We start from the raw sequence: 128,344 nt of genomic DNA on the forward strand, positions 1-128,344 counted from the left end.
GGGGGTTTGGGATTAGGTTGGAGGATGGATGACCACTATGCAGAAAGCAGGAAGCGTAAGCCGATACACATCGGGCCCTCATTTAGATCTGAGGCAACAACTTCTCATGCATGACTGCAATAAGACCTCCTCACTTCATATACACTTGGTTAAGCCACAGTGCGAAGATCATTTAAGCAGGAATAATCTTTCAGTCTGAGTTTTGATCCTAAAAAACCCTTGTAAAAATCCTTAGGTGGAGTACAGCTGTTCAGCGGAACACTCCCTGAAATCTCGCACAAATCCAGCAATGCTTGCAGGTGTGTGAATGCATTTAAGTGTCTGGGAATGTCAAAGACTCCTAACTCTGATGTGTTAAGAGGAGAGTGTGGAGTTTTCGGGGGGTGTTTTTTATTCGGGAAATCCCAGTTGTCCAGTTGGTATTTTTGTTACCATGAGAGCTCAAATCAGTGAAATCTAATAGTCTTTCTCTCCCAGTGGAATATTGAGCGGGACTCAACAGATTAAGACCTGTTGACTGATGGCAGCTTAAACTATAGTGACATTACACAACCAGCTTCACTGGATAAGTGTTTTGCAACAACACCACACAATAGACAACAGAAAAAAGATGGCAGATGGAGTTGTAGTATGGACTTGCCCACTTGTCTCTTTGACTGGTTTCATATTTTCCAGCTCTGTCACACTTCACGTCACGTCAGTCAGCCCAAAATGTAGCTAGACTTATTTAGGATCATACATAAAGGGGAAATCTTTTGGGATAATTGGCTGTGGCTGGCAAAGCCATTAAAATCTTCCATCTTGGTAATTTGCCTTCGATGTGGATTATTTAAAAACAAAGGTTGGGGGTTAGGGGTTAACCCCCTAACAAAAAAGCAGCAGCAGATTCCTGTCTCACCTCCTACTGGGGGCTAACATCTACTCAGAGTTTGTGTCCTTGCATACACTTTCTTACTTAAACATTGTTCATCAATTCAAACAATGTATAAGCACTCAAATATTGACCGTCTGAAATGTAGAAACACTTCATCCTGCCAGCAGAGTGACAGAGAAAAGATGAAGTGGTGTGTGTGCACATATGTGTGTGTGTGTGTGTGTGTGTGTGTGTGTGTGTGTGTGTGTGTGTGTGTGTGTGTGTGTGTGTGTGTGTGTGTGTGTGTGTGTGTGTTCATGAGATTTTCCCCAGCCTGCAGTCATTTATCCTAAAACAGTGCGAACTGTATTTTTTATCAGGCTGAGCATGCTGCATTTTTCATACAGGCATGTTACAGGAAACCACGAGTCAATGATCATGCCATACATGGGAAGCAATTGACCTTCTTTGACTCTACATCAAAGACTACATTGACTTGTGTAAATTATTCCACATCTGGTCGAGTTCTCATTTAACAGCCAACTGTAAAGTCATTGATTTTCAACTGTCAGCAGAGAATAATTGTGTAAGTGTAAGAAAGAGACAATCGTCTCTTTAAAAAGATTGCAAGGTCTCAGCTGCAAAAGTCCAAGGATACAGTTTTTCTCTGTTTTTGTAAAGGAAACCTCGAAAAAACAAACACAACAACAAAAAAATACTCTCCTTAAATGGATTGGAGCAGAAACGTGAAGCCAGCCTTTGTGTTTTGGCTTCATCAAACAGCAGCAAATGCCAAGATGTATAGATGAGAGGCCTTGTACAGGTGCCATGCCAGCGCCCTAAATGGTTAAGTGTCCCAAGTGTCTTTCTGCCTGGCACTAGGACAGCTGGCACAGCAAAGTGGTCCCCTTGCATTGTATTACTGCCAGGGAGAGAAAGAACCTTCCATTCAAATGAATGCTTTCATTATAACAGTACAGACAAGAAAGTTTTTGTTAAATGATCCAAAAAATGAATGATCTGGTCCCATTTAGCCAAAGTTGAAGTTGTCAAAACATAAATGTAACAAAAAAATATGAAAGTCTGTTTAGAATAAACATTTGAAGAAATACAGCTCTAACAACCATTTATGATATAACATTGTTTTGATCATACAGTAAAATACCAATTTGTTGCACATAAGTAGGTGAAGAGCTGTAGTCTAATCAGATGATCCAACTTTTATTGCTGTGCTGTAAACTTTGATGTTATACTATTACTGAAAACAGTAAACAATTAAATATGACACAAGATCTGATAAAGAAAAAAGGAAAACCCATTTAATAAAGATCTTTCAAATTCCCTATAAGTTTATGAATTGTAATTGTTTTTTGGAGTTTGTGCCACTACACTTTGTGTGACACAAAACTAATAATGACAGTTTATTGGGTTTGAGTTATAAGTAAATTCAATTCATCCACCTAGTTCTTATACATGAGGTTTCAGTTCAGGGTGAAAAAATACATTTAGTGAGTAAATATTCCTTCAAAATGCTATAAAGAAACTTCTCAGCCAGTCGAGCCCAACAGGCCCTACCTACAGAGTTGTCTAGGCACCTGCAAAAAGGAGACTGACATCCACCGCATGTGAAGCTTTCAGAAAGTGACATCCAGCTCCATATAGTGGAGACAGGTGTTAATTTCCATTCTCTAAATGCAAACAACAGGAGTTAACACAACCAAAAAGTTACTTACACAGTAATAATATAGTAATAAGACTTTTGAACTTATGTATATGAAAAATAAAATGCCAATAAGAAAGGCATCACTGAATTACTTGAACTAATCAAACCAAAGGGAAATGGATATTATTTATTTCGAACACAGCACTTGCACCTGTAACAGTTACATGTCACAAATGCCAGTGTTTAAATTGTATCTTCTTGTTAGAACGAAGCTGCATTTATTAAAAGTGTCAGTTTTTTTGCTGTTCTTATTAGCAGCACTAGTTGAAAAATAGTGGAAGCAAAGCTGATCTCCTCTATGTCAGAGAGGGTTCACAGATGGCCAGTCATGCATCATTAGGCCCATGAAGCCAAGGGGTCCTAGCTTAGCTAAACCATGCAGTTCTTTCCAGCTCACAGCTGGACCTGGGAGTGTGTGCATGACTGTGTGAGTGTTTGTGTGTGTGTATAATCCACAGGTGCACAGGCTTGCTCCTGACGGAAAAGAGAGCATTAGCCCGGGGCCACGGAGGCAGGGAGAGAGGCAGAAAAAGGGGCAGGACAAGGCTGTTTCAAATGCAAATGGCCTGCCCTGTTCCTCACAAAAAACTTTCTCCAGTGGCACAGCTTGTAAAATATAGCACCCTACGGCTTCATTCATAAGATACACCCACTCACCAGGGGCTGCAGAAGCACATGGGCCCCTCAAACCACTGAACCATATCATAAAGAAAAATGAGCTGTTTTTCAGCTAAGCTATCAGCAGCCGTACCAAGACTTATTAACAGAGCAATTTATTTAATGTTTTATGATATGGGCTGAATATTACAGCATTTTATTATATGATATAATAACTTAACCTGAGATGGATGGATGGATGGATGGATGGATGGATGGATGGATGGATGGATGGATGGATGGATGGATGGATACTATGCCTGTGGCTGACTGAAGCAAAACAAAGCAAAAAGCTTTATTACATAATGTCCTTGCTGTGCCAAGGAGTACACTAACAGTATGATTGTTTCACTTCATTCAACTTGTCATTACCAAAAGAAGTCGTCTGTTTCTAACAATGTTCTCCCACATAATTTTAATTCAAAACAAACCCTGTTTAATACAGTATGTAAGCATTTAAATAACATCACGACCATAAGATATTGCAATATCATTTCTTATTCAGGAAGATATATAAAGTTGCATCAACTTCTTTTGTTGTTGTTGCTGACATGTTATTTTTTAGAGTATAGCCTAGAACTTTCTATTTCAAGTTGTTAGTCTTGCTTGCATTCTGGTCAGGGTCATGTTTTAATTACCCTAAAAAGAAAAATCACAGCTTTCTTAATGATTCTCTGATCTAATCATTAATTCCTAGATGTGCAAAGAAAACTTTGCCTGCAATGTTTATGTGTTCAAATTTTGTAACATTACTCACACGGCAGTGTGACTTCCCACAACTGAGGAGTGTTTACACATCTGTTATGGCTATCACAGCAGCCTATCTATCTATCTATCTATCTATCTATCTATCTATCTATCTATCTATCTATCTATCTATCTATCTATCTATCTATCTATCTATCTATCTATCTATCTATCTATCTATCCATCCATCCATCCATCCATCCATCCATCCATCCATCCATCCATCTAGTTATCTATCTGTCTGTCTAGGTCATTGAAAATAATATTGTATATGTCGCATTGGAAAAACACATTAAGCAAAAATCCTCCAGACTGTTTTCTCCTCAGCCACCTCCTCCAGCTTCTCTTGGAGCATACCAAGATGTTCCCATGCCAGCCAAAAGATAAAATCTCTTTATAAAGTTCAGAGTTTGCCTTGAGGCCACCTCCAGGACGTGTCCAAAACTCTTCCCCTTGGAGGTATCCAGAGGGCACCCCTAACCAGATGCCTGAACCACCTCAACTGGCTCCTTTAGATGTGAAGAAGCAGTAACTCTAAGCCCCCTCGAGATGACTGAGCTCCTCACTCTATCCCTAAAAGCAAGCCTTTGGGGGAAGCTTATTTTCACTGCTTTTATTCACAATCTTATTCTTTGGGTCGTTATCCAAAGTGTATAACCATAGATGATTGTTGGAACAGACTAAATTGTAAATTAGTAGATTCACCTTCCAGAAAGTTCTGCCAAACCAGTATAGCATCCAGACCATTGCAGATACTGCACCAGTCTGTCTGCATGTCAGTCTTCAGCTTCCTTCTACCCACACTCAAGAAAAAGACCCAGAGATACTCTACAGAAGGCACTAACTCAGTTTCAACCTGGAGTGGGCGATCCAACTTTTTCCAAATGAGGCCCATGGCCTCAGACTTGGAGATGCTAATTTTTATCACAGCTGCTCTACAATCGCCTGCAAACCACCTTAGTGCCTGTTGGAGGTCTCTAATCGATTAAATCAACTGGACTACATCATTTGAAAAAAGAAAAGGTGCAGTTCTAAGCCAACTGAACTTGAAACCCTTTGGCCCTCAGCTGCACCCAGAAATTCTGTCCGTAAAAGTCGTGAACAGAATTGGTGACACAGGACAGCCAGAGCGCCAATTTATCTCTGTTTTATCTTCATTAATCATACACTGGTGCGTGATAAAATAGCAAAGTCTGTACAAAAGGGTTGAAGATGAGTCTTATAAGCATTCTGATAAGCAAAGACGGTATGCTCCCTCACTGGTTTGAGTTTAAAAAAAGAAGTACAAGGTGTGATTTTACAATATGAGTGGGAAAACTTAAAAGCACAGTGAATTGTTTGTAGGAGGAGGAGGAGTGCTGGAGGTCAGTGTGAGACTTACACACTGAGGAGATGGCATTTGATTCTGTGACAAATGAAGAGGAGCGAGTTTGCAGTCTCACTGCAGAGCAAAGGGCCTCATTATGTGAAGAGTGGTTTTAATATAGCTTGCAGATAGGTCAGCAAGACGTAATCTCTGCACTTTTCAGGTTTGTTCTTGAAAAGCCTACGTGTTTGCATCATATTCATTTTCTGCAGTTTATTTTCTCCAGACATTTGTTCATGCTGTATACTGGGCAAGCAATGCATTTTCTTTTTTTTACTTTAACTACGTTAGAAAGGTGAGGGACAGATAAGTGCATTACGATGCACTTTTTTCTTTTCAATCAAATTACCTGAATTTAATCAGATAGATGAGGTCTTGATCACACCAATTAGACACCTGCAGCTTCACACAACATACTGGATGTTTGTCTGATGTCAACTGTTTTTGACCTTTACAGTGCACCTTTCTTTAATGAGGCACTAATTAAAACTGCCTTTAGCGTCAGAGAAAGCTTGCAATTAATAGCTCCTTAAATATAGATACAAAAACAGACTGGTCTCTGATAGAGCACTCTCGGTAGTCAACTTGGGAAGCAAAATGTCATCTCATAATTATGAATAAAAGGCTTGTTTGAGCAATTTGGGAATCAATAGGTGCCATATTAAAAGATTTAGTTGGAGATATGCTGCGTTTAAAATTCAGAGTATCTGGGTTGACCATGTCCCCCATACAGACTTGGGTGATTTACATAGAAAATGAAAAAGTAAGTAAAGTTTATTTAAAAAGCACTTTTCGCAAATAAAATCGCAAAGTGTTGTACATAAAATGGGTGCAATAAAAACAAAGGGGGAGGAGTGTGTGACAGAATGGATGTGTATACTTTAATAGCCTTTGTGTATATACTGTGTTTGTGCATAGTTGTGTCTACCCTAGCCTGTTTTTTTTAAGTCTGGATGTCTGCATACATGTGTGTATCTGATATTGACTTTTTCTGGAGCTCACTGACCTCTGCTTGGATAAGCCAGGGTATCCTTCCATCCAAACATTGGGTCAGACATTGACATTTTCCTCTTATGCGTGACTAGAAAAATCTGCACAGAAGAGTCCTCCTTCCAGCCACACCAATCGAAAACAGAATAAGTTTTGTTCTCCCCCCAATCATTAGCAGATAAAGCCCTTCTTTCTTGCCCTTTAATCAAACAGGCAATGGCTTGACATGGCTGGTTAGCCCCTCGATAGAGTGTTCATTGTGCCTGTGTTGAAAAGAGCTATAGAGGACTTGTCTGCAAGCAAATCATGGGATCACTGGATGTGCATTCCTCCTTTCCTCCCCCCATCCCTGCCTCCCTTTTTCTACATCTCATTCACTTAAAAAATCCTATCATGTTGACCATTTTTAGCACTAATTTGCATTCAGATATAAACTCTAGACATAGGTTACCATAACAAGGATGACAATATCTTTCCTAAAATATCTCTTGCTGACTGAGATCCACACAGTTTGTCCACCCTGACACACATCAAACAAAACTGATTTGCTTGTTTTTAAAGTATTAGTATTTCATGCTGCTTTTGTTTGTTTTTTTCATGGGAAGTCTGGCATGCTCTCCCATCACACTTTTCCCCACAGAGAGGGTTGAAGACAATAGGCTGCAAGGTGAGGGAAGGCCGCTCATGCCTGCTGTCTAGTTTCCAATGAGCCCTTGGGGGCAACATCTCCTGAGTATTGTACTTTCTCTGTTTTTGTTTTTCCCTTCTCCCTTTTTAAAGGTTTCTCTGGAGGCAGATGTGCTCAGCTCAATTCAGATCTAGCTGTAGATGAAGAGGAACAATATTCAGGAGCAAAGCCCAGTTAGATGGAGGTAGAGGCAGGACCTCAGGGGAGGCAGAAGAAAGTTCGAAAAGGAAATAAGAAAAAACAGACACAGCAAAAAAAAAAAATAAATATAGCTAGCAAGAGATAAAAATAACAAAGATGTTTTTGAACCAAAAGAGCCAGGTGAGAACATTTAAAGGTGAGAGAACAAAAGAGGTGGAATATGTAAAAAGGAAAAAGACAGAAGGAAAAGGACTGAGGCAACAGCACTTCTTTCCATGTTGCATGTGAGGGAAGAAGAGACGGTTGAGAAACAAGACATTGTGGTTTCCCTGATCTAAATATAAGCATGTGGTCGAACCCACTAACTGCTGTGTGTCGCTATCAAGTGTGTGTATTTTTTTTTCTGTGCCTTCTGACACTCAGAAGTATCTCAAATGCCAAATGTTAAATTACTGATTTTCTTCATTTAATGGCTTTCAGTGAATCAACAGTATTAGCTACAAATACATAATTAATTATGCACAATAAATGCAAAGAGGAGAGACTTTTAAAAAAATATATATTGTAAGTGGGAAGTGCATTTTGAGTCATTATATTGGGGGAAAAAAACACCAAAAGACTCCTAGTGAGGGCACATTTACATATGTTCGCCTCTGGGACATCTTCCTCTGTTTCCTTATCAGTTATCACTTGTCTATTTTGTTGATTAAATGATCTCCACAAATTCTTCATTGTCCCTTATAAACAAACAAAAGTAATACACCTAATGATATTTTATTTTATTTTGCCTGATGCTACTGAGAGTGTCAAATGTCACTGTCACATGCAATTCTTCATTTTAATGAGAAATCATGTAATCCGAAGATAACTCCATAGTGTTTTAAACAAGTTCAAGCACATCTTCATTTTCATTATCCAAAAAAATGAAGCAAGGAAAAAACAACTTGCTTTCTGGCGCTTTACCAATTTGTTAAAAGACCCAATCAGCCTCAGTCTGCAACAGGGAAGATTTTCACTACCTAAAATAGACGACGGTGATGGGTCATGTGTTGATTTCCACCATGCTAAAGGAAAAGCCTGACTGAATGTTTCTGAGGATAAATATCATCAATCTCACATGAACTCTGCTACTTCAAAGTTGCAAGATCGCTATCTTCGCTCTTCAGGCAGTAAAGTAAGTGAATATCCGGTAGTAGCTCCAGCTCACATGCCACACAAACAAAAATCCTTTGATATATGTGCAGGTTTTATATAATTGTTTATCATTTTTCATAATCTTACTGTTTATTTTGTCTCGTACAACATGTCTGTTTCTGAGTTACATGGGGGAAATCTTCAAAAGCTTACCGTGCATGCAATGATGGATAAGAAGTTTTTTTTTTCTTTCTTTCTTTTTTTGTGCAGTTTCAGATCAACTGTTAATGGCTTGTCTTTGGATGTACATGAAGAAGAAGAGGGGACAAAAATATACTGGCCAGCATTCCTCTGAGATAAAAAGTCACACGTGCATAATTCCATTCACTTAGAAAGCCACAAGACTTGGTAAGGAAGCTATTAGCCAACATTCCTAACATATTTTTTGATAAAATGTGTAGTTTGGGAAGTGAAAGTGTTAAAGTGGCAATCCAGGCTTATTTAAGGGCAACCCCCTCATAACAGAAAACATCTGGCAATGTTTCTGCAAGTCATCTGTGCAGCTTCTGCCCATGACATTCAAGGGGAAGTAAACTTTTAGAAAATAGCATAGAGGGGAAGCAAATGTTTTCTTTTTTGAACAACTTGAAACATTTGAAGAAATGGTACAAATACATTAGCAGCCAACAGATAATTATACTTGGTGGAGTCTAGATTGACAGTTTATACAGTTCAAAGAGCAGTTTATGGGCTTTCTGCAAATTAAGGGAAGAAAAACATACTAAGTGCATCGTGTAAGATGAGGGAATACACGCTTTGTATATGTAACAGCTGTTACTGTCAAGCTGTGCAGATTATTTAATTGTTATGTACACTGCAGCAGAGATAACGCACAGACACGGTAATTGAAATGTTATCCCAATCTTATCTGAGATGATTACTTAAACACTACATTTCTAATGCATGTTGAATTAGGCAATTACATGCATTTAACAAGAGCTGGTGAGTATGAGAGAAAGCGTGAGGGGGGAGAAGAATTACCAGACAATGGAACAGGAATATTAAGCATTTCAGCCAGTGAGTGTAGGGTCAGAGATCACACAGTGCTTATAGGCATATTAGCCACTTGGTTATGATAAATTATGACTGTGTTGCTATGGTGACCAGTATACTCAGCCTGGATCATGCAGAAGAAAAAATTCCAAACAAAACAGTGCTTTAATAAAACAGGGCAGTGAAACTGAGGCAGTGATCTGATGTCAGTTTTGGTTATGAATCAGGTCAAGCTGAAAAGTGAAGTTTTGTTTGTTTACTTCTGTTATGTCATTTTCCAAACATACTGCAAGATGCACCCTTGATCTTTGTATTGTTAAGTGACATCCTCCTAGTATTTACATGATGTGAAAATATGTATATAAAAATTTTTAAATAAATAAATAAAAGACTTACTCCAGTAGAAAACAAGCAAGGCAGCATGGGCTGTATTTCTTATGTAGTGCTTATTTCATGTGTTTCTTTGTGTGTGTGCCTGCTTGTAAAATTCTGGATTCCCCTCTGTCTGCAAATCACAATGATTTGCCACTTTCTTGACAATTAGATGCTAGCAGCTGGAAGCTGATTTTTTGGGAAGTAGTGGGCGCTTGTCGCACCAGTCATGTCATGTCCCCCGTGAGCTCATTAAGCATTTGTGGAGGGCCTGGCTGATTGGCTTAAATACGGGAGATGGACAGGCACAGGTCTTTGTGGGGTGGGGGTTGGAGGCAGACGTGACATAGGGGACTGTAAAAAAAAAAAAAAAAAAAAAAAAAAAAAAAGGGGGAGGGGGTTAATAAAACATCTAAACCATCACTGAAGGTATCCATAAGCCACTGCCATCATGCATCAAGTTACTCATGTGTACGTGCATCTGCAAACATGTAAGCCAACGGTCTTCATTTTTCAAATGAATGTACGATCAAAATCTGTGTGCTCGACCATTTCCACACAAAGCTCAGCATTTATTAATTTGGTCGTGTGCGTGGGATACGATCAAATCTCACAACAGGTCTGAGATCGTGTACGCAAGTTTGAGTCAGTGTGGATTTGTGGTGCTGCACAGCAGACCCTGAAAATAATTATTAAGCAAACCTCAAACCATCATCTAAGCAAAAGTAGCCACATATTCAGTACTCAGAATTAACCTATTTGCAAAAAAGCATATTAAAATGGATTCCCAACATGAATAAAATAAACTAGCTTACTGATACCGCTTGGAGTGCACACTGACACACTCAAAAAATGATTTGGAAAAATAAATATGATAAACAGCTTAAGCCCATGACAGTTATAATAGTTCAAATTGAATAGGCCCATAAACTACCAATTTTCTCTTTTGGGGGCTATAAAAAGTGGTTTCATACAACAGCACCTTAAACACAGTAATACTTAGCTAATGCAAGTAAACACAGACATTTAACAGTTTGAAAAAGTTTTATTTACTATTTTGAATGTATTAATTGATCTCTTAGTGTGTCGTTTACATGCCAAGTATATTTCAAGTGTGCAAAGTAAAGAACTGTGACTTTCAATTACCAGGCATGGGCTATTAACCAAATAAAAAATGGATAAAACAAATAGAACATAAATCCTAGGCAGTCGGTTCAAGAAGAGGCTATGAACTGCCTTAAAGATTCTTTTCCATGTAGCGTTTTTGCACATGCCTTTGGCTCCGGTTTTCAGGTTGCCAAACAGCACCTCTTTATTCTTTTCCACCTCACAAGTGACATTTGTGATCTCGACCTCCAAAAAGTTTCTTTTTTTGGCAGAACGTCTCCTCTCAGTGGTTTAACCTCACTGGGCGAGGCCTCTGGACCACAAATAATTAAGGGCCTAACATTTAAATTACAATGGATTTCAGCTGCCGCATTTATCAAGGTCCGATCATTCCTATGCTGGGATCGGTCAGATACAGCTCTCATTTCTACATTCATTTGATAAAGGAGGGCCAGCATGTCTGGGCATAGTGTTTGTAAGTAACCATCCATACATGTGCATCTGTGTAAACATATACACACGATACACACACATGTCACATGATTAGCTGATTGTAACTTAATTTCCATGGGCAAATCTTATGCACACTAATCAATTTCCACCATCCAGTAATGGCTTAGCGGGCCATACTGGCTGTCAGTGGCAGAACAAGCTACGGTCCTGTGGGGACGAAACACGTGGCTGGGCTGCTGTGGGAGGGGAGGGAATGAAAACTCTGATTAAAACAGGCGATTTGTTGGCCCATTTGCATGCAGTCTGCGTATTCTGTGTGTTAGTACCACTGCACGTGTGCTGTTTAGCATGTGTCTACCTGGCTGCTCTCCTTTAATAGCAGATCAAGCTGCTGCCTGTTAAGACTGGCATTTTTACAGTCTCGTTTGGCTCAAACACTATCCAGCACAAGCAGGCCAGCAAACATCCAGCCATTTCCTCTGTCTGCACCCCCTGGTGTAAACTGTTAAGTATTAAGTAAACTGGATTACTTTCCAAACTAAAATACGATTATAGCTATTTTGATGCACAAGCTTAAGATTTTGGCAATGATGTACTTCTGCAACAGACTTGTGTCTTCATGTTGCTGCCACTTTAAGGCAGTCTCAAAAACACAACAGTCTAAGGGTGTAAGCCATTTCTGCTTGTGCTGTTGTTGGTTCTCTAGTTTTGCTCGGCTCTGAATTACTGTGGTAGAGTGAAACTAAGTGCTGAAAATAATCCATGTTACTCAGAGCAGCTGTTACCCGTGCTTGTCATCTGTGCTTCTTTATTTAACATTTTTCACCCTGTGCCTTTTAAAGATGAAATCTGTTGTGTCTTCTGCCTTCAGGCTTAAGATCAATTTTAAACAGTTTAGTGTTAAGTGCCTTCAGAAACACATTCTTCTAAAAATGGTCAGGTAAAAGGACTGGACTGACTTTTGCACAGTAATGTACATGCTGCATGATATGCACAAGAGAAAGGCTCTAGTCCCGTGACCCAATGACACATACAAAAAATAAATAAATAAAAAAAACATTAAATGTAAGTGGGAAATATATAAAAACAATATTATGGGTTAAAGAAAATCTAATGTCTAAACATAGGCTGTTCCACAGTTATACAGTTGTAAAAAATTTATTGTATGTTAAATCTTTATGGATTTTTTTTTTATCTATATAACAAATGAAAAGGTCAATAAAAATACAGACTAACAATAAAGACAAAGGTGTAGGCCCACAGTCCATTAACGGTGCATTAATCTGGCCTTGGATCTAAGTTTTGTGTGAGTCCTCTCAACTTGATGGAAGCTCAGTACTAAATTGCTTTCCATCTTTTCCTCCTTTACTCTTCTAGTTACTGTGGAGACCTAAAAAAAAAACAAAACAAGAAATGACAGAATGGTGGAAATCCTTCAAAAGCTGTTAGAGCAAATATCATGCCTGATAAAGTCCCTGTTTCAATTTTATCTGGATTCAGTAGGTTTAACCTTCAGAAGGTGGATGAACAGCTAAATAGCCCTCAGGCTCTAATGTCAAACACATGTGCATACACTCCAGATCCTCAGTTGGGAATAAAGATGTGGAATGGGACAGACTCAGTAACTATTTGTAACAGGGTTTCTGCTTTAAATAAGATAGATTTTTATGTGGATACTCTGTACATAAACAAGACAAAGATAGACGTTTAAAGCTGCAGAGTTTTGAGGAAAAAGCCATATGACTTCACTGACAGATGTTATAACTTGCTCTTTACATGAAAGCTACATGTTGTTCAAATGTTGGCTGCACATCTGAAGGAGATGAGGGCAGCAGGGAACCTTTTCAGGGAGCCCCCTTGTATAGTCCAGCCACTGGGTCACAATAACACTGCCTCCATGCCTTCACTCCCAGCTCCCCCTTCAGTGATGAGCACTTCTGCCACTGGACAAAAAGCTGCTGCAAGTCAAGCATGAAAGGAGGGGAGGGGGAGTTAAAAAGAAATTAGGGGTGTGTTGGAGAAAAAATGGCAGGGGGGGAATGAACTGCCAGCTGTTGTGTTCAGTGATGCACTTATGGAGCCTCCTGGAGTAAGATGGAAAATTTGCTTTATGTGATGTCAGTGTTGATGCATTATCTGACCATTAGCTATGTTTTTATATCTGCATATCAGAGCATTAATAAAATATTAGCAACATAGTTTCATCAAGGTTTCTATGACATTTGAATCATTGATACTTGACTGATGCCCTGAAGAAAAGTGTTGAGAGACCAGAGAAGTAACCCTGGAGCTTTCTGGGAGTTATTTATCAAGGACTGGAGGCAGTTTCTAATGCTGTCGATTGAAGGTTAGCCTTGAGAGCAGATATACTGTTCCTTGAAAGCAGCCCAGAATAATAAGCTGAAAGTCAGTTGCATTAGGCTGGCAAGTATTCTGTTTTCTTGACAGGAAGCTTTAGTAAGTCAACAACAAAGTGCTTGGCATCATAAAAATGTTATTTACCATGCTGCTCTGAAAAGGGGCAGGTTACTTAAAACTCTTTGTACTATGTCGTTTAGCCCTGCCCTCTGTCTCACACGCAACACTTTTTGATTTATGCTGTTTTCTTTCCCTGCATTAAAATTACTGCTGTTGTGTGGAGCCATCTGTCAACTTCGGCTCTCCAGAAAGCCCTTTAAAAAGCAGTTTCAACAAGTTTTGGTGGCTCATGCCAAAATCCATCCAACCTTTTCAATCAAAAGTTGTGATAATACTGTAATTAAATATTCTTGATTTCTTTTTGCTTCATAATGAGAGCATTTCTGATTACATCATGAGAGGGAGTGAAAACGGGACAAGCCAAATCAGCCCCCTGAGGTGATTTGTGTTGGCTGGGGAGAGGTGTTCTCTTGTGCTGTAATCTAAAGGAGTAGCACGACTGTGACTTCCATCACCAGAGGCTAATGGCTAATCAAACAGGAGGGCTGCCAAGCCTCAGATGCCTTCTCTAGTTATCCCTCACTCTCTTATATCCTCCATGCACTGAAACGATTGAACTGATATAATTAACACACATTCTTCTTAATATTTTTTTTTGTTTGTTTTGTGTCACGTCAGCCAACAATATAATCTTATTGCTGAGCTCTTGATTTTCCAGCATTGCATCCATTAACCCTTTTTTTTACTTACTAAATATCCAGCACATTATATTTCAAGATAGCTCACTGTTCAGCTTAGGAGGTGCAACTTTTGCTCAATCTCTTTTGTCTCCTGGCTTTGTGAGGTGCCACAGTTCAAGGGTCAAAGTTCAAAGGCTCTCTGACCCCTAGACCTTTTGAAACGTCACATCCTATCAGTTCTGTGGAGCATTCAGAGGAATGTAAAGGTTTAAAGTTAAAGGGTTGCAGCACATTGCCTAAATGCCTCCATCTGCAATACAGCAGACATAAAAAAAAATTACCTTATCACAATTATTATTATACTGCTACTTTTAGGACATGTGGACAAACATGTTTTATGTTGAGGTTGAATCTTTGTAAATGTGTATTTTCTTAGGTGCAATGAAAATCAGTGTTGCAAAGCAAGTGCGGGATTATCTGTTGCTTTCCAAACAACAGCTCACACCTAGACAATAATGTGTGAAGGAAACCAATTCTCAGACAAATTCTATTATCAGAAAGTATGTTAAAGATTTGAGAAAATTCCTAATAGTGGTGCCACATGTCCTATTTGCTGCTTGTTTGCCATTCATCAAAATCTAACCCAAATGTTCACAGCCTGGCTAATCTCAAAATAACTTGTGAGAATTATGGGTTAACAATTAGAGAGTATTCTGCTGCTGCAAACAGCCTGGATTCTGAGTAAATTGGCTCTTTTACTGTCAAATTGTTTGTGTTTAATGCCTTCCACCCAACAGATTCTTCTGCGGCAATATATTTTAATGATCTAGCCTTGCTTCAGGCCATGGAGGTTGGGTGAAACAGGAGATTTTGTAGAGGAATAGAGAAACATTTAGTGACAGGAAACAGCCATTAGTTTGATTTTAGGAACGAGTGAGTGTGACGCTGCCATTTTTTTTAAGCAGATAAAGAACATGAAAGCATATGAAGTAGGAATTCTTTTTCATTTTCTTTGATTGTTTGGTAAAGGAGAAGTGTCTTTATTTTTCTTTTCCTGTTGCAAATATGCAGCACACTCCCTGACACAGTCAGTGGCCGCAGGCATGGCATGTGGGGCACAATAATGTAGTGAACAAGTTTCAGGACACTCCCCGCTGGTCATAGTCTGCAGTGCCGACCGCCTGTCGGCCAACCTCTGGCCGCCATCTGCATCCCATTAGAACCATAAGAGAGGGCTTCGTAACAATTCACATGAAGAAAAAAAAGTCCACTGTGCTCCCCTCAAAGTCATCTTGCATTATTTAATCACAGAGCACACTCCATAAAATTCCTGTTATTAACACAGTAGGAGCACATTAAAATCTATTGGATAAAGGGACACAGTCTTGTTAGCTGGTGCAAACAAAGGGTCAGACCAATGATAACAGGTTACTTTCTGTAAATCTTGTAAAGGTGGTGATTTCCACCCTCGATAATATGCATTTATCATGCCATGAGTTGAAGTTTATTATAGAAACAAGTTGAGTTTTTTCATCCCATTCTTTTTGAGATTTCTACTTGCATAATATGGGACAAAGGAGATACCACAGGACATCTTTATCCAAAAAGCAAAAACATTATATTAATAGACAATTCCATTGTGAGTATTTTGATTGTTTGCATTGTCGAAAGCCTTTTTGTCTTAGCATGGAAACTCTATGCCAACAGCCAGATGACTGCAGTGGGGATTAGGGGTCACAGGTTTTGAGGCCACACTGTGTGACCTCAATCAGTGGTGAAGGGGACGTTCCCAAATAGCTAAAACTATCCAGATGATGACCTCTGACCCCAGCTCTGAACTCAACAACCTCTAACTTAAGTGGACGCTGCCTCTGGCTTTGGGACACCAACCCCCCTCCCTCATGTGGCTTGAGATTGCAGCGAGAATTAGACTTGAGGATGAACAACACACTCATACAAATGCTGTGCTTTTTAATCCCTCACTTTCTTTCATGTTTTCTTTCTCTACCTCCCTTCTTCCCTACTTTCAGGGAGTGCCATTGCTGCTCTTCACTGATTGAAGCAGGCCTCTTAGTTGGGGTAAAGTGTCTCCACACTTCGTGTTGTTTATTTGCAGAAATTGAAAACATAACCTGTCATGTGCATACTTACACCTTCGGAAGCTGGACAAACATGCTAATTAGCACGGAGCTGCTTTACAATTACATTGCGACGTGTTTATGTTACAGGAAACCCAATGTGCTTGAGATGGATAAGCATATTTCAGCTGGAAATGAATTCATAGCATGCAAGAAAACACAACTGCGTGACCAGCATAAATATTGGCATGCAATGTATGTCTCCGCCCAAAAATGAATGAGCTGATTGATTTCAGGATAGCAGCGCATATATTTTCTGAAATGGCTTTTATCACTGCCAGTGGAAGTCAAATAAGGAAATCTAATGTCTCTGTAATGTAAATACAATGCCACTAATATGAAGGAGCGAGGCAGTTTGAAATCTCCTCAAGCAGGCATGCAGCAGCTCCTTAATATGTAATAGTGTTAAATCAAATTAGAACAGCACTGTCTGACCAGAACAGAAAACCAGCGTGCACCTCACACTGGAAGACAATTCAACAAGCACAGTGAGAGGGAAAGCACATTAATTTGCACTAAAATTATCCAGTAAATTATTTCAGCAAGCATTTCCACTTCCTAAGTAAATTATTGCCTTGCTGTTGGTTTGGCAGGAGAGCAGCAACAACTATATCCCTCCACTTTTGTCAAACTAAACCAATTTTTGCTATTTGGTTTGGCAGAAGAGACCTTAAATGTGACAATTTAACCTCAATCCAACCACTGCAACAGACAATACAGTGCCTTTTCAGCTGCAGGGGTGGTGTGGGAGAGAGGGGGGTTTGTTAGGGTTTTGTTGCACAGACTTAGAAAAAAGGTAAATTTACACACAGAAGTCACAAGAGCCACATGACGTCAGTGCTGAAGGCATCGCTCGGGTCTTCTCTAGATTGATTATCATCTCTTCAGCAGATATTAAAGATGTGAGTATCTGTAGCACACAAGCCATTTAGAAAATCCTCATGGAAAAAAAAAGCCATCTTTTGCCACATTTTTAGCCTGAAATATGTCAACTGCAATAAACTGCTCATGTAAAATGAGACAAACTCTCTTTAGTGAACACTGTTAGAGTGTACAAACACACTTATTAATTCATGCTAAAGAATTACTTAAAGGCTGCAAACCAGCTTAGCTGGATACATGCCTGGCGGGTCGTGCAGTTGCCATTCTTGGCCCGTCAAGGCCCGGGGGGGGCTCTGGCTGGGGCTCTTCTATGCCACCCTTCTGGGTGGTTCGGGGGTCATCTTCATGATGAGATTAGAATTGTTTGCCAGTCCACTTTAGTTTAGTTAAATAAATAAAAACATTCAAGCAAACAGAACTTTATCCACATAATTACAATAAGCGAAACACTGAGCATTAGGTGTGATCACCCATGTAAAGTTACAATATGAGCTTAATTCTAACATGCAAAAAACAGCTTAAACATGTACATTAACTAAAATGAAAAAAAACTTGTGAACAAATTAATTACAAAGTAGGAGCTAATTAATTAAAGTATATGCAGACTAACTGAGACGAAAGCACAAATAAGACACAAAAATTTGAAATAATGTATGAATAAATTAATTAAATCTCAACTAAAATATGTGAATAAATAGAGATGTATATAAATTAATTGTTACCAGTAAACAGCAGACACACATTTGAATGAACTAATAAAGATATTCTTGATTTTAGCAATTAATGAAATGTCTTTAATTCTTTCTAAATCTGTTGTTGGAACGGTTCAAAATTGTTTTCTGCAACAAAAGTTTGAAACCAGCTCTAAGGCAGGCATATCACACATTTTCTAATGCATCTGTTTTGTGGTGAGCTGAGTCATTTCGCTGTCAGTGCCCATGTAACTCTTCACAAAGTGCACAAAGCTGCACACCTCTACAGCTGCATGCACAGACAATGTGTGCACATTGACACATTGTCTTTCACAGCTGCTTAAGCCTCACATGTTCTCTATGCGTATTTTTGTGCAACAGATGGGCATTAATAGTGCAGCTGAGTTGAAAAAGTTGTCAGATTAAAATGTAACTTCAAAGCGGCCTTAAACTGCCAATGTGCAGATGTAACAAGTGCATCCTTACTTTCAGCAGATGTGTCATGGGGAACATTAATATGGGTTCAAACCATAAACTTCATCTGTTAAACAATAGCTGTGTCCCATTTCAGGGTCTGCACATAGGCTACGGAGTGTCCTCCATAGTCTGCAAACTTCGAAGTTCGCTTAACGTTCATGAAGTGACAGCCTACCTAGCCATTGAGAATTTCCTATAGCAGTGACGTAGAATGTTGAATCACTTCAACCTCTGAAATTACTGTTTGTATATCACTGGACACTTTAGTCAAAGTTAACACCAACCAGGTAATAATGTAAATAAAAAAAAAACTGTCTGAGACTCTGTTGTTTTCCAGCCAGTAGACACTTCATTAACCCCTTAAAAATCCATGAATATCAAATATTGCAGAATTTTAATGCCACCAACTAAAAGTTTCAACTAAAATGTAATTAAAAAAAAAAAACAAAAAAAAACATACTCTTCTGAGCTCGGCTCCTCAGTCTTGTGCGCAATGAATTCTGGGAGAAAAGAGGCTGCGAAGGAGGCATCACCAGCAGAAGTGTGGATTTGTAGGGTGGATTCGGAGGCTTCTTCGCCACAATGACGTATGTAGCAGACGAATCTACACTTCGAAATGTGCAGATCCTAAATTAGGAGACAGCAAATGACTGAACGGTGTCAGTGATGGTGTTTCTAATCATTCTCTAAAATTAAAGAAAGATCCTGTAATCTTTTCAGTGTGACGTGATTTTTAATTGATATTCAACTGAATCTTTCAAATCAGTTCAAGGTCTCACAAGGCTTGATATTTAAAATATTAAACTTAATAACAAAATGCATGCTCCTCCCTCTCCCTCTCTGCTGTGCATAGGCTCTGTTTACAAAGCTCATAGCTTTAGCAAATGCAACAAATAATAAAGTCTAAAAGTAAACAAGTTTTCCTTTAATATAGTGCCAAAGTAATTTTAGCTATGTGAAGACATATTGGAATAACTACATCCTTAAATCACACTTAAGGCCTACTGTATTAATTCTCGATGCAGAAGATGCAGATGGACGGACAATTTTGTCTGCCTTCTGCATCGGTTATGTGCGTAATTTGGTCCATTTTCAGAGAGCTTAGCTATCTGTCGCTTGACCTAGAAGATGGAGCAATACCACCAGAAATCACAGGGGCAATGCTGAGCAGAATAGCTGATATGCGACCAGTGAAAGAAACAAACCAAAGAAAAAAAAGAGGCTCAGGAAGGGAACAAAAAAAGCAGAAGAATGAAGACAAGGACAACAACTGTAGAAATTGTGCAAGCTTTTCCATAAAGATTGTGTTTATGTTATTGTGTATGTTATTAGGATTTAGCAGGTGTGGTTGAAAACGACTTTAAAGAGACACATTGGCACGGCTAACCAGTGTCTGAAACTGACGGTTAGCAGGAGTGAACTCTGAAGTCAGCATTGCCCACTAGTGGAGGAATTGATTCAACAACCATACCAACGCAAAAGACGCATGGAAGTAGGAGGACGATGATGTATGACAGCATTTGAAATGGATGTCGCTATTTACACATGTAAGGGAGCTTAAATGGGCCTTTACGCTGTCTGTGTTGTAATCAGAAGCTATCCAGTCATGCATGTTCACCTGGAAGCAACCATCGAGATTTTCTTGAGCTACACGTCCTACCCCAAAGAATGACACATGACCAGAGTCAACATTTGTCTGGTAATGAAGAGCCTTACAACTTGCTAAAAGTGCTCCAAGTTTCTTTTGGCCTGAGATGCCACTTTTGTAACTCAACATCCAGTGTCATATGTCATATCTGTAAGAGTGTTAACTTATTCGCTTATTTACATGATTCTGTTTCATGTATTTGATACAGCAAACCTATAAAATGATTTATTAAGTACGTCAGGTCATTGGCTAGCTCATTATTGGCTCTTTTTAAAAGAAAATCTGCACGATATATAGATAATGATATATGAAACACTGTCTCAGAGAAGTGCAAGTCGTGAACATGTGTTGCATCATGCAGTAGTGTGTTCACACATAAAACTCTGGGGCAAAGTCATTCCCCAGGTTGTCAACAGGGAAGATTTTGCTGATGTTTTCATTACATGCAGAGGTTAAGTGTGGATGGTGGAAGTTTCCAAGGACGTGGTCAGCCCTCGTTTCAAAGCACAGTGTTAAACCGCAGGAATGTTTGGGCTGATTCTTCGCTGCACTTGACAGCTGCCGTCAGTAACTCAGCTCTCTGAAGGAGGTTCTGGTCTAAATGCTTCGGCAACTCTGCATCCTCAGTCAACAATTTGTATGTATTGAAGTAATAAGATTTTTTCCATGAAGTCTAAAAGGAAGTAATTTTTTTTTATTCAAGTCTTTCAAGGCTTGACTCTTGTTTTGCTTAAATGTAGGCCTACTCTCCTAAAATGTATTCTCTGATTTGCTCTATTTTAGCTTGTTTTTTTTGTTTTTTTTTAAGGTTTTCTTTTACAGTTGTTTTACAAAAGTCTTTTTGTAAAGTGTTATGTTCCTTTTTTTATTTGTGTAATTTTTTTAATCTTTCTATTTAGCTCTTTGAGGTGCTTTAAGTTGAAGATTAATCTCACCTAGTTTTTAAATAGCTTGTTTTGCAATAAATACATCAATAAAATAAAATATTTATAAGTATAAAGTAAAGATAGCTAGTCTAGACTTTTTTTTACTTTTCTTTTTGGACTAACTTATGAATTGAACAATATTTAAATTTTTTATATTTTTACGTCAAACTTGCTAGCTTTTTCTTCTTTTGTTTTTATCATCTAATAACTGAAGCTGCACGTAGTTCAGTTCTAGCCAGAAAATGCAAGTTCAATGAAAGTTGCCCTGTCAACAAATTCTCCTCGCTTCATCTGTTTAACATAAGTTATTTTCAATAAATTCATAAAACTAGCACATATTGTAAGTTAATTTAATGTGCAACAAAAGCGACCACTCAATAAAATAGTTCATGGTGCTTCCAAGCACACATCTGCAGCACAGGAAATCTGATTCACCCCTGAATTCTATGTTAGTGCATCATTAATACCAACATAAATGCCCATAATTATATGCAAACATGGTTTTATGGGCTCCCACCTTTGTCAACAGACTCCCAGTTTATTTAGTTTTAGCTGTGGGCTAAAGGGTTAACTGTTTCCTTGTCTGCAGCTGAGCTGTGTGCCTCGAGGGGTGCAAGTTGAATAAAGATTACATGTGTCATTATATTAAGTAGCAGCTGCTTATGTTCTTGCACAGTAATATAGGCTGACATACATTTTACATGAATTCCACTGACCGGCTACAGCTCCAAGGTGGTTCACTTCATTTAAGACACAGACAGAATTAATTAGATGAATGTCTCAGAGGTTAATCCTTTTTCCACTTTTCTTGTTTTTTCTTTCTATGAAGACTGTGATTTATTTTTACCATCTCTGCTACACTTATAGGCTTTGTTTGAACACACTTTTGTATGTGCCGACTCCCATTAAGTTTTTTTTTATCCTATTATTTAATCCATTCACGCTTGTTCTCTTTTAAGTTACATCTGCTCACATATTAAAGTAAACCCAGGTGAATCTGCTTGATTTTGTATGCCACTGCACAAGTTCACAATTAAGCACATCCCCTCACACACATATACACATACATTTCTTAGAGGGTGGTCCATAAAGCTTAAGGTCAAGTTGATTAATTAACACTAATATAGATTAATTAGCTGTAGCGACACTTTGCTCTGGGAAATCACTTCCATATGCCCAGCCAGCTCCCAGTATGTGTCAGCAGAATACATACTGGGAGCTGAAGGATGGATTTTGGAGACTGGTTTCTGGTTCTATGTGGTTTATAATGAAGCTCCCATGTCCTTTTGACCCAGCAGTTAAGAAAACACAACAAAAAAACAGAACAAGATAATAGTGACAAACATCTGAGGGTATTTTTTACATATTGACTCAGTTTAATTGCATGATTCATATAATTTAGCAGACGCTTTTATCCAAAGCGGCTTACATTTGAGAGTAAGAACAACACAAGCATGAATTCAAACAAGATGGGACGTCTTAATTAAGTGATAGTCAGACTGCTTTGAGTCCAGTTGGACCCAGGTGCTGTCATGTAGTGCTAGAGACAGTGCTAAAGTTTTTTGTAGTTTTTGTATTTTGTATTTTGTACTTGTATTTTGTTTAAATACAAACATCACGATTTCATCAAACAATAAAAATAAGTATATAATAATGTAAGTGGCAGTAATGCATGAAACCAGACTCTTGTAAATATATAGTTTTGTAAATATTAAGATGGCACACATAAAATAAATTAATTTATTTTTCCCCCAGCAATTTAGCAGCAGTAAAGAAGCTGATTTCTTAAAGGCATCAAAATGGTTAAAGCAGCTAATGGACTCTTCACAATCATAGAATCTAAGTATGTGGACACATCATCCAAAGTATCAACTAGCCAAATGCCTGGCACCTTAATCTCCATTTTCAAGTTTTAAGGGAAAAATTACACTTGTAGATATACGTTTAAAATTTTTTAACATACCCTGTTTTGTCTATTATGAGCAGAAACTTGGCAGAAAAGAACATGCAATAAATCTTATATCATTTGAACGCCTGTTTATTTTCCTTTTAAATTATTCCACATTTGTAAGAAAAAATGCATTCGTGGGATGAGCAACAGAGATTATATGTGGTCTGCACCCATGAAAAACTTGGCATATAACCTCTTCCCATTCTGCTATTGACTGCTATGACTGGCCTTCACTGTCAGACCTGTTTACAATAGTGTCAGCAACATGTGCACTAGAACCTGGACACATGGAGCAATGACTTCAGATTCTGTCTACGGCATTTGGCTCATATGGTCAAAGTGTGGAGAAAATTTAAATCTTTACCTCCTGACATCAGAAATATCAGCTCCCTTCCTTTTGTCAAATCCAGAATCAAAATTTATCTGTTCAAAATTGCCTATCCTACGTATCTCTATTTACTCTTCATCACTCCTTAGTTTAATTTAGTTTTTGTTCACATTTATCTTGTATTTTTATCCTTGAATTTTATGCCTATTGCTCTTGCTTTTTATTGCAGTGTCTTTATTTATTTATTTATATATATATATATATATATATATATATATATATATGTATATATTTTTATTTATTTATTTTTTGAAAGGCACTTTTCAAATAAAATTTATTAATATTATTAAAACATAGAGAACAACATACTGATTGCTGAACTGATTAAGTAACAGCTTAGGCAGTGTGATGGTGTGGGCCAGCATCTAACTAGAAAAACAAGGAGATAATCCTAATACAGAGAGACACTGAGATGAAAATCTGCAACCAGTGACAATTCCATATCCCTACAGTCTGGGAATGAACTTTATCCTCCAAGATGAAAGTGCTCACCCCAACGAATAAGTTTTTCTAAGAGACTTCCTCCAGAACTTGGGAGTGGAGAGATCAGAATGGCGTTTCTGCAGTCCTCACTTCAATCCCATTTAATATTTGTGGCATGACTGACCAACACAACCAGTGGCTGACTTGTGAAGAATGGGATGCCATTCCACAGCAGTGTGTGATCAAGCTGGCGACCAACATGAGGAGGATGTCCCAAGCTGTTGTGGCTGTCTATGGTTCTTCCACATGCTACTAAGTCCCATGTTTAAGTGAATTAATTTTGAAATTGCCATTTTGTCTCGTCTCTTCAAACTTCAATTATGCAATCCATTAAACAACACTAGACAAGAGTCAGTAGCAGAATAAGCTGTTTTGCCATAACTCATATATACTGTGTGTGTGTGTGTGTGTATATATATATATATATATATATATATATACATATTTATATACACACACGTATATGCACATATAAAATGATCTTACTCATCTATTTCTCTCTCTCAAATTTTCTTCCATCGCTACAGCAGAGAGGATTCTCCTCTAGCTGACATCATTAAAAATCAATATGGCTGCTTATTTAGAGTTTGCGTGAATTGGAGAGGGGGAACCCTGACAATTCCCCAGTGTTAAGCCCTCCGAGTCACATGCGGTTTGTCAAGCTTTGTCAGAGAACAAAAAGCAAGAGAGAGGCAGTGAGGAAGGAAGAGAGTAAAGGTGTGTGTTCCCCCCTCCTTATCGTGTGTGTGTGTGTGTGTGTACTTGTGTGTGTGTCAGCAACATTAGGGTGAGGGTACTGAGGATGAGTGGGGAGGCATAGCTGCTAGGGTCTCCATGGCAATGATGCTAGTTAGCTAGCTAGCACTCAGGGGCCCTGGAGAAAAGTGACAATACAAGGGACTTAGCAGCAGCCATGGATCAGCAGCCGCACTGCATTAATGAGATTTTTCACACTTATTATACACACACACTCCCAGATAGTGCCACAGCAGCAGCAGTCAAGTGATGTCTGCTCATTGTGTGCTCAGGCAGGCTTCTCCTCCATAAGTCTGCATGTTTGACATCATCAGAAGCAACTTGCAATTGTTTATGAGTAGATGCAAAAATAAAAACAAACACATAAACAATATTTGGTTCATTTTATTCATTTTAAAGTGTGGTTGTCGTACACAAGCACACACACAGAAATTACAGTACAATATAAAAGTTATCAAGAACTGAAGATTCAAGGCAGTTATTACAAACTTTTTGTTCCTTTATTATAAAGTTTTGTTTTATTTCTACTTTTCCACTTCCATTGAATGTACTTCCGTCTTTCTCTACATTTCTGAATTTCCAAATACAATTCCAAGAAATGTGTAGTTACAATGCTTCAGCAGCTTTCTTTGTTGAGTCTGTTTGATGTACATTTAGATTGTCTCTTATTTCTTGTGTTTGCTTTTTGTATGACCTATGTTACGTAGTTTTTTTATCATTAGAAGTATTATAAACTTTGAAATAATAATGAAATCAAGCTTTAAAAATATGCTTGAAATTTACTCATTTCACTCAAGTTGTATGTAAGAAGTAATTGACATCTAAAGGGAGAAATTAGGAATAAATAATTTGGTACACCAAGTAGTTATTATTATTTGAGAACTACATACTAAAATGTCATACAAGGGTTAGATAAGGTTATCCTTGGCTGCTACATCAAGATATGGAGAGGGAGGGATGGTCCCTTGTAAAAAAGCATTAATCTGTAGTTATTATTAAGCCAAAGATTTAATGAAAAATAAACTAGCACTCAGAAAGTTGAAAGAAATTAGTAAATAAGGTGCAAAACTCCTACTTCTCATTTGACAATGAATTACTCGATAAAAATCTAAATATATTATACCTAATAATATAAATTTTAAAGGGAATTGCAATATTTCAGAGTAATTCATTATTTAAGTATAGGCCTACTCAACAATCTGATAGTTTGTTTTTCTCTCTTAAATGGCTTGAGTTATCATTTTATGATTAAAGAGTCCACATCATGCTCCTTTCAAGGTTTATAAATAAATTTTTTTAGGGTATGATAGCAGGAATGCGTTAAAAGCTTTAAAGTTTTTTATTTATTTTATTTTGAGATAATTTTATCTACCAGTCTTACCCTGTAAGTGTAATAAATCATTCTGTTTAAGAAAAATATTGATTACTCACTGTGATTTATGCTTAAATGACTATGTGCTATAATAAAGGACTAACTTTATGACACTCAGCCTTGCTTGATAGAATAACAAGACACCGGCTATAATGGAAAACAAAGACTTGCAAAGGAAATCAGGATGTGATTGTTTACGAGGACTCTGCTGCCTGGCTGTCAGCTCACAGATTGAAGAATCTGTCAATCAATCAAATATTTGCATTTTCCTTTTTTACTGTAAGCATTTACAATTATGTGTGTTTATGTATAATTATGTAGGGGGGGGGGGATTTCTGCTAATGCTCTGAGTGGCGGGTCCTTTTCGCTCCCCTGACAGCACATGCAGTCCTCAAGAGTGGCAAAGGGCAGGGGCCAGAGTGCAAAGGCCATGCCCTTATCACCATGGTAACATCCTTCTCAGGGGAAAATTCCCATCAGTGTGAGGTTAGGATATCTAACCGGTGTCACGATTTCACATGTAAAGTTGCATCTGTGGAACCACTCGTGCCTGTTAGATGAAGTTGGACTTTCGGATCTGTGACTGACTCTTACCTTTTCTCGCTTACTAAACTCTGTGCAGTTTAAATTTACCTTTCTCTTACTGAATTTCATCAAACTTGCGCACATAAAGTTATATTTTACCCAACAATTATACTTAAAAAGAAAAAAATAATTACTTATTTATTGGTTATTTACTAATTACATACCAAGAAAGTAAATGCTTATTTCTTGCATTTTACTGCAGCTTTTGTGTGTGTGTGTGTGTGTGTGTGTGTGTGTGTGTGTGTGTGTCAGTGGAGAGTACATGTTTACAGCCCCTGTAAGTGTTTGTGTGCCTGTGTATGCATGTCTCACCTCCTCCTCACCCTGCTCCACTGAGAGATGAACAGATGGACACAGTTGGTGGGGGAGGACAGAGTCTAGCAAGGCACAGAGAAATAAAGGGGAGGAGGACAGAGTTCTCTATCTTGTCTCCTTCTTTGCACAGCAACACAAGGCACCAAGCTGTGCCGCAGACGTGTCAGACTAACAGGTGATACAGAGGTGTCTTTGAAATAGCATTTGGGTGACAGTAGGACATCGCAGGTAGCAACCCGGATGACAAAGGAGACAGTGTGCTCGAGGAAATATAATGGAAAGCTGCACAAGTGGCAAAAAAATTTGATTAGGAAGGTGCTCACAGGTGAGGCAACAAAGACACATAAATTAAGAAACTGACACATTCATGGTAGAGTATAGGAAGCATTTATGAATATTTACATTAATATCTATATTTTTTTAAAAGTAGAAGTCTGCAGCGCTTCATACTCACATGTTACCCAAACAAGACACTATTTTAAAAGTTCGGCTCTGGGTTCAGTTGAAATGACTTTTTTCAGATAAAAAGGACTGTTTATAGAGACTCAATTTAAACTGTAGAATGGGAAAATATAGGTCTCAGCTTAAGTGAAACTTTACCTTAATTTTTTTTTCTCATGAAAGCAGGGAACGTCTTACATCTTCAATCACAGACCATTTTTGTTGACATTTTCACATATTGTCCATGATCTCTGTTTGAATTTAAATGGTTGCACATTGGGTTGGTTTCATTTGGCCACATTCCTGCTTATAAAATTTTCTTACATTTGTACAACATTGCAAATTGAATGAGTTTTACTGGCTGAAAGGGAACATGAAACTCAACAAAGCTTAAGAAAAACTAGAGTTAAGTAGCAACAGGATCACATCGGTACTCTGCAGCACAAAGCATAACAGAGCAGAATGTGCTCAAGCTGGTGGTGTTTCAAGTTTGGAAATGTAAAAACATGTCAGACAAGATCTTCTTTTTCTTTTTTTTTCCCTTGTACTCTTGCTGCCGATTATAGTGCTAACCCAAACAGATCTGTCACAGATCTCTCTCTGTACCACAAGTCTGTCAATGCAGATTATGCAAAGTACACGTGCTCTGAAATACACCAGCAAGAATTGAATCATCAAAGACTGTCACAATGGAGTGAAGCTTTGTCAGTGCTTTTTATCTTTCCAGGTCAACATACAACATAACAATTATTTCTTTTGCACCCTGTGTAAACAAATACCTGTCTTTCACCGAAGTGTATGTAGGGCTTGAATTATACAGGGGTTTTAGGGGGAACCTCACTTTTGGGCATGCATGGCTACTTTGCAAGTCACATGCATTCACATAAACATTAATGTACAGCAGCAAGGTCAAAAACAAGGTTTCTTCCAAAATACATTTTGCTACCAGTGTATCCAGCTAATATAATCAGTAGCATCTTATATAGGGATGGAAAGTTCTTTTAACAACCACAAAAAGCAGCAAATGAAGTGGTTACTCTTTGGATGGCTCACAGCACACAACCAACAAACAACACCGCTGTCCACAGTGACGAAAGACAAAGAACAGAACAGAAACAGTTCTTGTGAATAATTATATATCATTAAGTGTTTCATTTATCTGTCTATCTATCTATCTATCTATCTATCTATCTGTCTATCTGTCTGTCTGTCTGTCTGTCTGTCTATCTGTCTGTCTGTCTGTCTATTCAGCTGTAATATCATTCCCTTTTGGGAAATAAAGCATCTGTAAAAGGCCCACTCAGAATAGCAGAAAATTAACCCTTTAATATATTTATTATTTGTCTGCCCACACACAGAGTTGCTAAACCACAGCAGCAACTCACTAAAGTGGCACCTCTGTCCAAGCCAGAATGGGGCCAAACAACTTTGAATCAAGACAGAGCAGAGACGATGTGGAGAGTTTGCAATGACAAAGGCCGAACACTACAGAACTCCCTAAAGGGGCCCCACCTCCACCTGTCAGTCTTGCTGGGATTACAGGTACGTCTCATACAAACAAACAGGAGAGAGCAGGTTTATAAAAATGACACTGACAAAAAAAGGATATGAAAACAGTAATAGTAAAGAATAGCATGACAGTGGTAAGTAGTGCAGATAATTCAGAAGTTATTTTAGCTCAGAGCAGCTCAGTCTGTCTTCCTGGGGACTACCTGGGTGTCAGGAGGCTGAAAATAACAACATATGACTTGGATAATATCAAATTAAAGCTGTTTAGTTCAGCTGAAGAATGTAAAATTAAGAATGTTAAATAACAGAATTCATGGGCAAGAAATCTGATATGCATTACTAAAATGCATGGATGACCGTTATTGTGTGCAAGTGGTTTTTATATTTTATTTTTCATGTCCAATAGGTTTTATGCCTCTGAAAACTACTTTTGTATTAACTGTAAATATGATCCTAAACGGTCATAATGTAGTTTTTAGCGCATTGTTTGATCTTATGTATTGGAACTATGTTAAATCATATTGGCCCTGTTTAATTAAATGAAAATAATAAATAATGAAGTATAAGTCAGTAGAAAACGTGAAAGCTGCCAAAGAACATTTACAAGTTGCAGTTGAGGAATTTAATGCTGTAACAACACCTATAAAGATAATATTAACATCTTATTGTCATTGTTATAAGTAAACAATATCATAATGAAAAGGCAGCGAACTCTGGTTAGAGGGGCCCTTGTGAAATTTTGTTTGGGGCCTACAGAGACCTGACAATTGCCTCGGCCCACAAATTATTGACATAAGATATACATTTAACATTTAAACATGCATTTTAATGCAACATGATCATACATTTTACATAATGAGGAACTTCTTGTTATTTGTTTTTCTGTCTCTCTTGATAGCATAGGAGTGGAGAAACTGCAGATTCAGTGAAGCTTTAGTGGGTCTTTAGTGCAGCAGTCACCTGCAGACTAGGCAAATTGAATAATAGCTTAGAGCATTTGCCATCAGGGATGGTAATATTTTATGTAACTGACAGAGTGTGTGTGTCTTTGAGTCTGCAATATATTTGATTTAAAACAGTTTCACAATGAAGATATACGATTCTCAGCTGGATGTTTGTCATGTCTGAATTTTAACTTAATTTTATCTAATAAAAATTTTATGTACATACAACAAATATTAAAATCTAACTCATATTCACCAAAGTCTATACTGTGCTGCTCTGTTATTTTTTGTACATTTTTGTACATTCACGCTTGTTTGCTCTGCTTGTTTGTCAGCTTTGTTAAACAGACAGACATATGTCTTTCAGCCTGGAAGTGCATCTGATGGGTTTTTTCTTGTGACTGTGTCAGCTCTGCTTTGCTCTGACAGTTCCCTTAGATTAAGCAGGAATTAGATTTACTTTCCTTTGCCAGCTTCAGCCTTTCCACAACTCAAACATAGACCAGCAAACCCACAACTGACAAGTGCAGCATAGGTAATCTACAGCAAGATCCATCATTTTAAACTTTTTTGTTTGGCAACGCCAAGGAATAAATGTGGAGAAAAGTACTTGCTGCTAGATGTACAACAGTGAGTGGTGAGATGTCTGAGGGACGCTGAAGCACAGTAAGGAGCAATAACATGTCACTTTAAAGTTAAGTTCAGCAATATTCTTTGCTGTTGCTGTGACTGATCCAGAGTAACATGCAACTGCAATTCTTATTGAATTTATACTGATGCCTTATTAAAAATCACATCAGATTTAAAAGAAAAGAGCAAATTTAAGTAAATGATTGAGTTTTTTTTTTCTTTTTCTTCTTATGTTGCACATGTTGATTGGTTGAAAGTTAAACTTGAAGGATGACACATTAGATATTTCAGAAAAAGGATCAATAATGTAAGAGCTCAGACAATGGCCTCACTGGACGCTTTAGTTTAACTCCACCACAAGCATATTTATGTTCACTCTGACTTCTATCATTCCACGGCATAGCAGATAACCAAAACTAGCACCAACACAACTAGTGGCCTGTCAACATGTGGACAGGCATCTGATAGATGTACAAAACACCGATAGAGGCAATGTGCTTCAATGTCTGAGCCCTAACATTGCAGAGGATTTCTCAGAGCTACTCAGTCATTTACCCAAAAAGGCAGACTTCAGAATCCTTTGTTCAGACATTGTACCCATTTGTCAACAATTGAGTGCAAAAACATTTACTACTAGCAGCTTTTTCTTTTTCTTTCTTCTTTTGTCCAGAAGCTGAGACCTACCAAATGTCCTCTGGACATTCCATCCAGGGTGCTTAAACAGGTTTTGACACAATAGGGCCCAGCCTGTGGGCAGGGTCTGTCCCAGCTGTTTTTAAGCAGGATGTGGTCAGGCCAATAATCAAAAAACCTAATTTTGAACTTAATCAGTTCTCTCAAATTTCAGACCAATGTCCCATCTGTCTTTTCTCTCTAAAGTTCTGGAAAAGCTTGTTGTCACACAATCAAAATCACATATTCTAAAAATTCTAATCCAACTTCAGAGCACACCACAGCACTACTATAAGTGCAGAAAGAAGTCCGACTGTCCTTGGGCACAAAAAAATAAAAAAAAATAAAAAAAGACTGTGCTGCTGGTAATGCAGCATTTGTTATCGTGGACCATTCCATCCCCCTGGCCCGCCTAGCCCAGCAGGTGGGTCTTCAGGGACCCGTACTGCAGTGGTTCAGGTCATATCTAACAGAGGGAACTTTCTCTTTAATGATCAATGATCTCTCTTACACTCCAGCTTCACTGTACTCTGGTGTCCCACAAGGTTCCATTCTGGGCCTTGTTCTTTTTTCCTTGTACATGCTGCCCTTAGGTTCTGTGATATCCCAGCATAATGTCTCATTCCATCTGTATGCAGACGATCTACAAATCTATCTGCCAGTTGCCCAGAACTCTCCAGACACACTGTCCATCCAAACGTCTCTGTTTGACATTAAACACAGAGTGTCACAGAACTTCCTCTGTCTGAGTGAGTCATTATGGGTATGGAATATTTGAAGAGAGACATAAAAATAAGCAGAGAGCTCAAAGAGTTCAAAATGGTCAGTATCCACTGAAGCTGAGAGCTCAGTGACAATGTGTTAAGTCTACCTGTACAAAACCCAAAAGAATAATCTGATATTCAAACCTGTAAAAGCATGTTGCAGAAACACAGATGTACTTGACACACAATATCACACCCTTTTTTATTTAGAGTCTCACAATAGTGTAAGTCTTTTCTTTTTTCTTCATGTCAAACAGCTTAGAGCAGTATTGGCATGAGAGAGGAGGATGAGTTCTGCTCCTGCAATGGTGAATACATACCTCTTTTTTGAAAATTGCTCGAAGCTGTTTATCAGGACAGACAATTCTTTCAGGCCTGGGAAATTCATGGTACCTTTGGAACCAGCTTCCCTCATTAGTGGTCTGCATTCAAGTTGCATTTTTTTCCAGTTTTTGCAACATCTTAAAGCTCCTTGCATTACAAGTCATTCACCAATTTACACAAAATATGGTGCTTGCCTTCTGTATTTACAACTGTCCTGCATTTGGAGGGAAATTTATTGAGGTTCAGCTGGAGAAAGCATGCATCATTCTATTTAGTTTACAACTTACCATATCACTTTGGCAAAAATTACAAACAACTACCTTTATGTTTGTGACTGTGTCCTTAGCATATTTTTCATGCACCCAAGGTATTCTCATCAAACTATATCAAACACAAGCTGGGTCCTTGCCATTACAGTAATGCTTGCAGCTTTGTTCCTATACATTTTTTTCCACAGTGGAGTACTGAATCACTTAGTTCAGCCTCTGCAGATAGCTATCATTTTTGCTGTTATTTGCTTGCAGCCTTCTATGGGAGCCAAGATGGATACAATGGCAGTCTTTTCATAAATGAGCAAAATAAAACTTTACGCTCTGCAATCTGTACCAAAATGGATTCCTTTGCTACCTGAAGGTGTATCTCAGAAACACTCATAATCCATCTGTGTTCGTTCAAGCATGGGGCAGCATGGCAGGTTTGCCTCTGGTTGTGAATTCCTTCTACTTGTGTTTATGTGTTTATGTGTGTGTGTGTGTGTGTGTGTGTGTGTGTGTGTGTGTGTGTGTGTGTGTGTGTGTGTGTGTGTGTGTGTGTGTGTGTGTGTGTGTGTGTGTGTGAAATTTATGTCTGTATGCAGTTATATCTTTGTCTACATATTTCATTTTGGGTAACTGTCAGGATATTTTTTCATTTAAAGTTAATTTGCTTTGCACTTTAAGGACAATTACGACGAATATGTTCAAACAAGATTAAGTATGTCCTATTTTACTATCTCAGATGGTGACACTTAATATACAGTTAAAACTGATAACAACCTAATTAGGTAGGAGTAGTTGAAGTGACACAACATGTTACAATGTGATAATATGAACAGGATTCTCTCTGCATCTTCCAGCAGTATGCAGCTGGATCAGGTGTTTCTCATCTAGATAAAAAATATTCCAAAGAACAAAGGAAAAAGGGAGCACTCTGATTATGTTTTTACAGCTTTTAATTATGTAAACAGACCAATATTTCAGCATTGCTGACTTTAAGGTGCTGAAACATTAGTCTGGCTCCGCATTTAAAACCTGCAAAAATAATCACGTAGCTCCAATCATCTTTTACTCTTTGGGATATTTTAGTGTGAATTTCCCACCAGCAGAAACATAATGTGCAGTAATTGTGATTCTAATTAAAATACTATCATAAACAGAAACTAGCTAGCTGATTTGGATGCTTGACAGTAGTGTAAATTAGTCATATTCATTTATTTAGTCTTGTTTTTCCGTGTGCACAGTACATTTGAGTGTGTAGAACATTTGATTACCCTAAGATGAAGATGTTAATAGATATGTGTGCACGTGGTCTATATGTCTCATTAATCAATGATTGCCTGGAGGCAGTATGACACATTTATAAACAAAAGCTTGCACATCCAAGAAAAATAACCCGCACAGACATGCAAAAATGTAAAATCAAACACCAGCAAAGAAACCCGCATCTTTGCTAGGAATGATAAATTGCAGTGCTTTCTGGCTTTCAAACACACACATTAAGAAATACACTGATAATCTTTTAGTACTGTAGTTCTTTGGGACATGGTCTTCATTTGCTTTGGCTTCTAAGATCCAGATACCAATAAGACAAAAGCACAGCATATTTATAGCTGTTTATTTTCTGCTTAGCATTTAAAAAAGAGTGTGTGTGTCTTGTTTAATGCTGAAGCCTCATTTTGGTGCTGATGCTTTTTTTTTTATTCAGCCTACATGGCTGCATGATCACTTTGTGTTTGTGTTTAAATGAGTGTGCCTGTGCAGTTGCAAAGGGACACGCATATTTGCCGTGTGGTTGAGATACTGCAGTGGTTTGACATATATTCTCCTGTGTGATCACACACAGACACAGGATGTAAGGTGGAGTCTGTGAGAGATGAAGGTGTTTACATACATTTTACAAGTTGTCTAAAAGCACATGTCTAAAGTAGATGAGATGACAGAAGTGCTCCCATGGCATATTGTGAAACACACATCAAAAATCATTGTCTTCAGTGAGGTATATATTCTATGTACAAAGTGAAACCCTATTAATGTGTACAAAGGCAAAGAGTACACATCATATTTTACAAATTAGTTTATTATCAACAGTTATGTAGATGCTACAGGATGGGGTAATATTTGAAATCTGCACTAATGTATTTGAACAACTTCTGAATTATCAAATTCTTTACCAAAATTTCATCTTGTCATTGTATGTAGCTTATGCTACTGATCTGTTATATTATTGAAAATTTCAATTGTATTTATTTAAACTGAAAACACTGAAAAAAGCTGTTGAGATAAAACAGAAATTCCCAACAGCAGCAGTCTACATACACAGTTCTGCTGCACTGTAGTATGTATGTAAATAATTATTCATGATATTCAGGTAATTCTTCCATGGAATTTATTTCATGGGTAAAGGATTTATTATTAATAATCATTTTTACCAAAAGTAGTTTTTAAATGTTATGAAACAGAATCAAAGAAATTTAAGCTAAAATTGACTCTTTCATAGTCAACATTTCACATTTATTTATTTATTCATTTATATATTTTTTTATTCATTCATTCATTTCAAATTATTTTTAATATAATCTATATTCATACAAGTTTTTATTCATTTATTACTTTGTTGTATAATTTATTTTTATTCATTTATTTTATTTATTTAAGCAAAAGTTTACAGTATCCAGAAACTCTGTACAGACCTTTTTCATTATATTTTTGTCAAGAAGCTACAGCTTTGATCAGTTACTGAGGTTCAGCAACACTCTGAGATGTGGCACTTATTCAGAATAGTCTTAAACTGCATTGGAGCTCAGTTTTACCACATTTAGTCCAGCCACCTTAACCCCTTAACCATATAGATTTACTGAGGATGGCCCATAAAATCTAATATCACTTTTCAAACTGTTATCATTCAGCAGTTGAAATAGGAGTCTTTTAATGACACATATTAAATGGCTAATTGAAGTGTAATGTGCTTGGGTTTTATTTCTGTTGTAAGTGATAGTGACACGTGACGACATAAACCCACAGACCATTAAATGGGTTCAATGAATTAATTTTAATGCCTGCACATGTATGCGTGTTTGTGTGTCTGTGTGCGTGTTTTTAAATAGTTAAATATTTGGAGGACATACACTGTGCATATTTAACCGGCGTGTGTATTCTTTGAGTAAGAGAGAGATTTTGCCTCTACACTGTGCTTTGAATGTGCTTCTTTGCACATGTTTGAAAGTCTGGTTTTGTTTGAAAGCAGCACCAGCCCTGAGCCAGTCTCTGCCTTCCCCTCATCAACCTGCTAATCACTGTGATTAGTGACTCATTTCATCATTACAGGTTTCATACCACACACTGCTTATTCCATTCAGAACCATTACCAGAGAGAACTTCACCCACACACACACACACACACACACACACACACACACACACACACACACACGCATACATACATAGAAAGACACACAAAAGCCTGGCTGTTGATCACACACTCCTCCACCTTCACCCCTGCAGTCTGCCATCCATCACAGTGCCACAAGGGAAAGAAAGGCAGAAAAGACGGGCGAGAGGAAAAAGACCAGAAGAGTGAGACAAAGGAAGGAGAGACTATGTCTGTCTTTTTACCTTGAGCTGGGCCTCTCTTAATCCTCATTGTGCACACACATGCAGACACACACATGCACACACACACAGACAGACATATGCACACAAACGGAAGAAGACATGTGAAACCAGAAAGCCTAAAGGGTAACCACTTCCTCAAAGGGCAGCAAGGGTGCAAGTGTATGCGGCAAGGTGCAACAAAAACTACATGCACAAACAAACATGTGGATATGTGCATAAACATATATAAAGTGGTGTAAAGCAAGTACATTTTAGAATCACAGTGGAAAAAATCCTGCGAACTCATTCCATGTGTAGATGTTGTTTTCTTATCAATGTAACACCTATATTCCAAACTTTAAGGGCCATGCGTCTTTTAAACTGTGAAATACTCCATTATCTTCATTAACACAAACTTTAGCTGCCTTTTGTTTGGTGCTGATCAAAGGGCTAAATGGGTACCTGCTGCAGCTAAAAAGCTATAAGAGGAGCAGTTATTAACCAAAATGGTAACTTTCCAAGTCAGAAAGCTAGACAATGACCCGAAACTCAAACTAAAGTTTAAATGAGCTGCAGACAAGGGGAAATTTCCAGTTTCATCTCTTTTACAAAGTGTTTTCATGTTATCTTTTGAAACATTTTCATGGAAATGTCATGCAAATTTGACTTTGCTAGTAACTCTGCAAGGCACAACTAAATGTCAAATGTTACAGATGTATGTGCACTGATGATTCAGTGCTCTGAAGTTCATTGAATGCCTCCAGCAAACACCTTCATAGCAAAAAATCACTCACAGGAAACTTTTGTCTGCATGATTATTGAGCATCACATGCAAAAGCATCAACTGTCTTTGGACAGATTTCCTTTGTTTCATTTTCTACCATTCCCCTGCTCATGCATCACAAGCTGAGCCAAAATACCTAGTCAGCTTTCTTTGAAAGTTGTTCTTACATCTGTTTTTCGATGGCACCTTGTCCAACCTGCTCTGAATGATCCAGCCAGGCGGACAGTACAGTGAGCCGATTACTCACCTTGTGCCAAGAGACTGTCAAAATAATAATCCTGCTCCAGGTTAGAGTACATTAGCAGTCTCTTTTATGAGATAGTGTACCCCCAGAGCCTTTCAGAGGGAAAACCTTCAGAACAATAGACGCTGGTTCCAGAAGGCTCTGATAAAAATAAACTTAGCCTGTGGGGACCTTTTCAGGGCACATGGCATTCAAACTGAGCTCCTGTAACTTCTCAGCAGCAGATAATGTCTAAATTCTAATGCTCCGAATCCCTGCTGTGTACTGGTGGCCACAGAATACCCACACATGAAATAAAAATAGGGCTTCAAAGGAAATGTAATAGCTATATACTGAGAGGGCTACTATACAAATCAGGATAAGAACAGGTGTGGGAGAAAGATACTATGACGAAAAAGCCAAGTCTAGACTGTTGGGACAAGGCTATAGAGTGTAGGGAAGTAATCCTAACCAGACCAGCTTCATCTGTCTTCAACCAGCACCACCTCGTAACACCAAAGTGATTTTTAACTGTGTGTGTCAGAGGAGGTGGGGACTGCTCTGCATCATGTTCCAACTTTTAAGAAAAGAAAAAAAAAGGTGGGTCATTTTCTGCAGCGTCTGCAACCTCTTCCCTCCACTACCACAATATGTGTGCAAGCCTATACCCAAGCTTTGAGTGTGTGTAGGCACATGTGTGTGTGTGGTTTGTGAAAACCCCTCACCATATGGGCTGTATACCAGGTGACCCAGTAGACTGCATTAGTGGGTGACAGATATGCATGACAAGGGCTCATCTGTGTCCACATCTGTAGTGCAGGCAAGAAGGAGGTTTCAATGGAGACGGATAAGATGCAACAAGCTGTGAAGTTTTTTTCAGAACATATGACCACACATGAATGCAAAATCTTTGTAGTATTAATACAAGTTTTTCCACTTCTTGTCTAACAATTTCCCAAATGTGGTACAGCTTTCATTGCACTCGTGATGTTGACTTGTGATAACACTGATGACTGCATATGTTAATTTCCACAAGAACACCTTTAAGGTTTTGTACTCACTTGAGGTAAATACACCTTAGGTAAATAGGTATACCAGTTTCAACGTTGTAAACTCTCAGTGTCCACATTCTCCCCTGGGATGCTTTACATTGGCATGGCTGTTAAACAATACATCCAATAGAGGGCAGCGCAGAGTTCAGAGTTCAGAGTTCACGTCCACATTCTGAGGTCATTTTCAAACAATAGCAAACATGGTGATTGTTCTCTGTTCCTATGCACTGGAAAATTAATATTGTAACCTGAGCTACAACCTGAGTTTACCACTTGCTTTGGGTAAGTAATGCCAAAAGTAAGTGTTTGTAATCCCATTACTATTTCATGTTTTGATTATTTCCCTATTGTCACAATATTCATTACCTCAACCTTTTATAAAAAAAAAAAAAAAAAAAAAAAAAAAAAAATAAATAAAACATTGGTTCTAAATATTACTGTCTCAAGGAAATTAGAAAGTGCAAGGAAACATTTTTTTCAATTTTTTTCAGATTTTATTCAGATTTTTTTTTTTTTTACTGTGAACATTAAAGGGTTAAGGGGGGAGGAGGGGATTGTTGGATAGGATTAGGCCATAGACTTTCAAACAAGAGATCATTTATGACAACAGTTTCCATTTCACCTTTATTTTTTTTACTACCCTCACAACTCATAGCTAATTAATTTTATAGTTCAACTCCCTCATGATTGGTCAAAGTAAGGAGTTCAAATTATATGGTTAATGTTGTAAAATATGTACACAGATAGATCTGTCAGGGTGTACCCCACCTCCCACCTGATAGCAGCTGGGATGGGTTCCAGCCCTACCCATGACCTTGAATTGCAGTAAGCAAGTATAGAAAATTGATGGATGAATAGATGGTTAGAATTACAAATCCTTCCTTCTTCCACATTTTAAAACTCAGGGGTCGCAGATCAAGTCAAGCAAATACTTACAAAACTAAAGTTTTGTGATACATTGCCATCTTACAATTTCTAACCTCTTCTTCACTAATTCATCCCACGCTGACATTTTACTCCACATGCAGTCTTTCTTCTAACAGCCTGGGACCGTACTGTAAACATGTTAGCTAATGTTTGCATCAACAGCAACGATGAAACAACAATGTCACACAAGCTGTTGTTTCAAAAGTTGTGATCTTGTGAACAGGTAACTGAATAATCATCCGCAACTGCCTGTCTGTCCTGCAGCTTCATGTCATAGGGCAAAACAAAGTATGTATGTGAAGTAAGTGAAATGTGTTTTGTGAAATGATTTAGTGTTTTCTGTTTTGTTATATCTTCTCCAAATTGGTTATATTTTACACTGCAGACTACAGTCTCCCTTTGTTTAGAGTGTTAAAGAAAAAAAGTGACTGGAAGTTGCATGCATGCTTTTCACTTGCTTGGCAGCAATGCAACCAGATGGTTTCTAGTTGTAAATCCATAGAAAGCATGTGCAGATGATACCCTAACCTTACAAATTGATCTGTATCAGTGCATCCTTCTTTTTTGCTGCATCTTCAAAGCAATTGCTGAGCTTAAAGCCAAACAACAAGTCCAGAAAGCAGCCCGTTGGCAAACAAACTGAGAAAGACGATAGGAGAAGGAGGAGTAAGGTGAGGGCTGTGGGAGCTGAGTGGGGTAAAGAGAATGGGGGCATGTTTACCTCTGTTCTCTTGGGGCACTGCTTAGGAGTTGAGAAGGGGATTCACAATAGGGAGGAGGGGTGATTCTTACTGAGAGGGAATAGGGGGGTTGTGGAGAATACTTTTGGAGGGGTGGAAAAGACAGATATGTGGGGGGAAGTGAAGCCTCTCTAGTCCTCCAATGCACTCTTGTAAGCAGTTTCCATTTTTAGAGGATTCAATAAAATATGAGAAATTTTTAGAAGGTTTTAGTCACTCTTCTTAACAATTAAAATCCCACAAAAGAAAAGCTGTGGTAAACTTTTCAGAAGAGCCTAAAAGTATTAAATAAATATTTGATCAAATGTTGCTAAAGCAGATTTCCTCCTCTCCTTACTTCTCTGCACTACGTTAATTTAAAATGTATAAAACTGGTTAAAATGTGAGGGAAAAGAGAGGGTAATTAATTTAGTAAAGAAAAACAATGTTTTAAAATAAAGATATGATTAAAAAAATCCACAAAAACATCCCATTTAAATCTTAGCTCTCACTTCTGGTGACCCTGCTCAGAGCTTAAACTCTGTTTCACTCACACACATGCACACTAATGCAGATACTCACACACACCCACACCATAGGCCAGTGCCAACAAAGAAAGGGGGCAGCAGAGGAGTGAGAGGGGCAAAAAAGGGAGAAGCAGGAAAAACCACGCTTGACTAATTCTTATATTTAGGCGGTCGTCCCTTCCCCTCCCTCTCCTCTAACCATGTGAGTATCTGTATGTGTGTGTGAGAGAAAGAGAAAGAGAACTGGCACACTCTAACCTTGACATTTTAGCATTATGGGGGCGATGAATGAAAATGACCACAATACACTTTGGAAGGAGGGGAGTGTGGGGGAAGGACGAGAGGAGACAAACATAACAGATGCTATCTATCTATCTGTAGCTATTGATATGGATAGCAAGAAGAGTGTACCTGCTGTGTGTACAGATTTGTGGTTGTGTGTTACTGTGTGAGTCCAAAGTCAGCAGCGGCAGCAGCAGCGAGGAGGCAGTGGGATCTCTGCTCTAAACAGCCTGCCGGTTATTTAAAGGCCTTGGGGCCTGTGCTAGATTGATGTTGTTTTCTTTCAATCAAGGAGCCGTGTGGGACGCACTCATGCTGCAGACTGAGCGTTTAAACACTCTTTACTGCTCTTATAGGGAGGATGACAGGCCTAGACACTGTGTCTGCATCTGGCCATCTCTCTTTTTCCACCCATTAATCCCATCAGAGATAAATGGAAACTTTTTATAAACTTACAACACACTGCATGTAACAAATATGGTTTTCAGTTGCTTGGAATAGTGACACAAAAATGTTGTGTGAGCTTTTGTGGATCAGCTGATCCAGACTAACACTAAACTCCACCATGTTTTTTTCACAACTACATTATGTTCCATGAAAAGAACAGTATTACTATCAGTGTGCAGAAACATCAACAATGATTATGCAGGTCTACTTATCAATTTACATTCTTTTACATCTTAAATTTTTCAACAGCATTTGCCAAATATTCTGTTTTGATTCTTTATTATCTGTTCTGTACGAACAACTTGTGGGATGTTTTATGTACTGCACACAAAGGGAACATTTTTATTCGCCCTAAACCCTGCTATAATCTGCATTATAGCTTCATGCCTGATTAAGACTGAGCTGATTAAGTAACCCTCAAACAAAACTCCATATGTGAAAATGTTACACTATAGAAGTTAGTGCAGTATGACTTGTAATCATTAAAATAATCTACCTAGACCATTTATGTAAAAGGACATTATTTTTGGGGAGGTTTCTATACCTAAAACCTAAAACACATTCATATATCTGTCTGTCTGAAAACAAAAATCACTCAGTAGTGCAGACTGTGTCCTTAAGGCCAATATAATTTGGAATAAAAGAGCTAGGACATTAAAATATTTTAGGGCTATTACTAAAATGTTTCTCAATTTTCCAATTACACAGTCCAGCAGAAGACCCTCTGCGAATCTATTAAGAATTATATCTGTAATTTCTCCATGCTGTCTGTAGGATTCAGTCTGAGACTAATTGTGCTTATCCAGACTTCAAGGCCAAGAAAGAAGCACAAAACTACAATAACGAATTATTCAAAAGAATACTTTTATTACAAGTATTCAATACAACAGAGACCTAACTCTCCTCTCAGATGTTTCAAACTAAAAGATACCAAAGAGACCTGAGCCAGCTCAGCTCTCGCTCTAACTCACTGCTTTTCAGGAGGTAAACAATCTCAACTCTTGTGGGCCAAGAAGGGTTCAAATCTACAACCTGAATTTCAACAGATGTATTTGCAAAGAACATCTTGATATAGAAATGTCAAGCTAAGTCAAATAAACTCTTTCCATGAGGTGCTACAGTCACTGCATTTGATTTGGTAAAGGGCAAAACCAAAAAAAAAGCAAAGATTTCTGTCCATTTTAAGATTCCCCTTAGGAGAAATAGAAACATTAAACTGCTGTTCCAATGCAATACACTGGATGTGTGTTTGTTTGGTTAACATCAAGTACCCAATTCAGTCCACTTTATTTATAAAGCACATTTTAAAACAAAGACAAGTCTCCAAAGTGCTGCACATCAACAATAATCAACAAGATTAATTAAAAAAGAAAGAAAGAAAGAAAGAAAGAAAGAAAGAAAGAAAGAAAGAAAGAAAGAAAGAAAGAAAGAAAAATTCAAAGATAAAATAAATTAAATAAAATAACCAAAATAAAATATTAAAACAATAAAAACAAGTAAAAAGACCAAATAAATTAAATGAATAAAAGTGAAAAGATAAAATAAATAAAGACACAGAGGACCACACAACTCACACGGTGCTTAAAGCCAGAGAATAAAAGTTGGTCTTTAGACGAGACTTAAAGCACTAAACAGTGGGGGCAGATCGAACATGGAGGGGACGAGCGTTCCAGAGACTTTAGAGACAAGTACGGTTAACACCGGCTCACCCAGCTGTACCAACACTACGTCTCTTCACTCACATACACAGCACAACAAACATTCAGTAAGTCACCTCACAAACTCTTTCAAAAAATATCCACGTAAATAATAAATCAGATTAATTAAATTATTTTCTAAATTCAACAGTGTATATTATCAATCAGTACAGAAACAGCTCAATTCATTATTGGATGGACGCTCTAGTAGAAGCTCGTGTTCACTGAAACTTAATTTTATTTGACAAATAGATTCAAACATGTTAAGTCGAGAGTACAATTGTTTGGTTAGGGTGTCACAATTTAGCAAGTCACATTTCTTCCACAAAGAAGCATAAAGCAAAGGTTGTTTTTACTGTATGTTTCTTTTATAAATGCAAGATATGTGATAATGAAAAAAAAAAAAGAAAGAATATCTGAAACAATGATAGCAGACTTCCTATCCAACAGAAACAGAAATTCAAGATAGCAACAGTATGGTAATACAGTGGGAGTTTTGTTTTGTTTTGTTTGTTTTTTTTTTTTGTTGTTGTTTTTTTTTTCATTATACACCTGTGTAAATGTGTGAAAACTCAAATTAATCTGAAATTGATGCAATAAGACTTCAAGGATGAAACCACACTGCAGCCTTACAGACATTTTCTTTACATGTAGCACCTTTAAAGCTCCCAGATGGTAAGTCATTTAAAGTCATGCCATCAGTTTTTCCACACAGTTTAAAGCAATACTACATACGTTTCTAAATCCATGCTTCTGACATTCATTGTGCACATTCCTGGGGCCAAAATTGCCCCGCGATGTCCCAAACCTGAGAAGCCTACGCTCCATGCCACCCCCTGTATTAAAAACTGGAAGGATAGTAAGGAACTATAATCTTTGAGGAAGAAATGCAAACAGAAAAAAATATCTTCAATGATCGTGATCGGCGATCACATTTGGTGATTGTCATTGACAAACTTAATTTCATGACATCTTTCATATTAGTTTTAGCATGCACGTGAGTAAGAACTGTTGCTCCTCTACACTTCTCCTGGTGTTAAAGTGCTGCAGATTTTAGTTTATTTCAGCTTATTTCCATGTGTAAATAATTCCGTACAGAATTAGCCTTTTCATCTTTCATATAAATTGGGTTTTGTTACTGTAACCAGTTTTGTCCTTTCATCCTTCTATACATCTGTAGTCTCTAAGAGGAAATATCTAATATGAAAATGTTATGATTAAGTCAATCCACAGTCAGGGACTAAAACACACATCCAAACATTACTGGTAAAGAATGAGAGGTGGTGGTTTACTGCTAAGGACACCATCATTTCCACCATTGTTGCATTTCCATGGCAACAGCACCAATATATCTACATATATATATATATATATATATATATATATATATATATATACACATGCATAATAGTCTTTAAAGAGCATAAAAGGAGGCAAGTATAACTGAGTTTACTTGTGAGGGTTCTGTACTTGACTGCACTTCTGCCTCTTGCCATTGTGATTTCCAACCAATTAGGCAGCTGTGGCGCAGAGGCCAAATGAGACTTGTTACTATCTAACACCTTATCTTTTTACAGAGCTACATGTTAGACTTAACTCCATCAGAAGTGCAGAGGAGATTATTACAGTCATGGTGGAAAATAACTGGAACAAATTGTAGGATATGCTGGATGAAATGATTCAGGTGGGAAAAACGTTGCTGAACAAGCATACATGAACACACACATGCACTTTTGTTTCAACAGTAGCCGCTTTGCCAATTTCTTTCTGATCGACCAGAGCTATTGATGTACTGAATGTTGGAAGGCTGAGTCAATAAACAAGAGGAAAAGCTTTTTTGAGGAGAGAGTGACTGAAAAGAAGAGTGCATACACATGAAGTCTATGCATCTTTATGTGCATTTGCATGTGTGTGTGATGTGTGCATGCAGTCATGCATCTGGATGCGCATTTCTCTCTGAAGTGACTCTGTCCGGGCTCCATCTCCTTTCTTCCACTCACATCTCCTGTCCTCCCTCTAGACGAACAGAGCTGACTCGTTAATGTTTAATGCTCACTCAGGAAGCAGACACGCTCAGCAAGGCCTGCACACACACACACACACACTTCTACATCCCCCTAGCGACGCCATCCTCATTACCAGCCTGAGGTTTGACCTTTCACCCCTCGACCAGATGGCTGATGTTTTCATTCTGGAGGGAGAAGAAATGAACCAGGAGTGGCTCAACATTGCACAGCATCACAAGAAGGGAAGAAGAACAAGTGTGTTAGAGGATGATGGGGGTGTTTGTCTATCAGCTGGGGGATCAAACAGATGTATTGCTGAATCAGGCCTGAACACAGGTTTATATTCTTTGGGAAGAGGTCCGGGAAGCCAGAAGACCAACACTGAATTTTATAAGCATCTAACTGAAAATAACTTTATCTACTTTTTACAGGTTTAATAAAAGTATTCAGATGAACGACTCTTGGAGGGAATAAAACTTGAATGTGGACTTAAAAGCCTGTGTAAAAGCATCCCTATGCACTCTTATTTTCGGCACTGGCCTGAGGGCTTCACTGACTCCAGAAACTGTGACAAAGTCCAGATCAAGCTGCAGGCTTTTACCACTTTACACATCAAAAGATTCCACAAATCACACAGTCAGGACACGGGGCAACATTTGCACGAGATTGAAAGTAAGCAGGCGGCAATGTGTGAGAGGTGGCATTGTTAGAAAGAATGTGTGTGTGCTGTGAGAGCGAGATCGAGACAATGAGTGAAAGCAGGCCTGCGTACGTGTCTGAGCGCATGTGCGTGGGGAACTACTTGTGTGGCAATGGCTCCCTCAGGTGGTGGCATATCCAAGAGGCATCTGGACGACCGTGTGTTCCGAGTGAACTTGGAAAAACTCTGTATCATATATCCTGATGATGCTCTTCATCAGAAATGGCTCCCAACTTTTTGTGCAAGGAAAGTAATTGAAATTAAAATCTTAGTCCATATGGTCCTAAAGAGAGAAAAAAGACATCAAGAAAATGGCCAGATTATGAATAAAACATCACAAATTCATTGAAATTGGGATAACAGAAAATGAAGTTATAACAATATGAGAGGATTGTAGTCAGCTGGAGGATGTGCACATATCATAAGACTAAAATCCAATATAAAAAAAAAGTCAGCAAAAAGTCAGCAAAGGCATGAGAAGCCAGAAAATACTTAACAGAGATTAAATTATGTCTTCCACATAATTAGCAGTATTTTGGGGGAGTGGGGGGAGGGTTCATTTAGGAGTGAAGTAGGTTACTTTCTTTTTTGGCTGAAGTGCCCAGCTGAGGCATTAGTTAAACAGTGTTGCTGAGGAGGCATTTCTGTGCCTGTCAGATCAGTACAGAAAAGAACTGGTAGTGTGTTTGCATCGAGGAGGAACATCAGACAAACAAAGAGGAGAGGAAAAAACATGTTCATGGCCAAGGAAACACTGGATCTTATTCCAAACAATGACACAGTAAATTCTGGTGAACAGTTTTCATTCTGACACTAAATTCTATATATCCATGTTGCCGTCCAGCTTAACATGGAGCAACAGGTACCGTTTGTTATCCTAGTTAATGCTAAAGGACACAGAGACAGGGAGCTACAGTGCTGTAAACTGCTGTAATCAAAGCAATGTTGTGACCAGAAATTTAAATTAATTCAGTCAGTAACAGGAACAGATCACATAAACGGTGTCCTGAAGTCTAAACTAGTTATAACATATCTATGCCAAATATCTGACAAAAAGGGAAATTAACAGCCTTTTCAGAAATATTAAACTATTTCTTTATCTACTTTTGATAACATGTTATATTGAGATTTGCCTTTTATATTCCAATGCAGATTTTCAGTTATTAAAAGCAGTTTCTGACAAATGAATCATTGTTTGCATTGATGCACTGATGTCTAACTAATGTGAAAGTCAGAATAACTTTGAGATCTCCAGATAAGATACTCTGTCTTACATTGTCAATTCCAGATATCCATGGTGCTGTATATGTCAGGAGATACGCAATTAGGACTTGCTACCTCAGTAATGGCGGCGCCACACAGAAAACAGCCACCAGAATAGTCTATATTATACTCTAAGAGAAGTATGCTATAGAAGAAACAGATTAATTTTTCCATTTTGCAGCTTTCTCTGTGCCTGCACTTCATTTTGTCCACCAGTCCGACAGCATGTCTAGAGAGTCTGATGATGCCATGACTCAATGTGATCCACTGAAAAAACTTCAGTTCTGCTTATGTTGAAGTACAACCGTAATGTGTGTTTAATATGACCTGATTTCTTTCTGTGTGTATGTGTGTGTGTCTTTCATTTTCTTTAATCAGAGAGCGAGTGAAGCAGAACAGTTCAGAGGGTTGAATCAGTGGCCTTTCTGCCGATCTGTGTGGCTTGAGGCTGGCACTCCTGCCATCTAAATAACCAGCTCCGGATGTCTTTTTTCCTGTCTCTACACAGGATAGATTACTGTGAGTATCTCTTCATCTGACTTTAATTGTCTCCTCTCATATTACTACCAGAGGTCCACCTCAATTCAGGCTTACTTAGCTGGATTAAAACCACCCACCACTGCAATGAGTTCTGAGTATAGAGTGATGTCTGCTGTGTCTTATGATACACAAAGCCTCTGTGGTGGGAACAGGAGAGTTGCCATCTTAAAAAACAATGATTCACCAAGACTAACTTTATTTTTTTTTTCATCGTTCATCAAATTTACAGAGATCTGACGTTATATAGTTTCATTCCCTCGATTTTCAATCTTTCTCTTTAATTTGTTTAATTTTGCACTCCTTTCTTTCCCTTCTTTTCTTGCTCACATTCTCATATTCATCTATCCTTACACACAGAGAAATAAGGGTTTCAAGTTCCTAAAAAAGAACTCTACATCTCAGGAATAAGGTACAGAAATGACCTCTGTTGAATCTCAAAGCAACAAAATCCTTACTGACAACCATAATTACACCTTTGTTTGTTCATATTTAGATTATTCCTTCCTAGATGTCTATGAGCAGACGTCATTGTTTAGTCTTTCATTAAACAAGCCACAAAATCATCATAAGACGGAAGGGGGGGATGGTTAGATAGAGCGGCAGAGTGCTGCAGTTTCAACCATGATTGAGACCAACTGTCCTGTCTGTGGCGCGCTAACACTTATCTCCCCTCATGGTTTAAGTTAGACTAAAACATGACTTTGGCAGAATTAGAAAATGATCATGGTTTGAGCTAAAATATTTTCTTTTTTATGATGCAACTGTTTCACCATGGATGCCATTTTATAGGTTGCCATGGTTACATTGAAACTTTGACATCTCCTGCTTGGCTTTAGACTAGGGGTGTCCAGATCCGGTCCTCAAAGGCCACAATCCTACAGGTTTTCAATGCTTCCCTGCATGCATGAATGAATGAATGAATGAATGAATGAATGAATGAATGAATGAATGAATGAATGAAAAATAAATAAATAAATGCTTGAAAATAAATATATTTTCATCAAACTAATTTATTTGTCTTTTGAGTGTCCTTTTTTTCCTTTTTTCAACTGAATGACTCTCATTTAGGAATAGATGTATGAATTTATAGTCGTTTTGTTTTTTTGTTTTGTTTTGGGGTTTGTTTGTTTGTTTTTTTCATTCATTATCCAGAGACAACATGCAAACTCCACACAGAAAGGCCACCACCCAAGAGGTTCAAACCTCCCCCCAGCTGAGGCTTGCACCAGCGACCTTCCTGCTGTAAGGCTGTGGTGCTAACCATGTAGCCACCACGTAGCCCTTTACTTTTTTATGTCTTATACACAATACTTAATCAAAAAAGGCTCAGGAAAATAGTTCCGTTGAAAAGCCACAGATAGCCCTTCAGGAGAAGATTGCAGGGGATTTTACCACATTTTTGGGGTGGACTACCCACAAGTTTAGCTGTGTTGCTCATTCACAGTATGACCATATTTAAATGTTACACCTTGTTGTAAAGATGACTAATCAGGCTTTCCAATTATATATATATATATATATATATATATATATATGAGTCAAATAATTAAAATTTTTAATCAATTTAATCACAACTTACAAATTATTAAGTCATGATTAATGCCTCTAATTTGCCCGTTTTCACTGTTTTGTATCAACAGAAAGAGCCAATGTTTACAAATATTTAGTGTTAATTGACCTTCCCTTGGGTAATCAGATGTCCAATGGCCAGTAAATGCACCATGTAATATGCTTCTTTATGTTGTTCTGCAACATCTCTACCATGTTCTAGATCAGGGGTGCCCAAGTCCAGTCCTCAAGATCTACCATCCTGCAACTTTTAGATGCAACCCTTCTCCAACACACCTGAATCAAATGACTGGCTCGTTACCAGGCCTCTGCAGAGCTGAATGACATACAGATGACATCTGATTCAGGTGTGTTGGAGAAGGGTTGCATCTAAAAGTTGCAGGATGGTAGATCTCGAGGACCAGACTTGGGCACCCCTGATCTAAATCATAATACAGAATTCACCCAGCATCATCTCACCAACCATCTCTGTGGTGATAATATCTGTCATAAAACCACCAGATGTAACATCTGTTAAACAGTCAATATTAATGAAGAACCTCTGATAAAACTGATGATCTGGCTAATTGCACATTTTTCCTTTTATCATTGAAGTGTGTTTGTGCAGCTGTGATAAAAAACATCCTACAGCAGCATCACCCAAAGTAAACAATAAATAACTGTTGATAAAATATTTCATTGGCTGTTTGTTTTACAAGTTTTTCTCACTTTTTCTTACATTAAATGATAACTTTTGTTGTAATAATCAGTTAAATATTTAATAAAAATCTAGACCTAAAAAAGGAGTCTAATTTGTGTCCCATTTTCCTGGTCAGTGGCCCCCCCATCAAAACTTTTCTAGACCTGCCCCTGCATAGCTGAAATATAAACCCTGTCTACCACCAGCCAAAGATTCATGCAGGATATCAGCATCAACACATTTAAATCACATCTCCTGTGATCAACTGTAAATATGTTCCATATAATAATTTGGCATTTTCAACAAAAAGATGTAAAAAAAAGTAGTTTGCGATATAGCTACTGTAATTTGAGTTTGAAGTCACTTTGTTTCTACATTTTTAAAAAGGAGGTAGAATCCTTATAACTCAAATGGGAAATATAACCAGATCTTTTGTTGGTGCAAATAATCCCTTAAGAAACACTGCAACATCTGTAGTGAACACCTGCAGTGCAGGCCTACCTGAGTTTGGATTGGGTGTGAAACCAGTCATTACATTCCTGAAGTGAGAAAAACAGCAGTAGCTGCAGCTTCTGGGAGCCATACAAGGCGCAGCTGTTGTGTGCAGGCGGCTTCGGAAGCCTAAGAATGTTGTAAAGCAAGTAAGCAGATATTTATTAACCCAGCTGACGATGAGTATCCCTAATCAGCTTGTTCTAACGCTGTTAATTTTAGATAAAAGCAAATGTAAAGCTACTTTCAATATCTTGAACGGGACTTCATTAGTACCTGCAAGACATATAGAGGTTTCGCAACACAGCACCATAATGGCGCTCCTCGATTCTTCTGCACAAGTTAAAGTTTGAATCCTTAAAGTAAAATTAATTAATTCTTCACCCTTCATCTCTCGTGATAATAAACAACCCGTCCTGTTTCCCACAGGATTTGAAATAAGCGTGTGTCCTGCGTCACGCTGGAGGTCCGGATTTAGTGGTGTTACGTTCAAATTCTCCGGAAATATTACAACTACATTTATCTGACTGAAACAAGAAAGTGAGTCAGTCAGTAAGTATACATGAATAAGGATTTAATTAAGTCTTAGGGTTATTGTTGTTATTTAGGCTTGCACTGGTTATTTTTACCCATTTCCCTTGCATTTTTCTTTATTCAAAGATTTGGTGAAATAAGGGTTAGTTTGCTAAGACTATATCTGCTTTAGTTTCTTCAGTTCTTGTCTTTTCCTTATCTGCACCAAAACTTCCAAGTTGTGATAAGGAGAAAAATAGAATTTAATAGTTAAATGTTATTAGCATGGTACAAATGTAATTTATTGAGGTGATTAAGCTGTAGCCAAGTGCTCCCAATGGTATGTTTTTTTTATAAGTGGTGGATAGGTGTACTAACATCTCTTTAATATCTTTTAACAGTGATAGATTTCATAATGAATTCTGTAAATATTTAGTCATTTAGTCCCATTTAGTCCTAAGTAACCGTTTTCTGTGGTTTTGCAGTTGCTCTTTGATGGTCATTGATCATTGTTAGCATCTGTCTGATTTTATTGCAGTTTTGTTCCAATTTATTTATTTATTTATTACAATTTAACTTTTATTTTTAATCAATTGAAATTCTGTAATAGAATTTGTTTTTATATTTAATTTGCACATCGTTTAGTTAATATGTCAAATTTATGTATTTTTGTGGGTCTATTTTCCCCTTCTCCTTCCTCTTGGTGTTTTTGTCGTGAGCTTGTATCTCTTTTGCCATCATTTTGATTTCCAGTCCTACTTTCTAGTCCTATCTTTATTGTTTTCCCTCATTTTTTTTGTGGGGGATTTGATTTTAAAGCAGACTTTGATTTTCTTTTCTTTTTTTTCACCTTTTTGTTGTTGATTATTTGTGAATTTGTAATTATCTTATGTCTTTTTCAGTAACTTCCTTCAGGTGATACTCGGTGTCTATGACCAGCATTGGACTTTGGAAGCTGCATATTACGAGCAGTATTTGAACACAACTTTGGAGCCTTTTTGGAAGAGGGGGGGACGTTGATGTCATTTCAAAACTTATTCCACACTCCCTAGTCAACGCGGCGAGTTGCTCACCACCTATTCTCTAGTGAAGTCCTCCCTCATGTCTGACGGAGCATATTAAAACTGTAGTTTCAGGCGGAGAAGAGGAAAATAATCGGAGACCAAGACAAACTTCTGTGGAAGAAGCGAAGCAAAAGGATTCATCAGAAGAAACCCGAGGACTGGAGCCCCTCTTTCTGCGGGCGAAGGCGGTTGAAGTTTTTCTCTCCCTCCTTCAATTCTTCTAAACTTCAACCACAACATGAATCGAAGCTTTAATAAGTCGCAACCTCTGCGAAACGCTGATTGTAACGCTGTAGAAGTGAAAAGCAAGGTGAGTGATACGGAGCGCTGGACGGAGATTCATGAGGAAAATAAGTGTTCACATGGTCGTCCCGTAACGGAGCTGTAGTTAGTGGGAGTATCTGTCCTCAACTAACGACAAATTTTCCTCTTCAAAGTCTGAGTAAGCTTTGAAGTTAACTAGAAAAACAGGGACTTTGACTTTTTTGTAAATGCAATGATTATTATTATTATTTTTACTTCCGATCATTCAGATTGTGATGATTTGGCTTTCCCTGCGAGTCACCGAGCTCTTGGGGCGTTAAAAAAAACCTGCATTGACATTGTTTTTCCAGAAACCAAGCTTTGTTACATTTATTGTAATGCGACTGTTTCACCTGTTAAAGTGGATGTTTTCCCGCATTTGTTACATTCAACGCTGCTTTTGTGCCACATAGTTTCAGCTTACTCTGTGTTTTGGGGGTAAGTTTTTTATCAGAGACTCTGGTTTAAATTTAATTTCTAAAGTTATCAACCAATTACAGAGTTATGCAATTGAGCGCATGCATTCTAAATCTTTTGGATGTGGCTTTAGTGAAGCTTTTCCAGTATCAAATAAAACTGAAACTAGATTAATTTAGGCAGACTTTACTGAAGAATTATTTATGGTTGATTTCAAAGCTGGTTAAGAAAAAAAATACCAGTCAGAATCAAACCACTAAATTATATTAACTTAAGTCAGATCGTGCCAACATTTCTTTCCACATGCCAGCACCCATGAGTGAGTCTATGCATATAATGAGAGCACCTCTTTTAGGTGGCATGCAGTGACTCACAGAGGTTTCTTTGCTTTTAGTTTTTTTTTTTATTATTATTATTATTTTAGTTGCCCAGTTTCAGTGGATTGCTGCAGGGGCTTTGACCTGGCAGTGCTGTTAGATGGTTAACAGATGCTCTGATAAGGTCGCTGACATCAGGTGGGTGAACATCTATTCCAGGACTGATCTGTACTTCAAAAAGCAGCTTTTTTTTCTATTAAAGCTGAGTCAGTTTTTGGTCCACATTCACAGTGGTGGTGACTGTGTAACCACCAGAGATTGTTTGTGGATGTGACTGACACACCAGGAGCTTCATGGCCAGAACAGACAAGTTTTTACCAGCATCATCACATCACTGATAAGCTGACTCACTCACATAACACAACATGTTTCTTCTTTGGGATCAGATGTTCATCATCATTCACAGTTGCATCATTCTAAATGTTTTTGTTATTTTATTCTCCGTATCTGATTATTTTATTTATCTTTTTTACAGTGTTGTGCAATGGAGACGTAGCACCTCCACACGTCTTCTATTATCTCCAGTTTGATCAGAGTAACCACAGTAAAAGAAAAGATGGTTTATTGGGAAAATAAGTGGTGCAAATCTGTTTCAACTGACTGAGGCAGTTGATGGCACTTAAATGCTTCTGCCTAGTAACTTCACCATGCTTTATTCTAATGGGAGATAATTTCCAACAGAAATCTGAGTTTAATCAATGAATTTTTAATCATTATGAAATTTTCTTGCAAATTTTTAAGCTAAAATGGCTTAAAAATTCAGGTCTGTGCGACAAAGCTGGATTTTCTCTTATCAGGTTAAACTGAGGTTTGTTTGTTTTTTTACAACGAAGCCTGTTCACTTCTTACCACGGCCAAACTTCTCCAGAGCAAGTTATGTTCTGGAGAAGAGAGCAACAAGTATAAAAGCACCGCCTCCTGACCAATCAGTTCTTGAAAAATGGCCTCCCCATTTTCAGAAGATCCCGTCGATGTTGACGTGCAGATTGTGAGAGAAGGTTTTGGAGAGAAGGAGTTTTTAGGTATAGATGAAGAAATAAAGCCTCGTCACTGACCGCTTTGAATTATGTTTCTGTCCTTGTTCTTGACTTGTTCCCAAGTCCGTTTAGCTCCACTAGGGTTACATCTGAAATAATGAGGTTAATAATAATGGTCACACGTGGCATAACTACAGAACCATGAATTTATGGGACACACAACCACTTGTGCCATCACGGTGCGGAATTAATATTCCAACACAAACGCACTTACATGGGGTGTTGAGCCTTAAACAAAATCAATGGAAACTAGAAGCACTGAGAACGCAGACCTCTGCCAAGCCTTTTTACTTTTAATTTTTATTGTTTTTAAGCCTATGATTGTGGGCATTATTTTTAAGTTGGAAAAATTCTAATGGCAAAAAGTATCCTAATCTCCCATGCTACACGCTACACGCTACAAACATCAATATGGCAAAATAACAATAAAGGTATAATTAGAAGGACAATAAATAATAATTTCAGGGGCTAAATTGTAACCAAATACAGTAGAAAATGTCATCAACAGCAAACAGTATGGACATATGAAGCTGATCCTTGGACTAGCCTGTCAATGTTAGGTTGCATCTGGCTCACTGACAAGGTGAGTATGGCATTAAGGTGTGAGTCAAGTAAATAAATAAAATAAATAATAAAATAATAAATAAATGAATGAATAATAAAATAAATAAATGATGGGTTCAATAATCAGTAATGGAGGGGTCCCAATAAATATAAAAGGCAGCTGTTTTGTTGATATAAAATGAATCTCAAAATCAGTCCATCGAAACTAACCAGAACTTCTGAAAAAATGTTTTATTAATAAAAAAAGCAAACTTGTTGAAAGTTGTGTCTGCACTAGTGTGTCTGTTGGGAATGTTGTGTGATTAATGCTATGAGGCTGGTTTTTGGTGCTTTTCATTTGGTTTTCTCAAGGGAAACTGTTCCTATGATAAGCTTATCAGGAATAACACTGGAGGTGTCTGGCTGCCTGTCATGGAGCCCAGAGCTGCTTTAACTCACTTAAAGCTCTTATCAGAGTGTGTTGGGATGCAGTGGATTGGATGGAATTTTTCCCTCCCACTTCTTTAAGCCTTTGCTATATCAGTCTTGTTGTATAATTTTTCATTAACTGGGGGGAAAAAAACCAGCTTGCTTTAGCTGAAGACACTTGCCAGTTATCCTCCATTTTCTCCTGTGGATCAGTTAAGAAGCTCCAGACATGTTTCAGCCTGTTGGACATCACTTTGCCCTGATAGTCCTGGCAGACAAGTGATGTCACGTTTGTAGTGATTTATTCTTAGTATTTGGATTGAACTATTGAAGCTTGTAATTAATCATGCCATGTTGAGACTTGCCTCTAGCTGAGGGGTGAGTTCTGCATGCAAGGACAGATTGTTCTCACTTATCATGAAGGTATAGTACCAAGAAAAGTTTCATAATCAGAACAATACCAAGGTTGCTATATGCATGATTCTGATACTCGGTAAGCGAAGCATAGCACATTTAAGTTGTAGGATATTAATTACGGTCTATTAATAACTTTGTTTCACTTTCCAAAATGGTAATAACACCTACTAAACACTAGCAAAGCCCATTAGTCAGCTTCTTGTGTCATCGTCTGTGGGTTGCGTTTCATATTAGCTGGGATCCAAGTGGGGCGCCAGGCTTACAAAATGCTGTTTCACATGTGTGTGCTTGTGCTGTCTTCAGTGAATTTGGCAGCAAGTTACACCCACCTGGCATCCCACAAGGCTCCTAACACGCATCCTCTTAAATTCATGTCATCTTCTAATTACAGAGATGGTTAATATATCCCCCAACCCTCTTCCTTCCTCTCAGTCAGTATACCACTGCCACTATGTCAGCAGTTTCTCTCTCCCTCCTCCTGCTTCCTGAGCATCTCCCTGCTCTTCTCTTTTGCTGTCAGCCTCCTCTAATGGGAGCTGATGATTACAGTAACAAGCAGTACCTTAGTCTACAAATTACCAGTGTGATTCAGACACCAGTGCTGTTGAAGTTGTCTAAAGCTGTGGTTGATGATGTGTCCACCATAACCCTAATCCTCCATACTTTCAATCTTGCTACCACAACTGAGTCACTTGTTCAGGCATGTGTTTACTGTTAATAAAAAGTTGAGACGATTCAGTGCCTGTGTATGCAATTTATAATGATAGAGAATTTACTCGTCTGCCTAAAAAGGTTCAGTATGAGTACACAACCTACAACAAATTAAAGCCTTTTCAAGTCGTGTGTAGTAGTTATTATCAGTGCTTTGAAAGCTTAGTTTACTTATCCATCATGTCTCTACCTTCCAAAGGACACCTGAAAACATAAGTGGATGGAATTACACTGTATCCTGAGGACTGTGTTTCTGATAATCACAAATCTGAAATAGTTAAGTTTACCACTTCTGACTGGACCACAGATGTCAGCACGCCCATGGGGAACAGATAATAACCGTCCAGCTGGCTTGACTACAGTTTTTTGTTGTTTTTGTTTTTTTTTTTAAAGATTGATCCATCAGATATCTTTTGGTGTTATCTGGTGTTAGTGTGTTTTGACAAATAAAAAGAGCTGCTTATACAGGAACAGGAAACAAGTTTAGGTGAATCTGCTGACATTTTATTTATTCATTTTTTTTACCTTTTGGATATTTCATGCAAATGGTACTGGAATTTTAGGAGCCCAAAGAAGCTAACTTATAAAACCAAATCCTAAAGTGAATAAATCTAAAAACATTGTTTGTGTTTTCAAACCATATGCATCTTTCCTGACCCAAAACTCCACCTCCCCATAGACGTGAACCCTACTAACATCTACAACAAGTTCAGGTTACAGTGTTGCGGTTTTGTTACAGAAGCTCCTGAGCATGATATTGCCTTTACAGCAAAATCCTCTCCTCTTATGAGTCAATACAGATGTTGTCTTTGTAGTTCAATTCTCCACCATCGTCATCTTGTATGTTTGTTTATATTGTACAAGTTTATAGCATGCTGCATGTCTTATTCTCTGTTTTTGGTGTATTTTTCTGTTCAGTGTTTGCTAAACCTACAGACTGCAGTTAGCATAGCTTAGTTTAGGAATTAGATTAGAATATATAGAAAACTACAAGATCCTTCTTTTGTGTGTGTGAAAATTAAACAAAGAATATATTTACAGACATTTTAAGGTGCTGGTAAGAAGAAGACCAAAAGTATTTAGTTTATAATTCAAGCCAAGTGAAGCTATTAGCCGTAGCTTCACTTGCACGCACACAAGAGCGCATCAACCAGTATTTGGTGTTTACTCATTATTTTTTTTACCTGTTATTTGTAATGTAAATGTAAAAAATGCTAGGCTGTGTTGCAACTGGTTTTGCAAAGATAGCTAACTTCATGTATTGCTCAGAAACATTTTTGCCAGTGGCATCTTTTGCATAAGGTCATGATCCACATGCTCAACTTACTTCCATGCTGTTCATTTTATGTTTTTCCAGTTTCCTCTTCCTGTTTACACGGCTGCTCCTTCAATGTCCTTTTGCCTTTTATTTTTTTTCTCTCTCTGCAGTATGGGGCAGAGTTCCGTAGGTTCTCGGTGGACCGGATCAAACCTGGCAAGTTTGAGGAGTTCCACAAGCTCCTCTTGCACGTTCACCGGATTGCCAATATGGAGGTGATGATTGGCTACGCTGATGTCCATGGTGACCTGCTGCCAATAAACAATGATGACAACTTTTGCAAAGCGGTGTCAACGGCTCATCCACTACTCAGGATATTCATACAGAGACAGGGTAAGTTTTCAGAAAGCTTTTCTATAGGACATGACTTTCTTTGGCTTTCTTTTTTTAATCCCTCGAGCTTACAGAATTTTCTTGCCTTAAAACTTTTGATTTTTTTAAATAAACACTGGTTTGATATTGCTTTTCCAATATCCTGCAACTGAGAAAACCTGTAAAACAATCATTTATGACATTAACTGCATCTTGGGCCGCAATTATTGTGCTGACTTGAATCGAGTTTCCCCACAGAGTATTTCCTCATCCAGTTATGCTTGTCTCGCGTTCTTTTGTTTATTTCATGCATTGCTTTTGTGTGTGTGTGTGTGTGTGTGTGCTTTTGTGTTTCCTGCCCTCTTATTTGCTGGATCAGTCTCAGTTCGTGTCTGTCTGCCCAGCTAAGTCCTGTGCCTTATCCAGAGGAAGGGCTTGCAGGCAGATGAACACAAACATACACACAGAGGACGGTGCCTCGGCAGCCCCATAGAAATCAGGTCATTGAGCAAAGCTTGTATCCCAGCATACCAGACATTACTTAAAGACAAAAGATCCGCATGAAAAGGGAGACTCCTTACTGAGCTTGCTGCATTTTCTGAATTTGTGTGTGCTTGCGTGTGAGTGCATATTTGTTCAATGCCAACACAACAGTACCCTGAATGGGAACCAAGTCCCCTTTCCATCTCTTTCTCCCTCACTGATCCCAACTTTGGAGTGGGTCTTGACTGCCTATCAGCCAGTCTGCAGGCATACAAATGAATACATCAACATTCACATCTATTCATACCCTCAATCCTATTTGGAATGTCCCCCGCTCAGTTGTGTAATGAATGTGTACGCTCCGGGATATTGTTTTAATTGTCGTCCAGTGGTTCAAATTCTTATGGGTTTTTTTTTGTTTTTTTTTGTTTGTTTGTTTGTTTGTTTGTTTTGTTTTTTGTTTTGTTTTTTACCAGTGTTGAAATGCCTTGTTGTAGATTTATACTGAGAATCGGGGCACAGATACTGAAGTGGCCTCATCAGACTGTAACTCATGGTTTAAAGAACTCATAGCCAAAACTAAATTGACCCATTTTAAATTGATAAGACTTTTTTTTTAGATTAAGATCTAAAAAATCTAGATTAAGATTTTTTTTTACTCTTGCCTATAGTTGTGTAAACGCATCACTTGGTCAAAAATGGCTCAAAGGTAACATGTCAAGAATTTTCATTGTTCGTATTTTGGTTTTTGAAAAATATATAAGCCTTTTAATTTTAGTACAAGCAAAATGTTTAATAAAAGCTAAGATAGTGATTTTTACCACCTTGCTGCATCACTACTTTTGCTTTAACAACAGTTCTGGGCCTCCTTTGTTCAATTTATCATTTCATCATTCCCTAATTTACTTCTGTTGGTGATGGGCTTAGGTTACTGAGCATGAAGACTTTTGCTATGGGAACATGTTTTGTAATACATTAAGATTGTGGTGTGGTATTGTCTTGTACAGTAAAAATCAAAAACAGGAGTTGCTTCAAATCCTGTATGTATCACATAACATTACACTGCCTTCGTAGATGTACATGTTGCCCATGATATTTACACAAATATCATGTCGGATGCTGGCTTAGAGGGCAGATAATAAGCTGGATGGTCTTTTTATACTTTAGCCTAAAATTTCCTAAATAATTTTAAATTTTGGTTTGATCAGAGCACGTGAAAGCTGCTCACTTTGAGTTATATTTTGCATTGTGATGTTATTATGCTTTTTGGAAACTTCAGGGATTTCTACCACAGAACCATGTGTCTTTCTAATACAAGGTGCCTAAGGGTCCAAAGAAAATTCAGTTTTGATTTTCAGCTTTGTCATTGTGCATTCATGTCTCTCCTGATTCTCTGAGCCTGTTACTGATATCACATACCATAGATGATGAAACCACCAGATTGTTTGCAGTTGTCCTTTGAGAATCGTTACTCTTAGAATATATTGAATTATTTCCCCATGCAGTCTTTAACCATGTTCAATGCTCCCACATCTGTTTAAAGAACTTGGTGTCTCTGGGATGCTCCTTTTTTTTTTTTTTTAAAGGCCAATATTTAACCCAATTAAATTATACGCGATGTGTAATGTTCTGCCAGGTATACTTTTGAACTATTGTCCCTGTTCCAAACTTTCTGAAACAACTCGCTATCATCAAATTCAAATTTGGCTTATATTTTGCCAAAGAATTTGATATTGTACCATTCTTGTTAAAATATTGGCTTGAGTCCATGCTTAAAGTGTATTAATGGCTGCAGAGATTCTTGTCATGTTTGCCAGGCTGTCAGTTACTTCTAACCATCCTTATTGATTTCATACACACTCAAATCAATCATGTTTCTTGTGACTTTTATTACATCCCATTCTTACTTCCTATAGTGGCTCCAGACCACTTTTTTTGGGACAAATTCTCTGAAACAAAATGGTGTGAATGACAGGTGGTTGCTTAAAATCCAAGAACGGATTTAGTATTTTGGTGATATTGTTTAGAATGGGACGCTGAAGCAATTGGAGCATCGTATGTATCTGCTGTCTTTTGTTAGCTGCTAGACAAAGAAGTGACTGTTTGACTGTATGAGTACCTCATGCCTGAGAGGAGATGCCCTGCACCCAGCTAGCCACAGGCATGAGACAGTGTGTGGGATAGTGACTGTATCAGACGGTACCAGCCTGTTGGTGTGGGTCATCAGTGGTGTCACCATGTATCTTCTCCGTGCCAGGTCTGCAGACCACCCCAAATGAAAGAAAAAGCTTCACTTGCATTTAAAAAAAAGGAAAAATACATGACACACCACCCAGTAACAACAAAGAGATTCAGTGGAACTTACTGGATCTGGCTTTTATGTACTTATAAATAAAAAAAAGAATCACTTTTTGAGTGAGCCATGTATTTTCTAGTCTCCTTTAAAAGGAATGAGTAACAAAAACATTCATGTAGTGGGGACTTTGTTGGCAACATCCGAGTTCATTATTGATAAATTAAAACTGAGCAAGCAGCGTAGTTCTCTGCTTGGCCTTGTTTATAACTAACAAATTAAGTTAACAAATAACTCAGCTCGTTGTGCTTCGTTACGCAGCAGGAACAGTCACAGAACCTCCTCTCCTCCCTGAGATCAAACAACTTTCTGTGAGTGTGCATCCTTTTCTACTCATGCTCCATGTAACAATAGCTATAACAAAATATGCATGCCTCTTTTATCCACTTGACACTCCCTTCCAGTCTTACATTTCTTTTTGTAAGGAAAAATCACTTGAGCGCGTGCCGCAGGTTTGTGGAGATACAATGATAATCCTGCAGATCATACCCGTTACTCCTCTGTGGTGACTGACGGCAGCTTCTTAGCTGATGACCTTCAACCAAAGAATACAGGTTTGCACTTTGTGGCTCATTCTTAAGAATACATAGCAGCTTCTCGGTGTAAATAATTGCAGGGTACTTGTTTCTGCTTAACTATTGTCTTTTTTGTGTGTATGTTGCACCAACAAATCTCATACCATGTTCAATATGAAGATTGTAATTGAAATTCCTTGTCTGTGGATTGAGTTTACCCTTCACCCGTTTTTTTGACTCTTAAAGGTCCCATATTATACACTTTATTCCCAATCTGAGACCATTCATTAATATCTAAATGAAATATTTCCGCCATGGTATGGACAAATCGACCCTCAGTTTGAGTGCAGCGGCTTCTCTTCACCTCCCTCTTTTTAGCAGCTTCAGAAATGTGCCGTTTATGGTGGGCGGAACCCTGGTGGAGCAGCTCAGCTGTTGGCTCCGCCCATCGCATCGCCCGTCATGAGGTGATTGACAGGTTAATATATTTTCAAGCTATCAGACTAATAAGGCCGAAACGATAAAATAACTGCCAGCTCTTACCTCTCCAGCTGTGTCACGGACAGTTGGTATTGAACCTGGCTTCAGCTTCAAACGGTTGGCGAAGCCTGCTTTCCATGCCCCCATGTTGTGGAAACAGTCCTCTTTGAAATGCTGGCCACAGACATGCAAAACCTTTGGAAGTTTTCCGGGTACATTTCCTCCAAAAATAAAATTAATCCACTCAGTCCTCGTGGGTTCAGTGGATGGAAGTAAAAAAACGTTTTCGTGTTCATTTATGCAGCCACAAACAGAACAGTGCTTCTGTCGCTTAGCCATGTCCGCTAACGAGGGTTGCCGAAGAGGGAAAAACACTGGGCGCTAGGTGATTTTTAGAGGGCGGGCTTTGAGAGCCGGTAGACGGGTCCATCGCTCTGTGGGGAGTGGTTATTGTCCCTTATGACGTCATAACGTACACGCTTTCAAACAAGCTCATTTCAGCGCTTACTTCCCTAGAGGTGGAGCAGGGGGGAGAGAGAGCGCCTGAAAGAGTTTCACACTTACGGGTCTCCTACACATGCGGGGGGACCAGTATGACTGTTCCAAAACCATTAAAAAGTGAATTTTGCATAATATGGGACCTTTAAGTCATGTGTCACCTTTTGCATCTTTATAATCCAGTTTGTTTGCTTTCATGGAGACATTACAGCTCTTTTTTCTGCTCAAGAGACTGACTATAGCCATTAAATACTGAACATGTTTAAACAAAAATAAAAGTATTTTTTATCTCATTGTAGTACACTTAAAATTTGAATTTATTTATCTTGGTTTTATAAGAGTAGGTGATTCTCCAATCTGTTTCCATTTTAAAGAACTTCTTTGTCAGGGTTTCTGACGACGAGAGTTTTTGTATAGAGGAGAAGGGCACAGACGTCACAGAGCAAAGTTTTGTTTTGGTTCACTTCTATATTTCTCATGCGCGAAGCATAGAGAGGGGGAGGAGTGTGCAAATGAAGGGAGAATAATGGGGTGAATCAAAAGATTTGTGGGAAAAGAGCAGCTCCATATGCGGTGGTGGCCTCCCTGTCTGGGGGAGTGTTTGGGTTGCAGTTGTAAAAGTTAAGTCATGTGTAGTCAGCTGGTTATTTATTGTGAAGTGTCTGACGTTATGTGCACATTTTTTCTGCTTGAAAGTGCTAAGTGTGGTCTGGTACTCATGTAATCCTCTAATAAGCCTGATATTCTGTTAAATGTTAGGGAAAAGCTTGGGAGTACAAACTACTTATTCATATTTCCAGTCAAATACATGCAAATTGGGATACAGATAAGCTGTAGAGCAGGAAACGCTTACAGTGTTATTTTAGGCAGATAAAAAATGGGAACGTAATGGTAGTAACTGTAGAAAATGTTTGTGACCTCTACTGGACACAATATATCTAAGCTACTCTCTCAAATGAGTCTTTAGGGTACAACAAGGCCTGTTGTTAATGTGCTGAAAAGCTTGGAGAGCTGGCAAACTTTGACACAGTCTAGCAGGCAGTAGTGCGTAACTACTAATTTTACACACTAAAGTAATGACTGCAGTTATCTTGACAATAGTTTTATTTATGATCTGTATTCATCATTTCAAGCCTCAGTTTTATGAGGAAAGTGCAGTTGTTTTTGTAGAACTTGCCAGTGGACTGCACACAGACTAAACTTTCAACAAAGAGAAGAGACCCCTGTTTGGCAAAGGGCTAAAAGTTTAAATAAATAGAGCAGTTGAGGTAAGCCAAGGTCGCGTCTGTGTAGCTTCATATCTCATGTTATGTATTACTTGTGCTGGGGTTTACAGCTCCAGCAACCCAACTGCAATCCACACCTGTAAAATCGGGGACCAGATACTAACATCAGCCAAACTAAAGAGACGTGTAAATGCAGCACAGCCAGAATGCATCAGAAGGTACGCCAGCTCCAGCTACGCTGTGCAGACATCCAGACCAGTTCTGTTTCACAACAGCTTGGACAGCTCAGTTGTTTGTAGATCAAACACAATGTATTTCTCTGACTTGCCAAACTGTGCCTCCTTTTTTTTTTTTTTTTTTTTTTTTTTTTCCACGTCAGAAATGTGTTAACAGAAAACAAGGCTGCAGATGTGTCGGTTTCACTTAAGTTACACTCAGTTCAGCAGGAAGTACAACAAGGAAAACTACTGCAGCCTGTTGAGATGGCTTCAGCAAAAAGTTCACTAATTGTTTTAGTGTATGAGTCACTCTAAGGAAGTTTATTCATCCGTTACAAACTTAACACTTCAGTGGAATTTTGATTTCTGCTAAGGAAAAACGCACAACTGAAACCATTTAAATTGTTACTTAAAAAAAAAACTTCTTAAAAGAAGGAGGCGGTGTTCATAGGCATATAAGGGATGTGGATTATGGACACAGGTTTGATCTTAAGCGGATCTGATCTTTTAAACTCCTTGTGATTAGGAGCAACAGACTGTAAAAGTCTTTAACAGCTCAGTTTCTCATAGAAGTTGGCAGTAAAAGATTCAGTCTGTTTCATTGTTCATGTAAAAATAGATGACATTAGTCAGAAGCTATGAAACTGTGGAAGGGTTACATTTATTTAAGTAATCCTGATCATTCTCCCTTTATAAAAGAATACGCTGCAGGCAGTCTCATAGTTTTTCTTCATTCAGTTTAAATGTTGGATATGACCCTAGAAAGTATTTTACAATACCATTCATCCCAGACCTGAATCTATAGTAGATTTATAACTAGTCACTTATCATTTTTTTACCTGTTTGGACTACTCCTTCTGCCTCGTATTTCTGTTTTTCTTAATTAATTTACTCATTTTAGGTTACTCTGTATATGATAAAGATTACTATAATAGAGCTATGCAAATGGCTTAACTTCGTCATCACGAGATCCCACTGGACAGAGGGCTACATGAGAAATATAGTGATACATCAATAAACTGTGATATGTTTTTTATTCTGGTACCTGAGGAAAGGTTAGTTTGTTCTAACTGGACACACCCATATTAAAACATCTAGAAAACTGCTCAGGTTTGTTTTTTTTTAGCCTCTATTTTTTTACCTTTAATTTTCAGTTTTCTACTGTGTTTCATGGGAATTTACTGCGACACAGTAACATGTCTTAATTCGGACTCTTCTGTGGTAATATCGTGTTTTTTCTCCGTAAGACGAAGATTTGAACATACAGCCTCCAGAGATACTCCGTTTATTTTGGGTAAATCATTTTAGTCATTTTTAAACAGAGGGTGTGCCTGATTTCCAGTTTTCACAGTTATAACTGAGTAAGGTTAAGGGTTCAATAAACCCGCTTGGCAAAGCTGTAAATGTGTTATGATGCTTATGTAGACACATGCATGCACAATTCGAACCCAAGCATGATTTAAACCTGACATTTTTATTGCCTTTTGTGGTGACTGTTTGCCTTTGTTATACTGTTCTTGGTTTGTGTGAGCATGAGAATGTCTGCATATGTGTGCTTGTGTGTATGTGAGCATTTGTTTGTTTCTCCCCACTTTTATAGATTTATCCATGTTGAGTGCTTCATCAACTAAGACTCACAGTTTTTGTTTTGTTTCTCTCCCTCTGTGTGCTGTTACGCTGGCCAGCTGTAGAGCTCCTGTCAGCACATCTGGCCATTCTCAGACCAGGTCCAAGAGAGAGAGTTTATGTGTGTGTGTGTGTGTGTGCATGTATAAGTCCATTTCAGCAATATTAATGTGCCATTGCTTAGTCATAGTAACAGTAGTTTGAAGCAATGACTAAATGTAAACAAGGGAAACTTTTTTCCTCTAATTTTGTTCCCCTCGCTCGGTTGCATTTTGGATGCTGTTTGATGGATTAATAACTTGCATTCCAGCCTATCAATCAAATGCTTATGTGGGGAGGAACATGTCTTTTCCTCATACTTCTTGATCTATTTTAGTCATGCAAGGGCACCGTCTTGATGTTAGCCTCAAAATGTCTTTGTGACTTTATTTTTCTTCGTGAGTTTGTGCAAAATAATTTTTCTGGTCTTTGTGCTGTGAGCTGCCTCAGGCTGTGAGTGAAGGACCTGGTTTTCTGAAAGGGGCTGCTATTAAACAACCTGACACCCCCCTTGCTGCTCCTCAGAAGCTACAGCAGTTTTCCTGTTTTGTTTTCTTATCCGTTCTAATTGTACCTCACTTTCTCTTTTTACATTTTGCTTTCTCTTGTTTACCAAAAGTGTGCTGTTCCTCCCACAAGGATGGCAAGAATGCAGTGCAACCCATCTGGTTCATCAGCTTGGTATGCATTCAAGAATTTTCTTTAAGGCAGCATATCAGACTAATCTTCATTCTTTTTATATGAGAGCTAAGGTGTGACCTGATGATCAAGGGAAGAGAGGGAGGAAAAAAAAACACAGCAGACAGTGGGGAGTTAGCCTGACGGTAACATAGACGGTCAGGGAGAAGGAGCGGAGTATAGACTGGTCAAACATAACCTAGAAGAATAGGAGGAAACAGCTGTAAACAAATAGCATGGCCAGTTGGAAGCAAATGATTTTTGTAAGCTTTAAACAGGTACTTTGCTGATGCATCTTAGTCATATTCAGCTTGGAAAAATTTACTGCATTTCATCTTGGGTAAGCGAGGTGTTTAAAGACTCATTACTGTCGGAAACTGAAGCAAATGCGTCCCCACATGTCTAAGCACCATGCTAAATCAAGCTCTCACTCTACTGGGAAATTGTTCTGTGCCATTAAACTGTTTTAGGTAGTGTGTGTGGGCTTCTCAATAAACCTAGTGTGTGGCCTTTTCTTTGAACGTCTTCAGACAATGCCCGCCGTAGTTAAAGTGTGATGGAGATGCCTGGTTCCTGCCAGGGGGTTGCGCAAAGCACCAACAGCCATGTGTGATGGGGAGCTGCCTCTCTTTGTGCCCCTGACTGCAAAGATGCTGCAAACCAGCTTGAGTGATGCTGTAAATCACATCGACTGAGACCAAAAGCAAAGCGTAAACAAAGAGCTGTACCAGTGTTTAACATGCAGCCAGTTTATTACATCCTCACTGCGCTTGTTTTTTTCTTCTTCTTCTTTTGGGTTTTGTTTTGTTTGTTTGTTTTTGTTTTGTTTTTTTTTTTTTTTGTTCTTTTTAAATAAATTTTAGGGCCTCTATAGCATAGATGGACTTTTGACTTACCTTGACATTATGCACATGCATCCATCTGCAGCTGACATGCATGTTATGTCCGTCTTTGTTCTTGAGTCTTGGGAGGAGCGCTTCAGCCTTTTTAATTAAACGTCTGTTGTGTTTGTCAAAACTATATTGGTGTTTGTGTTCCCCTAAGCCCCGGCTTTCATTTTGGTTTACGACCTCACTTTGAACCGCGACCCCACCCCCTCCTGCTCTCCCACAATGAAGTTTTCAGACGCTGTGGGACGGGAGTGTGTCAGAGTCCCACTCCTGTAGTTTGCCACTTTTAATGAGCTTTTCATGAATTTATTTCTTTTTAAACCTTGAGTCAACATTGTTCACATTTTGGTTTTGAATTGCCAAGAAAAGAAAAGGAGTTAATAGAAAATTATTATAATAAATCTGAACAAATGTTTTTCTCAAGCAAGTTTCCTAAAAGATACAGCTGGTTTGCAACTTGTAATATTTGTTAATATGAGTTTTATACACAGCTGTTTTCAACTTGGAACTGCTGTCATCAATTCACAAACTTTCTGTCGTGACTATTCTGAATTACAGAAACTCAGTGGCTAACTCAAAATTGACTTCATCCTCCAGCTACATGAGCCCAGCTCTGGAAATTGTGAAATAGCTGTGATGAATATAGCTGGTCCTTCTGGGACAAACAAACAACTTCCTAAGCCACTACAACCACCACAGCCACTCCTCAGCAGCCAGAATCTTCAAAGAGACAAAACAAGTTTGAAATACTTCGTTCTTTCCCTTGGTTTATGGCCTGAAAATGGAATGAAGATCCAGTGACGTGTTTGTCTTAGAGTTTCCAACTCTGTGTGGATTTCTGTTCCTTCTTTATGCCTCTGATTGTACGTTGCTATATGATTAATGGGCAGAGCTTAAAAAAAGGCTCTACCTTTCAACCATTTCTATTCAATCCAGGGTCTCTGTTCCCATGTAATTGCATTTGTAAAAGAAAAAAAATGGTTTAATTTTGTATCAGTTCATCTTTACATCTAATTTTGACAGAGCCAGATTAGCTGTTTCTGCCCATCTTTGTGCTAAAATTAGCTAAAAATCACTTGGCTGTTGCTTCATATTTAATGGATAGTCATAAAAATAGTTATTTAATAACACTCGGCACACATTTGTCCTACTTTTGACCAATTCATGACCAATTTGCAGCTGTCACTATGCTTGTTTCTGTTAACAAAACCTAAGATTTTGTTTTACTTTTTCTAAGACTGACTTATTTTTTCACACATACTGTATGTGTCCTTGAATATTACTATACTTAAAACAGATTTTCTCTACATTAGTTTCTTTTAATGCGTTAAACATGACACAGAAGTGATAAATAACAGTGAAGTTAAGGACATAGATAGCACTGAGATTAGCCATAAAAGAGAGGAAAAATTCCCAGGCTTAGTTTGGGCTAAGACATGAGCAATGTAAGAGAAGACAGTGAAGATTTGGGGTTAGACAGAGTGGGGAGTGTGGATGCTGGGTATGCGTTAGTGGGTTTTTGAGGGAGGAGTTGCTGGTTTTGTGCAGAGACTGCTCACTGTGAGACTGCTCGATGCAGTTCCTCCTTAATTACAGCTCTGCTGGTGAACAAGGCCAGGCATGCTTTGTGTGCATATGTGTGCAACAGAGGAAAACTCACACTAATTCACACATGTGATAGTTACAAATACAAGTGCAAGCTTGAGCAAAGATTCCTTTGAGGAAATCCCAGTTTACCTAGTTTTATCATAGTGTACAAATTGGCTTGAAAAGTGCATTCGTGTAGGGGTCGCTCCTGCAATCGTCAAATAAAATTCTCACCTTCTCCACTCTTTTCAGTCATCTGTCTCGAGTTTTGGTTTGTTTTGTTGGTTCAGCCTGGTGGAAAGTTTAAGATAATAAGTAGATTTTTATTCTCTTTCACATTTGAGCTTTCAATAGATGACATTTCTTAGGGGTTTTATCAAAATCCTTTATAATCTTTTAAGGAATTATCATGCATCCTCTTTCTTTGACTTAAGACATGCAGCTTTCCTGCATCTTAACTTCAACTATCACAACATGATCTTTGGATTGCCTTTGTAAAGAGTTATTTTGAGACTCCATAATTACAAAGGAGGGACTGACTGCTTCTCAATAGCTCCGCTGCAGCAAACACATTCACCACCGGCATACTTGGCTTCAAAGCCACCCAGCTCACTACAAGTAAGCCGTGTCTTGGCTTCAACAACAGGTTCACCCTTAACAGCTGGTAACATAGTGATATTTAACAAGAATGTCTAAAATGTCTATGATTTTACACTGGCTTAACACTGAAACAATTTCAATATGTTGTGTATGCCGCTTTGATGCACATAGCAGGCACGTATTCTGTAATTACCAAACATTTGTTGCAAACATACACTCAAATTGCATCTTATAAAGTTCATGATCCTTGAGGGGAAAAAAACCATCTAGGACTAAAATTCACTCAACATAAAAAGCTTGTACAAACATATTAGCTGTAGCTGCAATATATGAACTCTACAGGTACAGCTTTGTTTGTCTCTCTGAGTGAGGATCCATGTTTGTTTGTAGAATGTCATTCACAGCGGTGTCCTTTAGTTTAAGGACAACTAGTGTCTTATTCTAAATAGATTGGTGTTAAAACAACATGATTTTATTCATTTGCAGTTATTTTTCTCTTGAAATGGTTCAAACCGATCTACTGAGAGGGAGTTGACCATTTCTTTAGAGTTGTTTACTTTTCCTGTAATCCCTTGTGTCCAAACCACTCTGAAGAAATAAGAACCCATTTTGTTGTTTGTTTTTAAAAGGGAAAAGGGAGGCTGTATGCATGTGTGTGAATGATTTGCAGTTCAAACTGCCTTAGCCCTTTTTTTTCGTGCAAAGTATGTGTGTCTGTGTGCAGCATCTGCAAATTATAGGCCTAGTTACAGCCAGCTAAAAATTCAGTGAGTTGCCTGATGTAGGTCATGTCACTGCAACAATAAGGCAAGCTGTCATGCCACCCCCCACCAACACCACTCTGGCAGTTGTTGAGCCGTAACATGCACTGGAGGAATTTAATTGGCTAAAACGGAGTCCAAAGTTTGTCATGATTGGTCATTAGAAATCACCAGAGCTGCCACTGACCCTGACGGTATTCATTGCAAACTTCATTTAACATTAAAATGAATCACAAGCAACGTCTAAACCCTTTATCTTTAACATGTTTGAGTCTCCACACATATCATTTAGTCATGGGCTTTATGATCAACTGATTGGTTGAAAACTACAGCTGAGATTAAGATTTGCTCAAAATAGCAGTTAATTTTTCAATTTTGGATGCTAAAACATAGAGTGAAGGAGGTTTGCTTCCTTTTTAGTCATAGTTGCATAAAGGTCTGTCTTACTGTTGATGCATCCACCATTAGGTCAATGATTATCTGTACATTCAGCATCAAAATGTCAAACATTAATATACACTTTCTTAAAAAGCTTTAACCTCAAGCCCTGCTCTTCAATAAAGTCTTCTGTCTCATAAACTGCTGAAGTGACTCACAGATGCCTGGCCGGAGGAGATGGACGCCCCGTGAGAAGACACTGCTCCCTCTGCCACCCGCACCTCCCCTCCCTTCTCTAAACATGTGGGCCACGAGTTGGTGGTTGATTCAGGCCAACTCAGCAGTTCAGGATGGGAGAGGAAGGAAAAGAACGGAGGAGGGGAGGAATGAGCCCTGACTCTTGTCCTGATATGAATTGTGTCCTAGAGACTCTCCCTGAAACAATGGATACTGACAGCTCATGTGGAAATACTCCCACAGACTTGACATAGTGTGTGTGTGCGTGTATGTGTGTGTGTGTGTGTGTGTGTGAGGGAGAGAGAGAGAGAGATCAATGGAGTCGGTGGAGCAACAAGGAGCAGAAAGAACCAAGGATATGTGTCACCACATTCAGGAAGTGTTGTGTTATGCTTTGTGTTTATATAATAGTGTTTCAGTGTTTCAGGTGTAGGGGAAGATGGGTGAGAGGCATGTCCAAGCTTGTAAATGATTTTACCCAATCATACAGCCCCTCACCTGAAGGTTTGGAAGGGGATTTTCTCGTACCTTTGTTCATGACTGACTGGAGCTCAGTGAGGTTGCACAAGTTAATGATTGGTGCACATAGCAGTACAAACCTTTCTAGAGGATCAACAACAAAGGTGGATGTGAAATACACGAGAATCAAAGTATTTCTGATTTATGCTAAAGGAAAACACATTTTTCTGCTGAGGTCATTGGTAGACAAAATGGATGTGATCGTGTATTTGTGTGCTTGAGTTAGGATGAAAATTATCTCATTCTCCCTCTGAGACAGTATTTTCTTTGGCCACTTATTAATCAGCTTGTAACGTGATGGGTTATTTTTTTTTCTGATGTGAATAAGAAACGTAACAGAGGATCACTTTTCCTGTGGGATGAAGTAAGACCCTCTCAGCAAGATGTCTTCAGACTCGCCCTTTCTCAGACTCTTTGTGTTTTCCCTGAAATCTGTAGTTTATCACAAACTAAACTGAATTTAGCGCACAGACCGTGTGATGACTTGCCAGTTTTCTGCTGTTTACAGCAGATATTTTGTCAGTGTCTTTTATGTCTTCTTGTGTGTATCTGTGTATTGTATGTGTGTGTACGTGCACTTCCTTGGCTATCTCATTTCCTTACCTGTCTGCCCAACTTTTGCATCCTCCAGCATTTCATGGTCTGTCTGTATTACATAGGGGTGTGTGTGTGTGTGTGTGTGTGTGTGTGTGTGTGTGTGTGTGTGTGTGTGTGTGTAAGAAAAAGAGAGACAGGCAGAAGACACCATAATCCTCCTAGTCTGCTTGTTGTCTCTTAACTTGCAGCTGATAAGATTAGAAAGTGATTTTAGCTCTGGTTAGTGTCAAAAGGTTAGGAAGGATGTAGCTGAAGGTTGCAAACAGCAGTAGAAGATCAGACCTAGCTATAGATTTTAGGTTTAAGTTGGTTTCCATTGCCTGTTTTCGATTCTTATTGAAGATGGGAAACAAATCCACTAATGCACAAAAGGGTTAATATGTTAAATCAGGGTCATTTTTGCCTGTGTCAGATAAAACTTGAAATGGTTTTTGCAAATCAAGGCTGACATGGCGAAGATAACAGAGAAAAACATGACTGACCAGCTGTTTCCGGTCTGAGCTGGAAAACAATAAACTGGTGTTACTGACAGACATCTTCCCAGATACAATGTCCCAGGTATTTCCAGAGATTAAAAAAAAATTCCTGAAGAACTCTGTCCATTTCTGGTAGATATCAATGCTACTTTTCTTTCCCTCCTCGGGGTTTCCAGTGAGGACAACTACTTCATTTACTTAATTATAACCACTCGCAAAATGTTTACCGACATCTTCTGGTGACACTGTGCAGCCTAGTTGATTTGCTTCAAAACAGTCTACAGACATATGTATGATTTGGCTTTGCAAAATATTGCTTGACTAGTGAATTTACTGTCTATAATCACACTCATTGCCTGTTCTACTAAGAAAGTAGAATTCAGCAGCAAAAGTAAAGTATTTTGTCTCAGTGATATTTTCCTAAACCTAACACAGAAATGGTTCCGCCTAAACTTAACCATGTAATTGTGAAGTCTTAAGAAAAGAAATAAGGAAATAAATTATTTTTTGAGTCCCATGGTTGAAAGCTCTGTGTTTAACGATGTCATCCTCATCCCTCTTCCTCCTTATGGGGCTTAATAAAGAATTTCCAAAGACATTTATTGCATTTTCTCATAGGAGTCATGTTCTGGGGTTTGAACAAAGGATTAATCTGGCTTCTTAGTTTAGAGGGCTTACAGTTTGTCTTAAAACCAAAGTGAATATGAATTAAATCACACAGGGTATCAGTTTTGATGTTGTACGTAATGATACTTACTAGAGGAAATTTTTGTTAATCCTACAAACAAACATGTTCTACTAATATAAATGTAACCTAAATGGCTTGTTCTCTATTTTGGCTGTAGGATGTTATACATTTGGATTCATGAGATTACAAGTGGCCCAGTAGTTTCTATAATTTTATGTAAATTTTTAGGACAGTAATATTTTATTGCTATTTATTAACTGATTACATCTCATGTTGTGTTGAGATGTTCCCAGATACAAGCAAAAGAGACAAAGTTGCGTTTCTGCAAGTCTCAAGTATTTAAGTTAAAGTAAGATGGGTTTGTTTTTATTTATTTACTTTTTTTTACAGTAAAAAAATAGTTTTAGCTCACTCACCCTCCACAGCAACCACTGCATTCTTTTTACTTGAGGATTTATTGTTTTTGAACTCTCTCCATTTGCACATTTTTGTCACTTCATTGAAGTTGTTTTTGGCTACTGAAATACCTTCAAAACAGCTACAACCTTACTTAGGTTCATTCATTTTTTTAATTATAAGCAGCTGCAAATGAACCATGCTACTTTCAGCCTTTGTGAAGGATATGCACACAGGTCTCATAAACACTTATAAACATGAACAGTAAGCCATGTGAAGAAAATCCAGTTGGAAGCAAATCTTTTCAGCCTGTGACTCATTAAACATCATTTGATGGTCAAAGAGGCTCAAGGCTGATAAGCCTATTTTAGGGTGAGTGAACGTGGGCACTGCATATAGAGTTTTCTACTGAAACTGTTTTATTAGTCATAGCATTTCCTTTGCAAGTCTGTCTTAAATATTCTGGAATACTGACACTGAAGCCCAGTGAATATCTCCTGTAGTTCACAGGGCATTTAGTCATTCTGTTTTTTGGTGTTATGCTTAAGTCTTTGTGTCTGAAGCACACACACACCCACTTAGTGGCTCACGTGGACTCTGTCACAAACATAAGGCCAGACAGGTGGCAAGGTCTCATGTCCAAGTCCGCTGCTGTGACTCGTACCACCCTCACTCTGCTTAAAGCCATTTCCCCTCATTCCTTCTTTGCCTAAATACATGTAAAACATACTACTTGTTATTCACCTTAAGACTTCTAAGTGTTCCAGTGCAGTTTGTTTAGCTAAATTTTAGATAAAAGAAAATCTGTCTGCTGCTTAAGTGTCACCAGTGCAGTTAGCTAAGAGTCCAAGATCTGCATTTGCTTCATATTCAAAAGCAACATGTATTTATTTAACATAAATAGGAAGCAGTGAAAGCAGCCCAGGTACCTGTGGGCCAGATGGCAGTGAATACTTTGAGAGGCTTAAATCAGCAGCATGTGTTTTGGGGCTTGGAAGCATGCATATGATAAACAAAAATTCAGCTGCATTAAAAGCAGAAGCAGAGAACGATGGAGCAAAGGAAAGTTAGACAAACCACAGCAGCACTTTTATGAGTGGGAATTTGATGAGGTGTAGATTGTTCCCTTTCAGAGGAATGCAAGACCTGTCTACTTCACTGCTCTCCTCTTCCACCCTCTTTGATGTCTTACCCTCCTCTCCCTTTTGCCAAATGTCTTCCCCACCCGCTCCTACACACAGATTAATCTCCTTGTGAACATGAACATACTCCCTTTTTCTTTAAATGCCCTACTCCTCCTCCCTTTAACCTCAGCTTTCCCTGAGATCTTACACAACATCTACACGTTGGTGGTTTCTGAGGTTGAGGATGTGAGTGGGCTTGCTGTTGGCGGTGGTGGTAGTGGGTGATACCTGCAGCGAATCCTGAACCTGCAACTTGGTCCGCCCCACCACACCACACAGGCCGAGCCAGAGTGGAGCAGACAAGGCAGCTCCATTTAACTTGTCCCAGATGTTCTGCTCGGCCTATGTGTGTCGCAGCAACTTCTAGTTAAGTGAGGGAATGCTTAATGCTACTCAGCTTATACTGTAAACACACGCAAAGGTTTCAGAGCTTTGTCTAGTTTTCTCAGGAGATCAAACAATATTTTTTTTCTTGTTCAAATCTCACCTGACCTTGTAAATCCTATGGTCTTTTTTCTTTTCTTTTTTTAATCTAACTGGAGCATGCAACCAATACAGGTTCAGGCTAAACGGTGATTCCAAGTCTGCATGACAGTTAAAGCTTTAAGCTCTTTTGCAATCATTTGTGTGGAATGAGCAGGATAAAGGGGCTCACAGAAAAGTAAATGCAGCTATACATGTGCAAAGACACATTAGTGAAATAACTCCATTACTTGAAGGGATATTTGATTTTTTTTTAAGTAGTGTAATCTCAGGTACTTATGACTTAAATTTGTATCAGACAGTTGTTTATTTTATCTGCATTTTCTCAAGCAAAGAACACCTGTGTTGCTCAGAAATCACTGCATGCACGGTAGCTCTCCAACGTATCCTAACATCGATCACCAGAGTCTTTGCTTCAGTAATTCTCAGTAGGGAGTCATCCAACAAGCAATGCACAACTCATGCAAATGATGCAGAGAAACACAAATGTTATTTGCTTGAAAGTAAATATCTGTGTAATGTAAAAGTGACAGTGTAAAATGAGCTATATATAGTGTTTGCTTGATCACTATACTCATTTTTTGTAGGTTTGCTCGTCTCATGCACTCCTTCTGAATAGCTTTTAGCTGAGCTCATCAGACAGAATTACCTTTTGATCTCCAAACTGAGGCTGTTTTCACTGCCAGTATGTCATAAACTCCTTATAAATTCTTCACAACTCCATTTAAAATAAAACTTGAATATCCTCGTTCACAAAAGATGTAAAATACTCTGGAATGGGCAAAAGCTATGAAGTCACATTATGTGGAGGTAAAACTAATTTAACTTTACAGGCAGAGTGTAGATTGAGTCACTATGAAGCAAGGCACCTCTTTAAAGTGTTTTTATTAGTGTTAGAATTGGAAATGTAGTATTACAGCACTAACATTTAGCCTTTGAATGTGTCAATGTGAACAAATAATTAATGCAACTTATATAAACAACATGTGGACTATAAAACCAGTCTGACTAGTAAGAGCTGCCAGTAGTTGTTAAATATCTTTCCCAGAAATATTGTGAAGTTAAACTATAAAATGGTTCAGAAACTGAAATACTAGAGTAAAATTATAGCTCCATAGTTTATGCAGTCAGTTACTTCCCACTGCTGCATGTATGTTTGTTATTCACCACATAAAGCAACACATATAAACCAAATCAGAAAAAAGTCCAAGTTACTACTGAAGCCTTTCAGTGCAGTCGTCTGTTATAACCTTGTACGTTTATTGAGCTCCTCCAAATTTCCACCCAGGCTCTGCCCCAGCCTCCCCTGCAAGAATGTGAAATATGTTTGCATGTTAAAAAAAAAAAAAAAAGAAAAGTTCTTTATTCTGTCTGGATTCTTTTTCCCATGTTAGTATTAGTTGAATATCTTGGTAACAGCCTGAACCTAAACACACAGATAGACTTCTCAGCCACCTCCAAGATTTCTGGTTGTTTTTCTGCATCTTGCATTTTATATTTAATACTTGAAAAAATTAAAAATGAGCAGTCAGCTAGGTATTTCAGTTTAAATACATTGGAAATACTTGTAGAAATGAAATACAATTCACCTGATTTGGCTGTATTTTCATGTTATGTCTGAAACCACCGGAGAGTGATGAAAACCAGCGACTCCTGACCCCACGCTACGAGGAGAGTACAAAATGTTTTGCATTTCACAGAATGTCTTTTCTAATCTAAGCAGTACAAAAAAAATGATGTGGTATGCTTACGGTACGCTTGCTGAACATCATTGTCCTGCACTGCTTGGTTTTGTCCTGCGAGGCTCTGCTCTGTCATGTGATGTTTCATCCCTTGATTCTTTCTGCCATAGTACCGGTGGGTTTGAGAGTGGGGAACTTCCAGTTGTGTGTGGTTGTGGGTATGTGTGTGGGAGGAGGTGGGGGGGATAAAGCCCACTGCCACAGCATCTAATGACCTAATGCAAAAGGCAGCAGGGTCGAGCACTATTCACTATTCTCTCTATGTTCCTCATCTCCCCCTCAACTGTTATTGTGGTCTCTCCTGTCACTAAGCACTTTGTCATGCTTGAATGAAGACCATAATGGGGGCTGGAGCGGGTTGTCGGGGCGCAGGAATGTCAAATGCATAGATGGACTGTAGCTGGATGTGCTTCGGACTGAGCTTTAGGCTAAAGGTTAGAGGCTCCCTCTGTTTACTGGTGTGAACTGTGTAACTTCAGTATATCCAGAGTTCTTTTCATGATTTTGGCAGAATTTTCTCAAACCATAATATAATGATTGCAATATTTTGTGGAATTTGCAGAGTTGGATAAGAAGGTTGCAAGCCAGCTGATGTCTCCACAGCTGTCAAATGAAAAGTTGACATGCCAACAAAGCTAAATCTGCCGACTAGTAATGGGGAAATGTTCTCATGAAACTCTCTGCAAGATGGCATAATTTCTAAGTCTCTATTCCAAATACATGCCATTCTTGTTCATTATGGGCATCAGAATTAAATCATAAAAACATTCAGACTTTGTTGTGTAGGGTTGAAAGTGTGCAATGGGAGTGTGTTTGCAAAAAGAGAAGTTGGATAAATATATTTTTTTCAGTAATAATTCTTAACAAATGACCAACTGTGAAGTAGTGTTTTCCTTGCCCTGGTGTCAGTACAGTAGTGTGTAAGGCAGTTTGAAAGGGGCTGTGTGTTTTACAGAGTTTCTCAACTGGGCTGCAAGTGCCTGGGTTGAATCGTTGGGTAAAAAATATTATTATCAGGGGTCACACCTCTGAGGGGCCACTGCTAAAGCTTTAGGCAGTGTGCTGATACTGTTACCTTAACCATCAACGGAGTACAAGAAGGCTTTCCATTAATATATTCTTAAAAGAGATGAGGAAGGATGCTGTGCAGTACATTCTCATCTTACCTTTCACTAAACTCCCATAGGTTATACAGAAATGGGGGGGGGGGGGTTCCTGCTCATAGTTTGGGTTTTCTCCTGTTTCATGCACTGTTTTTTGTCTTTGGGTACAACAAAGATATTTAACATGTTGTGCCAATTTTCACAAACCCTTGTGTGAAATATCACACATGACTCTGGCCTCAAACACCTCTTCAGACATCATTAGTCTGAACTTCTGAGTGGGAATTATGGTGCTGTGCAGGTTGTTACTGCTGTGTTGCACACCACATAAAGCCAGGAGCTCTGTAATGGGGAATCTTTTCATTTTACTTTTTAAAAAAGGGATACACACATTCAACAAATTACCTTGTAATTTGCACCATTCATTTTTGTCCACATTACTTAACATAAAGTCATTAAAAAGGATTTGAAACAGTGTCAGTTGTTGTTGATTCATTTTCACTTCTGGCAAGTTGGTGGTGAATGTAAGAAGACCTGCCAGGAACAAGTGTGCAAAGACGTCTTAATGGTTGACCATAAAGCTCTAAGATTCATGGCTTTTATTAGAGATTCTGGAAAACTCTGTAGAGGTTTAAAAAAAAAGTCTTGTTTTCACAGCTTTACTTAACTAGAGGTAGGCTTCACTGGAACAAAGACTATTTTTCCTCTTTCTCCTTTCCTTTGTAAGCTAAAACAGCATGAGGTATTTAATAGCAACTGAGAAGTGGACTGAGAAAAGTTTAACTAGCTTCTTGTTGGTCTGTTTTTTTCTGGTGCAACAAAACTTCAGGATTCAGGTAGTTTTTATTTTAAAAACTGGAAAAAGTTAACAGCATGCCAGTGATGGATCTTTTCACCCAAACAGTATTACGACAGGCGTGAAGCCCACGCCTGGCTTGAGAAGTTATGCAGATCTTCAAGCTGCCCGGAGATATCTCTGACTACATTAACCACCACATTCCTTCAGTGTCAGAGCTTGCAGACAAACAGGCATCTGCAAATTGTTGAAGTCATCCAGAAGTAGTCTTTTCACCTCCGACCCTCGTCCCCTGATCTCACCAGGGTTGGTAAAGGTGGTAATTTCATGTGTCATTTAAAGTTTGCATTACCCTGAATGAAATGCATTTCAGTGAATACCATCACAAAGATTTTAAGTTTCCACTGTTTGTTTCTGATATTATTCACCACATAGTCTCAGAGCTTTCATGTTTTCATTGGTACAAAACAGTATGAAAATAAGGATCAAGAGTTAATCTACATAAGAAATTCTTTTAAATAGGCTTTGTCTCAGAGGTTTAGTTGAGTCTGCAGAATGCCTCACAGTGACCTGCTAGTCTTTGATCAACAGGTTCACATTAGTTTACCATCATGCTTCAGTGTAGCAGGGATTAGATTTGTCAGATGTCGTTAAAATAACCATTGTGTGATCAGCTGGAACATGCTAATTTGTGTCTCCTACACTTTGCAGAACACTGAAGCTGTGACACCTGATGGTTTATCCTTATTTAGCCCATTTTAAAGTGATCATTGACCTTTTGTGAGATTGGATAGAAAGTAATATTTTCTTCAGGTCATTTTCATATATTATCACAGATTGCAGTACATGTAGTTAAAACAATGTGGAGTGTGCTTGGTGTTCCTCTGATTGCATTATCTGAACAGAATGAAAATGTGCCGTGGAGTGGTAAAAATAACAAAACCTTCAGACAAACTGGATTTTTAAGCCACAAGCTGCTTGTCTGCATCTCTCTCACAGCCTCACTTGTTCTGGATGACAGCTTACAGTAGTTTTCATCATCTGTTCATCTGCTTATTATTTTCTTGATTAATTAAATAAAGTTTTCATGGGAATCGTTCAGCAGAAAAATTCAGAGCCCAAAGTGATTTCTTCAGATGGCTTGTTTTCCCCAAGACTCATGGATGTGTAATTTACAGTCTGCTGAAGACAAAGTACACTTATCAGCAGCTCCCAGCTGGTCATCAGGTATTTTGTCTAGTTTGGGAGTCTTCTGTTTAGACAACCTCAACTGCACATTTTTTTATTTCTCAGAGACATTTGCATCAAATGGTCACATTTCAGAAGGTGGAAAAAATGTATCTAAATACATTTTTCTGTCATTCAGCTTTTCTATTCATTTAATTGTTTAGCTGATTTTTACTTTGAGGCTCTGAATGGTCTCTGCTAACCATTTTGCTAACGGTTCCTTTAACACCTCATGTTCCGGCACGCAGATCAGATGAACTGTTGGGAAAATGAATGCAACTCACACATGCAAGGATTTCCTGTATTTTACAAGTGAGTCATGAGTGGCAATTTGCAGTGTACCTGCAACACCTGTGGCTGTCTTCATTCAGGTATTGTGAAAGAGTCCTAACTTTCTTGGCTTGCATGTTTCCATAAACTACGTGGCATTACCTCATGTTTTCTAATTATCTAGGGAATTGCATAATCTGATCATGTGCAAAGTTGTTATGTGTGATTGCATCAGTTGGATTACACCAGGTTTATACTCTCAACCTTTTCAATTTAATGCAGGTTGTTGGAGTTACTTTGTTTGTGTATTATGGATTGTGACAGGTCCAATGAGCCCCGTCCCAAACTCCTGCTCAGCTTAACTTAACACTTTCTTCTTTAATCATTGGCATCAGATCAGACACACCACAAGCTTTTTATCTGTAGCCTTCTTAAACCGAATCATACTAACATGTGCTGCTGATGGCTTTCGGCAGAACAGCTGTGAGACATTACACATTAAAAAGCAGTTATATTTGCACACACTGGATTTCTGACTGAAAGATCATTTGTCCCTCTTCATACTCGGATGATGTGGTGTGCTGTGTGGTGTGGCTTTGGTTTTCATACTGAGGTGAGGGTGTGGAAGGAGGGCGTTGCACCAAAAGCCTGTAATGAGACTCTGCTATAACCCTTCCCCAATATGGTTCTCATCAGAAAAGACTTGCACTTGTGGCAGAAATTCCAGCCCTGTAGCAAATGCCTTGTCTGGATTCAATCAAATCAACTTCTGCCACAGCATGCATAGAAAACTAAGAATAGCATGCTCTTCAGGTTTGATAATGTTAAGGGGGGGGGGTTAGAAACGGTCAGTACAATTGTATCAGGCACTGAAGCATTGTTGGAGTTTTTGAGGACTTGACAACTTTGTTTAATGCTATGCCACAAGAATTCAGTCTACTTTTTCAGTAGTAGAGTTCACCACTCCTATTTTTGACATGTTTATGATTATCCCTGTTTGCCAATCCCCCATGTGTACTGTGGTCCATGTCGCTTTCCACAGGCTTCCTCTCGTCTCCTGGACATGCACCGCAAATGCTCACAAAATTCCCTAAAACCCTCAATTCCCATTTTCTTTTCTTTCCTAGTAAAACATGCATTGCTTAGTCGACAGTCTGCTCAACGAAGAGGAGCTGCTGGAGGAGGACAATGTGATGCGTCAGCACTGCATAGGGAGATGTATTGCGTACTTCCACGCTTGAGTTAGACTGGGAAACTACTTTCCAACTGGTTATAGTCAGAGGCTCTAAATTTATTCCAGTGAAGATGGGGTAAAAGTTAGAGTGGGCCCCAACACAGATGACAGTTTTATTTAAGAAAAAAAAATAATGGTGCCCTTAACAAAAGGGCAATCATGACTCATGGAATTGCAGGAGCTGATGCTCCCATTGGGGGACCTTCACTTCCTGTCATATCAGGCTTACTGTGTCCAGATTTCCTGTCTGCCTGAGAGAGGAAGATAAGACAGATATCAAGTTATGTATTCACCATGAAGCACAGCTTTATCCCTAGCTCACACTGTCTTTATGTCAAAACTGGTTGAATGCATTTAGATAGTTTTCTCTGAGTTTAATTTTCAAGTTAGTGTTTAATAATGTTCAGCAGTAGCTGTAATTTCGAGGATGTTTCTTGCTTATTAAGGGGGTTGATCTTGTTCACCATGAAGGCTTCCTTTGTTCCAATGATTGCTCTTAATTTCTGTAAAGATCATGCTGTTACTGAGATTGCCACACTGAACTCCACTTTGAGCTCATTCTTTTTACATTGTAGCGTGCTCTACTCCTCATGTGAAGGGTGGTACATGTATGTGCTTGAGTATGTGAGGCAAAAAAATGCAAAGTGGGAATCGCTGCAGCTGCTGCCTGGTAGTGGAGGGGTGGGTCACCTCTGTCAGCAGAGGAATGCTCTGCACACTCAGCAGATTTTACAAACATGCACACAACACACTCACGGCTTCTCAGTTGTCTCTTTTTCGTATACAGCATGGATTTGTCCTCCTTAACTTGTTAGCATTATTGTTGACTAAGTTGTGAAATGAACTCAGGCTGTACTTGGTGCTTCTTTGATAATAAAACTGTTTTGTGAATCTGGGATAAAAATGGTTTAAATGATGTGCAGGTTTTTCTTTTGAGCCACATCTGTGTGCTGTTTTAACAAAGGTTGCTGAGTTTATAAGGCAGGTGGTTTTATTTAGAGATGTGGTTAATATTGGAAAAATCATGCACAGATGTCTGAGTTCTAGTTTACAAATACTCCTCTTTAAACGGTTTTCTATCTTTAATTAGCTTTAACATGGAAAATTATACATGGACAAGTAATGCACCTGCACGACCTGAGCATTAAACATATTATTTTTCTCTGTCTCCCATTTTTTTTGCAGAAGAGGTCGACTACACCACCTTTGGTACCAACACAATAACTCGTAAGAAAAAGGCAGTTGTGACGCTGCGCAACAACGAGATTAGCCGCAAGCGTCCTCACATCCGCATCGGCATGCCACAGGACTTCAGGCCTGTTTCCTCCATCATCGATGTGGACATCCTACCTGAATCTCACCGCCGTGTCCGACTGTATCGTCACGGTTCAGACAAGCCCCTGGGCTTTTACATTCGAGATGGAACCAGTGTCCGCGTGACGCCACACGGCCTGGAAAAAGTCCCGGGTATCTTCATATCTCGGTTGGTGCCTGGAGGGCTGGCGGAGAGCACGGGGCTGCTTGCGGTCAATGATGAGGTGTTGGAGGTTAATGGCATTGAAGTGACGGGAAAGTCATTAGATCAGGTAACAGATATGATGATCGCTAACAGCCACAACCTGATTGTGACGGTCAAGCCGGTGAACCAGCGCAACAATGTGGTACGCAGCAGCAGAATCTCTGGCAGCTCAGGCCAGTCCTCTGATAGCAGCGGTTCAACAGGTTTCCCAAGTTTGTCGATGGCCTCAGCACGAGAGACATCCGCTGGAGCACATGGTTACCAAGACGACCTGGAGAGTGATGAGGATGCAGATATTGTCATTGAGAGCAGCCTCAAGCGGCCTTCTCAGCGGTCCAATGCCTCTCTGGCGTCTAACGTGTCTCGCACTCACCAGCCAACTCCGACAACAACGTCAGCCTTGGTGGCTCCTCCAAGCCCCCCTACACGTCCATCATCAGTGGTCTCCACCACTTCCTTTCACTCTCAGACAAGTCTCAACGGAGGGTCCCATCACCACCACCAACACAGCAGCCTGAGCTACCAGCTTCACAGAGACCTGAATCTGAAGCACAACCAGCAACAACAGTCCCAGCACACTCACCTCCACCCGCAGCCTCTGCACCACAGCAGCAACCCAGCTCTCCGCCACAGCAACGGCAGCCTGCACAAAATTCTCAGCTCTCTGAAAACAGACCCACGACACAGTCTCGCACTTCCCAAGGGAGGGGTGGAGGAGGATGGCACCGTCATTACCCTATAATACGTAGAGACATAAACATCCAAGCTGCTCAGAGACTAAACTGGAACATCAGGCCAGATGAAAATGAGCACGTGTGGGTTTTGTAAGATACTAATTGTGTAACTTCTGTTGGTTTTTACAAGATGATTGATAATAGGAAGTTTCCAAAAAGGACACTGCATGTATATTTCTTGGATTTTTAAAAGTCCTTTGTTTTACAGGAGATTTGTACTTAATAAGCGTCAGAATATTTTCTTTTCTTTTTTGTTAAGGCAAGTCCACTGTAGCCTAGAGTTCTGAATGTGCCTATAGCCTGGTATTGTTTCTTAGTGACCACTTATTAAAAATCATTGTTTTTATTAATGGGACCAACTTGGGGTTGTTCATGGATTTTTCTTTTTTAAAAGAGTAAATCTATATTTCTTATATTCTGATAAATGCTGTCTAGAGTTTGTTTTTAATAGGTCTTTATGCATTGTTGATTGTGATCAAATCTTTGTATATGTTTCAATAAATTATTATGTCTCACATTTATGCAAACTAGAAATGTGATGTTTCGGTTCAACATTTATTAGAGTGCTCCATTTCAAGTCGGAATCTCCTCTTTGAGGCCACAGCTGACAAACGCAGGAATTGGCAAAGAGAGAGACACCATGGCGGTATTTTTAAACCTGGAATTTTAACTAGCATGGAGTAACAACTGTGACTTGGCTTTTTCTGGAAGTTTTGGGAATCTCTGATACTAAAGTAAAATATTATCAGCTATGTAAAATGACGAGCAGTGTGTTATAGTTGAGTGCAGTAAAGCTGAAGGCAGTAAATTGGTTGAGGCGGGTGTTAAAACATTAAGGTCAAGTTTCACTAAATAATTTGCTTCAGACATCACAAAGTGAAGATAAAAACTGTTCGAAGGTTGAATTCCTGGATTCAGTCACAGCAAGTCTCGTCTTCTGGCTGTTGGCTGCAGCCAACCTTTAACAGGAATGCAGCGTTATCCTGTGTTGAGGTCCTGCAGCAGCAGTGGCAAATTTCTTTCACCTCCCTGTTAATGAATGTTTGTCTTTCTTGTTTACTCAGGATGCCAAACTGCTTAAACAACTAATAGATCCCTGACAGAGGTGATAGGAACCACCAGTATATATGTTGTAGGGTAAGCAGGAGACCTGAAATCCTGACTTACAAATCTGTCATTGTATAAGTAGAGAAATGGCACACTTAGAAATTAGTTCAGCACTAATGTTTGAAAAGATCAGAAAATATGTTCTCAACACCAGATGGATGCTCAGAAGATAATTTTGCAATTCAAGTGTAATCTGATGGGAAAAAATGCAAATACTCTAAAGAGTAAATGGACAATTGTGCGTAACAAAGTAGGGAAAATGACATATTCTGCAAAAAAACTAATGTGGCCACCACTGAATGCTACTTATGAGATTGTTGCTTTGAGTTTTGAGTGGGATTCAGTGTTAAATATCTTCAAATAAACATCTATAACACTTAAATCTTAATAATTAGTTGACGATTAAAAGTGTGATAAACTTTTTAAACAGACCTTACTCCTGTCAGACAGCTGCCATGTGGTAATTGTGGTCGCCATCTGCTGGTAAGGATTGCAATTACATGATACAGACTCGGTAAATTACTGAAAAAAAATTTTTGTTGTGAGTCCCCACTTTTATCTCATGATGGAACATTTTTTTTCATCCAGACAAGAGTAATCTGTGGAAGAATGAAGCATGAATGATTTAATATGTGGAAAAAGATAAGTGAATCATACGCTAGAACCTCGGCTGCAACCTAAAACCTAGTTAAATCTCTATGGGAGAGTGATGATGGTTCATTTTCTAAGAAAACAGCTTTCAGTCACTCCATAAAGGCTTGTGGAGTCAATACCAAAGGAAACTTAAGTCATTCTAATATTATGGCAGTTCAGCTAAGAAACTTTATAGATACTGAAAACTTCTTTAATTCCAAAGGGATATTCATTTATAGCCATGCCTGTTAAGTAAAAGAAAATAAATATAAAGGTAGAAAAAAGTACAACAAATATGCTCACAGGGGTCAAGAAACAGTATCAATATATATGTAAAACAGCATACAAATTGTGTTTGTGTAAAACCCACTTATCACACCATAAGACAGCTCTAATGAAAATAAAATATTTCTGAAAGGCATTCAAAACCTTGCTAACTGAAGGAATAAAGAAGGAATATGCAAGTCTGTTCTTTAAGAAGGAGCATAAAATCACTGACCAACGGACATAAGGAAGAATTCCCTCACCTTCTGAACTCTGTTCTTCAAGAGCAGGCTCAACTCTTCCTGCTGAGCTCCAATAGTCTAGGAGAAGGTCTAACAATATCACGTAGTTTATTTTTCTCTTTATCAGACTCTTTACGTTCACATGTCTTCTATCAATTTAAGGGCCTGCAAAACATGGTAATAGTAATTGGAAGAGCATCTATCACCCAGCCAGACTATATGGGGCATGAGCCACCACTAAAATCTAACTGGTCCCCCAGGTGTATTCCAAGAATAAAGACTCAAATTCTAACCAAAATTTAGTCTAAACGGACCTTTATCTGAGAAAATCTCAGATTTCCAAGTGTAAGTGAATGCAACACGTAATGATCTACTTACTATATATTCTAATCTAGATCATTACCATGTTCTTGATCATATTGCAGCATTTATCCAGCATCGCTCACCAACTGGCTATGTGGGGATTATTGTTTGTCTATCCTAAGTATTTATACTCTATGAAAAGAATATAAAAGTCATAAAACCACCAGATCTGGTGACTGAAGTTGAACGGCCAACAATGGTAATGGGAAAGCAACTAAAACTACGAGTTTCTCTCGTTATTAGTGACGTGCAGAAGTATAAGTGATTGAAGCCATAGTGGGGGATGACCCTTAGCAAACAATGATTCATAAAGAAATATTTATCTTATTGGCTATTTGCTTTTGTGTGCATATAAATGTATATTTCTGAAAGGGGGAGACGTTTATATTCCCACTTGTGACCGTTCACATTTTTGACTCTTACAAGATCCCGTCCACGGTGCAGCTCACGTGACACAGTCAGTTGACAAGGCAAAACACGGCAGTAGAACAGAAAAACAGACGAAATGGATCATCACCGGGTTGACAGGGTGGGTCTTCTGTCTCCTCTTGAGGAGTCCAGTGCGGAGATAAGCAGAGACAGCGGTATCGTCTCTCAGAGTGCGAGCAGTTTGTCCATGGTGAGCGACATCCTTAGCAGCGGGACCGTGTCGCAGAGCCCCAGCTTCGGAGCAGCAGCCGCTAATGTTATACCTCGAAGCCCGAGTCTCAACGAAGCAACACAGCAGGGTACAGTCGACCAGCAGGACGACGAAGTCCTGAGACAAACTGCCCTCGACTACTCCTCGTATATTAGGGCAACAGCTGGAGAAGAGGTTTGTTTATCAATTAAAAGTGTAAAGTTAAACTAGCTAAGTTAGCCTTAGCTTTTTGTTAATGATTTGCTTGCAATAGTGTCCCATCACAGTTTGCTGTGGATTTCAGCTCTTTTCTGTAAGTAGTTTAGATAATATGGGTAAACAGTTGTGCAATTTACAGTGTTATCTGACTTGTTTTGAGAGGTGATGTCCTTCACATAAACTGTGTTTTTTGTATGATCTTTATGCTATATGACTAACCGGGTCACTGTCACTCCTAAGTGGGCATTAAGTGGTTAGGCATGACACGAGGCAATTTATAGTAAAGCAGGTCTCATAGAAAGACAAAGGCTTCTGTGTTTTAAGCTTGTGGTTACATCTCTGACATAATACTTAGCTACTGAATTTGAGTTGAAGCTGATGTGCAGTCGGTGAAAATCAGACAGAGGCTGTCACATTTGAGTTAGGCTTATCAATGGATATACTTTTGTACTGTTGACATGACTGTCACACTTGATACTTTTGTCATGATTTCTCTTTTAGATCTTGTGCTTGGAGAAAAGCTTGGAAGAAATGCTGACAAGAGTGGATGAGTTTGTTGGGATGCTGGATATGGTAAGTTGGTCGAGTTTATGAAACAACAGAGGTATGTGTGCGTACTTGATAACTTCACCTATATTCATTTTTTTGTTTGTTTTTGTTTTTTGTGTTTTTGTTTGTTTGTTTGTTTGTTTTTTTCGTCTTCAGATCCGGAATGATACCACTCAGATAGTGAATGAGAATCTACCTCAAATCCAACAGAAGTCTGATGAAATGAGACAAATATACAGAAAAATTGATAAATTAGAGGTAAGTGATCATTTTTAACTTTGAAGGGACAAAGTGGATCATACTTATTTTGTATATTTCGTTATATGAAAAATAATAATTTTGCATATAACATTTTTTTTGTTTGTTTTTTGTTGTTTATTTTCCACCAAAGTAAATTTAGTCTTAATCAGATTGCACCACGATCAATTTTAGTGAGTTTCTTGGGTACGGATGCTCTGGCAGCTCAAAATAAGTTTCAAAGCATCTTTGCATCACTTGCTTCCTGATGTACAATAACAATAATAAATTTTATTTATTCAAAATAACTTGCAGGTGAGGACTTTAGGACACTTTGGTATGGGAGAGCAAGGGTTGAACCTTCAAACCGGTAAATGAAAGCTCTTCAATTTCAACTACAGCCTCAGTTCAATTCAACAGAAGCAATGTGCCTGATGTGGTTGTGAAGCCTGCTTCAAACAATGGTGACTAAAAACAGAAGTCACTTCACTTACTTCATTTCATTAAAGTCCCATGAAGGGCTATTTGATTTGCAGCAGACATTCACACAATGTGTGCAAAATCGACACAAAACATTTTAAAACATTTCGTTAAAAAAAAAAAAAAGGAGGGCGGGGGGAGCAAACAACATCTTAAAAACACAGGGAATGAGCAGCATAATACATAAGGTGCATAAACATTACATATAAAGTGATTCAATAAATATATAATATGTTAATAATCTTCTAGCCACAGTTTATCGCCTCCTTTCTGCAGCATTTAGGATTTAAATAGAAGAGGATACAAAGGAAAACTTGTATGTATTTTATTGTGACTAAGAAGACATTTAGGCAGGGGCCAGAAGGAAAAAGCCAGCACTCATTTGTTCAGAGGATGAATGGCATCCATATGGATGGACTCTGCTTTCTTAGCATTTGCCAGTTATCAATGTCCTCCAAGACACTAAAATCCAACCCAGAGATTTCTGAAGCTGCATGTAATGTCATCCATAGAAAGTTTTTGTCATTAAGGGGTCCATGCCAGCAGCCCAAGTCCGGTCCTCGAGATCTTTTACCCTGCAACTTTAGATGCAACCTTCGCTAAGATGCCTAAATCAACTGGCTGAATTCTGTCATTCAGCTCTGCAGAGGCCTGGTAAAGAGCCATTCATTTGGTTCAGGTGTGTTAGAGAAGGGTTGCGTCTAAAAGTTGCAGAATAGTAGATTTCGAGGACTGGACTTGAGCACCCCTGACTCAGACCGATATCACCACCACTGAGCAGACTGACAATTACAAAGTCATCTGCATACTTTATGATGAATCTGTCAGTATGATTCCTAGAGCAGTCATAGGCTGGACAGCATTCCATTGACTCACTTGTTGGGACTAGTTTGTGAGGGATGTTAAAAACCCAACCCACAAGAGAGGGGTCCAAACCCCTGTTCATCCATTTGTCAACTAGAACATGAGGCTGGATGATGCTGATGAGAAATCCGGAAGAAGAAGCTGGATGTGACGTTAGTTTTGTGAGTACTTAAGGAATAATGAATAGTGATCAGTGAAATCTCTGCAGATTACGTGTATGATTATTAAACCAACTGAGTCAGCACAAATTGAGAAAGCTTTGAAAATGGGAAAACAGCACACAGCTACAGCGAAATACTGGGGATTACATTAGTAGCATTTTGTACAAGCTCATATAATTGTAGTCTATAACACTTATTTCTTTCTCAGAAGTGTAATATATAAACAAAGCAGTATGTCATGTCAACATGCTATCCAAGTGAAGCTATTACAATAACTGAGGTCTGTATTAATGCGTGTGAGCCTGTGTCAATAGCTATGTGTTTCTTCCCTCTGCTAGATAAAAATGTTCCTAAGTGGCCTCATTTAACTTCTCTCATTCGTTTTTTGTTTAATGGTAACTTCCTGATGGAAAAAGGAAAAAAGAAAAATGCAAAGCATCTTGATTCATCATCTTGTAACCCTTCTGTGCCTACAGGCCTTTGTAAAGATGGTGGGAGCCAATGTTAGCGCAATGGAGGAGCAGGTCACACAAGCAGAGGGAGAACTAGGAACACTACCGAGTACTTTCAAGAAGATTCTTCGCACAATGAGTGTTCCAGGCTTCTTAAATGTAAGAGCTGATTCATGCAAATGTGAATTCATAGTTTGCATTATTTTTAAAATAATCAGTGACTTAGTGTTTTGTTTTTCAGGATTAAACAGATTTTTTTCCTACCTCAATAAGTGCTATTAAAAAATTGGTTTATGTGTCTGTTCACTCACAGAAACAGGCCAGCCCACGAAGACCAGCACCACATCAGCGTCAAGAGATCCCCAGCGTTTTCCGGACAGATGATTATTTCACGTCACAGCCAGAACAGTGACACAGTGGAACATTTCAAACAAACTTGGTTCTAACCTCAGAGGCCTGATGAGCAAACTACAGACAACTTTTACTGCCATCTCTTGGAAGAGGATCTTTCAGTGCAGTGGCCTCAATGAAGCAATAGCAGCCTTTCTGAACAACTGACTGGAAGTCAAGTGCGTGACGACATTCTGCATTTTTGAGTGTCGTTTTTTTGGCAGCAATGAGCACTGGACAGTAGCAACATGATTTTTAAAAGTGCCTAAATAGGTCTTAAGTGTTTCAGTTTGTTTTGTAAAAGAAAACAATGCCAGATGTTTGAACTGTGACATGTAAGGACAAAAATCATCCTGCTTGCCAATAGGATATGTAAAGATGGTACATAGAGTTGCTGTAAAGATCATTAGATGTAATACAAGAAAATTAGCTAAGCTTTTTTTATTATTATTTTTTTTATAAATTACATTTCTGTCACTGGTATTTGTAAGGACCTGCACGCTGTTATGACTTGATCTGCAGTTCTGTACGTATCCCCACTCTCCCCAAGCAATATTGACCTTACCTGGTTAAGTAGTAAATGTCTTCCTTTTTTTTTTTCACTTTATCTCGAGCCTTATCTTGATGGCTGTGGATGACAGTTGTCTCACTGACAAAGAGCTACATCTTAAATGGCACCTTTTTTCAGAAAAGCACAGGTATACTAATGACTAAAAGTTTTGCGCCAAGGACAAACTTTTGATTTGCTTTTTAAACAATTATTAGAGGAACATTTGATTTCATTTCTCAAGATGATGTGATGAAGCCCTTATTCTTCCAACAAAGCAGCAAAGGTCACTGGTATGATTGATTATTTGCCAAAGTAGTTAGTAAAAATGTCTCATTTGCATATTATTTTGGTTTACATTTTTTTTAAATCATTAAAATTTATTTAAGGCAAGGTCTTTGTTTCATGGCAGCTTATATGTATGCATTTATTTTTACACCACTTATTTGAGATCAGGAGGAAGAGCATCTGCTAATCTTATCAATTATAAGTTTCACAATTCAGATTTAATTTGCTGGTATAAACAATGGCTAGTCACAATTATATTTTGAATTTTCTAAAAATTTAAGGTTTCAAAATATAACGACGATTTTACAGTACAAATAGATGTCTTTAAGAAACTACTAAGTTATTGAATAGTTAAAACTTATTTTAACATAGTTAAACTTATTTTAACACGTCCTATCTAAAATCTAGATGGGTAAGTATCATAAATGTTAGCTTTTTGAGGAAGACGCAAAAGATAGGTCAGTACAACTGATAGGGACTAAATGTCGAGCCTTGCCTTCGAGCACCTGAAAGTCTAAAATCAGGGCAAAATCTAACACAATAAGTTAGACTCTGAGGAAGCGGGAACACAGCCTCGATTTTCGCAAACCCTAACCCGACCTGCCTACTACTGGTAAAGGTAAGCTGCAGTACTGAACATTGAAGTACTTTTTGGTTGAAGTGTTTCTCAACTATTACTTTTTTCCTCACCCCCTATTATTTAGACGAGTGTATGAACGCAGCTTCGAAGCAATGGTGGAAAAATGGTTCCGAGAACAAACATGATAGTCGTGTTTGCGCCGTTAATGTTCAGCCGATAGAAACAAAGTTTAGTTTTGAGAAATGCTTCATGACACTACATTCTGCATGCAAAAGCTAATCCGTTCAGGGCCATACTAGATCGGTTCTCTGTGGAGTTTCGTTGGCAAAAGTTGAAACGTGTTAGACTAAACAGAGATGAACTACATTTCCCTGACGACCAGAAATGGCGTCACATAAGGTGTAACACCAAATTATGTCACCCATCTATCTTATTCTATGATTTGATGAGGATTTTCGGATACTGCAAATGTTTTATTCTATTTTTTGCATTCATTTTTAATGATGTTAATTGTATAGCTTTTACAGTGGATTACACGTGATTTGTGGCCTCTGTTACCACGGATTCTGACATTTTTTCTATCTGTAAATAAGTGGAGTTTAGTATTTAGATCACAGGACTCTTATTCCTCAGAAAAAGGTTTTGTTTTTGTTTTTGTTTTTGTTTTAAGTCTGTTTAAAACAATCCTTCCGATTAAATAATTTCTGGGTATTGTAAGAATGGGATGATTACCTAAGAAAATAAACATTTAAACTGAGTTGTGATGTCTTGATCAAATTCAATGTCAACACTAGTGTCAAATCATTCAGTATAAGCTAAAGGTAGGTAGATGTTTTATAAAGTGAACCTACAGAAGAGCAGAACTGTATGTTGATTGAAATAAAAACGTTTAATTTGGATGGACCTTTTATTTTTATATACTTTTTTAATTGTATATTTTAAGAGGCCTGATTTTCTTCTTCTTCTTCTTCTTCTTTTAGTGAACATGTACATAATTACAAGTTTAACAAATGTCTGTAACTCTGATGCCCTTCTTTATAGATCAAAAACTTCTCACATGGCTGGAGAGAAAGAACTATGGCAAAAGATTGGAGAGGGGTTTGTCCAGGAATATTATAACCAATTTGACAATACCAACAGGTTGGGACTTGCCAACCTATATGTAAGTTTTTTTTTTGTAAGGTCAATAGTGACATTTGCTCCAAATCAAATTCCACCACACTGGTGTGATGCTATAATGTCTAGTCTTGAAAAATTGTAATGCATTCAACTGATTAACCATTACCTTTGTTTTCTCTCTTGTTCTGACTCAGTCAGCTGATGCTTGTTTGACATGGGAAGGATCGCCATTTCAAGGGAGAGAAGCCATTGCTGGCAAGCTAGTAGTAAGCATTTTGATTATTTTATGTTTTTTGTTGTTGTTTTTTTTACAGATGAATGATGCTGATCACAGTTCACAAAAAGCAAAAACATTTTTGTGCACTTTTATTGCTTGTATTTGTGCAAGTAGGATGTTTTTCAACATCACATCTTTTTTTTTCTCCAATACAGTATCCATAGCAAATTATTTTTGCCTTACGATGTTTATTCAAATCATATTTTTCTAATCCACAGAACCTGCCTTTCAAGCGTATTAAGCACATAATTACAGAGCAAGACTTCCAGCCGACAATAGATAGCTGTATCCTCATCATGGTCTTTGGACAGTTACAGGTAAGCTAGTGTATATTAATTAAGCCTGGGTGATCACCAGAATCATGAAATACAACACTCAGTTAGGTCCTATTGACTTGTGTTTGCCAGCTCTATCTTATAATACTTGATAATTGCTTTAGGATACTTTTTGTATGTTTTAAAACAGATTAAAGTTCTTGTATAGAAAGAAATGTATAATTATCCAGCACATTTCAGCCAGCATGCTTGAGTTTTGTTCTTGATTTTTTTTTCTTTTTGTCAAGACTTTATTCTCAGATATTTCCTTTTTTTTCTTTAACAGGCAGATGATGATCCACCGATGGCTTTCCATCAGGTGTTTATGCTGAAGTCCCAAAACTGTGCATGGGCATGCACAAATGATGTTTTTCGGCTGGGGGTGCACAATATACCAGTGTAGTTGTCAGGATTTGTTGTGCACATTGACATCTGGCTTTGAATTTATAATGTTGAAATGTTGCCTTTTTCAAAAGGAAATTGTACGTTTCCTTCACATTTATGGATCAGAATAACTCTGGAATTTGTGGTAAAGAGACAATATGCAAATAACATTCCTGTCTAATTAAAGAATTTATCACTTTGAAGTATTGTTTTTGTTTTTCATTCCTCTAGCAGTTTTTGTTGTTTTACCCACTTTTCATTAAAAAAAAAAAAAAAACGAAAATATAACTTAATACAAATGAGGTTAGTAGTATTAGGTCTTAGGTTGGAGAACGAGGTCATGCCATGTGGTCTTATTTCACCGTCTGGCCGCTAGAGGCGCTGTAGCCGTATATCTCTGTGTTTATTTCCGTTCAAAAACAGAGTTTAAAGCTACAGCCATGTTCAAAGAGTCATGAAACGAAGTGCCAGATAGCGAGAAGATCCAAATTCATTCCTCATAATGACTCCAACGGTGAAGAAAATGTCTTCTCAGGAAAATGATCACTTAAATGTAAGTCGATAATCAGATTTAATCAGCTACAGACTTCATTGTAGGGGAAGGTTGGCTGTTTGTGTCGCTCCGTTTTGGCTTTGTGTTAACGTTATTTGGTATCTAAATGGACAAATTTCAGAGTCGCTTTGTTAAGATGAGTAAGTAGCTGTTAAGAAGTAACAACAGCCACGTTAAATGAGCTACAATATAATAAATACAGATAGAAGAATGTGACAATATAAATGTCATGTCCTTTAAGTGAATGCGCAAACGCAGTGGCTGGTTTTGTAACTAAAGGAGCAATTCGTGAATTTACCGACACCAACAGAAATGCGATTGGTGATTTACAGAACGGCTTCAGAGAAAAAGATGCAGGCTGTCAACCCAGATCAGAGACCGAGGACGAACCTTTACTTCGAGAGAACCCTCGACGGTTCGTCGTCTTCCCCATCCAGTACCCGGATATCTGGAAGATGTACAAGCAGGCACAGGCCTCTTTCTGGACGGTGGAGGAGGTGGGTATCATTTGTGGGTTCTCACATTGTTGTCATAAAGGTTAATTGTTCATTCTAAGTAGATAAATGGCTGACCAAATATGCTGTCAATTCATTAGAAAACTACTTATTGGCTCTATACTATATATTGAATTGTGTTGTTTAAATAGCTTGTGCAACAAAGTTTTAAGTAGGTTATCACGCAGGCATGCATATTACAGTATACACGAAATGTGCCTTCTTACACTGATTAGTTTTTTGGCGAATCAGTTGAATTCCCACCACTGCTTGCCATTGGTAAAATCTGAATAATCCACAAAGCGGCTGCACTGTTGATGTGTCTTTCAGGTTGATCTATCCAAAGACTTGGTACACTGGGACCGTCTGAAGCCTGAGGAAAAACACTTTGTCTCGCATGTCTTAGCCTTCTTTGCTGCCAGTGATGGCATTGTCAATGAGAACCTGGTAAGAAGTAGCTGAGGGATATCGCTCCACTACAACAAATGTATTTTAGTTTGTGATTCTAAAAAGGGCACTTAAATGTGTGTAGACTCATAACAAAACTGTTTTAATATACTAATAGTCAGGTAGGAGCTAAATTGACCAAGGCTAGGCATCTTTTAAAACCCCTCATATGTATTTCAAGAAAGTACTTAACTGTCTGAGTCAAACTTGATGCATTTGTTAGCATAAAAGAAAGTGGTAGCCTAACTGATGTGTGGTTTAACTGTTTAACTGCTTTTTCTACAACAGGTGCAGAGGTTCAGCCAGGAGGTGCAGATCCCAGAAGCGCGATCCTTCTACAGCTTCCAGATCCTCATAGAGACTGTTCACTCAGAGATGTACAGTATGCTCATCAACACTTACATCAGAGACCTGAAGGAGAGGTCAGTTACATTACATTATATTTTGTTGTTGTATTTCAATTAAATAAGGAAAAGGTCCAATAAACTGTTCGTAGGCAGTCTTTTTTAAATTTTTTAGATTGAGCTAGTTATTTTCTATTTATCTTTCTTTTTAATTAATCACAGTCTGTGTATTATAGGGACTATTTATTCAACGCCATTCAGACCATGCCTTGTGTGCAACAAAAAGCAGACTGGGCCCTCCAGTGGATAAATGACAACAAATCCACATTTGGTAAGAAAGACATGATGTTCCTAACACGGTGCTAAAAATTTAATATAATGAACAACTCTGGCCTAGAGAAATTTCCCATTTATAGTTGGTTAATGGCAGTTCTGACTTTTGTTCCCTCAGGGGAGCGACTTGTGGCTTTCGCAGCTGTGGAGGGCATCTTCTTCTCTGGCTCATTTGCTGCCATCTATTGGCTAAAGAAGAGAGGCCTCATGCCTGGCCTTACCTACTCCAATGAGCTGATCAGCAGAGATGAGGTGAGTTTGATTCACACAAATAAAGACATGTTGTTCCATCTATTAAATGCATACTGCTCAAAATGCTCAAAATGAGCACTATGCTGTTGGTCCTGTGATGGACTGGCGACCTGTCCATCGCGGGGACCTGCCCTAAAGTTGCAGAAATAGGCTCCAGCTCACCATGACTCAGCATTTGAATGAGAGGGTATAGAAAATGGGTATTATGCTGTATTGAAGAGGAGTTGTGTTTATCAACTGGAACCATAAACTCTTAAAATGTTTGAAGTAATAACAAAGAAGTATGTGCGTTTTTTCATAAGCTATTCAAACATGCAGCCCAGCCCTAACATTTTATAGGTATGTTTCGAAGGGCTGAGCTTTGAGTGCAAATATCTGCAATTTTCTCCCTGATCTTGGTACAGTGTTGCTTTTTACTTGTTTAATATTTATTGATTATAAATAAAATTGCCATGCCTTGATACACTCATATATGTATATATATATATATATATATATATATATATATATATATATATATATATATATATGTATATGTATATATATATATATATATATATATATATATATATATATATATATATATATATATATATATATATATATATATATATGTATATATATATATATATATGTATATATATATATATATATGTATATATATATATATATATATATATATATATATATATATATATATATATATGTATATATATATGTATGTATATATAGCATTGACATTAACTCAAAATTAGTCATTTTTCAGGACAGGTAGGGCATAATTCACCTGACGGCAGCCTGTCACCCAGAATTGGATGAAGCAGGTACAGACAATAGAGAAAGTGTCTCAAAAACATGTGTTTTCACAATTTTTCATAGATTCTCTGGTCTTTCTGTAGGAAAATGACTACAGGCTTCAGTACAATCTGCCTTCTATTTTGCAACCAGAGTTGAGTTTGTGCAGGTTTAAGGTACTTCCACATGAATCTCCAGAGTCAAATATCGCTTTATTTTATGCACACTCCGGAAACACGAGACAAAGTAGTGTTGAGCTATTACATTTTAGTTCACACTGCTTCAGTACATAAAAGCAGTCATCTGCATTTAAACATTAACCTGTGCATATAGCATAAGTTTTGGCCCAGAAAATCATTCATTACTTGTTGGCTTAATCACAAACCCTGAAATATAGGATGCTGCTTTGAGAAATATTGGACACTTCTCTGAAGGCATTAAATGGACAATCTACAGCCAAAAGGTTTCTAGACTCTGTCTACATTTGCTTAAGTTTTTCAGACTATGATGCTACATCCATCTTTCACAGTCAGTAGCCTTTCAGAGTTATTCAACACTAGCAATGTTTGCTTAGCCAGTTGACCTTCAGAATCAAAGGCAAAACATAGATAAGATTAAGATAAGACATAGATAAGAACAGTTAGTTTCTAAATTGACTAAGGTTAATTCAAAATGACCATGCATGTAACATGCATGTTTTTGAACTGAGAACGTACCTTCCCACAAGGGTACCTGGTAAGAACATGCACAGAAATGATGTGCAAATTATACACAGAAAGACTTTTACCAAGATTGAAAACAGGATCTTCTGGCTGTGAAGCAACAGTGCTAACCACCACACCACCTTGTAGCCCATTTTTCATTATGTTAATTATATAATACTAATAAACCTTCTCCACATGCAGCATCTACGCCATCCACAAATATAGAGAGGATCCAGGTTATTATCTAAAAACTGTTTTTATTATTGGTTGTTTAAATGTGTGTGTTGTTTTCATTCCCAGGGTCTGCACTGTAACTTTGCCTGCCTTCTGTACAGCTACCTGGTGAAAAAGCCCTCAGAGGACCGAGTCAAGGATATCATTACCAAAGCTGTCCACATTGAGCAGGTCAGATGGTTCTGCTGCAATAAAAATGATGGTTTTGTGTTGTACTTTTGATTTACATGAATTTAGCTTGCAGTAGTCCTTTATAAATTTTATTTTTAGTTTGAAATAACTTAATTGTTGTCACAACAGTTTGTAAATAAATATTTCCTGTCCTGTGATGCAGGAGTTTTTGACAGAGGCCCTTCCAGTTGACCTAATTGGAATCAATTGTCCTCTGATGAAGCAGTATATTGAGTTTGTTGCTGACCGCCTTCTCACCGATCTTGGACTGGCCAAGGTATTTACATTTTCATAGAAAAGCTGTAAATGATGACAATTGGCCATTTCTCATCAAAGTAAATGTTATAGCTGGACACCATTGAACTGAAAATGGCCATAGCCCTTGCAGAAATGACCATATGTGCTTTGCACATTATTTCACTGTAGAAATATAACTGAATAACAGCTAAATGGATTGATAGTTTTTGCTTAATGTTTGACTTACACAGTGTGAAATCTGTGTTTGGTGTAAATTCACTTTGCTTTTTCTCTCTTTCTGTTCTTTAATTCAAGATTTACAAAGCTGAAAATCCATTTGACTTCATGGAGTCCATCTCATTAGAGGGGAAAACGAACTTCTTTGAGAAAAGGGTAGCAGAGTATCAGAGATTTGGAGTGATGTCAAACGTGATGGGCGGTGAATTCACCCTGGATGCAGACTTCTGAAATTGAGATGATGCTCAGTTACATATTTGTTACATTTGATTGTTTTATTTGCTTTTGTTAAAGCAGACATTGACAAATAGGCTCAGTTCTTGTCTCAGCAATATCCTTATACTTCATAGGTTACAGTTATACAAGTTGCCTGTTTATAAATGGTATGGTGAACAAATCACTCTCAAATCCTGACCTGTGGCTTTTTCAAATTTGACATACTGCAGCAAGGCACTTATCTCTTTGGTTTACCTTATTGTATTAAGTTTGGGTAGGGGGGGGGGGGGTATTGTACAGCACTTCTTGGACACTTAAAGGTGATTGTTTTTGTTTTGTTTTTCCCTTAAGATGTAAAGAATAATTATATTATTTTGTGTGCTCACTTTTATGGCAAAATATTATTTATTCGTAGTTTTAATTGGTCAATAAAATTTTGTAAACATTTATTATTTGTTTATTTTATTGAAACATAGTATGTGTGATAAATGCTCAGCTGAGAGTCAACATCTGCTTGATGTCACTGACTGGTGTAGGTACATGATCTTGTTACCACAAAATCGTTTAATCGAGAGAACCTGGAGTTATTCTCAACCAGGAATATTATGGACGAGTTTTACTCAGATTTCTTCCAGCAGTCAGATTAGATTAGCCACTCCTCCATTAGCATACGGATGCTGGATACTTGGAAATGAAAGCTAACAGCTAGTGTTTACGCGTTTTGTAAAGATGACTGGGGAATTGAAGGGTTTTGCGCTGGAGACAGCCGAAGTGCTATCCAGCCTTTTGAAGGAGCTAATAACTTCGGGACAAGGCTATGTTCGGGCCCAGTTCGGGGTGGACTTAGGTCTGAAGCCCGAGCTGTACCAGACGTGGGTTATCCTGTCTACGGCTGCCGTGGGTCTCCTGCTGCTGATCGGCGTGTCCTGGGCCGCTGTCTGCGGCGGTCAGCTCTTCGGGAAAAAGCGGGGATCCCCTGTCACCCACGGTGGCGGTGAGCCTGACAAGGCCAACTTTATTAAAAGTACCAAACCGGAGGAACAGAGAAGGAGGAACAAAAAGAAAACCCCTGAAAAGGTAGGCAGCACAATCGAGCTGTCTCATCCCATCAGTCAATCAAAATAAGTTGTACTCGTCGATTAATGTAAACGACGCTCAACAAAGGTGTTCACTCTTTAGCCATTCTTCAAATTAGGCTAGCTATTAGTTATTAACTGATAAATGTCGTACTGTTTGGAGCTCTTAGACCATTTTATTTACACAATATTCATTGAGCCATAAGAATGCAACACTCTTGACCCACTTATAAATGAAAATAAATAAATAAAACGAGTTGCTTGCTGAGTAAGCTATCAATCAACGCTTTTAATGGGAAAGGACGCTAACTAGCTATGTAGCTAACTGACACGTCATTGGTTAGGTTATCAAGAACAACGATCTGTGGTCTAAACTAAGAACGTCAGTCAACGCACATTAAGGCAATACCTCTTAAACCAATACTTTACCTTCATATATGCGTGAATATCTCCAGAACCCATTTTTAGACACTTTAAAGGGTATGGCGTCATTTGTATGATTCAATCTCTTACTGTCATTTTTATTTCAGTGAAAGAGTATTTCCCTGTTAAACTATAACAGAATCATTTCTAGCACACCTGCGTGCAACACCAATTGCTATAAAGGCATTCTCAAATAGTTAACTATAATTTTAGAAGTAACTTAAAATGACTTGTGAAATGATTTGCAATAAAGTAGTAATTATCAATAACAACTGACCATTTTCTCTGTAAAGGAACACACAGATATTCCCTGGTTGCAGTTTGGTGAAAGTCATAATACAATTAAAAAGGATGACCATTGTTACAAGGAGTCAGATATTCACTAGCTATATTATTGTGTTATTATAACAAAAAAATAATGAGCTGACCTACACTGAGCTATATATTTCTTTTATATTCCTCAATCATAAGTGTGGTATTTTTATAACATGTCTCTCTTCTTTAGAAGGCTCAATCCAATGGACAGCCAGTGACCGTGGCTCAAGGGGAAGATAAAACAGTCGAGACAGTTTCCAAACCACAGATTAAACCTGAAAAGGAAAAGGTATGGCAAAATTTGAGGGGATCTGAAACTATTGTTGCTGGAAAATGTAGTTACAGTATTACTGTTATATTTGATTATTTTCAGGTTTTACAAGACAGTATAACTTCAATTTTTATTTCTCAGGTACAGGAGGTACAGGCCCCAGTGAAAAAGAACAAGAAAAAAACCAAGTCAGATGTGAAACCACTTCAGCATGTGTCCACAAATGATGGGAAAGAACCCGATGATGGTAACTATCAGTTTATGGAGGGGAACTTTCTTTATAACTTCTCATTTTTAAACAGTTATATTTATCCAATGCATGCTAAGCATAAGTTTTCTTTAAAGACTTGTTAGGAGTTATAGTTTAAGGTTGTAGTTAAAGGTTATGTGTTGACTTATATGTATGTATGTGCGTTTATCAGGTGCATGGGAGACCAAAGTCAGCAACCGAGAAAAGAGGCAACTGCGCAAGAAGGAAAAAGGACCTGAGGACTCGGGTGGTCCAGGAGCTGTGGAAGCTCCTAAAACCCACCTGGAAGCCCCTGTGGCCACAGTTTCCTCAAAGAAGAACCGAGGAAACCATGGTATTCATTCACCAAAGATTAAACTCATCTTGTTTAATTGATAGCATACTCTGGTGCCATACATAACTAAAATAGATTTTTTTTTACTTGGAAAGCCCAAGCATGGAATGAAATCACAAATTGGTTAGCATAAATTAAGACAAGATTAAAACTCTATGTACATGATCAAAATGTGAATAATACATTTTGTTGTTGTTTTTTTGTTGTTGTTTTTTTTTCCTCCAGACTCCCAGCATTCAAGAACAAACATAAAGGGTGATGGAGCCAAAGGAGCTGGTAAAGACAAAGGTGCACCTTTATAAAAAGACTGTCTTCTTCCATTTTAATTTTTAGTTTAACTCTAACATTACTTTTTCAAATTCAGTAGACATATATTGTGTAAACAAACCTGCTGCCGACTGACTCCACGTCTTTCCCGTTTACTTGCTTTCACAGTGTCCTCCACCTGGAGACAGGAGCCTTCGGTCAATGGTGGAGGCTGGTCCGACATGTCGTTGAAGATTCCAGGTGAGATGGCTTCTATGGAGGGAGCAAAGTGGAGCACCATATCTACAGCTACACATTACAGGCCCAAGCCTGAATCTCAGCCCTGGGTTCAGGATTCACAAGGTACTATCTCCTGTGTAAACATTTATTCAGGCCCAAAACAGTGTAATGCCACTTTTTTATTTATAAAGATAAAAAGGAAAGTTGGCATGCTCTGCTAATAAAAATAGAATACACAGACTTGCAAGCATTAAACTTTAAATCCATTTAGGATCATGCAAAGACATGTATCAATTATACCGAGTTATTATTCCTTTCTACTCTGTGAAAGACTGCATGGACTAGTAACATAACAAATTAAGAACTATTTTTCAATACGAAACTGCATGGAATTTGAGGTTTTAATCACGTATGGTGCATAATATTATTAAAAAATTCAAAGAATCTATGCACAGAAGAAAGCTGAAAAAAGGTATTCAGTGGTTTTGATCTGGGTGACACTGAAATCATTGCATGGGCTCAGGAATTAAAATAATTTTCGTTGCATAGAGTCTATTGTTGCAGTTAAACACGAAAACTGGAACATGAAGAACTAGCTGAGAAAATATAATACCAAAAAATAAAAATCTAAGAGTGCTGCTGCTTTTTCTAGACGTGACTTTATTTGAGATGGATGGAGGTGAAGTTAAAAAAAACCTTTCTGCAGTCTGAAGAATCAAAGTTTGGTGATTATTTCTAGAAATTATGGAGACAGCATTCATCATTTTCAGAGGACAGATTCCATCAGTGCACAGTGTAAAAGCCAGCATCCAAGAGTAGCTTACACTTCTGTAAAAAAAAAAACAAAAAAAAAAAACAGTTCCAAATAATGCATACCAGTTTGGAGCCACATATGGTAGGATTCAGACAATTTCCTTTTGCTTATGTTATAATAATACCAAAGTCTGTTCAAATTACTTCAGCAGGTGTAATAATGAGAGCTGCGTCTCACTTTATAGATAGAACATGCACATAAGCAGAACTTCCTCTTAGGTCTTCATCATTGATTGGGCTTGTCCTAATGTTTCAAGTTAATATTTCTGCATACCATTTATTGCAGTTTGGTTAGTCTTTTACGTTTTTTGTACATGTTTTAAGAATAAGTGGATTCACCCACTTATTCAGAAAGAATTACGTTTTGTGTCTAAACCTTTAACCAGTAATACTTTGTCTAGTTTTACTATGATTGATAGTATTAACTGGAAAAACAAAAATAGTCATGTACATTCTTCATTCAGTTTTTTCTTTTATTTTTTAATGCCAAATGTGAGCTGCTACATCAGTTCAAGACTATAATCTGTCTTTTTATGCTGTCATCATCAGCATGGAACAGCATTGATGGCCGGATAAAGACCGGCCTCCGCCCTGTGTCTTTCTCCATGCTTGGACTAAATAGTACAGGTTAGTACTGTGATTAACTGTCACAAATAAACTCTATTTCCTGGATGTTTTGCTAAAGACAGTTTTCACAGCATCAGTGTTTTTTGTAGTTGCACAGCTCCTTTGCTTCCCTTGTCCCTCTTGTAGATCCAGTCTCGAATTCAGCTGAGCTGCAGTGGGAGAATCGACCAGCTGTTGATGATGAATGGTCAGGATTCAGTAAGTAGCCAGCAGCCACTCCTACACGTTACACCTTCCTAAACACTTGCTGCTTGTTTAGAAGCAGAGGGTCTGTTTGGAGTTTTGTAAGTCTTAACCTCTATTTGTTTAATGTACATTTTTTTTAGATGGTATGTCAGCAGCAGATCCCAGCTCAGACTGGAACGCCCCAGCTGAACACTGGGGAAACTATGAAGAGCCTCCATTATTTAAAGCTTCATCTCTTCTGCAGAAGGATCAGCCTGTCCCCAAAAAGGTCCTTGTATTCTTCACTTTCATCTTTCTATTGTTGCAATACATTTAAGTTTTAACATCTTAATAACATCCAGCAGTTCCCTGTTCTCTTGAATCTGTTTTGCCATGAACATACCAGAAAAAATGTTTTTTTTTTTTTTATCTAAAATACTTTGTGGTTTTCTAACTGTAGGTATCAGATGATGAAAAGAACGCTGACGATCCTTCTGGAGGAGCAGCCATATCTAAAAAGAAGAGAAAAAAGAAAAAGAAAACAGAAGAGGAGGCTGCATCTGATGCTCAGGCAAGAAACAGCATCAAGCTGTTAAGATTGCTATCTTACAAACTTTAAAACTTTTTTTTTTGTTTTTATATTAAAGGAATGTGGTCATTTATTTTAATGGAACTGTTGGATTTGTTTGATTGTAGACGGCGAGCGCAGTAAATGCAGTCACCAAACCTCAAGAAGTTCCTTTGCTGCCTACAAAAAAGCAGAATACCAGCATATCATCCTCTCAGAGTAGGTATCAGCAGATTTTTAAGGAAATAAATTTGAGCAAATACTTAAAAAGAAATGCTCGAGTTGAAGTCCAAGTTGTAATTTGAGTTGTAAGGGATTGTCTCTGCATGTATCCATGTGCTTAAACAGTTCTTATTTCATCTCTTTGTAGAGAAGTCTGAGCAGATTGTTGAGCCCCCGAAGCCTGCCCAGAAGAAAAAAGCCAGAAGGGAAACTTGAAGTTACATCACAGGTCTATACAAAGCATATGCAAATGATTGTTAAATGTGTCACATGCAATAATTGCCAGGTACAGTTTCTTTCTGAGATACGTAACAGTTAATCAACTCCAGCAACAAAATGAGAACAAGCAGCAGATCAAACCTGCTTGAATAAATACTGTATGGCGATGAAATGTGGTCCTATGGACTGAAAGCTTAACTACTTTTGCACTATTTGCTACACTGCAACCAGAGGGGAGTTTGGTGGATTTATAGTGAAAGTACGTGTTTAATGGCTTCAAAAGTGTTTGATTTTTATTTTTCTTACAAGAGTGTAGGTAAAAATGGGTTTTAATTGTATGGTTTTTTTTTTTATGACAGAGAACAACGCATTTTTGTTACCCCCTTATGATGCACTTTGATTTGACTGTCATGCTGCTGTCCCTCTATGAATTATTGGAATATTCCTGAGTGAAGGTTAAAGTGAAGATTAGGATTTTATTCAAATGTATCCCAGTACAACCTTTGCATGCTATATATATATATATATATATATATATATATATATATATTCACAAAAAGTAAGGGATATTCAGCTTTTTGTATGATGTCAGAATGTATCTAAGCTGCACCATGACTTTAACATGCAAATTTGATTTTAATTTCTCTAAACTTCTGAATGCACATGTATACCTGTTCTATGTTTAAATACAACATGCATTGTACAACATGCTGTTCTTTAACAAGGTGGTTAACCACAAAAATATCCAAAAGCAGTGTCTGAACCAGTAATGGACCACAAAATGTTCTGCTTCAGTGACAGCTTGTATTTAAACAGCCCTCTTCATCATACTGCTCACATTTTGACATCATAAGATCAATCAGAACAGCTAATGTGTGACAATTTATTGAGACATTGACATTTAATGCTGTTGTATACCCACCACTGTTAGCTTTTCTTTCAAAAACTTGTTTGAAGGGAAGGAATTACCACAGCATGATTTTACTTAAATGTGTTACATTCATGATATTATATCAGTGTAACCTGATCTCTTTACATTTTCTATCAACTTAACCTAAAAGTTGAATATCCTTAACTTTTTGTGAGTAGTGTATATTGATAAATTGAAGGGTTTAATTCCTCCTGTCTTTATATAAAGTATGAAGTGATAACTCTCATTGAGCAAAAATAGAATTGTATACTGTAGAAATGGATAAAAAGATATATATATATATATATTCTTTATTTCCACACAAAATTAGTGCATCTATTGAGCTGAATTAATATTTTCCAGAGTAATGCCCTTTTAAGTACATAATTTTAATGCATTTTCTTTATATTATGTGCTAAAATGAAGGTATTCTTACCTGTTCAGGATGGGCAATAAGAATAACTAGTACTCCTTTAACATATAGCACATACTGTATGATGTGTGTGTTGTATTGAGATAGACATATCTGTGCTCCTATGTGAAATTCCCTGATTGATTAGAGACAGTCACTGCTGTATTGGCTCTGTAGTTTCAGCTGTGGTCCATGTCAGCTAGGGTGGAGTGGAAAGTATCTCAGAACTAAACAACCAGTCTGCAGGCTAATCCGCCTCTGAACTGCTTAACAACACAGTTGCATTTCCCCAAAACGTTACTAAAATGCTGTTAAATAAAATAATTGTTAACTTTGGGGTTTGGGGTTTATGTGATCTTGATTTAGCTTTTTTTTCCCTCAGACCAGAGTAACTCATCTGAACCACCAGGGGGCAGCTTAGCATAAAGTTAATGATAAAGTTAATAATTGTGGGATCAAATTGTTGAGAAGTAACACTACTAGATGTAGTTCTTATACTTTTTTCATCATTATGATTATATATTGATTTAAATGGTTCCTTCTGCACTCTGTATGATTTCTCTAAAACAAATTCTTCCATTTTTGTGCTAGGATAAGCCATGCCATATGTACAGATAGTAAGGGCTCTATCCAGCTCTGTAATTGCACTGTGCTAAAGGCTGTATTGAGTTTCTTTCATTGTGGATCAATTGTTTTTAATACTTTTTGAATGTAAAAAAAAATTTCTGACTTCTAAGGTTGATGATGGGGAAAGATGTTTTTGACAGAATGAACGTTTCTATACAGATGTGACTTAGTGCAGCTTTAATTCCACATCAAGTTGGTTTTAATGAGACACTCATACATGCATACACACACTGTTTACACACATATGAAAGGAATCTAATTCCATTGCCTTAACCCATAATTGTATAGAAAGTCCATTGGAATCATTTTTATAGTTTATATTCATTTGCAAGTTTTGATGTCCAAATTGATTTCATTTGCATGACTTTGATAATAGTACTTGTGTACATGAAATAATATGATCAGTCTTTTGCTCTTACTGTTAGTATTTGCTCTTAGAGTACCACTCAGTATGAAAAGAAGAAGAAAAAAAACTAATACTTTTCTGTCAAGAGACAAGTTGCAGCTTTTTTGGCTTTTCTATGGGCATCAAGGAAAACTATAAAGTGTTCTTTCTTTTTTATGATGGGAAAGTCTTAGTGCATTATGGTGTTAATCAACTGGTTTTGGTAGTTGTTTTTAAGATCTGATAGATCCGAAAATCTTGTGTCACTGTGGCTTCAGGTGCCCTATTGTTTACTTTTTACTGATGAGTAAAATGGTTCTGTCAATGTATTTATATACTTGTCTCAGAAATGGTTTTGTGGATAATTTTGTTAATTGGGGACATACAAATGATATTTATATGTTTGTATGGTAATGATGACAGTTAATAAGAAATGCTTAATATCACTTTGTCATGTGTTTTTATTTATTATTGCTGAAAAGGCACATGCCCTTTTTATGTTATTGGAATAATCTCAAAGCCATCATAATGGACTTTATGCTGTGGTGCAAATCTGTGTCAGGCCTGTGTTAGGCCCAGGATGCACTGACCCTCCTGAGGCCAAACTGCTGCCTCAGTCAATGTGGTCAGGCAGTCGCGTGGCGGCTCACAGAACCTGACCTCCTTCTCTTCTCCTCTCTCCCCCTCTCTGTCTCTTATCTCTCAGTCCATTTAGGATTTACCAGCTTTTAATCTCTGACCATTTCTGGCATTCAGCTACAGTTCTGTGAGGTCTCACGTTTCCCATTCATTCCTATTGAGAGATTGTTGTACTCATTTTTTTCTGCGCATATAAAAGGCAGATATATAAATAGTGCAGGTCACTGTAATGAATGGAACCTTGGTTGATAAAAGCCCTGCTTTAAAAAAAATTAAAAAGAAGAAAAAATGCTATCTGAAACCCAGAAGCTTCACACAGTTGCATCCTAAAATAAGTATGAAAAATAGCTTGGCAAATATTGCATAAAAGGAACAAACCTGTTCTCATCAACATCATCTGTAGAACTTAATTGTTTTCCAATAACTTTGAGAGAGATTGTAAGGCTTTGAAGTTATGTCAGAGCCCTCTCTATAAAGACACAACACAAATTATTAATGTTCTTTAAAGATGGAAAATGTATCATGAGATTGAGATCATTTCTTTCTGTTCTACTTCAGCATTTAAAGAGGTAACAGGAAAGGAAAATCCCCAATCTGACTGACAGGGTCCACCCACCAGAGCTTAGAGCTGCTGTCTGCAGTGGCCCATCTGTCAGGCTTGTTCCGGGATGTTTGCACAGAGAGACTGACATAAAATAAAGGTTGACCGCTTGCCTAACAACACACTTCAATCTAAAACTGTTATGTCTCGTTTGGAGAGCTGCAAAGCAGTCCTACAAAATGATAAAAACTCCACCAACTTTTAGTGCAGGAAAGATGATCTTATCCTAATGGACTTAACTGCTATATAAACAAAATAATGCAGTTTAAATTTATTTTTTCTTCTTCTGCACCCACTGGTTAATTTAGGCCATGTGAATAATTAAAATATATATATATTATTTTAAGGGCTAACAGCTAAATGTTTCCTCATATATTTTGTGTTTCACTACAACAAAGTCTTGTTTTTTCCTGTTCAATATATTGACTTCTTATCAAAGCAATAAAAAAATATTTTGTTTGCTACTATCTGTTCCAGGCTCACAATTATAATCAAAACTAAAATAAAAAAAGCATCCTATTGTTAATGAAGTAGACATAATTTCTGCCAATGAGAAAGTGTTACAGAGAGAAAAACTTCACACGGTCCTGCACTGACTGACCGGAATAAGTCTATTTTAGAAAGAAAGATTTGATGTCAAATATGTCGTCATCATCACCATCATCCATCTCTCTGATCTTGGTCAAAATCCTCTCGTGGTCACGTGACGCGGGGATAAACCAGATTAACGGCTCTCCGCCTGCCAGGAGTCCACTCGCGGAAACAGGCAATCGCTTGAAACAAACGCTGGATGTGGCGCCAACTGTTCCATCTTTTCTGAACATCATAGCCTCGAACAAAACAGGCTGTTTTGTTGTTATTATTATTATTTGGGCAGCATTCATGAAATAACCTAAAATTCATCGGGTGTTAAAGATGATTTCGCCGTGGGACCGGTGGTACTCGACGAGCTGCTGCCTTTGCTGCCATGTACGGACGGGCACCATTATTCTGGGAATATGGTATATGGTAAGTCGGGGTTTTCATTTGGTGTCATCCTAGAATGTGTTGGAATAGGATTGAATATGTAGATTGTTACTTTATGTGACTATGTGTTGAGTTTTAGAGCAGTACTTAGCTTGCTAACTACACCTGCTCATTTGTTTTGGACTTGATTTGTCATTTTCGGGATGTCCTCGGTTTATCGGACTAAAACAACCGATAGCTCAGTAATCACCAACGTCACTACTTGGCCATATAAATATTTTAATATCAAATATAAACATTTACTAAAACATAAACCTGAATTTATTGCTGTACAAAACAATTTTATTGTGTACAGTGATACTCCTAATTTACTATAAGGTCACACTGATTTTTCGTAGTAATTAGGGAAAATTTTCAGCACTTCCTGTTTGTAGTGTCGCACGTCTGTTTAAATTTAGTTTGCTTCCCTTTTTAACCCACAGGATAACCTATAGTCTTAAACATAGTTCAGTAAGCCTAGTAAATCCTTGACCTTTTTGGAAGCGTAGTCCCTCATTTAGCTTGACCCTAGTATTAATCATCCCCCTCCCAAGGCTATAAAAGGCAGGAGTTTCCTTCAAGTTTTAATTATTAATTTTCCTCCGCAATGGTTGAAAACGGCAAAATAAGACTTCTAAACTGATCTTTACATGAAAACCTGCATTGACGGGACCTGATCAGTATTTTATCAGTGGCACTTTCACAATAATCATGACACAGTCCAACAAACCTGAAGTAATTAATCAGTAGTGAGAATTAGCTTTTTTATTAGCTTAATAGTAGTATTTTTACAATATTATGACATTTTCATGACCAATTTAATTATGGGTAAAGTAATCTAAGGTGCATTCATGTGTTTCCTCGGTCATGTTTCTGTTTGCTTTTTGGACTGAAAAATTCTGTCTTTTCTATCAAAATAAAACTTTGAGTTGCAGAAAGTTGTTTTCAAACACTGCATAGATAAGATAAAATAAAAATTAAAAAAAAAAAAAAAAAAAAAGCTTTTTGTTGTGGATATATGAAAAGACCCAGAGCATCACTTTAAGCTACTATTGGTCAGTCTGAGTTGCCATATCACCCGAAGATTCACCCAAGGACACAATTTGATATTGATATAGTTTTTCTTTCCTCCTCAGCTTATAAACGCAGTGGTCCTACTCATCCTGTTGTCAGCTCTCAATGACCCAATACAGTACCGCTACCACCTTACCAGCTCTGAGCTGGGAACTGACATTGATGTTATGGACGATGCAAGTAAGTGCAACACATCAGAGATTGGTTGTGAAGATTTACTTTGATTTTGTGTTGTAGCATTCACTACACATTTCTGTATAATTGACATGGGCAAAGAATGACGATGTCCAGTCAATTCTAAAGCCATATCCAAAGCCCAAATTCCAGTAAACATGATGTTTCATGGCTCAGTAACAGCACTGGATGAATGTATCTCAAATGTTCTGCCAGATAGATTAAATGCCATGTCAATATAGATCTTTGTGTGTCTGCAGCACTAAAATCACCTTTTCTTTTTTTGCCCACACTTCTTTTCTGAGAATGCTGCCCTCAGCACAGACACAGCTGAGCAAGCTATGCATAGAGAACAAATCTGAGTGCATTTGTATTTTCAGTCCTCCCTTCTAGCGCCTATCATCATCACAGTCGCCTCTGGAAGGCTTCAGACACTGTTCCTGGCAGCTGATTAAAAATGACTGCTCTAATTCAACATTGGATTAAAATGGCAATCTTGACTAACTCCTCCCTCACATGGCATTTATGCTCGTAACACATCGGTTAAAGATTGTGACAGTGGGAGAGGATGGAACCAAGCTTGTGTCTTGGTTTTGTAATAAGAGCTTGTGTAATCGCTTGCTGATCATTTGCATAGAAATGTCAGAATTGTGGATTGACTGGATGGGTGGCATTGTACTTATGAATGTATGTGGCTAGTTGAGTAACAGCTAATACTTCATAGTGATCTGAGATTCCTTTTACTCAACAAGGCTTCTCTGTTTCTGTTTCTTTCTCTGTTGGGTTCTACACTGACAAGGACAAGTGTGAGCTCCAACAGCTTTAATATGAACATGAGAGGGTGCTATGTTTTGTCAAATTTAGAAGCACTTGCATAACATTGGTGATATGTGCAGGGCAGACTGAGTACTTGAAATAAGTATGAGTACAAATGTTTTGTGAAAATCTATGTGTTCTGTGGAGTTGGGCATTTGCATCAATTTCACAAAGTCATATTTACCTCTCATTAAACATGGCTGGTGATATTTAACAAGAAACATTTGACATAGATAGTTTATGAAGTATGGACCGAGTCTAAAGGCTGGTAAATTCTAACATAACAGGGGTAGAAATGCTTATGAGAACATTGCACTACTTTTCACTTAATTTATTACCCTAGCAAATATTTTCCTAATGGGTATGTGGTCATAGTCATCATTTAGAGTCTTCATCAATACAACGTGATATTCATTTAGTAAAAGAAATTGGTCCAATTAGAGTGAAATTGGTGATTTTTAAAAACCGCATGCTTTTGGATAGAGCTGCCTTGTGATTCAGAGGTCATTGCTGTAGGATCAGATACCCCATCTCCCCTCACACACACAATGACAATTACCTCAAAGTCTCAAAATGGTTCCCCTAAAACCTGATAAAAGAATATAATTTCTTCTTTATACCTTATCTGAAAAGAACAAATAGGGTCTTATATATTGAATTTAATACAAAAAGCAGTGTGTATATTTAGTGTTAAAGATCATACCTTTTAAGATTTAATACTGTTGTGTAGGTCAGTTCCATTATACTGCCCAAACCTAACTGGAAGGAGACTAGAAACATTGCCATTCAGTAATTGTTTGGTCTTCATATACCATATTTACACAGTCCTTGTCCCCAGAAAAAGTTTTTAATCAGTGGATACACAGGTGTCAGAGAAAGTGTGAATTCACTTACTTTGCACTTATAAACTATAGTATGTGTTTGCAGTTCTCATCCCTTGTTTCTCTTTTCTTTCTCCCTCAGATATCTGCATAGCTACTGCAATATCCCTACTCATGATTCTTATATGTGGCATGGCAACATACGGTGCTTACAAGGTAAACATGCAAAACAAATAAGATCCAAACCCACATCTGGACTTGAGAAAATGAGTTCCTTCATCTAATCCTAATCTCTCCCACGTAGCAACATGCTGCTTGGATCATTCCATTCTTCTGCTACCAAATCTTCGACTTTGCCCTTAACACACTGGTAGCCATTAGCGTGGTGGTTTATCCCAACACAGTGCAGGACTACCTCCAGCAGCTGGTGAGGACCATTTCCTTCTCATTTAAAAACCTTCCTTAAATAATTATGTGTACTGGGAGTTTGTTTCTATTAGTGGACATTTTACCAAGGAATTGGTCACTTCTGTTAAACAAAGGCAAAAACGTGACTTCTGTTAAAAAAAGTAGATGGTGGTTTTTTGGGCACAGATCTGAAGCAAAACGATTTTGTGTTCAATTTAGCCTGCTTGACTTTTGAGGTAAAGTTTTAGTTTAAGAATGATTTGAAAAAAGGTCACTTTTTTTCTTGCTGTTTGACATATCTCAATTGTGTTTGTTTCCCATTTTATATTAATTTGTCTTCCTCTCTCTCTCTCTCTCCCTGGCAGCCAGGGACATTCCCTTACAAAGAGGACATCATGTCCACCAACAATATGTGCCTAGTCTTTGCAGTCCTCCTCTTCATTGGCTGCATCCTTTCCTTCAAGGTAAGACTAAGCCAAGCTGTGGTGTAGCACTATTCATTTGTCGGAAACTATACAGATATAAGCACATTTGTAGTATATACATAGAGTTCAGTGCTAGATTTTACTTAAACCCACCAAACATCTCACTCTGGATCTGCTGTTTCACAGAGAGGTTCATTAAATGGCAGTGTAATTAAGTCAATTAAGTCTCTCACTGTGCACAGTCTCATAGCAGCATGTCTTTATTACATGTTTAAAGAATTTACCAGTGAGCACATTTTGATTATCAAAGGTCTGCATGAGATGATCACACAGTCAGAGAGCAGAGGGTCAGAAACGTCAGGAAACCAACTCCTGTCAAAATAATTCTCCCTTAATGCATGGATGATTCTCCAAGCGCAGCTCTGCTCTGGGGCTCTTGGATGAGATGGGGCATGAAGTTGCAGTCATCTGTACAATCAAATCAACTTGTTTCTCCTCTAAACTGAGATTAGAAATGTTCTGGGCAGATATCCAAAGTCAGAGCAGGGGTTTTATGACAGGAAGCAGCCACTGGAAGACAGCCTACAGTCAAAAGAGTCATAAATGTCATGCCATAGATACTGAGCTTTGTTTATTCTATATTTGAGATTGCACATATATTTGTGACGTTAGCCATGTGAAATTAGTAGAACTCTATTTTTATTAATGGGCTGCTGTTTTTACTTATGATGAGTCTCCCAAAACAACCCAGATGTTAAACCTCTGACTCCTCCAGCTCTCAGCAGGGAGCGAACACCTGGTGAAGTCACTGCTGATGCCAACATCCTTCACTTGACTGCACTTGGCATAGATAACATAGACAGACAGGAAAAGGGAGAACTGGAGAGGAGAAAAGAGATGGTTAGGAAATTAGAGATGAGGTTGAAGCAGAGAAGGAAATGTAAGTGGATAAATGGGACAGTTGAAATAAGAATCAGACAAAATAGGGAGACATGGTAAGAAAAGAAAATGTGATTTGGTAGTGATGTGTACTGCCAGCACAGCTTATAAAGTGTAGCTTGTTTAGAAGTCTGTTGGTCAAATGAAACAAAAGAAAAAATTATTGAATAGTGGGCAGAAAAATCAATTTTGATTAATGTAGTAAATAATGGCTGAAAATCAAAGTTTGCAGTCGTATCAACAATTAGAATATTTTCAGAGTTCTGCTTATTGGATGAGTTGACCTTACAGTGTTTTTTTCGCAGAGAAGGAGGTCAACTCAGCAGATGGTAAAGTGATTGGCTAGCATTCTGCTTGGCTTCCTGGTTGGTTGCTCCTACTGCTGGCAGAGGCACCGACTCAGCAGGCTACTCACACATACACACACAATGAACCTCCTTTTCTTTTGCCAAGTCAGACAAACCACCCTCAGTGCACGCATAGGCTTAGTGAAGCAAGAGATGCCGGATAAGTTGCCTCTGGTAAAATGGTGGATGCTAAACCAGAAAGGCCATGTTGTCTAGGAAAATGTCTTAATAAAACCATCACATCTCTGTAGTGATGCATTTCTGCTTTCACCATCCCTAAAACAAACAGCATGAGTAAAGATTGCAAAAAGAAAAAAAAGTAAAGTGTTTTTAAAGGCCAATGTTTTTTTTTTTCTTTTCTTTTCTTTTTAGGCCTATCTGATTGGCTGTGTGTGGAACTGCTACAGATATGTGAGTGGCAGGGGCACCACAGAAGTCCTGGTTTATGTCACTACGAACGACACCACGGTGAGTCCTCATATTCACCCATCTCTTCTCTCTCTGCCCCTTTACCCTCAGATCACTATGATCCCATTTCCATAGCGCTGGTTCTTAGAGTTTAATCTTAGAGGCCATCATTTTGTTGTATAAGCTAACATCTTTCTGAGGTTCCCATGTTTTGATTTTTTGATTGATTTGATATTTGATTTTATAAAAGTATTTTATACATATTGGTTTAATTGTTCAGTTTTGACTCAATGCCACACATGAGATCTCACAAATATCATTATTTTAGGACTAATCAAATTAAATCTCTTCCAGGTTTTCCTACTCTGCTTAAGAAAACATAGATGTCCAAGTAACAAATATAAAAAAATCAGCAATACCTAGACTTTCCTATTTAAATTTTCTTTTGGCTTGTGTTGTGAAGCCTCTGTGGATCACGATTCTTCTGGAGCATCCTGGAAATGATTTGAGGTGTTGAAGGCCAAGTTAAATCCTCTCGTCTTAGCTGCTTGTTTTATAGTTTACAAATACATATATAAATTTACAAATACTTTGGTAAGTGACTGTGTAGTGCTGTTAAAAAGCTTCTAATGTTGATCTGAATTGCTAATACTGTAAACACCAGTACAGTAGTAGCCTATACTATATATGATGCAGCCTTCAAAGTGCACAGAATGTCTACGGTCCTGATTGCTGTTGCTGTGAGGTTGGGATCAGCTGTCTGACAGCTGTTGAAGTGTCGCTGCACAGTAGGTGCTGTGGGTCGTCCTGAGGTGGGATTTGTTGGTCGAACAGAACCTGATGTCATCCTGTTCTGTTCGACCATTCAGTGTTGAGTCTAGAGGTTTCTAAGAGGCATTAGCTTCGTCACAGTTTCCATGTGTCTGTCTTGTTTATAATCCCCCATCCTGATAGATAAGACATTAATCTGCCTCACACCCTCTGTCCACTCAGTACACAGCACTCTGTCACTTTGTCCTTGCGCTGTAGTGGCCATGCTTGACACTGACGTTTTTCGCTTTATGAAACAAGACTCAACACCCGGGAGCTAATCCAGCAGGGTCTGATGTCATAATCTGCATCATATAGGCTTGAGGCAAATAACTGATATGTGGACGTTACTCTGTCCCCTGCAGATATGATTTAAAGAAATCATTTTTGGGGTTTTTTTCTGCAAAGAAATTTTAGGAAAAAACCTTGATACTAAATATGTTTTTAATAATTTAAGTAAAAAAATAAGACTTGCTCAATTTGTGTGTGTTTGCCGATTAAGTATGTTCAAAATTACTTAAAAATAAAAAGAAAAACATTAAGAGTCTAAAGAACAGTCTATACTAAAATAAATATGTTTAAAAGGTACTTAGGTAATAAAACTGAGCATTAAACTATCTTTCTGATTATTCTGTTAAATATTGGGGGTTTAAATGTAATATTTGTTAAATTTCAAATTTTCAAAATATGGGAGAAGATACTTTAAAAAACTAACATTTTTATTAGTGGGGGAAAGGTTGAGGGTATATACACCTAAATCCAGATTAGAAAATCAAATGGTTTTTTTTCCATATTTAGTTGAAAATTAAAATACCCTAAAATGTCAAACAGTAAATATTGCAGAGTACAACTGAAGTAACTAGGTCAAATGGAAAGCCACAGAACAAGCTGTGCCAATTTTAATTAGAGAAATATGAAAGAGCAAATTCTACTTGAATGTAACAAATATCTGTGCCACAAAAGGTTGAACAGCTGTCATGTTGTAGAAAAAGAAAACATTAAACATGCTCTTGTCTTTGCATACAGATGAATAAAGCCCCCCTCATCTATTTTTACTATTAAAAAGCCAGCAGTGTGTCTAAATGGCTTTTTACAGGCTCGAACATCAAGTACCCAGCTGCTTCTGCTTATCTGTTGTGCTTTTCTATAAATGCCATTAAAATGCGCAAGGGTCATCCCTCTCTTTTACGCTCCCTTCTTTCCACATATCTCTTTCCATCCTTGCTTCTTCTGGAAACATTACATAACTGTCTGCTTGTCTGCTTCATTTCAAATCCTCTCTGTGATGTGTTTGCCGGGCCTCCCTGGCTGTTTCACTATTCCAGCCCCTTGGAGCATATTCTCTCACTCACTGAATTAGCAACAGTGCTGGTTTTATAACATCGTTTATAGAAAAGGACGTCTGATGGGCAGAACGCAAGCTGGTGTACATGTAAATGGTATCCTTGGAGCTAGTTATGCCTTTCATAGGGATGGCATAAAGGGGGGGTAATGATGAAGAGACTGTAAGCTGTGTCCAAAATCACTTTATTGCCAGTAGTGCACTATATTTGGTGTATCCAATTCTGAGATAGTTTTTGGCACAATATAGTATCTCTAAATTTCACAAATTATAATTTTTTTGTTACTATGCAGCTCACAAAAATAGTGATGATCATCAAAAACTAAACACTTAGCAAAAAACTATCATCTTTTGCAGTAGTAAATAACTAAAAATGACAATTATTTAAAGCACAGCTTAAGATGAGACTGTTGCATAACTACCTCAGTGGTCATAAATGTCAGTTACGTCAGAAAAACTAAAACCTTGTGTCATGGCGGCTCAAGTTGAGAATAGTTCCTGAATAAATACAAGAAATTGATGAAGTAGTCTCCGTTTGGTAGCCGTTGTTTGAGGCCAGTAGCTGATGTTGGAAGTGAAGCTGCAAGCTACTGGAAAAAGAATGTTTCACAAAACAATCAACAGCTCAAGGCAGTAGTTTCATGAAGCTTTTAACATCTCTCAACTTCACAGAACTGACTCATTATCATATAGCAACCATTTGTATGAACAGAGTTGGAGCACTTCACCCACTTTGTTTACAACTTTTCATTTTAAGCTGATACGGGCAAGAAAATGTGATGTAATTTTTGTAAATCACTGCTGATTTATTCAGTTTTCACGCCATTGGATATTTGTGTAACTAATAATACTTTTAAGATCCTCATAAGGTCTGACAGTCTATTTCCAGAGTAAATGTTTGTTAAAGATATTTTCTTTCCTTTTTTTAAATATTGTCACACTACATTTTCAGGGGCTGACAATAGAAAAGAAAAAATAAAGGATTTTTAGTATTTGACCTGAAAAATCACGACTCAGTTGCCTTTTGTTTCTGTTTGATTTCAGGTTCTGCTGCCACCATATGAGGAGGCTGTCAACATCCCACCGAAAGAGCCCCCTCCCCAGTACATGGAGGCATGAGATACGCCCTCTATGATGGATTTTATACCCCAACACCTAATTTCCCTCCAAACATTAGGATTCCAACGCTGGCTGCAGTATGTCCAAAACAAGGCAAAACAGCATCTTAGATGCTGCTTTCATCTTGGATCCTTGCCAGCTTTAGATTAGATTAAGCTAACTGTGAGGCAGTATTGCCATTAACTCTGCCCCCTCTCACTCATTCACCCACCAGTTGTTGTGACGTATTGTCTTATCTCCTGTGTCCTCCTCCAATGACAGCATCACCTCCAGCAGCCCTCCTTCTGGGCTGCTGTTGTTCCCTAGAAGCATCTAAACTTTTGCACGCTCTGACCCAACTTAATATGCACTTTTCTTTTTAATTAAAAGTGCACCTGTTTGGCCACCAACTGTTAACCCCCCAATACTGTGAATTACCCTTGTGGTCTTTATCTAGAAACAAACTACCTGAAGAAGGAAGTAGAGCATGGTAAAGAAAGCGGCAATCATCGGTAATACATGAGCACTTTTATCAGGATTGACTAAATTTCTTCATTGAATGTAATGTCTGGGTATTTTTTGTATGACTTTTTGTATAACGAGGAAAAATGTGAGAAGTGAGAGGCCGTCCTGTTGTGATAGAATATCATCTTGCTAATGTCGCTCATCTTGCTGGAAGGCAAAAAGACAGAGACTCCTTGACCAATGAAAACTGTCTTCCGTTTGTATGTTCCAGACTGTAAACCTGTAACTCATCGACTGCCAGTTAAAATCCCTCATTCACCCATTGATTTTTGTCACGATATTCCAGTTTGCCTTCCTATCTTTCTCAAGATCTAAGATAATCATGTGATCCGTTGAAGCACTCATCACAAACATCAACTGCTTACACATTTACACACTGCAGCTCCACATCAAGAAAGGCAATACACAACAAAAACAAAGTGTGTAAATGTATAAAAATGTTGACGCCTTTATTCCCATCGAGCTGCAGCTGCAGTAGCATTGACAGTGTTTTTGTGTTAAATTTTTTTTTCTTTTTTCCTTTTTTTAAAATGAGGATCATGATGTATAATCGGATCATTTTAGTTGAGCTGACTTAGCTGGACTGAGGGCATTTTCCCATAAAGACTGCATGACTGTATGTTTTTATATGTGTGTGTGTGTTTGCCTGTATGTGGCATATCATGTAACTCTGGTCCTTTATGTGTAGTTTTATTTTTCATATGTTTTTTGTGCAGGTGACCCTTTTGAGGCATTGATTTAGCTCAGCAGAGAAGCACAAAATCAATTTGAAGTTTGTTAAACTGTGTAAAAAGCTTGTCCTACACTTTAGCTGTTTAGGCAGTCAGTGGAGCATTGTGACAGATAATTATGGGGCAAAGGGTAAAAGTACTTAATCCAGCTATTCTGTCAGTGTTAAGTCAGTTTCATTCTATCTTAAAGACTATGCAATAGTGCATTTACCCACTCATTAGTCCACACACACCAATTCCATTTACTAATCCCGTAGTTGGTAACGTAGCCATTTGTTGGCCCCAGCATCATTATCCCTGTGAATTATGTCCACTGCTTCTTCAAAATCCAACAAAGCTCAAAAATTAAAATGCACTTTAAAGTCGGCGTGAGCTCACTGAAAACTGATGTGTATGTTTTTGTGCACCTTTACTATGTCATACAGTAGCTAAGTGGCTCTAATATGAACAGCTACCCTTGCCTGAACCATACAAGCTTCTAAAACATGATATAAATCAGCATTTTTAATTTTTGAAGGCTGCAGAACTGATGGATTTCTACTTGGTTATAGAATTTTAAAGGCTTGCCCAGTATCTGGACTAGTGTATGGCTGACGTTTCCTTTCATTTACCAAGTCAAGACTGTTCTCTCTCTCTCTCTCTCTTTCCTGTTGTTGGATCTCCATGAGCTCATATTCAATGCAGAATAATAAAAGGCTAAATCAACAAAGCATGTGCTAGATTTATTAATGTAGGGAAGGGGTTTGTTCTAAGGCTCCATACTATCATCTTAAGTTACCAGTTTGAAATATTTAAATAAGCCATTACTATTTGAGGAACACTGAAAATAAGAGGAGTCCTAAATCTACTTATTTGAAAGTATTATTATATAATATATATCTAATGTTTTTCTTTAGTGAGGTTGAGGGTTTTATGTAACACCGGAGGCTTGTTACGTTATTTTGCTAAATGGCAATATCTAATCTCCTGTGGAATGGTCCAGATGTTAATCATGAGCGAAATCAAAGTTTCCTTACATAAGGCTTTTTTTTCCCTTTTTTTGATGTCTGTTTTAACTGAATTTATTTTTCATGGGTGCATAAAGCTGCATTCATTTTCTTTTTGCCTAATTAATGTAACCTTGTTCTCCAGAATTTAATTTACAGGATGCTGAGTTTTGTTCTGTCAACAAAACCTTTAAATAATGAAAAGTAGGCGTTTGCGATCTTCCTCAAATTGATTTATCTGGTTATTAGAGCCGAGTGAAGCCAGCTTCCTGCTTAAATTACAGTGTGCCCTTAGTTTTGTGGTAGAGAAGGTTTTGTGGAAAACACCACTCAACAGAAATTAAATGCATCATTGGCTAAATTTGAGCACAGAGGACTGACAAAGCAATCAGTGCCAAGAAGTGTCTTTTGAGTCAGTAAAAACATGGAAGTTTTCCTTGCACAGTCCAGGAAGAAAAACAAGCATACATGTCTGAAATTATTATTTTTTTAAAAATCAGAAAAATGCTTGCCAGCCTAATGCCCTTTGAAACGGCATGGATTAAAACTGGCAGAAACACAAGGATTTAGCCTCCTGCATCAAAACGGAGGCTGGCATTACCTTGGGTCTGACAGTAGGATACCAGACGGATGCACTCACCTACTTTCTACCAGTGGGACGGGTGGGAAAAAGTGGGTCATATCCTGTCTCCTCCTGCTAAAATGCTTGTCAGAAACAGCGTTGTAAAATGTCATCAGAATGAGACTTTGAAAGAGGACTCAAGAGCCAGAAGGTTGTTTTGTAAGGACCTGTCAGAAGTTTGACCTAGATACTGTAAAATAGAAGGAAACAAGTTATGAACCATGAAATCGTTGTTTTATTTATATTCTGCAAAATCTAACTAACTGTAAAATGGAACCGCTTCTGGCAGCATGCCTAGCATCAGAAGTGCTCAACAGGCTTTATTTCTATTTATGGATCAGATTTTTCACACTTAATTGATGACCCAGACTCTTCAGATATTGTCCTCGTTTAGGTCGAGGCTTCTGCTGCACGTGAAATCAGTTCAGTAGAGAGGATTTCATTCCATTAACAGGGAATCCAGAAACAGCTTAGGGATGCAACCAGTGGAAAAACTGGGCCAAACTGCTCAATGGGTGATGGAGTTAGTTTGGCTGCCACAATACTTCACACAGGACCCTCAAACAGATTAGAGATGCTTCTTAACATGTAGCAGAGTGCTCAGCAAGACTTTCTGCCAAGTTATAAGAAATAACCATTTTTCATGTTTTTTTCTAAAATCATATACAAAAAAGTAGATCCTTTAAGTGGATAGATTTAACAATTATCTACTCACACAAACTGCGTGTACCACTTTTCTGTTTAATCAATGATACTTCATCTAATTCAAGGCTCTGATGTCAGTTTGAAGTCCACTGAGTTGGGAGGGTTTTACACAGCCAGATTGACCCGCAGCTCCACCAGCTGGTTGAGCAGCTGTGCCTGAGCAGATTGGTGGTTGCACAGTAATTTCTAATGAAATGTTGAGCCAAAAAGAGAAAAAAACAAGTGTAAATTTAAAAAAAAAATTGCTTTGAGGGTGAATTTATCCCCCTCTAAGGTTTCATATCATTTAGCTATGCTGCCTTTAAGCCATACGTGGTGTAAACTGAATCTTTTTCCCCACAGTCAACAAATGTCCAGCATACACTCATTTCACAAAAGCGCTGACATCCCCGTGGACTCATTTCTGCTGACTGAAATTATGACTTGAAGGTTGAGAGGAGAATAAGCCTGTTCTAAATATTGTTGCAAAAAACATTTGAGTTAGGTCTAATGCCAAGTCTAAACAGCACCGTTTCAATGCTGCTCAAGATCTGGGAGGCCAAACATGCTAAATTTAACTTCACAAAGCTTTGTTTGTTTTTCAAGTCTTTGCCTATTTTATTTTATTTTTTTGTAGCCAAGAACAAAAGAGACACATTTTTTCTCAGAAGCTGGTCAGAGTACATGAAAGCAGATAACTGTCAACACAATGACTGGTCATCACTGCAAAGCCTTTAATGCCTCAGACAGCGTCCTCTCGATTACAGCCAATGAGCTGCATTTAACACAACACATGATCACCCAGAGGTTTATGTAAGTGTTCGGAAAAAATAAATAAATCTCTAAGATCGGCAGTTGCGTAATTTAGACATCAAAGCAGTCATATCCTGATGGTTCAGACTGAAAATACTTTGTAACACAAGTTAAGTAAGGATATTATTACATTTGGTATTCAGTTTGGTTTACAAAGACTATTTGGTTTTTACACTGTTAACTTCTAGGCAGAGACAAGAAAGTCCCTCACTGTGCTTGGAAAAACAACAGGGTGCTGTGATTTTCCATATATATATATATATATATATATGTTTCTGAAAGTTTCTGCTTTTCATCTCTTGAGTATTAAGCTGTACCATCTATATTTCATTTTGCCAAAGCAGTCAGTGACTTGACTGTGACTCAACTTACAAAGTGTTTCCTTCTCAGCCAATAAGACACAAGATGGTGAAGCCTATCTTGCCCCACTGTGCACCTCAACCTTGTGTGTAGTCTTCTTAGTACACTGAATGAATGTTCACAGCAGCTGCTGCTAACTGGGACTGTCAGAGAGATCTGAATGACGTGTCAAGGTTGGAAACATGACGTCTAGCAAGTTGAATACGCATTGCATTTCATTAATGGGAATACTTGGCTTTTTACTGGTCAAGCAGTTCTTGGCCACTTAGATCTCTTCAGATTTTAGACCAGCATTGTAATGATCTTCCAGACCTCTGAAGTCCTCCTCACAAAGAAAACTGTCTAATCCAGGGTGACAGACCTGAATACCTCTGAGAACTCTACTGTTAAGAGGTGAAAAATGTTGATCCATCTCAGCAGCCACCCTGTCAAGCCAAGGTAGAAACAGGTTTCTTTTTAGCTGCTCTTTATCACTGAGGAAACTTGCTGCTCCATAACTAGAGTGCACTACATAGTGTTTCTGCTTCTGCATTGGTCTGGTTGCAGCACAAGGTTCTAGGATCTGATTTGCTACACAAATGGGTTTTGCTTTGTCATGCACCACATCAGCTTTCTCATCTGTGTGTATTTGTGTCACATACAGCTCCTTTGTACTCAACAGCTTTAGCAAGGTCCACTGTTTCACTTTGTTGATATTTGTGCAGGTTCTCTGTGACAGACAGAAAACTCTGAAACATTATCAACAAGTATACTGTTGAGAGTTGACTAAGTTTGATATGAAGTCCCGCTGCCATGGGGTTGTTGATGCTAGAGAGGCACTGAAGGACTGCAGAGAGATTCTCTAAGACGGCTTTTACAGAACGCAGCTGCTACCAGTGGGTTTGTGAGAGCTGCACAAGTTCAGATGGCTGTAATCTCGGCTGATGTTGAATGTCTCTCATTTTGTGATGGGTCACAAGAGACACACTGAAAAATGAGTACACACTCTCTAAAAGACCAAATAAATCCTGGGCCTCTGGTACTGCCTGGCAAGTGTGACACAGTCCTAAGTTGAGTTGATGTGCATAGCAGTGCACATAAGTGGCCTGGGGATGATTTGCTCAGAATTTGGCCTGGACACCTCCAATTGTGCGACTCATTACTCCTGCATCATCATATGTCTGTGCAACATGCAGAACATGCTCAGTGCCATTGTGAACTAGCTGCTCTTCAACTGCAGAAGCTATGCATTCAGCATCAAAGCCCGTTAGTTCTGTTATGGCCAGCAGACACTCTTTTATTCTGCCTTCAGTGACATATCGGACACATATCAACAACTGCTCAGTGTTTCCATCTCTGGCTTCATCTGCAACAACTGAGAATGTTTCAGCATATTTTAACTCACTGACAAAACTTGCTGTCACCTCCTTAGCACAGCACTTGGTTATCTTATTTGAGATGAAGGGGATAAATATGTGCTATGTGATGGAGCTGAGTATGACTGCAGGAATAGATGAAACTCTTTCAAGAGTTTGATGCAGTCCAGAAAGTTTCCCTGATTTTGGCTCGAGACTCCTTCATCATGACCACAGAATGGAATATTTTGTTTAGCCAAGAACTGCGTGACAGCCACAATATGGGTCACTCTTTCAGTTTCACTTGCTGCATTTAATTGTTCAACAAAATTATCATGAGCAGCACTGGTTTTAAAGCCGTTCCATGAAAGCATGTTTGCTTTATGGGCAGGTGCTCTTTCATGCTTCTGTGTCTCTTTTCTCTGCCTGGTCATCATGCTCTTGCTCTCTTTCTTTTTCCATCATTCTGCTCATCTTTCTCTGCAACACCTACAAAACAGAGTTTATTGAACAATGGTGTCTCTTAATTCAGATACTTGTTAAAGAGCTACAACCCACTTCACCCAATTATCTTCTTGCAAATCTTCCTAAATATTTTCTTAAGTTGTACTTTAGAAGTTTTTTTTCCTCCGTCAGATTCATAAATGTGTTCTTATAGCGCAGAATTGTCTGTATCTTTCCTCTTAGATTGGTGAATGTCAATCTTTTGTAGGCCCTACTTTGCAGGTAAACGCCCCAAAAATGCCCATAAAAGGTCAAGATTTCTGGGCCGTGTGTAAACAGACAGCGGCGAGACAGATGAGGAAAAATAACATAATTACAAAAGGATGAATGAAATAATAAAGATGTGCAATGAAGCCTGATTTTCACAGATGTTTAAAGTGTTTACTTGATCATAAATAATCACGCGGTGAGCTTCAAATAATATAAAAAACGGCTTTATATACAAATCATCATTAATGATCATGAATTACTCCTGAACCCGGACAGCATTCTGGTCCATGAACTTATCACAACGAACATCTTCGCCATGCAGTGGCTCAAAGAGAAAGTGAAACACTGTAGAATAACATTTCATTACAAAGTCTACTGCAGCCTACGATCTACTATCTACAGTGAAGCAGATTTCCTCCTCCTGCGGTTCATGGAGTGAGTGGCGCATTTGATGAATCTTCCAGGTGAGTCTGATAGGTGTTATTAACCAGGAAGTAACCTTGAATTCCTTATAAATAAACTAATTATATAAAAGTTACAGTTGTATTAAATTTTGATTATTTAACACCACATTCAGCAGGTGGGTCTGGAAGTCACAGACGACTTGGACATTTATGGAGTGATATTCTTGTGGTAAAGGGAACGGATCTGCCGTGTGTGCAGTCTTAGCACAGATGCTGTTAGAGAGACCAGAGAATTAGATCCGTCTCGACTGCGACTTGTTCTTAAATTAATAAAATGGATAATAAAAACGGTTTTGTTTTTCCTAATTTCTAACGTTGATGTCTGCAATAGTGGTGTTTATCTTAAATAACAAGCTTTGTACTTCAAAGTTTTGTTTAAAAATCTGACAAAAACATGACTGTAGCTGTATTATTGTATTTTAATGAACAGAATCCAGCAGCACCAAGATCCAAAAATGGAGAGGGGGGTTGTTGCGAAAACAGTGGTCTGATCCAGACCATGGTCCGGACCACTTTAATGTGTGGTTCCTGCCACTAGGAGACATTTAAATCAGTGGAAGCTACATACTATACAATAGTATATTCTATATCAATGTAAGAAAGGCTAATCTTATTTTAGTTTTACATTTTTATGGAACAAAAAAATTAATTATATGTAAAAAGATATTTGGTAAAAGAATTTGAAAAATGACGTATTAGAGCATTAGATTGAGTCGTTTGTAGGTACCATTAAAATTAATTTGTTAAAAGCTTTTTTCCCCACATTTTCATACAACTTTTGTCCCCATGCTTCCACTTTATGGAATAATTGAGTGATAACCATTAACAGAAAGCCAATATTTAAACAGAATTGGTAGGAAAGAGGCATTGTCTTTGTAATGGACTTTTTGGACAGAAATGGAAACATTTTATCAACATGTTTCCACTAATTATATGTGTATATACATAAAGAAAAAATACAGACGACAATTGTGTTGTGGTGTTCGCTTTATTTATAACAATGCGGGTGGGGGAACAGCTCTACTGAGGCTGCTGCTGCTGCTGATCTGGCATGCTCCTGATGATGTCAGAATCGCCTGAGGGGGGAAAAAAAGAGCATAGTCAATGGATTTAAACTGTCTCCTCATATACTGTACAAAGACATGCAGCTGTAACATGAGAGGTACATTTCTATTAGTCCCAGCACATAAAAGTTGACAGCACCGGCATTAATGTGACCAGAGGAGCATTAATTAACTGGTCAGAATACACTGGCAGTTTAACAAAATGCCCTGGCTGGTTTTCATCTAGCGAACCCCTAGTCCTGAACTGGACTACTTTTATAAGCAGATCCAACAGGCGCAATAATTCGCAGAGGAACCAAAAAAAACAAACAAAAAAAAAAAAACATTGACTAAAGTTTGCCAGAACTTTGGCAAAGTTCTATCTATCCTTACCAACCTTGTTAGGTAAATTGAGACATATCTGTCTACGATTAAACAGGTTTGTGTTGATGTTCTCACTTTGCAACAATGCATGGTTCTACTATTTTATCTACAGTCACATTTGGGAGGACTTGGTCATAAAAGCAAATACACGAAATCACAGAAAAAAAAAAAGAAAAAAAAATTTAAGAAACTCTACAGATTATGTTTCATGTTTCAAACATCTGATTATCTCTCTTCACCCTTGCATCTTAGTCATAAAATATATATAATATAACAATATTTAATAATAATAATAAAATATATAATCAGTCATATAATAACTATATGACTAATGTACTTCTTTGAATGTGTCCAGTAGTTAGAAATGCATATTCCATGATTAAATGTTTTGAATGTGACTTAATTTGGGTGTGTAGCATTGACTTCCCTTAAAGGCTGAATAATTAGGATTTTTAGCTTAAAAATAATTTAAAATGCCCTCATTTGCTGCGAGGGATAAATGGAAGCTTCCCTATAAACAATCTGTCTCCTACATCAACAATGTCTTTGTCAAGTTTCTCTCTTTCAAAATAAGAGTTCTGTGCCGGAATAACCTGGGTGCACGCTCTCTGTGTTTTTCTCTTTTGACTGCACTTCTGATTAGAAACACTAGGTGTCAATGCCACTTATTTTGCCTTTAATGGTCATGTCTGTGGATCAATGATGTCAACCGGCTAGTCAAAAATCCCATAAAAGTTTATTAAAAATATTGTAACCAAGGTATTTTGGAAATTCCAAATTAGCTTCCAAATTCAGGCTAGTCAATATAAAGGGAGATGGGTACTCACCAGGGTCAATGATCGCCAGTGTGCACACCCTGTAGTACTTGCCACAGGCTGTGCCAAGCTCAATGTTGTTTCCACTGTAGTGGTGGACACCGGTCTTGGCCAGCATGGCGTAGTACTCAATCTCGGATTTCCTAGACAAAAGGGCAAATGCAAAGTCTCAGGCAAAAGAGTTCCTACTCAATATGGAAATCCCAGAAATCAATGGATGTAAAAAGGCAATGCTCCTGTGCACACTTCTCTGTACCTCCTGTGCCTGAAAACGATGCAGGTGCCTCCCAACACAATAGTGTTAAATAATTAACATTCCCTTCAGTGTGGACATTTGAACAAAAGTAAGTAGATAATTTAACATGTTTGGTGTAGTTACAATACCAAGCATGTACTGTAGTAGCAGTTTATGTCTATAACATGACACAAAACAGAGCTACATGCTTGCTTGTTGTAACCTGTGAGGAAAGAGTTACTATCCAAGTTTTGAGTGCATCACCATTTTTCTAATTTGTATCTTTGCACACTGAACACTTCCTGTTACTGTGTCCATCTCTTTACTGCCTGCAACTTAATATACTTGGGAAAAGGCTGCTATACATTATATAGAATTAAAATGTAACAAGACATAATTTATTTTTTTTATCATTCTCACAAAAGAAAATCTGAATCAGCGAGTCAGAACCTTCCCAAAAATCTGAATCAAAGGGAACTTTAATTAGTCCATAATTATGTACTTTTAGCTAGTTGTGCTTCATACCTGCTCACACTCATTACTGGCTAATTGCATGCACATCAATAATCCTATTCTAACCCACTTAAGACATTATTTTGAATAGACTGACATGTACAAGCATTTTCTGACCATCTCAGCTCAATCATATAGTAAGCAATAACTGCATAAAGCTACATTAAGAACATAAATCCTATCTCAGAGTGTAGATAAGTTTATATCTTAACCACATCATTAACTTTAAAATATGGTTTTCACTGCACCTGGAGACAAACAGCTTCTATTCTGTTTAATCAAGGCTTCAGGAAATACAGGTTAGGGCCAGGCAATATATGGAGATTTTAAATAAATAAGACTTTATCACACATGAAATAAGAGTGAGGAAATATTGTTTATATCATGATGCTTGTTTTGAGGTAAAAATTCTTTCATCTTTTTGCGTTTTGCACAACTGCATTTTATTAAGTTCATTTTAACACCAGAACTCCCAGGGCTACATTTACATGAGAACATGAAAACTAACAACAGGCGACATTCATGCATGTGAAATGTTGCGCTCGTTCACGCAGACGAGCACACAGGGACTTGCGACGCAACACAAGAAAATAGAAAAATGTTCAATTTTTGTGAGTCACGACTAAATAATCCAGAGACACAGAGAGATAAAAGTTATAAACACATAGAACTTTTTCTCAGTTAACAACCTGGGATTAAAGAAACTCAACACGTTGGACAAACGGCATCACTGCCATCTCGTCTCCATGCTAGTGGAGTGTCTCCCTGCCCTAAATGATGAGTGTGGTGAGGGTGTTGTGAAGGACATGGCTACAGTCCAATGTTTCGCCACCACGATGGACCTGTGGTCAAGCTGCACCATAGAGCCATATATAAATGTCACGCTACATTTTATTGACGCAGATTTCAACGTGAAAACGAAATGTCTAGACTAATTTTTTTTCCAGATCACACCGGGCAGAACATAGCTGCTGGTCTGAGAAACAATAGCTA

The 128,344-nt window shown here is 38.1% G+C and overlaps 7 protein-coding genes across 9 annotated transcripts in view; 6 read left to right on the top strand and 1 right to left on the bottom strand.

Moving 5' to 3' along the window:
- Nucleotides 1-51,574: 51,574 nt before the first annotated feature.
- On the top strand, nucleotides 51,575-83,533 carry pard6gb (par-6 family cell polarity regulator gamma b). Its single transcript, XM_041967031.1, has 3 exons — nucleotides 51,575-51,921; nucleotides 57,274-57,496; nucleotides 81,945-83,533. Exons 1-3 carry the CDS (start codon nucleotides 51,850-51,852, stop codon nucleotides 83,018-83,020), a joined length of 1,371 nt encoding a protein of 456 aa, XP_041822965.1. The 5' UTR covers nucleotides 51,575-51,849; the 3' UTR covers nucleotides 83,021-83,533.
- A 2,509-nt stretch (nucleotides 83,534-86,042) lies between these two features.
- bloc1s4 (biogenesis of lysosomal organelles complex-1, subunit 4, cappuccino) lies at nucleotides 86,043-90,848 on the top strand. The gene is made up of 5 exons (XM_042011399.1): nucleotides 86,043-86,435; nucleotides 86,961-87,032; nucleotides 87,165-87,266; nucleotides 89,227-89,361; nucleotides 89,516-90,848. Exons 1-5 carry the CDS (start codon nucleotides 86,127-86,129, stop codon nucleotides 89,612-89,614), a joined length of 717 nt encoding a protein of 238 aa, XP_041867333.1. The 5' UTR covers nucleotides 86,043-86,126; the 3' UTR covers nucleotides 89,615-90,848.
- A 122-nt stretch (nucleotides 90,849-90,970) lies between these two features.
- Nucleotides 90,971-93,304, top strand: LOC121656328 (nuclear transport factor 2-like). The gene is made up of 5 exons (XM_042011400.1): nucleotides 90,971-91,046; nucleotides 92,049-92,169; nucleotides 92,321-92,392; nucleotides 92,622-92,720; nucleotides 93,004-93,304. The coding sequence occupies exons 2-5, from the start codon at nucleotides 92,065-92,067 to the stop codon at nucleotides 93,118-93,120; spliced, it is 393 nt and encodes a 130-aa protein (XP_041867334.1). The 5' UTR covers nucleotides 90,971-91,046; nucleotides 92,049-92,064; the 3' UTR covers nucleotides 93,121-93,304.
- A 198-nt stretch (nucleotides 93,305-93,502) lies between these two features.
- Nucleotides 93,503-98,567, top strand: rrm2b (ribonucleotide reductase M2 b). Its single transcript, XM_042011398.1, has 9 exons — nucleotides 93,503-93,654; nucleotides 93,987-94,151; nucleotides 94,479-94,595; nucleotides 94,884-95,017; nucleotides 95,176-95,270; nucleotides 95,391-95,524; nucleotides 97,324-97,428; nucleotides 97,592-97,705; nucleotides 97,981-98,567. Exons 1-9 carry the CDS (start codon nucleotides 93,604-93,606, stop codon nucleotides 98,131-98,133), a joined length of 1,068 nt encoding a protein of 355 aa, XP_041867332.1. The 5' UTR covers nucleotides 93,503-93,603; the 3' UTR covers nucleotides 98,134-98,567.
- Nucleotides 98,568-98,735: 168 nt separating this feature from the next.
- On the top strand, nucleotides 98,736-106,667 carry mtdha (metadherin a). 3 transcript variants are annotated; one of them, XM_042011396.1, is made up of 12 exons: nucleotides 98,736-99,195; nucleotides 100,126-100,221; nucleotides 100,345-100,450; nucleotides 100,626-100,787; nucleotides 101,013-101,075; nucleotides 101,223-101,396; nucleotides 102,636-102,713; nucleotides 102,840-102,911; nucleotides 103,040-103,167; nucleotides 103,339-103,449; nucleotides 103,575-103,665; nucleotides 103,817-106,667. In XM_042011396.1, the coding sequence occupies exons 1-12, from the start codon at nucleotides 98,848-98,850 to the stop codon at nucleotides 103,882-103,884; spliced, it is 1,497 nt and encodes a 498-aa protein (XP_041867330.1). In that variant the 5' UTR covers nucleotides 98,736-98,847; the 3' UTR covers nucleotides 103,885-106,667. The 3 variants fall into 3 exon arrangements, with proteins under 3 accessions (XP_041867330.1, XP_041867331.1, XP_041867329.1); XM_042011397.1 differs by having other exon boundaries at nucleotides 98,737-99,195; nucleotides 100,123-100,215; XM_042011395.1 differs by having other exon boundaries at nucleotides 98,739-99,195; nucleotides 100,123-100,221.
- A 1,506-nt stretch (nucleotides 106,668-108,173) lies between these two features.
- On the top strand, nucleotides 108,174-119,087 carry laptm4b (lysosomal protein transmembrane 4 beta). The gene is made up of 7 exons (XM_041967339.1): nucleotides 108,174-108,469; nucleotides 109,603-109,720; nucleotides 111,494-111,567; nucleotides 111,656-111,778; nucleotides 112,125-112,223; nucleotides 113,843-113,938; nucleotides 117,075-119,087. Exons 1-7 carry the CDS (start codon nucleotides 108,377-108,379, stop codon nucleotides 117,147-117,149), a joined length of 678 nt encoding a protein of 225 aa, XP_041823273.1. The 5' UTR covers nucleotides 108,174-108,376; the 3' UTR covers nucleotides 117,150-119,087.
- A 6,243-nt stretch (nucleotides 119,088-125,330) lies between these two features.
- Nucleotides 125,331-128,344, bottom strand: part of rpl30 (ribosomal protein L30) — a 4,539-nt gene continuing 1,525 nt past the window's right edge. The window contains exons 4-5 of the mRNA XM_042012392.1: nucleotides 126,616-126,746; nucleotides 125,331-125,437 (exon numbers count right to left, since the gene is read on the bottom strand). Of these exons, the coding sequence (XP_041868326.1) occupies nucleotides 125,382-125,437; nucleotides 126,616-126,746 (187 nt within the window). The 3' untranslated portion in view covers nucleotides 125,331-125,381. The remainder of the gene's footprint in view (nucleotides 125,438-126,615; nucleotides 126,747-128,344) is intronic.

The sequence above is a fragment of the Melanotaenia boesemani genome, chromosome 17 (assembly GCF_017639745.1).
Source record: "Melanotaenia boesemani isolate fMelBoe1 chromosome 17, fMelBoe1.pri, whole genome shotgun sequence".
NCBI classification, from domain to species: Eukaryota; Metazoa; Chordata; class Actinopteri; order Atheriniformes; family Melanotaeniidae; genus Melanotaenia; species Melanotaenia boesemani.

What these genes read in the sequence shown, in the direction of transcription:
- pard6gb (XM_041967031.1), top strand. Translation starts at nt 51,850, where the DNA reads ATGAATCGAAGCTTTAATAAGTCGCAACCTCTGCGAAACGCTGATTGT. An exon ending in CTGTAGAAGTGAAAAGCAAG is followed by an intron (nt 51,922 to 57,273) that starts GTGAGTGATACG and finishes CTCTCTCTGCAG; the next exon opens with TATGGGGCAGAGTTCCGTAG. An exon ending in GATATTCATACAGAGACAGG is followed by an intron (nt 57,497 to 81,944) that starts GTAAGTTTTCAG and finishes TTTTTTTTGCAG; the next exon opens with AAGAGGTCGACTACACCACC.
- bloc1s4 (XM_042011399.1), top strand. Translation starts at nt 86,127, where the DNA reads ATGGATCATCACCGGGTTGACAGGGTGGGTCTTCTGTCTCCTCTTGAG. An exon ending in GGGCAACAGCTGGAGAAGAG is followed by an intron (nt 86,436 to 86,960) that starts GTTTGTTTATCA and finishes TTTCTCTTTTAG; the next exon opens with ATCTTGTGCTTGGAGAAAAG. An exon ending in TTGTTGGGATGCTGGATATG is followed by an intron (nt 87,033 to 87,164) that starts GTAAGTTGGTCG and finishes TTTCGTCTTCAG; the next exon opens with ATCCGGAATGATACCACTCA.
- LOC121656328 (XM_042011400.1), top strand. Translation starts at nt 92,065, where the DNA reads ATGGCTGGAGAGAAAGAACTATGGCAAAAGATTGGAGAGGGGTTTGTC. An exon ending in CCATTGCTGGCAAGCTAGTA is followed by an intron (nt 92,393 to 92,621) that starts GTAAGCATTTTG and finishes TCTAATCCACAG; the next exon opens with AACCTGCCTTTCAAGCGTAT. An exon ending in TGGTCTTTGGACAGTTACAG is followed by an intron (nt 92,721 to 93,003) that starts GTAAGCTAGTGT and finishes TTTCTTTAACAG; the next exon opens with GCAGATGATGATCCACCGAT.
- rrm2b (XM_042011398.1), top strand. Translation starts at nt 93,604, where the DNA reads ATGACTCCAACGGTGAAGAAAATGTCTTCTCAGGAAAATGATCACTTA. An exon ending in AGGAAAATGATCACTTAAAT is followed by an intron (nt 93,655 to 93,986) that starts GTAAGTCGATAA and finishes GGTGATTTACAG; the next exon opens with AACGGCTTCAGAGAAAAAGA. An exon ending in ATCAGAGACCTGAAGGAGAG is followed by an intron (nt 95,018 to 95,175) that starts GTCAGTTACATT and finishes TGTGTATTATAG; the next exon opens with GGACTATTTATTCAACGCCA.
- mtdha (XM_042011395.1), top strand. Translation starts at nt 98,848, where the DNA reads ATGACTGGGGAATTGAAGGGTTTTGCGCTGGAGACAGCCGAAGTGCTA. An exon ending in AGGAGCTGGTAAAGACAAAG is followed by an intron (nt 101,076 to 101,222) that starts GTGCACCTTTAT and finishes TTGCTTTCACAG; the next exon opens with TGTCCTCCACCTGGAGACAG. An exon ending in CTGGGTTCAGGATTCACAAG is followed by an intron (nt 101,397 to 102,635) that starts GTACTATCTCCT and finishes TGTCATCATCAG; the next exon opens with CATGGAACAGCATTGATGGC.
- laptm4b (XM_041967339.1), top strand. Translation starts at nt 108,377, where the DNA reads ATGATTTCGCCGTGGGACCGGTGGTACTCGACGAGCTGCTGCCTTTGC. An exon ending in TTCTGGGAATATGGTATATG is followed by an intron (nt 108,470 to 109,602) that starts GTAAGTCGGGGT and finishes TTTCCTCCTCAG; the next exon opens with CTTATAAACGCAGTGGTCCT. An exon ending in GCTGCATCCTTTCCTTCAAG is followed by an intron (nt 112,224 to 113,842) that starts GTAAGACTAAGC and finishes TTTTCTTTTTAG; the next exon opens with GCCTATCTGATTGGCTGTGT.